Below are 144,179 nucleotides of genomic sequence, written 5' to 3' on the forward strand. Positions count from 1 at the left end.
TCCACAATGATGGAAGCCACCACAATGAGAAGCCTGCACACCGAGAAAAAGCCTCTGCTTGCTGCAACTAGAGAAAGCCCGTGCGCAGCATCCAAGACCCAACACAGCCAAAAATAAATAAATTAATTAATCAATAATAAAAAACATATTACAAGCAACTTACCTATCACCCTTTCAAGAAGGTTTTTTTAATCTGTTAGGATTTAAACCTTATGAGGCTCCGGTATGAGACAGTAATGTGCCGCTCCACAGTCCTACTCCCCAGTGAAACTGGTGAAAATTACTTTTTAAAACAACTATTTCAAATCTCTAGAGGGAGGGACTTCCCTGGTGATCCAGTGGGTAAGACTCCAAGCTCGCAATGCAGGGGACCTGGGTTCAATCCCTGGTTGGGGAACTAGATCCTGCATGCATGCAACTAAGAGTCCAAATGTCACAACTAAGTCCCGGCGCAGCAAAAATAAATAAATAAATAAATAAAATATTTAAAAAATAAATAAAATCTCTAGAGGGAATTCCCCTGCACTCCGGTGGTTAGGACTCTGCACTTTCACTGCCAAGGGCTCAGGTTTGATCCCTGGCCAGGGAACCAGATCCCGCATGCTGCAACTAAAGATCCTGCGTGCTGCAGCTAAGACCTGGCTCAGCCAAATAAATAAATAAATAATTTTAAAAAAAGAAAGAAAGAAAGAAAGAAAGAAAGAAAGAAAGAAAGAAAGAAAGAAAGAAAGAAAGAAAGAAAGAAAGAAAGAAAAAGAACAGCTACTAAAATTTTGTAAGAATAGTGAGAACCTGTGGTATTTGAACAAAGACCCACACTATCCCTCCCCCATCCAACTCAGTGAGATGGAAACTCCACTCCAGACGGGCACAGCCAGGAGTATCCTGTTCCTCCAGTGGGAGGAATTATAACCCAGTCAGAGGGTTATCCTCCTGGGAAGGCAGGACATCAGTATTTCTCATCCTGTCCCATTACCTGTGGCTGAGGCTAAGTTCCGGGTGAGTGTGAGGGAGAGTTGGGGGATCCCTTCTCCTACTCCCACATTAGGATGGAGGATCTACCTTGGGAGCAGCACAGCTGAGGACACTGGAGCCCTCAGGGCCCTTATACTGGTTCATGGGGCAGAGTTTCCATGCTTGGAGAGACAAACTGAGGAAACCTGGTGTCACTCTCAAATTGCCCCCCACCCAGCAGCATTAAGCTCCTAAAGCAGGGGTGTCACTCAGAAAACTCGGCAACATTGTTCCTACCTGCCAGCACTAGTTTGCCTGAGAGAGGAAAGAGAAAAGTGGGAGGAGCCCTCCTGGGGTCAGAACAAATCTCAAACAAAATTGTAGAACTATCCTTTCAAAGGAATCTAATTTGATCAGTTTGTGGAGCAATTTATGGCCCAAGGGCTGTTGTTGAAAACAATAGAGTATCACTCAGCAGTTAGTGTAGCTTAACAGCAGGGTGTGGTCAGGGAAAGAGACAAAGAAAGCCTTATTAAAATCACTGCCATCCCAGGGTGACTGAGCATACTGAAGGCTGCAACCTCTGAAGAGCAACACCAGAGGCTTCCTATCACAGGGGGAAAATAGACTTTACTAAATTTTTCAGCCAGTCGCTAAAAATGTAAATAACAAGTCCTAAAAGAAGGTGGAGACCAGTACCTAGAGTTGCTCTAATATATTGTTGAAAATGCTTAATATAAAAATAAATAAATAATAAGACATACAAAGAAACAAAATATGACCCCTACACTTGAAAGTAAGGAGGCACAAGAACTGCATGTGAAGCAGCCAGATGTCGGATTTTAAAACTTCAAAGTAGACAATATAAATATGTTCAAAGAACAAAAGGAATCCATGATTAATTACAGAAGATATGATGACCATGTCTCATCAAATACAGAATGTCAATACAGAGAAATTATGAAGAAGAACCAAGTGGAAATGCTAGAGCTGAAACAACAATAACTGAAATAATCAACTCACTAGAGGGGCTCAACAGTAGATGTCAACTGGCAGAAGAAAATTAGCAAACTTGAAGACAAACTGACGAAGTTTATGCAATTCAGTGGAATAGAGAGAATGAGGAATGAATAGAGAGAAAAAAGAATGAAGGAAAATGAACAGAGCCTTGGAGAAATGTGGAACACCATTAAATGCATCAATATATGCAAAACTGGAGTACCAAAAGGAGAGGAGAGAAAGAAAGGAGAAGAAAAAATATTTAAAGAAATAATGGCTGGGGACTTCCCTGGTGGTCCAGTGGTTAAGACTTTGCCTTCCAATGCAGGGAGTGCGGGTTTGATCCCTGGTTGGGGAGCTAAGATCCTACATGCCTCGTGACCAAAAAACCAAAACATAAAACAGAAGCAATATTGTAACAAATTCAATAAAGACTTTAAAAATGGTCCACATCAAAAAAAAAAAAATCTTAAAAAAAGAAAGAATGAAAGGAAGGAAGGAAGGAAGGAAGGAAGGCTGGAAACTTCCCAAATTTATTGAAAAACATTAGTCTATATATCCACTAAGGTCAACAAACTCCACACAGGATAAGCATGGAGATCCATAGACATCATAGTAAAAATGCTGATGGCCAATGACAAGGAGAAACTCTTGAATGCAGCAAGAGATAAACTACTCATCACTTACAAAAGAACCCCAATAAAATCAGCTTACTTATAACTGGAAATAAGGGAGACCAGAGACAGTGGGATAAGATGTTAAAAGTGCTCCAAGAAAAAAATCTGTCAACCAAGAATCCTATATCCAGCAAAGCTATCTTTCAAAAAATAAAGGCAAAATAAAGACATTCTCAGATAAACAAAAACTGAGAGAATTTGTTGATAGCAGACCCACATTACAAGAAATACTAACAGAAGATCTTCAGGCTGAAAGCAAGTGGCCCCAGACAGTAACTCAAATCCACATGAACAAAGAGCCCTGGTAGAGGTAATTATGTAATTATAAAACACAATGCAAATCCTATTTCCTCTCCTTTCTTTCTCTTAACTGATTTAGAAAGCAATTGTATAAAACAACATACATATAACGTAATGACCATAATATATAGAAATGTAGTATATTTGCCAATGACAACACAAAGGAGATGAGTGAGAACAATGCTGTATTGGAGAAATTACAAATACTAAACCAGTCTTGCACTCCTAGAAAAAAATCCCACTTGGTCATCATGTATACCTTCTACAAACTTAATGAGAATAAACGTATATAAGCCAGCAACTAATTTTTAAATAATACTAAGGCCCCATTATCAGTTAAGTGTTCCAGTTTTAACTTCTGAAAAATTTCCTTCAAGATTGATGAGTCAAATATTTTGGAAAAAGGGGCTTCCCTGGTGGCGCAGTGGTTGAGAGTCCCCCTGCCGATGCAGGGGACGCGGGTTTGTGCCCCGGTCCGGGAAAATCCCACATGCCGCGGAGCGGCTGGGCCCGTGAGCCATGGTCACTGAGGCTGGGCGTCCGGAGCCTGTGCTCCACAACGGGAGAGGCCACAACAGTGAGAGGCCCGCGTACCGCAAAATATATATATATATTTTGGAAAAAGAGGCATAAAATGTTTAACTAGTCCTATTGTATAATTACTACTCTGAAGTGGGCTGTGCCAATTTTCCAGGTTGTTTTAATAAGTAAGGGAGTGTAATTTATAAAAGCCAGAGTAAAATATAATTTCCCCAGTTGAGAGAGGTATGTTTCTGAAAGCATTCGGTAGGAACACAATTAGCTGAGGAATTTCAGTTGTTATAGGAAAAAAAAAATATTTTAGACAGAACCCTAAGAAGTCAGATTTTTCTTTTTTGGATTTGAGACTTTAAAATCCAAACTTGAAAATACCGGGGTTCCTTTCTTTTCTAGTTTATGCTTCCTCCCCCAGCTCTGCCCCACCCTCGCCAAAGGCAAAGCAAGGTTATTACAGAAAAGTCAGAAAATCCAAGTAAGGCAAACAGGAATCTCTCTCTCTCTCTCTCTCACACACACACACACACACACACACACACACACACACAAACACACACACCCTCCCAATACAGATGCAGGGGCAGAGACTGATCCGGGCTGTGTGGGTCACACCTGGGCACCTGCTGGCCACCCTGCGGTTTGTAACTGACCTTCTGTCCTTAACAGCCCGCAAACAGGAAATCTCTGGATGGTTTCAAACCCCACTCCCCCACCCCGCCCCGCCATAAACACCACAGAACGGGAACAACTTGCTGGACGTTAGAAGCTTGTTCAGAAGCAATCCAACTCAAAGAAAGTTTCTGAAGAAACGGACAAAAATAATCAAAGCCCCCGCCCAACTGAAGCTAGCCCACGGAAGAACAGACTCTCAGAAACCCCTGCCTGGAGCATACGCGTTTCCAACCCAGTTGTCATCTAGTCAAGCGGTTTTTAGATTAACGCTTTTCCGGGACTCTGACCTGGGGACGCCGGGGTTGGTAGCCCAGCAGCAGCGGCCAGGCCCTCTGAGAAGGCCCAGAGCCCCGCCCTCCCTTCCGGCCGGTGGGTCGGTCCGGCCGGCCTGAGCCAGGCTGAGGCGCTGGGGAGCGCGGGCCTGGGCGCTGCCCCGGGAGAGCCCGTGAGTGCGCGGGATGGGGTGGGTGAGGAAGTGGGGATCCCACGCACCGAAGGGCACGAAGAACCCGGGGATGCGAGAGGAGAGGTCTGGGCGATGGGGTCGCCGGAGGTTGCGGTGGAGGGAGGTGGTCGGCGCGTGTGTTCCTGGGCGTGGGGTGGGGAACTCAACCGGAGGGACGGGGCGGGGAGCGCGGGAGGTGGGTGGGCCCGGAGCTGGCACCCAGTCCTACAGGAGGCTGGGGAGGGGGGCCGCGCAGAGCTGGGGAGAGCGGGGACCCCCTGTCGGGGCTGGGGGCCGCACAGCCCTCAGGTGGGCTGCGCCCGGAACTCAGCGTTTATGCTCACTAAAATGAAGGCTGCACGAAGTCAAAAGAGTGATAGTCTTTAGCTAGGAATAAATATGGCTTGTCAGTCCCTGCTTCCTAGAAACTCTTCAGGATCGCTCATTCTCACAGCTTCAGTAAGATGCTTGCAAATTTATTTTTCCTTTGTTAGACATAACAGGTATATGAAGAAAGGCAATTAAGAAAAAAAGAAGCCTAGCCTCATTCCAAATGTTTCATATTTTTCAGGTTTTAGAATTCTCACTTAATCCCATCTCTTGAACCCCTTCATTCCCAGTCCCAGAGATGCAAAATAAATACTGATTAAAAATATTGTGCAACCTTTAACCTATTGAACGTAACTAAATATTTCCCAAGCTCTTCTCTGATACAGATCTCCTGTTATAATTTAGTGTCACAGTAGTACTTCTGGTCCAGATTTTTTGTCTTCATCTCAGTGCCACCCCTCTAACAGAAACAGGAGTGGAGTTCTTTGCCTCTGGTTTTCTCATGCTTAAGGTTGCATCCAAAACTTCTCATTTTCCTTTGTCATTCACTTTACTCTCCCAAGTCTCCAGTTTCCTCTTTATAAGAATGGCTTAAGAACTACATTCACATAAACCAAAATTCTAACAGCTACAGAGATGATGTACCAATCAAATTTTAGTTGTAGGAAAGGTAGGTAAACATGTTCATCAATTAGCTTACTGAGATCCACAGTACTTCAAAACTATCCAGGTATCCAAGAACTTGGTTGAATTTAAAGAGAACATTTTAAAATCAAAAGTACCTTCATAATTTAAGTAAATAAGAAAACTGTAAAACTCTTACATTAAGTCAAATTCAATAAATAAAAATTGGGCACTTACTACAAACTAAGGCATTATTTGATATTGATATACCGAAAGACATGAAAAATATTGATATACTGTTTTTCTATAGCAATGCAAATTAATTTTACTACTAGAAGAATAATTCTGTACTTTAAAAAAATACTTTTTAATCCAAAGATTATCCATCTATCTAATCTACAAATCATTTATTTAACTTGGGAGAAAATGCTTAATCAAGAAAATTACAATAAATAACAGTGGGTTTAAAATAGAAACCACACCTACCACTCTGACTGATGCTTTTCAACTCTTATCTCTTTAGACCTGTGAGAAAATTTCCATGATGTTCTTACTTCCCTAAGGAGTTTTAAATGTCACTCAGTGAAAAGTTATAAAGGAATCATTTACAAATTAGATGGAATAATATGCATGATTAGCTGAATTCTCTGGTATTTTCAAGCATTTTCCACTTGCAACTAAAGTATATGGTTATTCCCAACAATTTTACTCTTAGGTATATATATACCCAAGAGAATTGAAAAACGATGTACACAAAAACTTGTACAAAAATGTTCATAGTGGCATTATTCATAATAGCCAAAAAGTGGAAATAACCTAAATGCCCATCAACTAATGAATGGATAAACAGAAGGTGGTATATCATACAATGGAATATTATTCTGCCATAAAGAAAGAACAAAGTACTGATACATGATGCAACATGGATGTACCCTGAAAACATTATGCTAAGTGAAAGAAGCCAAAAAAAAAAAAAAAAAAAAAAGAGCCAAACATTGTTTGATGCCATTTATAGGAAATGTCCAGAATAGATAAATCCATAGGGACAGAAAGTAGATTAGTGTTTGCCAGGGGCTGGAGGAATGCGAAGTGAGTGCTAATGGTTATTCAGTTTCTTCCTGGGGTGATAAAAATGTTCTGGAATTAGAAAGTGGTTGCACAACTCTGTGAATATACTAAAACCACTGGATTGTACACTTTAAAAGGGTAAACTTTTTAGCAGGTGAATAAAGTGGTAAAGTATGTGGTGATTAAAACTATGTGTTGAATTTCTAAAAGAAGACAATATTCTGCTGAAAGGTGACAGGGCTCAATGTACCTTGTATACCAATCATCCTGAAAATCACTTTTGAACCAAAAACATTGGTTCAAAATATCATTCTCACTATAGCTATAAAACAGAAAACAGAATAACTTTTTTTTTTTTTGCGGTACGCGGGCCTCTCACTGTTGTGGCCTCTCCCGCTGCGGAGCGCAGGCTCAGCGGCCATGGCTCACGGGCCCAGCCGCTCCGCGGCATGTGGGATCTTCCCGGACCGGGGCAAGAACCCGTGTCCCCTGCATTGGCAGGCAGACTCTCAACCACTGCGCTACCAGGGAAGCCCCAGAATAAGTTTTTAAACGTAAATATATTTAAAAAATTAAAACACCTAAGAATGCAATCTATACATATGAAAAAGTAAAATATTTATATGCATAATAAGTAGTAGCAACATCATTCATAAGCAGCAGTTAGTGTTTATTTTCCCCATATTTTGGTTTAACACCATAGTGGTAGTTTATTCTTTTTAGGGAAATTGCATATGGTACATATAGCATATTATGAGTAAGTTATAGAAGGCTGTGTAATTGGAAAATTAATTCCAAGTAGCAATATTTCCTCTAAAAACACATTTATTATCAAACAAATTATTTTTAACTAGTGGACAATAAAATGTACCTATAATTTATTAAGTCCAAGATATATAGTCAACTTGCATAAAATTATATATGGCATTTTAAAAACAACCTATTTCTAAAATATCAGTAATTCAGGCCAATTGGGATTTCCACAGGAGATAAATTGCCATTAATATCCTTTTTATGAAGAAAATGTCTGCCTTAAGAACATTACAACTATGTTATTAAGAAATGCTACAACATACTTTAAAAATCAAAATGGTGAAACATATGTATTAGGATATTCTTTTATGGGTACCAGCCCTATAGCAGCATTTCATATGGTGACTTTAATCTAGTTAACTAGATTTCCAAGTGACTTGGGTTTTTATTTTCTAGAAATACCTATCACATGTATAGTCTTGTTAAGAATTTAAATTTCCATCATAAATGAGAACCTATCATACTGATAATGTAAAGATATAAGAAATAAAGTACTTGGATATCCTAGTACTTTATTAGAAATATATCTACTAACTCCACAGAAACAAGTTTTATATGTAAGCAAAATACTAAAATTTTCTGATTTGGGAGAAATGAAATAAAATACAGTGAATGGTTTTCTCTTCTTCTCTAACTGTAAAAATCCCTTTTGCCTTTTTATTTGACCCGTCTATTCATGCAATTTAATGAACCCTCGAAATAATTTACATGTCTTTATACAGAATTCACATCTACATCAGTAAATGGCCAGTTCTTTTATATTTTCAGTGCCTTATCAAAATATGGGTAACAAAGTTTTTCATTCTATGAGGCAGGAAGATGTTTCCTAAGTACTTCTTTGGATGATGAGGATATAGTATCTGGGAAGGACACCTCAAATTCTATTAGAAGGTCACCACGTTGCTCAGGATTTTTTGGAAACGGTAGCCCATATCCGATAATTCTTCGCCTCATTCCAGGTTTCACAATATCATTTATTGTCATAGGTATGGTTCTTCCATCCATTGTTGGCACATTAAATGAGCAGCCACACAATGCCTAAAATGGACCAAATAAAATTAACAAATTTCAAAACGTAAAAGTCTAATCAAAAATATTACCAGCTGTAAAGGACGATACCTCTAAGGCAAATTTTTAACCTCCAAAAGAATATCAATAATTATAAGACTTTTTCCACATTAGAAAGTCCCTTCAGGACACATATAATCAGACATTTTACAAAAGAAGGACAGGAAAAGGGGAAGGAAAAGAAAAGGAAAAACGGAGGAAAGAATGTCTTTCACATTGCCCTGGAATGAAATGGATTGTCTGAGGCTGCTATTACAACATTCAAGATGCAGGGATGGAATGGGAGAAGAGAAGAGGGAGAAATTCAGGACTAGAAAGAATAAGATAGGAGCAACTACAAACTTCTCTAGAGGGAAAATGTTAGGACAAGAAATATACTTAATGTTTTAGTCAATAAATATTTACTGAGTACCTACTATATGCCATATATTCCTGTTAGAGGCTGAGCACATAGGGACCATGCACACAGACCCCACCTCAAGGAACGCACAAAGAATTCAGAAGCAAACTAGTAATTATAATACAGTACAAAGTTGGCACAGAAGTATGTGCAGAAGTCTTTTGTGAGAGAAAGGGCACCCAACCTACCCCCTTAGCTTCAGGGGGTAAGTTTGGGGTAAGCATTGGACCAGTAGCAGGTGTTGAGGTAGAGTGAGGAACAGCAGTGTTCCACAGAGTACAGCTCAGACAATGACACAGAGGTATACGAGATAATAATACATCAAACTTAGGGAAATGCATATACATTGAGGGTTAGAAATCAGATTAAAAACAACCTTTTATTTTAAGATAAAGAGTTTAGACATTATGGTAGATGCTATGTGGAGTCATTTAAGAATTTTAAGCAGGGAACTGATATGGCCTTATTTGCAGGATTACAATCCAATTTGAGAAAGAGTGCCTAAAAAAATAGAACAAATACGAACTAATGTATTAAAGCAGTACCCTCATAAATTATTTTGTCTTTTAATACTTTTTTTGTTATATAATTATTAACCCAAGTTAACAATTTTGGAAAAATTCTATACATGGACTAAGGTGATGAGATTACAGTACAGATCTCATAAACCATACTTGTAAAAAACAGAGTAGAGTTAATCCAGACTAGGCCTCATAGTATATAATTCACTTAAAATTGTGATTTAAATTGTTAGTATAAATAACTAAACTTAGAAAGTACAATCTTATCCATAAATGAGGTATAATAGTGGTACTACATCAGAAGGTTCTTACGATAATTTTAAAAATAATGTGTAGTAAACATAAAATTAATGTTAGCTATTATTTAGATAAATGCCCTAAGATCACATGCATAATTCTGTTTGGTTTCAGAATCCTATGTCCTACCAACTTACCTCTCGTAAACTAATTCTAGCAGTATAAATTATATTTGATCCATCCCTTTTGAATTTGGGGTGATCTTTATCTTTAATGACAAAAACAATGTCTGCTGGAATACTAGTTGGTGTTTCATCTCCTTCCCTTGGAAAAGTAATTTTGGTACCTTCTTTCCACCCTTTTTTTATCTCGATGGTAAGAATTTTGTCCTCAGTTCGATAACTCCTTCCATCAGGGTTTAACCTTTTTCGAGAAATCTTCATCCGTTTGGTACAACCACTATATATTTCTTCAAGTGATACTCTAAGTTCATGAATAACTGGAGGATCTTGTTTGAGGCGGGATGGTCCCACAGAATTCCTGTCTCTTGGATATCCATTCATGCTGAATCCAAAGGCGCTAAAAGGATCTCCATCTACTTCCATTTCATCAGAATCTCTACCACCACCCATCCGTCTTCCAAAGAAAATTTCAAAGGGGTTGGAACCTCCGAAAAATGCTGCAAATGTGGCATGAGGATCGCCATGAAAGGTGTACCGGAAGGTACCTCCTTGTCCATCAGTACCTCCTGCCCCTCCTTTCAACCCTAAATGAAGAGATAAGCATGATTAGAAAAATGCTTACAACTCTTGAAAGTTAAACTTTCAACAACTGTATTACTAATAAACTTTGGCTAACTTAGGTTGCTATTTATTAATATTGACCAGAAATGCCATTATAACTGAATACAGAACAGCTACATAACTTCCAATCATTCCACCCTAAGTTAAATTTTTATCTTTCAAATTCTTCTTCCAAACCCCATCTTTTTTTTTTAAACTGGTTTGTTTTTTGTAAAAACTTCATTGTTTTTTTTAAATTAATTTATTTTATTTTTATTTATTTTTGGCTGCGTTGGGTCTTTGTTGCTGAAGGTGGGCCCTCTCTAGTTGCGGAGAGCAGGGGCTATTTTTCATTGCGGTGGCTTCTCTTGTTGCGGAGCATGGACTCCAGAGCGCAGACTCAGTAGTTGTGGCGCACGGGCTTAGTTGCTCCGCGGCATGTGGGACCCTCCCGAACCAGGGCTCAAAGCCGTGTCCCCTGCACTGGCAGGCGGATTCTTAACCGCTGCGCCACCAGGGAAGCCCCAAACCCCATCTTTAATGATAAATTATTCCTGAGTCTTTGTTCCACAGGTAAAAAGAAAATAAATAAAAATCGGGAACCTCTTATCTCATAAGCTACTGGTTTGATAACCTAAAGTATATAAATTTAAGTTTTTAAAAGATGTCATTCAAGGGGTGGGGGAGGGAAGAATTGGGAATTCGGAATTAGCAGATGCAAACTAGTATATATAGGATGGATAAACAACAAGGTCCTACTGTATAGCACAGGGAACTGTATTCAATATCCTGTGATAAGCCATAATGGAAAAGAATATAAAAAAGAATATATATATAACTGAATTACTTTGCTGTATAGCAGAAATTAACACAACATTGTAAATCAACTATACTTCAATAAAATAGAAAAATAATAATAATAAAAAATAAAAGATGTCAATTGAAAGGTCTTCAGTAATCAATGCAAAATACGTAACCTAAATCTTTGAGTACCATTATAATCAGTGAGCACAAATCAATAATATAAAATACCATATTTATACTAACTATCTGTATTTCAGATCACCTTTCACTGTTTAAGAATTAAATAGAACTCATTTGTGGCAGAAAGGGAAAAAATTCTAATAACAGAAAACCCTATGAAAAAAAATTTTAGACACTAAAATTGTTATCCTATGCTAGATAACGAAATTCTTTATCTAGGCATACCATGTGATAGCATTAATTTCAACAGCATGTGAAAAGCCTGAAATCATGAGCTGTTAACTCTTTTGACATGTAAGGCCTTTGGGCTGGTTATTTCTGTCTATTATGGACAACCTGCTTCAGATCCCAAGATAGTGACCCTTTGATCCTCTTTTTTAAGCTCAACTAAGTAATAAGTAGCTCAGAAGAGATTACATATTTGAAGTAGCATTTTCTACTACATACTGAAGGAAGATTCTACTGAAACCCACAGAACAACAGTATAGTGATCTTTTAAGGGATCAATGCTGACAAGGATTATATCATTACAGTATCAGCAAAGTTTCTGAATGAGCCTTATGGGCATTCCTGACCAAGGAAACAAGCAGGAAAAGAATATAAAAATTATGAAACTGTAAAGAAAACTTCAAGAGAATTAAACTAAGAGATTCCAATATATTTAAGCAGTGACCAATTTGAGGGCAAGAAATACATTTTATTCATTTTTGCATTACTCATGCATACAGGTCTGAAAATGACAGACGCTCATGTTTATTTATTTATTTAAATTTATTTATTTATTTTTGGCTGTGTTGGGTCTTCGTTTCTGTGTGAGGGCTTTCTCTAGTTGCAGCGAATGGGGGCCACTCTTCATCGGGTGCGCGGGCCTCTCACTATCGCGGCCTCTCTTGTTGTGGAGCACAGGCTCCAGATGCGCAGGCTCAGTAGTTGTGGCTCACGGGCCCAGTTGCTCCGCGGCATGTGGGTTCCTCGCAGACCAGGGCTCGAACCCGTGCCCCCCACATTGGCAGGCAGACTCTCAACCACTGCGCTACCAGGGAAGCCCCGCTCATGTTTATTGAATAAAGGGAATGAACTAATTCTTAAAGCCTCCAAAAATAAACTTTAAAATGTATTTTGAGTGTCAAGATATTTGAGAAAAGGCAGAAGAAAAACAATATAAAGTATAATCACACATACACATATATGAGAAATTTAATAATAAAAAATTCTACTGAAGTCACTCAGCATGATTTCACAGAGTTTTACCTGTCTTATTCTATTTGGCAACTTCCACTAAAAGGTATACATGTACTCTACTTCATCCAACAGTGTCAGATGATGTTTAAATTTTTACCTTCATCCGTGAATAGAAATCTGGAGACACAAAAAGAAATCTAACAATTTGAAAATTGTCAATATATGTATTGGATGATATATCCAAATAGCACTCAGGGATATGCCTTGTAGAATCAGAATGACAAGTACAAGCAGGACAAGAACTTTTAACACACAGCTCATCCAAAACTTCTTTTTATAAATTTTAGTGGTATAGTTATAACTCCAAATGTTAAAAAAAGTTAGTGGCAGATTTTTTTAATGATATATATATATATCATATAACTCAAGGTCATTACCAATGTGATTAAACCAATGCTAAATTATTTCAATCACTTCATCTTTCATCCCACAAATAGAGTATAATAATTTAACAGAGTTAATAAAGTAAATTGAGTGAATTAGCCTGCCCAGTCTAACCCTCTACAAGACAAAATCTAAATGTTTTGGACCTATAATGGATTCATGAAAAGAAAGAACAACATTTTAAGTTATTACATCATGGGTTTGGCTTTTCTCTAAAAGCCCTTCCTTCCTCTGCCAAAAATGGTAACTCAATCAGGATTACAGAGTCCCTGAGAAGATTCACACACTGTCTGAAGTGACGTTTATCAAAGCTAACAGCTAACAATGCAGCTTTGACACTAAACAGTCAACTACGTATCCTTTATGACTGAGAAAAATCCTACCAAAATTCACACCAATACAACATGAATTATTATGCAAGTATCACTTGCATTGCCCGGCACTTGAATTGGAACAAGCCTGTCATCAACTACAGAGTCAACTCTTCACTACATACATTCTGACTGCTCATGGAAAATTTTAATATTCAGCTAGATTCCCTCTGCTATCCAAAATTTTTTCTAGACATCATCATCACTCGTGTGAGCAAGAAATGCACCCCAGAGTCAACATTTACGTATGCTGTACCGACAGCTATTATTTAAAAAACAACCAATCAACCAATTTGCAATCCAGAAACAATTATGTGTCTGGGATACTATCCATAACAATGATATCCGTTAGTTAGTTGATTAAAAGTTTATCAAAAGCAGCAGCATTGGAGAAGAATTAGGATTTCAAAGAAAAAAAATTATAGGACTTTAAAAACTTTCTTTAAGGAGATCTAATATGTAAGAACCCAGATTTATAAAAAATACTTACAGAGTTAACTAGCATAATGAAATTCTTTAGACAGCTTTGATTCATAAAAATACAAAAAATGAGTAAATACTCATTTAAAAAATATATAGTAAATAAATTCAGTTGATTAACTATATGAAGAACAGAAGCTGCAAGCTAGTATAAAGATTAATATACTAAACACAAATTTGATCATATAAATACTAACTTTCAGTATTTAAGTTATTGAGTAAAACATAAACAATAAAAAAAGAAGGCATAAGGAAAAAGAAATGTTAGAAAACTAGACTATTATGAAAATGTGTTATTGAAAATCTTTTTTTTTTTTTTTAAGTCTTTTAATATAAACTTCTGTTGACATCACGGAACAATTCAGAACTAAACCTAAAACTTTAGGGGAGAGACTGGATCAAAATCCAATTTTCAATTTCTGTAGTTCTGTTTTTTGTTTCAAATGATTCAACTATGGAGAAACGTCTCTATATGGAAAAATAGTTTTATTTATTACATACAATAAAATTAACCCATTGTAAATATACAGTTTTAGTGAAGTTGTAGAATTGTGCAACCATCACTACAATCCAGTTATAAAACATTTCCATCAACCCAAAGAGTTCTTTCATTTCTATTCGTAGTTAATCCCTGCTCCCACCTCTAGCCCTAGGCAACCACTGATCTGCTATCTTTCTCTATAAATCTGCCTTATCCATGCATTTCATATAAATGGAGTAACAGAATATGTAGTCATTTACATCTGACTGTTTTAGCATAGTTCATGAGGTTATTCCATTTAGTAACATGTTTTATTAAATCAGTTCTTTTAATTGCTAAGTAGTATTTGTGTGTGTGTGTGTGTGTATACATATACAACACATTTTATCCATTCACTAAAAGATGATACTTTCGGATTTTTTCATTTGGGGCCATCACAAATGGTGCTGCTGTGAACACTCACGTACATGTCTTTCTATGGACCTATATTTTCATTTCTCTTTTACAGATTCCTAGGAGTGGAAATGCTGGGTCATATGATACTTTCAAAACATCTCTATTTTTATTCAACCTTTAAAAAACTCAGAATTTAAAATTGTGGATATTAGAGGGGCTTCCCTGGTGGCTCACTGGTTAGGAGTCCGCCTGCCAATGCAGGGGACACGGGTTCAATCCCTGGTCCGGGAATATCCCACATGCTGCAGAGCAACGAAGCCCGTGCGCCACAAATACTGAGCCTGAGCTCTGGAGCCCAAGAGCCACAACCACTGAGCCTGTGCGCCGCAACTACTGAAGCCCGCACGCCTAGAGCTGGTGCTCCGCAACAAGAGAAGCCACCGCAGTGAGAAGCCTGAGCACCGCAACAAAGAGGAGCCCTTGCTCTCCGCAACTAGAGAAAGCTCGCGAGCAGCAACAAAGATCCAACGCAACCAAATAAATGAATTAAAAAAAAAAAAACACAACCAAGTAGATACAAAAAAAATAAAATTGTGGATATTAGAGATTTTCAAAACACAAATATACTGGGATCACTGGTTCTGGTAGGTCCTAAATATATAAATTAGCATGTTCAACTCATACAATTCTCAGTGCACGGTTCCTTATTTCCACAGTCTCAGGCCTTGCAAAAGAATGCAATAATTGGGGGGAAAAAAGTATATCAGGTAAATTAGTAATGGCCCCACAGTCCTAAAATTATTGTTATGTTACTTCTAGAGAAACACATAGGGCTATGGAACCAGGCCTGCAGGCACAAACAGATCAATGACAGGCAAAGACAAAAAGTATTTTCCCACATTTTAACAGTATACGTAACGAGGTATTTTAAATAAAGGATAAGTAAATATAATGCTTTTCTGTAAAGGAAGATAATTTCTAAAACATAATCGAATAACTTTCATTTAACTGTATTTTAAAGTAACATAACTAGAGAATGATATTTCTGAATAATATATTTCAATGCTTTAAAAAACTTATTCTTCCCTATTACCTCTATTGCTTACATCAATTACCTGAGTCAAGAACAAAAAAAGATTTGGGGTACACACATGATCCTGTTTTAGTCTTTTTTAAATTCACTCACTGGTGATGCTCAGTAAAAATCAAACTGGAGAAATATCACCCAAGAAAAACACTATTAAGAGGTAATATTAAGCCAAGAAAAATGTATCATTTGGTGACTTGAAAATTCTGCAAATATCCTTAGTAAACACTGAATCTTATGGTTTAGTTATAGAGAGATTTGAGCTATTTGTGAGATGGGGATTAAATCAGTGGATATTTGCTTTTTCATGGGAATTTATTGTGTTACTCCATGTTCGTAGATTTCTTTACAAAATTACAAAATAACTTCTTCAGAAAGAGTAGTATATGGTTAGTAGTATCTCAGAATCCTGCTTAGGTTTTGAGAAGAACCAAATCATAGTATTTTGAGTAGTATGGCCATAAGGAACCAACAGGATTGAACTGCCCACTATTTGCTTTTTTCAATATTTACTTTGTAAGAACCTGACACTGCAGGTCCTCATCACACCAAAACTGGCAGCAGAAACTGCAATTTGGGGCAACTCAGATCAAAAACAAAAAACAACAACAAAAAACCCTCTACACAATCACCCTGCTTATCTAAATTTAATGTTTTAACTCAAAATAAGCAGTCGCTACTTCACTATACTTTAGGCTATATTTCTAATTAGGAAAATTTAACATTAAATGCAATAAAGGAAGCAAAAAACCCGAAAAAAGTTTTCATAACTACAATGATTTTAAAAAAAACATCTGGGGAGAAAAATTAGTAATAAAACAACTTAGTCCTGATATAAAACGTTGAAAATCCCAGAACCTGTAGAAATTGAAGTGTTGTTGTTAAATTAGCGATTTAAAATAGTCTTACTTTATAGCTACAATTATATGGAGATGATGGATAAACACTTTAAAATCCAGAATGATAAAAGGATAATCTTCAATTATTCCCATTTACTGTATTCAACTAGTTTCTGATCTCACAATCCAAGAAACAAAAGTGTGGCAGGGAGAGGAAAGGGAAGTTATCATGCCTTCCTCTATACCTAGATAGTAAAATTTTAAAAGAAATAATGTTACCTTAAAGTAAATCAATAATTGTTCTAACTAGGTGGCCATTTTAGGTCAAAAAATTATATTTCTGAGATCTCATTTTCTTGGCACACAATTACTGTTTACAATTAAGCTAAAAACTTGTTCTGGTATTTTATGACATCAGGAAAATTCTTTCCTCTCCAGGCAGAATGCCAAAAACAACTACAGCTAAATGCCTGGCCTTCGGCTTCTCAGAGAGACGATTCTGTCCTGTTTAATTTAAACTAGCTTTGCCATAAGAAAGGCAAAAAACTTCTTTTGTTTTCGTGAATAAAATATAAACTACCCAGAATTTGAACTGCCAATCTTAAGATTTTAAATGACTAAAGAATCTTTACTGGTTCTGACAGAAAATTCTTTAGAAAACAAAACAGGTTGCATAAGACTTTTGACACAATTTCTTAATGAGTATGGGAATTTAAGGTTTCTTTTCAAATATAATGTTAACATTATAAATCTAATGGTAGAATATACATATTACAAAATGTCAAAATCCAAAACAAGGCAAACAAATACATTTCATTCATAGCTATATAACATTCATTCATATGATCAGAGATGAAATCTTGTTTTCATCCATTATTTGTCTTTCTACTTTTGAAATGTCAGAGAATTTAATTTAATAACCAGAAGGCTGAGAGAGAAAAAAGAGAGACAGAGCTGGAGAAACAGAAAGATGTACACTGAATACTTACCTTCCTCCCCAAACTGATCATATATTTCTCTCTTTTTAGGATCACTCAATACTTCATAAGCTTCTGCGACCTCTTTAAATTTTTCCTCTGCCTGAGGAGATTTGTTCTTGTCCGGATGAAATCTGAGGGCTTGTTTTCGGTAAGCCTTTTTAATATCTTCATCTGAAGCTCCTTTTTCAATTCCCAAAATGCAATAATAGTCTTTCCCCATTTCGATTGCCTTGAAATGAACTTAGATTCCCTTTGTGAAAGAAAACAGCGTCCCCAGTCTTAGCAATACAATGATTCTAAGAAAAATAAACCAAGCTGGGTATTTTAAAAGTTAAAGCAAATCAGCAATTCAGCTTTGCTGTCTTAAGGCAGCACGCAGACAGTGTCTCTGTATTTAATTCCTTCTCCAACAGCTCACTTACAGATAAATATACACGACACAGGAGACGGCCTCCTTCTAGATCCTCCCATTTTCACTACGTGTCTCTGTACTTTCTAGAACAGCAAATGCTACAGGACGTCACTTCCCCAGCTGCCTCTAGTCAAAGTATTGAGCTAGGTTTTCTCCTCCTCCACGATTAACTATTCATTTTCCTTCTGGCTCTACCATTTTTATGTCCTTTTTAAGAGGCCAAGTGGATTAAGAAACCAATATTTCAGCACAGAATGTCCTAACTACACATTTATTTACTCCATTCTAGGTAAAAAAGCAACAAAAAAATCATTATAGCCATTAAGTATCTTACCATTAAAATAAGTTAAAGTTATTATACAAATAAAAATACTTATTTTAGGTATATTAATTTCAACTTCAAGTTATTCAAATGTAAGGTATACAATACTAAAATATGGTTTGTTTAAATTAAAATTGTCAAATAATTTGTGTCATTTTCAAAATTCCTAGGGTCTATCAATCAGAAATGCCAGGAATTTGGCATTGTAAAAGTCTACATATCATAAATATCAAAAGCAAGGTTTTAAAGTCAGTAAAGGACTTAAATATGACTTTAGCTGATTATTTTAACTCTTTTTTTTGTAGTATAGAAGAGTTAATAGTTCAGGCAAACTAATAACTTCTGAAAGCTTCATATCTGATTTTAGTTACTTCAACTAAAACAGAATGAGATCTGCCCTCCCCACTCCTAGGGTCACTATTTAAAGAATTTTTGTCTTGCTTCAGGAATGATAGGAGAAAGTATCAGGTTACAGACAGTAAAAACTCATGTTTCTTTTAAGACTTTAACTGGATCAGCTTAAAATCTGGATATGCTATTTATGAGGCATAATATGAGAGATATTTTTTCTTTTAAAAACACACTTTCCCGGTTTTCCCTGGTGGTACAGTGGTTGAGAGTCCGCCTGCCGATGCAGGGGACGCGGGTTCGTGCCCCGGTCCGGGAAGATCCCACATGCCGCGGAGCGGCTGGACCCGTGAGCCATGGCCGCTGAGCCTGCGCGTCCAGAGCCTGTGCTCCGCAACGGGAGAGGCCACAACAGTGAGAGGCCCGCGTACCGCAAAAAAACAAAACAAAACAAAAACAAAAAAACCCACAGTTTCCCTAATTATAAATATAAATGCTAACTGAAGATTTTGGAAAACACAGAAAGAAAAAAGAATAAAATAAAAACCTTCCTGGGCTTCCCTGGTGGCGCAGCGCAGTGGTTAAGAACCTGCCTACCAATGCAGGGGACACGGGTTTGAGCCCTGGTCCAGGAAAACCCCACATGCAGCAGAGCAGCTAAGCCTGTGTGCCACAACTACTGAGCCTGCGCTCTAGAGCCCGCGAGCCACAGCTACTGAGCCCGTATGCCACAACTACTGAAGCCCGCGTGCCTAGAGCCCGTGTTCTGCAACGAGAAGCCACCGCAGTGAGAAGCCCGTGCATCGCAATGAGGAGTAGCCCCCACTTGCCACAACTAGAGAAAGCCTGAGCGCAGCAACGAAGACCCAGCACAGCCAAAAATAAATAAATAAATAACAAAACAAAACAAAACCTTCCTATCATACCACTTTAGGTAATCGCTGCTAAATGTTAGTGTGACATAAGAAAATGTCAAAAGAATTGTACAGAGCACTGTATTGAATATCTTAAGTCTGTAAAATTAAAAGAAAACAGAACAGTTATGTGAAAAAGTAAATGTACCTGTATGTTTAGAGTATAAAGAAAGGGTGGTGATCACATACTAACCTTTAAAAATATGGGAACACCTACTCTATACACCAATCAGCCTTACATTAATGATTCAGCAATTCTTTCATAATGTTCCTCTTTGTGCATTTTGACAGCTAGGATTTACTATTTCTCAAAACTCTAGAAACACCTTGGTATAGAAAGGTATCGTATTTATCTAGCCTACTTACAGGTTACAGAGGTTTGTCAGCTATTCAGCAATTTTTTTTAGTCCCACCAAGGAATAGTCAATGTCAAAAGATAAACTTTCAAATCCAGAAAACTTAAGGAAAAATGCTAATATCCAAAGTCACCTTAAGACTCCTGCTTTTTAAAAAAGCATATTGCAAGTTGGAATCCAGCGCAATGATCAGCATTGAGAGTAGAGTAAAAATATAATAAAAATCATCTATTCTAGAATTAATTTCCAAGAGAGTTCCTTTAAATATTTATTACCAAAGAACACTGGTATAGTAATATGAAAATTCTGAATTGTTCTGGTGGGTAATGCTGGGAACTAAAAAAAAAACAGATTCTTATCTGATTCAATCATTTTCAGAGAGCCAGAAATATTATCAGGACTTGACATATTAACTGATTTCAGAACCCAAAGGCTAGATCTTTCACATTTCTGAAAAATGCATTACATGTTAACAAATGGAAAGAAATCTGGCTCTTCACACATAGAGAATGGTGATAAAGGATTTTCATATTTTTTTTCAAATATCATAAGCACACAAAAGGATTATAGTAGTAGTGTTGAAATGCAAGAATTCCCCTCAACTTGGAAATTCCAAGTTAATAAGGAAGAAATTATAATTTTAAGACTTTAAATAGTAAAATAATCTAGCTAGGTTTTGGTAAAATAATCTAGCTAGGTTTTGGTAAAATGAGCAGTGTAAATAATTCTTTCAAACATTTGGGAATGGTTATTTAAAATGATTTTAGAAGCACTGTAAATATCATACCTGGAAATTTCTTAGGAAATAATTCAAAGAAAAAATTATATATACAAATATACCCATTGCAATTACACGCAATAGGGTAATGGATCAATGTGGTCATTATTATACTACATAGTACTTGAGAGACATTTTACTCTTACATACACTTAAAAGTTGAAAATCCATTACACAATCACTTTACATTCAATCTTCTTCATCCAAGTTTGTTTGAGATGAGATGAATGTGGGTTGTTGTTTTGGGGGGGATGTGGGGGCGCAAGAGCAATTGTCATCCTTGTAAATAATTATCATGACAAAAATAGTGTGTGTAAAGCAAAGAGTAATGGCAGCCTGTAGGGAAAATGGAGCAGAGATGTAAGCAAAGCTCATCTAATAAGTGTGCTTTTAAAAGTAAAAATAAAAACAAAAAAATTACGTAATAAGTCTATTTGAAACACTGTTTAAAAATCACATAAATCAGTGCTTATTTAATTTTATAGGTATGTGTATGTGTGGCAGAAAATTTGAAGAGAACAAAAACTAACGAGTTAGGAACACCCTTTTTTTTTTCTTTAATTTCTTTAAGGCTGCTATATTTTTAACAAGGATATGAAATTAGTGTTTGTATTTTTTTATTTTTATTACTCAAACATTGATGAGATTATTCCATGAAAACACAATTCTCTTCCCTTTATTAAAAGAAAATTACAAAGAGTGAGATTCTTCTTTTTAATGTTTATAGTTTACAAGGTCAAGTTCTCATGCTGGGGTAGACGTGGTTCATCTCTAACTGAAAGACAAGTTACAATGTATTTTAAAGAAATGATTTTAATTTTTTCAATAAAATCATAAAACTTAAGTATGTTTATTATTTTGTTTATAAAAGTTAATAGCAACAAAACTTTTGTGCTTAATAATATATTTGAGGGAAGTGTATCACTCTCTTTTAGGGAGTCGAGGGCCAGAATTAAGTAAATATTCTAATGACATTACATTTTATTTTTAATAACTTTCATAAAACGTCCTTATTTGGGATATTATGCTTTAATAAGTACAGAGAAATTATTTTTACAGAAGTATGTGTCCTTTCTGCTTTTATCACCACAGTTTAAATATTAAACATGTTTAGAGAATGAGAGCTAAAGATAATAGTATTTTAACTACAAAAAACCCCCCTGGGGCTTCCTTGGTGGCGCAGTGGTTGAGAGTCTGCCTGCCGATGTAGGGGACACGGGTTCGTGCCCCGGTCCAGGAGGATCCCACATGCCGCGGAGCGGCTGGGCCCGTGAGCCATGGCCGCTGAGCCTGCACGTCCAGAGCCTGTGCTCCGCAACGGGAGAGGCCCGCGTACCGCCAAAAAAAAAAAAAAAAAAAAAAACCCTGAAAGTATAAAACTAGTCATTCAACTGATACAATCTTCACCTTCTACTTTGGCTTTATTCACAGACAATAAAAAAGTAAGTTTTATTTCTTCAATTCACAAATCATTTCTCAGTTTACAAGAAAATTAGTACAGAGAAAGACAGTAAGCCTTCTAGAGTCTCAGAAGAAATTGCTATTAAAATTTAGATCATCGCAGCAATACTTGAATACAAATGATTTCTAATAGTTTACCGTTGTTCCTGCTGAAAACTTTTTCTGTCAATATTTAGTTAACTCGGTACATTCAGAACTGAAATTTCTCATTTAGTATTAATATTAGTAAATTATGACTTCCATTCCCTGATACTTCTTATCCAAGAATAAGCAAACTGAGGCTCTATTATACCTTGTTAACAGTGCTTGAGACATTTGAATAGTGGTTATAAAATCTGCTAAGGTTTATCAGGGAATATTGACAGTGTAGTAGGTAAAAGCACAGACTTTGGAGACAGACCGCCTGTATTAGAATCCTGGCAACACAACTTACTAGTTGTGTGGCCTTGGACTTAACCGTTCTGTGCCTCAGTTTCCTTATCTGTCCAATGGGATTAACATTAACACCTACTTTGCAGGGCTGTTATGAGGATTAAATGAGATAAATGTGTGATGCACTTAAATGTGGATAGTGCAGTCCATGCAAGTGTTAGCTACTGTAATGATAAAAATGATTTCATCATATGAACTAGAAGAATTTTTTCCTGGAAAAATGATTACTATACCATATGTATAACAAAATGCCCTTATTTACAAGCATATACATCCACTCACAGAAAAGCTATCCAACTAAGAAGAATTGGCTTTTTCCAAATATTCCAGTTATTTTCTACTTACTCATCTTGACTCTCTGTTAAATTTAGAATCATTAAGACATCATATAGGTAGCATCCATTGTATTCAAATGCAGTGTATTTCAAATACCGTACCAAGACAGTGTGGTATTGGTGAAAGAACAATAGATCAGGAAAGGCAAAAAGGTCAATAAAACAGAATAGGGAGCCCAGAAATAGACTCATGTAAGTATAGTTAACTGATCTTTGACAAAGGATTGAAGGCAATATAATAGAGAAAAAATAGTGTTTGAACAACTGGACATCCACTTGCAAAGAAATGACTCTAGATACAGACTTTATACCCTTCACAAAAATTAACTCAAAATGGATCACAGACGTAAACGTAAAATGCAAATGATAAAACTCCTAGAACACAGGAAAAAATCTAGATGACCTTGGGTTTGGCAATGTTTTTTAAATATGATACCAAAGGAACAATTCATGAAAGAAAGAATTCATAAGCTGGATTTCGTTAAAATTACAATTTTCTGTTGACAAAGACACTGTCAAAAGAATGAAAAGGCAAGCCACAGACTGGAAGAAAATATTTCAAAAGACATATCTGGTAAAGGACTGTTATCCAAAATACATAAAGAACTCCAAAACTCAACAATAAGAAAACAAACAACTCAGTTAAAAAATGGGTTAACATTTTTTAGACCTTAACAGACACCTCACCAAAGAAGATATACAGACGGCAAATAAGCATAGGAAAAGATGCTCCACAATGTATGTCATCAGGGAAATGCATATTAAAACAATAAGATACCATAACACACCTACTAGAATGGCAAAAATCCAGAACACTGGCAATACCAAATGCTGGCGTAGAGCAACAGGAACTCTCTTTCATTGATGACAGGAATGTCTTCCACTTTGGAAGAAAGTTTGGTGATTTCTTACAAAAAATACATCCATCATGTGGTCTGGTAATCGTGCTTCTTGGTATTTACACAAAGGAGTTGAAAACCAATATCCACACAAAAACCTGCACATGAATGTTTATAGCAGCTTTATTCATAACTGCCAAAACTTGGAAGCAACCAAGATGTCCTTCAGTAGGTGAATAGATAAACTGTGGTAAAATCCCATTCAGGCAATGGAACACTATTCAGCACTAAACAGAAATGAGTTTAAAAAATAATAATTTTTTTAAATAATTAATTAATTAATGGCTGTGTTGGGTCTTCGTTTCTGTGCAAGGGCTTTCTCTAGTTGTGGCAAGAAGGGGCCACTCTTCATCGTACGCGCAGGCTCAGTAATTGTGGCTCACGGGCCCAGTTGCTCCGCGGCACGTGGGATCTTCCCAGACCAGGGCTCGAACCCGTGTCCCCTGCATTGGCAGGCAGAAAAAAATAATAAATTTAAAAACAAGAAAATAAAAAGAAATGAGCTATCAAGCCATATAAAAACATGGAGGAAACTTAAATAAGTGCATATTACTAAGTGAAAGAAGCCAGTCTGAAAAGGCTACATACTATGTAACATTTTGTAAAGGCAAAACTATGGAGACAATAAAAAGATCAGTGGTTGCCAGGGGTTAGTGGAAAGGGAAGGATCAATAGGTGGAGTACAGAGGATTTTAAGGTAGTGAAACTACTCAGTATAATACTGAATGGTAGGCAAATGTCATTATATATTTGTCCAAACCCATAGAATATACAACTCCAAGAGTGAAACCTAATGTAAATTACGGACTCTGGGTGATAATAATGTATCAACATAAATTCATCGTTCCATCTAGTGGGAGATGTTGATAATGGTGGGGGGGGCTATGCATGTTTAGAAGCAGGAGGTTTATGGGAAATCTTTGTACCTGCCACTCAATCGTGCTGTGATCATAAAACTGATCGAAAAAATAAAGCCTATTTGTCAATTTAAAAATAAATGGATAAAAAGTTGTGTTTATATTTTTAAAATATATATCTTTGATTTGAGAGTCAGAAAATCCCTCCAGCCTTGATTTCTGTTGCTGCCTTATATACCTCAATCGTACTATATTACTTGAAAGATGCCTAGGGAAAACTATTATTTATCACTGAATCTTCAATTCCTACTAGTGGACTAGCATAAAGGGGCTACAAATGTCTAAAGTATAAGTTAAATAATAAATAAAGACTTAAGCATTTCAATGCTTGGTTCCTAATCTCAGCTCTGCCATTTAGTAGGTAATTTAGGCAAATCATTTAATTTCTTTGAATTCCTATCTCACACATGTTATTGTGAGAATCAAATAATACACATGAAAGCACTAAAATTTATATAATGACGTATACATATAAGTTGTTTTCATTATTTTAAGCTATTTTGCTATTTTAAGCTATTCTGCTACCACTTGAAGGTCTATTGACCAATCATCTCTCTTTACTGAGGAAATTTTACTTGGTATAATGCATTAGAGTAACTACCAGAATCACCCCCAAAGGACTCAGGCAGGCATCCTCTAAGATCATGCCCCTTGTCATGTTCCCTTTTCAGACCTTCACCACTGAATTTTAGTCTCTTAGTATTAAAAAAATAACTGTGGGGCTTCCCTGGTGGCGCAGTGGTTGAGAGTCTGCCTGCCGATGCAGGGGACACGGGTTTGTGCTCCGGTCTGGGAGGATCCCACATGCCGCGGAGCGGCTGGGCCCGTGAGCCATGGCCGCTGAGCCTGCGCGTCCTGAGCCTGTGCTCCGCAACGGGAGAGGCCACAACAGTGAGAGGCCCACGTACCGCAAAAAACAACAACAACAACAAAACTGTGCTATGTCTTCTCTGTAATAATAACAGTTATATATTAGTTTACAGTTTATCAAACACTTCCGTATGCTTTCCCATATGTAATCTATATATATGCACACACATCTGATATTGAAAGTAGTGATAAGATTTCAAAGAGCTTTTCAATGGCTAGCAATTTAATAGTGAGTTAAGATATTTTTAAATTTTTTTTAAAATTTACTTATTTATTTATTTTTGGCTGTGTTGGGTCTTTGTTACTGCGTGCAGGCTTTCTCTAGTTGCGGTGAGCGGGGGCTACTCTTCGTTGCGGTGTGCGGGCTTCTCCTTGTGGTGGCTTCTCTTGTTGTGGAGCACAGGCTCTAGGCGCACGTACTTCAGTAGTTGTGGCACATGAGTTCAGTAGTTATGGCTCATGGGCTCTAGAGCTCAGGCTCAGTAGCTGCGGCACACGGGCTTAGTTGCTCCGCAGCATGTGGGATCTTCCTGGACCAGGGCTTGAACCTGTGTCCCCTGCACTGGCAGGCAGATTCTTAACCATTGCACCACCAGGGAAGCCTGAGTTAAGATATTTTAAACAATACTTAAATAGACATTGTTCCAATATTAACATAAGGAGTACTACCAGGCTGGTGTCCTAATATTTGGCCTGCGTTTTAGATAATACCTAAATAATTACATATAATCAAACTATGGCCATCTAATAATAGAATATATTTTACCTCTACATTTTATACTTTCCTAAAACTCCTTCCAGCACTGAGGAATCATTATCATAGATTTCTTATAGCAAATTGCTTGACTGCTAGTTTGGAACTTAGATTCTATATTCTCATTCCTGTGGAAAGGCTTCAAATTTTGAGCATAAGTTACAAAACCTAAAAATTTTGTCATGGTTACAAATGCAACTTTAACTTTAGGGAAAAAAATTAAAAATTTTTGAAAAGATTCATTTCTTACTCCATCCACGTTTACAAAACAGAAAAAGCAAACTTAAGGCAAGTGTCTTTAAGTCATTAAATGCCATCTACTTAAAATTAAACTGTTCTGGAAACCCTGTCTTTTTTCTTAACGATAAATGTCCTTCTTTGGGTAACTACAGTAATTTGGACTTGAATTTGGAATTAGGCAGTCAATAATAGCATGTGAGTGCCCATTTTATAGTATCTGATGGCTATGACCATAGGGAACATTCTCCATTAATAAAGTATCTCAATCATTCAGCAAATGTTTACTGAGTGCATACTATGTGCTATAAACTAGACAGACAATATCCTTGCTCTCATTCAACTAATATTCTGGTGGCAGAAGACAACCAATAAACAAGTTAAAAAATAAATAATAAAATTTCAGATAATTTGAAGTACCTTAAAGAAAAATTTTAAATGTTGCTAAGACAGAGATGGAAAGTGGCTACTTTAGCCAGGGTGGTCAGGGAAGCCCTCTCTTTTTAGCTCCCTTTTAAAAATTATACTAAAATTTTGGCACTAGGGTAGGTAGTTATTTTGGCTAGAGGAAAAGAAGAAAGTCTGGGTATCATACTTTAAAAAATATAATGCTTTCAGAAAAGCAAATGGCCTGGTAAGGAGTTCTTAATGACCTCTTTGATTCTATTATCGAGGTGTATTCAGCTCTCATCATCTTTTCCATTTATTCCCATTCCCCATGTACAAATCTGTACATATCCCTTCAAATCTATAGCTGACAATCAAATTAGTTTGATACAAAGACAGTAAACAATTAAAGGCCAAATAGGTGTTATGTAACTATTATAGGAGTAAAGGGACCATTGAGGCACAGAGGAAAGAGCATCAAACTTGGAATGAGAGGATTTGGTTCCAGTATTCTTAGTTTTGCTACTCAGCGTTTATACAAAGTTCTGGAAAAATCAGGTATTATTCCCTTATTCTCCAAAATGAATAACATCATCCACCTCATTAGACTGACATATAGAATGAGACAATATGGAAAGGGCTTTATGAAAAGTAAAATACTATACAAATGTTAATTATATGCTCATTTTGGGCAGAGTGGTGGGGATGGGAAAGGTTTCAGAAAAAAAAAAAAGTGAGGATCTTGAAAGATTGATACAATTTAGAAAGAAAGAGAGGAAGGGGGAGGGTTTGTGATTTGGACCAAGAACTCAAAGCCCAGAAGCAAAAAGCATAAAATCATTTGATACAGCAAAAAGAGTGGTCAGATTAAATCGTATGATTTAGGAAGCTGACAGATAAAAGTTACGGTCAGATTGCTGAAAGTTTTGAATGTCACTTTTTTACTTAATGACTGCTCGTTCATGTTCTTCAAAAAGTGCTAAAAAAAAAAAGTGCTAACTTGTTAGGTCTTTGAAATAAACTTTATTTAAAACCTTGCTTCATTTCTTAAGTGCCAATTTACTTTGAAGCTAGTGAAATTACTTTTTTAGTTGTCTTATTAAGGTAGTGAAATTAATTCTATTAAGGTAAAAAATGTCATTAATATTTGTAAGCTTCCAAGAGCACCAGTAAAAGATGTCGAACTAACCTAAAAAGTTGATAGGAAGAAGAGCTTTATCAATCATAATTCGCCTTGGAATACTGTCTATACCGCCTAAATTTCCCAGTACTTTAATCACTATAGTTATATTAGTAATTCCCAAGTTTTGATTCTGTGTCATTGCTTTTTTTTTCTTGTGCCAGTCTTCTCTGTGTATTTTATTTATTTAATTATTTAAAATTTTTGGTGTACTATATGTGTACTTCAAATTTATTAATTTATGGCTTTGTTGGGTCTTCGTTGCTGCACACGGGCTTTCTCTAGTTGTGGTGAGCGGCGGCTACTCTTTGTTGCGGTGCACAGGCTTTTCACTGAGGTGGCTTCTCTTGTTGTGGAGCATGAGCTCTAGGCACGCAGGCTTCAGTAGTTGTGGCACGCAGGCTCAGTAGTTGTGGCACACAGACTTAGTTGCTCCACGGCATGTGGGATCTTCCCGGACCGGGGATCGAACCCATGTCCCCTGCATTGTGGGGACTGCTCTTCATTGCAGTGCATGGGCTTCTCATTTCTCATTCCAGTGGCTTCTCTTGTTGTGGAGCATGGGCTCTTGGCACACAGGCTCAGTAGTTGTGGCGCACGGGCTTAGTTGCTCCACGGCATGTAGGATCTTCCCAGACCAGGGCTTGAACCTGTGTCCCCTGCATTGGTAGGTGGATTCTTAACCACTGCGCCACCAGGGAAGTCCTTCATTGCTTGATTTGACAATACTTTTCCTGGCACAAAGCACTATAATAGAATTTACACATTCAATCTGACCAATTTAACAGTATTTACCCAAAAAAAGATTTAAAATAATATTAAAACAAATTTTTAAAGTACATGCCTTTAAAATAAATAAAACTGCTTTAATCATTTTATAAAAAATACTAGAGTTATCTGGAGATACCCAGGCATAAGAAATATTTTCTGCTTTTTAAAAAAGCATTTCCTTTTTGGGGAGTGTAGAACTGATTTTATTCTGTGGTGATATTAAAAAGTTTCCTAATAAAATAGCCCAATAATAACTTGCCCTTCTTTCTAACCCTCTTTTATAAGAAGTTACTGAAAAGCTTACCACAGGACTAATGAATATACAGTGAGCTAATCTCATACTTTCCTAACATCTTAGAATTAAAGTGTTCTGGGACTTCCCTGGTGGTCCTGTGGTTGGGACTCCGCACTTCTACTGCAGGGGGTGTGGGTTCAATCCCTGGTGGGGGAACTGGGATCCTGCATGCCGCGTAGTGTGGCCCCCCCCCACATTTTTTTTAATTAATAAAAAAAAAGAAAGTGTCTGTACAATATTTTTCAATATTTAATCAGAAAGCCAAAAGAAACTATAGAGTTTCTAGGTCACTTTAAATAGGTGTTGTAAATTGGTATTTGATTATGTTGAAAGATCACATAACTTAGAGTAGTGCTGTCCAGCAGCGAGCTACAAATAAAGTGAGCTGCAAATGCAAGCCACATGTGTTACTGAAACATTTTTATAATCCACATTTTAATAAAAGAAATGTGAAATTTTAATAATGTATATATTTAACTCAATAAATCTAAGATATCATATACTACAACATGTAGTCAATAAAAAATTATCAGTAAGATATATTTTACAATTCTTTTTTTTGTACTAAGTCTTCAGAATCCAGTGTGAATTTTACACTTACACAACATCTCAGTTCAGACACCCACATTTCAGGCACTTGCCTTCATGTGGCTAGTGACTACTGTATTAGACAGTGTAGATCTAGAGGTTCCTTCCAATTCCCAGTGCTATGATCCAACTTTTCAGAAACCTTAACCTATAAACTTAAGTATATCATACATACACATCTCTGACATGCATATTTAGGGAAAACCAAATCTTAACAGATGAATAATAAAGAAAAGTTCATTTCTGGGAATTCCCTGGTGGTCCAGTAGTTCGGACTCCACGCTTAGGTAACTAAGATCCCACAAGCCATGCTGCATGGCCAAAAATAAAATAAAATTTGGGCTTCCCTGGTGGCGCAGTGGTTGAGAGTCCACCTGCCGATGCAGGGAACGCGGGTTTGTGCCCCGGTCCGGGAGGATCCCACATGCCATGGAGCGGCTGGGCCCGTGAGCCATGGCCGCTGAGCCTGCGCGTCCGGAGCCTGCGCTCCGCAATGGGAGAGGCCACAGCAGTGAGAGGCCCACGTACCGCAAAAAAATAAAATAATAAAATAAAATAAAATTTTTAAAAAGTTCATTTTTACTCATAAAATAGTATTCCAGTGCTGACTTCAGCTGTACATATAATTGGCATAATACAGAGAAGATTAGTATGGCCCCTGCCCAAGGATAACACGCAAATTCGTGAAGCATTATATATTTTAAAAAAGATAGAGGGAATTCCCTGGCAGTCCAGTGGTTAGGACTCCAAGTTCTCACTGCTGAGGGCCCAGGTTCAATCCCTGGTTGGGGAAGTAGGATCCCACAAGTTGTGGGGCACGGCTAAAAAAAAAAAAGATAAATATGTTAGGTGATGGATGTTTCAATTAGAGGGGAGAAGTCCTTTCACAGTGTATACATATATCAAATTTTCACAATGCACACTTTAAATATCTTACAATATTGTCAATTACATCTTAGTAAAGTTGAAAAACAAAACATCCCATTTTTCATCTGCAAAAAAAGGACTTTTTGTGAGGACTTTTTCAAAGTAATACTTTACTTTTAGGGTAAAGTAGTGGGGATGGTTCTATTTACACATGCTCACTCAGTATATGCTTTCACAGTGTTGAAAGTAAAAGCAACACTGGGAAATGAGGAATTTATGAGATTTTCACTTTAGTCTTTTCTAAAGTTTCTCCTCTCACAAGTAGCTAGGGAAGGCATCAGAATCACCTGGAAAACTTAACTGGCTGGCCAGAGAGGAGAGCACTCTGTGGCCAAAGTGAAACCAACAGCTCCTCAGGGTAAGACAAGTAGTAGAGGGAAAAAAAAATGATTGTAGCCCAGAGGTAAAGCAGGAAAGGAGAGGATAAGCTGCTGTTTCGCCAAACTGTTAGGCTCTTAGGCAAGATTGCAATAAACTGATTATCTCGCAAGTTTGTTTAGCTCTCCAACTGTTTACAACTCAATAATATGATTTATTTTTTTGGCCGTGCTGCATGGCATGCGGAACTTCCCCAACCAGGGATTGAACCATGCCCCCTGGAAGTCTTAACCACTGGACCACCAGGGAAGTCCCTAAAATGATTTATTTTAAATTTAAATCAGTACCTAACCTTAAGTATGAAATATCTTTATAATACGTTGCACCTGTGAAGGCATAAATAATTAAACCTCTGCTACTGTGGAGACTAAAATATGATTCAAAGACTTTATTGCTATGTACCAAATATTAAGTATTAGCACATGTATAAAATAAGCCAACTTGTTGTATAGTATCCACCAACTGCTATAAAATTAGGCCATCGACTGCCTAACTCCAAATACAATGAGCCCAAAGTACTGTAATTGCTTAAAGGAGGACATTTATAGGTAAAAGAAAAAGTAGGATTTCAAGAATAATTTAAGTGGATGGGTTTTAATGTTTGAGTTTTTAATATTTTAAAATATAGCCTTTTATTATTAGGCTAAATCAGCAAGTAAAGGCAACAGTTACTGAGATCAAAACAGTCTAAGTCATGATCCCTTCCCATACAATATAAACATAAAATAGTACCTATTGTCTATTGCTGCTTTTCCCATACAGTGGCAGAGTTGAGTAGTTGTAGCAGACTGTGTGGCCCACAAAGCCTAAAAATTTACTGTTTGGCCCTTAAGAGAAAATGTTTGCCAACCCCTGCTTTATACAAATTATCCTTTAACTGGAGGGAGAGGGCAGGCTAAAGCAGCAGTGAACACAATAAAATTTTGTTATATCTAGCAAATTAAAAAAAAAAAGTTTTCACTGTAAACACTTAAGCTTATAAAACATCAGCCTGGCTGATGGTAAAATAAAACTTGTAAACTAAAATTCTCAACCTGGGCATGTTCGCTAAGGGGAATATATTAGAAAACTTAGGGTAGTGAAGTGAGATGTTTATCGAGAGGGGCACGCTGTCTCAGCATCTCCATTTTTGATGAGACCTAAACCCCACCCCCACCCCTTAGTGTGACACTAATGGACACTCAAGTTTGGAAACTACTGATTTAGACACAACTCAGAGTTTTATTAGCTTGCGAAAAAACAATTTGCTTTTCTCTTAAATCAAAAGGATAAATTTTGTAAATGGGGGGTAAAATGGTTTCAATTTTTATTTTAACTACAATTTTAGAAAACCGCATACTGCAAATGTAAAGAATATAAAGAACGGATCTTAGTACCTTGTAGGAATCTAGATGGTCATTCCAATTAAAATTAGTCTTGCTTTTTTATTCCCATTGCAAAGATAGAAAAACACAGTGCTCAGATTGTAGCTGGAACATTGGCACCCCATATATGTTTATAGAATAAAAGTCTCCATATCAATATAGTGATTAATATTAATGCCATTGAGCTGAGTCATGCAGTTTTTAAATTATATTTGCCTATCCCCAATTTCTCATTGGAATCTAACAGAACTAATCATACCTCTAATCATACCTCTATATTGTTCAGCTTGACCATCTAACTCATCACTCCTGGCCATAAATGACTTTGGCTGGTTCCCAAAGTCAAATTTATCCTGTCTCATTATTTAACATATTTATATTCTATAAAGTTGCGTGAATGCTGAATTTTAGCAAATACTGAATCATTGCCCCTAAGGGAAATGCTGGGTTAAGTCAACTCATGAACACATAACCTTGTTTCCCATTTATTTCTGTAATGAAGACACTTTATTTATTATAACACTGAACTCATGGTCAAATAGCAGTGTAACTCCTACCTGAATGAAGCTTATCTAACACATGTATTCCCTCCATAAGGCACATCACAGACTTCTTGCGCTTAGGAACGTCAGACAGCACTTCAGCACCACATTCAAACATCTCTTTAAACAGTAAAATCACCAAAAAAAAAAGGCACGAAAATGCAAAAAATGCAAAACTGCACTAAATAGACTACAAAGACTTGTTAAAGAGAGCTGAAATAAGGCTAAGCACTGCCTTGTTGGATATCAGCTGGGAATATAAGACAAATTTTTTTTGCTGCTCAGCTCATGCACATGCATGTGCAAATGGCCAATAAAGCACCCTGGATTTCAGGGTTACAAATAAATTTTAGTGATTGGGCAAATTTGAAAGTAAAGAACTGGTGAATATGAAGGATCAACTGTATGTACTACTACTGATAATCTAAATTAATTATGATCATTTAAAAAATTATTTTTAAGCAACAGCAAAATGAAAACTACACAGTCACCCAAAATAATGTCTTTAAAGTAATATTTCTTTGGTATGTATAAATTGAGTGGGGTGTGTATGTATGTGTGTATTTCCCTCTTCCCCACTCCATACTCAGCTTAGTACTACTTGGAGACTCAGTCTCTAACTGGGCAAATCTGATCCCAACTTGGGTTAGGTTCCGCTGAACACAAGTTCCCACATTTTTCTCAGTATCTCTACCACTTATCACAACTACATAACCATCTGCTTGCTTATGCCCTACTCACTGGGTTGTAGCCTCCCTACAACCCAGTTTTTTGTTTTTTGGGGTTTTTCTCTTTTTTTTAGAACATTTTCCTAGTATAAAGCCTTGTTATACATTGCTGTTCAATTAACTTTTACTGAGCGAATAATTCAATGAAATGAGAAATTACAAGGACCTAAAGTATGATGACTATGATATAAAAAGACAAACGGGCAAATTTAATAGAGGTAGAATACATACAATTTGCCAACCAACTTTATGTGGGGGATTTGGAAGGATTTTAGATTGCCCTGGTTTCTTCTTCGTTTTCTTTTTGTTTGTTTGCGGTACGCGGGCCTCTCCCTGTTGTGGCCTCTCCCGTTGCGCAGCACAGGCTCCGGATGCGCAGGCTCAGCAGCCATGGCCCACTGGCCCAGACGCCCCGTGGCACGTGAGATCTTCCCGGACCGGGGCACGAACCCGCGTCCCCTGCATCGGCAGGCGGACTCTCAACCACTGCGCCACCAGGGAAGCCCCTTTGTTGTTGTTTTTTTTTTTTTTTGGCCATGCGGCTTGCGAGATCTTCCCTGACCAGGGAGTGAACCCAGGCCACATCAGTGAAAGCCCGGAATCCTAACCATTAGGCCAAAGGTATGCAGAGTTGTGCTACTAATTAAAGTATAGAATATAGGAAGAGTACATTTGAAGAAAAGATGAGTTCCATTTAGTTTCCTATAACCTCTTCACCTATGCTACTTCTTTTTTTTTTTTTTTAATTTATTTGGTTGTGCCGGGTCTTAGCTGTGGCATGCGAACTCTTAACTGTGGCATGCATGTGGGATCTAGTTCCTTGACCAGAGATCAAACCCAGGCCCCTTGCACTGGGAGTGCAGAGTCTTAACCACTGTGCCACCAGGGAAGTCCCTATGCTACTTCTATACTTGGAAAATTTTATTGCTTGATAAAACTGCCTTCCTAATTACTACCTGTGTTGGAATAACTTGTTCCAACTATAATGTAAGATCATACAGGGCAAGGTTTATTTACTTTTTGACTCCTAAAAACCTAGCACAACAATATTCAATTGAATTGAATGTGGATGAAGATGTCCAGGAGACAGTCGGATATTCTAAACTGGGGTTTAGGAAAGAAGTTTTAGCTGGAGATAAAGATTTAGAAAAGATCATAACACAGGTGTTATTTTAAAGGGTAGAAGAATAATTTTTGAAAGAATCAAAGCCAGAACTTTGGGATACCAGCATTTAGGGGACACATCAATCAAGAGGAAAAAATGAAAAACACTAAGAAGGAACAATCAGAGATCAACCAGGTGAGAATGGTATGGCAGACACTATTGATTATGAACCACAAAGCCATTCCTGTCTTCTTTCTGGATAACAGATATCTAGTTTCTTCCAGAATAGAGTAATGAACTCAAGGAAGGTCAGTGCCTCCGCCAGCCCCTGGGGAATGACTCATGGTTAGTTTAAGTCAATCACAGTAATCACATTTCCTTTTGCCAGTGACTGGGGTAGGGGTGGCCAATGAGATGTAAGTGAAATGCTTTGGGGAACTCTGGGGGAGACTGTCTTCCCCATAAAGAGATACCTACCCCAGAGAAACCCCAGCACCGACTGCCTTTCTGCTTTGGGATGATTAAACTACGGTGCTTGCTATCTTACAATCCTGAAGGTAAACATCTGTGACACAGTGAGAATGCTAGAGTACAAAGAAAGCAAGAGCCTGGGTCCTTGATAGTGTTGTTGCATCCCTTAATCAATATGAGAACCATCTATCATTGGTCTTATTGTTAAAGAAATTCTGTTACTTGGAGCTGAAAACATCTTGATATCACTGGTGTCCCGAAACCAAAAGGAGGACAGTGTTTCATGAAGGATATAGGAAAGTCAAGAAGGGTGATAGAAAAGTACCCACTAGAGTGAGAATGATTTTTGTTTCAGTAGTTATAGCTAATCATAGTAAGCACTCAAACATTAACTATGTGCAAGCATTATTCTAAAACTTAATACATATAACCTCATTTAATCTTTCACAACAATCCTATGATGTAGATGGAATTGTGGGCAATGAAAGCAAAAGCCAGAATCCAGTGAATTGAACAATAAGAGAGATATGAAAATAGAATAGTAAATTTAAGCTTTTAAAGAAAGTCATCTGAGGGAAGAAGAGAGAGTTGTAATAAAGTAGGGATAAAGAAAGTTTTAAGATGGTCAAGTGAGGGACATCCCTTGTGGCGCAGTGGTTAAAAATCCGCTTGCCGATGCAGGGGACATGGGTTCGATCCCTGGTCTGGGAAGATCCCACATGCCACAGAGCAACTAAGCCCGTGCGCCACAACTACTTAGCCTTCGCTCTAGAGCCTGCGAGCCACAACTGCTGAGCCCACGCACCGCAACTACTGAAGCCCATGCTCTGTAACAAGAGAAGCCACCACACCACAATGAAGAGTATCCCCCTGCTCGCTGCAGATAGAGAAAGCCCACGTGCAGCAACAAAGACCCAATGCAGCCAAAAAAAAAAAAAAAAAAAAAAAAGATGGTCGAGAGGAAAAAATATAGAGAGGAAAATGAGATATATATATATATATAAATACATAAGAAATGAAATAATTGTTTAATTAAGGTCTCAGAGGAAATAGGAGGGAGGAGGGTTTGGTGCCAAGATTGGAAATAGATGAAATTTGAACAAAATAAGAAGTAGGGCTCTGAGATTAAGAGAAAATAAATAAGGAAAAAATTATAAATTTGAAGGCAAGAGGACTAGGAAGACTAAAAAGTTTATAGATGCTATCAATCCTCTTAAAATTTTTTAAAAAGGACATCTGCAACTAAGGAGTTGAGAATAAAAGTAGGGCATTTGACACAGAATGGTAATGGTTTGACATAGCAGTTAAGTGAACTAGGAAGGAAACTAATCAGAAACAAGTAAAGGATTACTAAATCTCACTGAGGACCTAGCCAAAACCAGAAACCATGATAAGATGAATCAATATTCATTTTATTCATTTCTTCATAAACATTTTATTAAGGATTTTCCATATGCCAAGGCACCTTCCTAGGTACTGGGGATAAAAGATGAACAAAAATTCCTGCCTCATATACTTTACATTATAATGAAGAAGATATAATTTTAAAGATTTTTTAATAATTAAAAATATTAAAAAAATACTATATGTAATGTTAGATGGTAGTAGGTACTAAGGAAAATAAAGTAGGAAAGGGAAATAAGAGAATTAAAATTTTAGATGGGGTGGCTAGAAATGGCTTCACAGAGAAAATAAACATTTGTACCATGACCTGAAAGAGGAAAAGGGAAAAGCTATATACATATGTGGGGGTCATTCAAAAGCTTAGAGGTGAGAGAATGCCAGGTATCTTTGAGGTTTGGTTATTTAAGAATGATGGGGTAGGGGTGGGGAAGGGATTGGGAAATGGTCAGAGAAATAATAGATGTCTAGATCGTGTATAGCCGTGCAGGCCACTAAAGACTTTGACTTGAGTTGAGGGAAGGTGAGAAGCCACTGGAGAGTTTTATGCAGAAAAATGATGGGATTACTCTGGCATCTGGAGTAGAGAAGCATGGCGGGCAAGGATGGAAGACTAAGAATGTATTGCAATAATAGTTCAGGTGATTTGGACCATGATGTAGCAGTGAAGGTCCTACTTTATCTTAAAGGTAGAGTCAATAGGATTTTCTGATGAATCAGATGTGGAATGTGAGAGAAATCAGTAATGACCTCAATGTTTTTCAGCTTCAGCAAGCTAAAAGAACAGAATTGCTATTTACTAAAATAGGAAGACAGAAGAGCTACAGGAGGAAATTGGAGAGTTCAATATTGGACATATTAAGTTTAAGACGCCAGTTAAGCTTATAAATGGTAATGTCCAATAGGCATTTGGATGAGTTTGGTATTAATAGAGGCAGTACAGAGGGAAGACAAAATATCAGTAGAGGTGAACTTTAAAACCACAAGACTAAAGGAGAGTATACTAGATTGAATGTAGATAGAAAAAAAAAGGGTCCAAGGAGAGAGTCCTAAGATTTACAAATATAGTAGTAATGATAACTATTACTAATAAGGTAAGGCCTCTCAGCCTCAGGAGTTGAATCTTAATTATTCAAAACCAAGTATGATACTTGCTGGAGTAAGCCAGTGATTCAGCTCTGAGCAGCACAACGTTAATCCAATGAGCAACGAGAGGAAGGAGGTAGTAGTGTTTCCTTGTTTTTAAAGGGAAGAAACTTTCTTTTTCCACTTTACAATCATGCCTGCATAACACTGGGAACTGTGGCAACCATTATGCAATCATTAGGGGCACTAAGCCACATGATGAGGATGGCAGAGGGCAAAGATGAAAAAAATATGGATACCTCATGTATTGTTGAGCTGCTAAATCAACCAGACCTAGAGTGACTCTGCACCTGGACTTTTTATTATTATTTAATAAGGGTTTTCATTACTTATAGGCAATTGTATCTGGTTACCATAATCTCATTTAATTTTCATAACAATGCTTAGAGCACAAAGAACAAAATGAGACTCAAAAAAGATTAAACATGGCCAGGTTAAATAACTTGGCACATAGGTAGCAAATGGTGAACTGAAGCTTAACTAACTCCAAAGTCTATTTTAAGTGGTTTAGAGTAAATTTAAAGAGTGGACGTAACTGAAAGACAAAGGGGAATGGGAGTTGAGAATTCTTGAAGTGACTGGCAAATAAGGCCAGGAAATAACAGAGATTGAAAAAAAGAAAAGTGTCAAAAGTCTAGAAGAACAGAAGGAATACATCAGTAAACAGGCTATTAAAATAATAAGAGGTCTTCTTGAGAGAATATTGGAATTGAAGATTTTTATTGTTTGAGTAGTCTGGATGAAGATTAGATGTAGGCTGTAGCTATGAGTAGGGAAGAAATTGCATTTTCAGTGGTCAAGGATTGAGTTATTAATATTTACTAGCATCTACTATGTGACACATTATTTTATGCACTTAAGATACAGTGGTGACTAAAATACACCCTGTGGAGCTCACACTACGGTGTGAAAAACTGACAACAAACAAGTAAACAACTAGAACTTTGGTGTGTACGGAGTTTTGGGCCAGCATAATCAGAGGCACTCAGTGGTATTTGATTTTTGATGAAGTTCCCTGGTTGTAGCCGGGCTAGCAACTGAGGCCTTTACTCATAGAGTTACAAATAGAACATTTTACTCAGGGTTGCAAACAGAACACAAGAACTGAATGACAATTAGGATGACAATGACTGGCAGTTATGTAATTATTTCAAATAATTTTACATACTCACACAAGGAAATAAATGTTTAAATGAATGAGTGGTCTGATTAAGCTTTTTAATTCTTCAAAGAATTTTTTTTTGGGCCACACCAGGCAGCTTGTGGGATCCTAGTTCCCTGACCAGGGATCGAACCCAGGCCCTTGGCAGTGAAAGCGCTGAGTCCTAACCACTGGACCGCCAGGGAATTTGCTAACCCTTTTTTTTTTTTTTTTTTTTTGCGGTACGCGGGCCTCTCACTGTTGTGGCCTTTCCCGTTGTGGAGCACAGGCTATGGACGCGCAGGCTTAGCGGCCATGGCTCACGGGCCCAGCCGCTCCACGGCATGTGGGATCTTCCCGGACCGGGGCACGAACCCGTGTCCCCTGCATCGGCAGACGGACTGTCAACCACCGCACCACCAGGGAAGCCCTGCTAACCCTTTTTAGAGTGATGCAAATTACGATCCGAAAATATAGTCTTTCCAAAGTGATTCATGGTTTCATTCAACATTCACTCACTAGAATAAGGTCCATGAGGATAAGGGTATTTGTCTATTTTGTTCACTACTGTATATCTAACACTTAGAACAATGCCCAGCATTTTCACTGAACTGAATAAATGAATAGATTAATAAGCATCCACTAGATGCCAGGTAGTATATTCATCTCAAAAGTAAATAAGGCAGTTCCTGACTGGTCTGCAGGGCAGAAATAGAGACACAGATGTAGAGAACAAACATATAGACACCAAGGGGGGAGAGTGGCGGAGGGGATGGTGGTGGTGGGACGAATTGGGAGATTGGGATTGACATATATATACTAATATGTATAAAATGGATAACTGATAAGAGCCTGCTGTATAAACAAATAAAATTCAAAAGTTTAGGGCTTCCCTGGTGGCGCGGTGGTTGAGAGTCCGCCTGCCAATGCAGGGGACACGGGTTCGTGCCCCGGTCCGGGAGGATCCCACGTGCCGCGGAGCGGCTGGGCCCGTGAGCCGTGGCCGCTGGGCCTGCGCGTCCGGAGTCTGTGCTCTGCGGCGGGAGAGGCCACAGCAGTGAGAGGCCCGCGTACCGAAAAAAAAGAAAAAAAAAATTCAAAAGTTTAAAAAAAAAAGTAAAAAAAAAAAAGTAAATAAGGCAGCTCCTGCACTTAAAGAGTGTACCATTTAAAGACTCTAACTAAAATAAAATCTCTTGATCTTCACTTATATCAAAGTACAGTTAAAAAAGCAAGGTTGTTAAGAATCTAAAAGTAATACCTCTCCTGGATAAAAGGAATTTATTGTAGACTTCATATGCTTTTATACAGTTTTTTTAAAAATTTTTTTTTTTTTTGGCAGCATTGGGTCTTAGTTGCTGCACGTGGGCTTTCTCTAGTTGAGACAAGTGGGGGGCTACTCTTCATTGTGGTGTGCGGGCTTCTCATTGCGGTGGTTTCTCTTGTTGCAGAGCATGGGCTCTAGGTGCGTGGGCTCAGTAGTTGTGGCTCTCGGGCTCTATAACGCAGGCTCAGTAGTTGTGGCTCACAGGTTTAGTTGCTCCACAGCATGTGGGATCTTCCGGACCTGGGATCGAACCCGTGTCCCCTGCATTGGCAGGCGGATTCTTAACCACTGTGCCACCAGGGAAGTCCCGATACGCTTTTAAATTTAGAAAATAAACTACCATGCTATCTTGAAAATTTAGTATTTGTATTATTAGGTACTGTAATTAGATAATCTTTTATGAAGAATATTATGGTTAAGTCACAGGAAAATAGTAATTTCAGATACTTTAAAATTTTTTATTCCTTCTTTTCCTTCTCAAGTCCTTTCAAATACACTCTTTTAAAAATGAACTGAGAATATCTGTTAATATGAAGCAACATAAAAGAACAAACAATCAGAAGGCAAATTCCAAAGAGATCACTGCTATAGATATGGAAATGTCAGGACAGAGAAGCAAAGTTCCACTAAAAACAGCAACAAAATTGTATGCCAAGTGAGTTCTATATCTCACACCCACCCATCTTCAGTTAAGGATTTCATCGGCAAAGATCCTCCATCTTCTAGTGATCTATCTCAAAAAATAAATGTGAGTAAAGGCAGATGTCCTGATTTTAAAAATCAGCTGTTTCTGGTTGTGCACAGAGTTTTCTTCCCCTTGTACCTAAGAAGCAGAAAACCTCCATCTGAAACTTAACCTAATCACTGCTGCTTCAAAGAGAACTTATTTCATGAAATAAAGAGCACTGGACTAGGAATCTAGTCTTGGTTCTAGTTTTGCAATTAATCTTGTCACTTTGTACATAGCACTCAAGCAATCTGGGTCACAGTTTCCTCCATAAAATGAAAGAAATGGACCAGACGATCCTCAAAGTCTTTCCAAGTTCTTAGGAAAAGTTCGAGTGAAGCTACTCTTCTGTGCCACCTAGCCTCGAAGGCCCCCAACATTCGTAACCACATATTCAACAATTTGTTTTTAGCTCTAGCTTTGCAGCAAAATAAGTATGATTACATATAAAACTCAATTCAATATTTATCAGCCTTCTACCAAAAGAAAAGCACTAAGCCATACTGGGCAAGCCGAAGAGTAAAAGCCAGTCCTTGACCACAGCCCTCTCTTACACAGAGGGGAAACGGGAAAGGACAAGATCTTTGTATTCAGAACATTTGCTACAGTCTAGCTGGGGAGACAAATTTTAATTCAGCTTAATTATGTAAATACTTATTAAACACTTTTTGCATAAAGTGTCAGTTTTCAAACTTTGATGAGCATAAGAATCTAAGATGCTTTTTTTTTTGGCCATGCCCCATGGCTTGCGGGATCTTAGTTCCCCAACCAGGGATGGAACCCAGGCCCCTGGCAGTGAGAGCACCTAGTCCTAACCACTGGACCTCCAGGGAATTCCCCTAAGACACATTTAAAAAAATGTAATTTCCCATAAAAATGATTCACTACATCCAGGTGGGGCCCAGGTATCCACATTTTTAAAAGCAACCCCAGATGATGCTGGCGGTCCTGTTCAATTAACATTGCCATTAGCCTATATCAACAAAAAGTAGATAGGTTCAAAAACAGAAAATGTTTCTAGAGCTTGAGTTCTCAAGACTATATGCCCATAACAACTAGAGAACAAACTGCAAGTCATTAAAAATAAGCAAAAATCTGATGGAGCATATAGACTTTTTATTTCAGTGGTTTTCAAGTGTGGGCTGTACTTAAAAAAATCAACATAGGGGGACTTCCCTGGAGGTCCAGTGGTTAAGACTCTGCGCTCCCAATGCAGGGGGCCCAGGTATCAATCCCTGGTCAGGGAACTAGATCCCGCATGCATGCCGCAATGAAGATCCCACATGCCGCAACTAAGATCCGGCACAGCTAAATTAAATAAATAAACAAATAAAATCAACATAGGAAGTTTTTACAGATACAGATATAGACCAGTTAAATCAGAGTTTCTGGGAGTGGTAGTTGTGGCTCAGCTTTTACATTTAAAAAAATCTCCTTGTAACAAATGCAGACAACCATTAAATTAAGGGCAAGATCACTGGAATTGGTTAGTCAGGTTAAGTTTCATGAAAAAAGATGATTTTTTATCAGACTCTTTACTTGGCTAAAAATTTAATGTAAAAGATAAATGTAACAGAAGAAGTGAAAGGAACCAATGTATAAATAAATGATCTAAGTAGGGGAGGAACAAATAAAGATGCTTTTGACCACAAAATAAAGGGAGACTAAGAACAGTAAATATATGAATTTTGCAAACATTATCACAGGGGCTGTGTGGTAATATAGGGGAAAAATTAAAATTAATCAATCCTATCCTTGTCTTGAGAAGTCTTACAATCTAGTTAGTGATGTGTACTACAAACACATAAACCCCCTGAACAATGTATTTGAAAAATAACACTAATCATCATCAAATATACAGGTATATATGTATATATACACACACACCATAAAGCACTATATACTTTAGTAAGGCATATTACTAATCCACCCAGTGCAATTAGCAATACAGAGAAACAAGCTTCTATAATGTTACACAACACACGGGTTTTTAAAATTTTGTAAGTAATCTACTTTTATTACCTTACATTAAGAGCTGCCTTCCCATGAAGAATTTTAGCCTAAGTCTTGATAAAAACTAATGCAAATATTTTAAACATCCAAGTAAGAAATACCAAATTGTGACTTATACCCTAGAAATTACAAAGAGATACATTTCATAGATTTTTAATAGATTCTTCCATTCTTTCAAGTCAGGCTGCCTAGGTTCAAATCTCAGCTCTAACATTTACTAACATGTGAGCCTGGGCAAATTCGTTAGCTCATCTGTACCCCAGCAAAATGGAGATTTTAATAGCGCCTATCTCATAAAGCCAATGTGAGGATAAATGAATAAAATACATGTGAAGCACTTACAGTGCCCCGTATATAGCACTTTAGAGTGTGCTATGCAGTAAAGACACAGAAAAAGACATAACCCTTACTGTCATGAACCTTATAATCTAGTGGGAATTCTAAACAATAAATGATATTATGGTATTATTACCATGATATGGTACATGAATACAAATAGGAATTCCTAAATTTGATAGTTCTGGACAGGTTTTCTGGAAAAATGGAAAATTTTCAACAGGAAACAGCGAAATGGAAAAGGTGAGGAGTGTTCCTGACAAAGAGAAAGATATGTGCAAAGGCCCAAGGGCCCTACAGTTATGAATAAGTGGGAATGACAAGGATGGCAAAAGGCTGGATTTATGGCAAATCAATGGTCATGAGCAATATCCTAGAGGATTTGTCAATGCTCTAACAGCCTTTCAATCAGGACATACTATTAAATCTGACATCCAAATCAGAGAAGAAATTTCTAATAACTGAGGGTGAGATGATACTATGGTGACTTCTGAAAGAGAAAAGACAGAAATCATGGTGTAAAAACATAAGACATTTTTATTACCGTTTACTTTTCAAAAACAGATTAAACTGCCGTCTCTGGTATGCTGGTAAAAGGAAGTTATGTGACTTACCAAAGGGCACATGGGTCAGACTTGAATCTAGATCCTCTGGGACCAAGTCCAGAGTTCTTTTCACTACATGGGGCTGCCTCCAGTTTCAGACACTAGTCAAACTGTTGTTCTCCACAAAGTTCCCAAGTTACATTTGTGTTAACAACTTTGTCCTTTATAATGCAAGTACTGATAGTTCTTGCTTCCATTCACACAGTCTGAAACAGAATCCTACAAACTCAATCAGAAAGGATACAAAAGTCATTAAGACCAATGACCAACATTAATGATCAAATACCCTAAAACAACATCCTGGACCACTTACTTTACTTTGAACTAACTGGCCACTTTCCTCCTCACATTTAACCTGAATCTGTTGTGACTGTGCACTGAGAAAATGCAGGCCTGGTTCAAACGACACACAGAATACAGCATAAAGTTATCAGCTCCTTTTGGCTAAGAGTTGTTAGGAGGTGGGTGATAGATATAAAGATGAGGCAGGAAGTCTGTACAATTTTGCCACTCTAAAATGCCTATCCAAAAAGCTATAATGGACTTTTTCTCCAATAGCTATAAAATAAGAATCTGTTAATATTTCACACAGATTTAACTAATCCAACAGTGGAAAGTTATGCTGAGAAAGAATCAGTCATTTGGTAAACAATAAATCAGAAGGTAAAATGAAGAATGTTGCCAGTACATTTAATAACCCAACTTGTACTACCTTTACTAATCTTTTTACTCTGTTATTTGATAAAACTGAATGCCCCAGCTAGACTTTTATAAGCTTAAAAACATTGACTTTTGCTTCATCCTGAGAATGAAATATGGAATACTAATTTCTATGATAAGACAGTGACTATAAAATAGAATTCAGCTTTAAATTTAGCCAATCTCTCAAAGCACAATAAACCAGTTTTAGATTAGCTATGATACATCCACTTTTAAGAGGATTTACATTGCAAAGGGAAATGCATTTAGTCAAGAAAAGTCTGATTTCATCAGTTATAATGAAATTATCTAGAGTAACCAGCAAACTACAAATGGCTTTGAGAAGACTGAGTGGAATCAGAACTAATTCACATATAACCAAATCAAGTCACTGGTTATAGTTTTCCTACAATTCAGTTGCTGTTACAAGATCCTGGGTTTTACCAAAACTAAGATTTGAACATAGATGTTTAATCCAAAAAATTTATAGAAGTGGAGTACCACGGATTATTCTTTCCTAATTATGAAATACCTGAAGCCAAATTCTATGTTTAATAAAGCCAATTTCCATTTGATAGCACTTTCCAGTTTCTGAAGAGCTCACAGAGATACCTCATTTGAGGATACCAATGCAGGTTATGATCATTATGTAGATGAGAAAATCTGAGACACAAAGTCTAAGTTCACTTGACCAAGGTCACAAAATCAACTAAAATGTAGAGATGGATTTTTTTCGACATTCATTCATTCAACAAATATCTAGAAAGCTAAGACTATGTGTTAGGAACTAGTCAGTGGTAGAGACAGACAAGGTCCTTGCTCTCCAGCAGTTTACAATCTAATGGAAGACAGACAATAAACAAGTAAACACATACGACATAATTTCCGATAAATTCTATAAAGAGAACATGGTAATTGGAGAGTGATTGCAGAATGGCACAACAGAGGTCAGAGATGGTCTAGGGAGATGACATCTGAACTGAGACCCAAATGATTAGGACAAATCATCCATGTGAAGGTCTATAAGAACATCTGAATCAGGCAGAGGAAGATGCAAGCATAAAGCCCTAGAGGCAGGAATGTTCTTGGACAGCAAGGTGGCTCAAATAGAATGAGGAGCAGGAGTGTTTAGATAGTAGCCTGATTACATGGCACCCTTAGGCCATTCCAGGAGATGGGATTTAAAGTGCAACAGGAAAAAAAAAATTAAAAAAAAAAATAATAAAGTGCAACAGGAGAGAAGACTAGGTGAGATGATGTGATTTATGTTTTAAAGAAAGCTTTTAAGCTGCTATATGAAGAAACAATTGTAATACATTCAAGTAGAGGCACCCTTGAGCTTCAAGAGTACTGGTAATGGTTTACTTTTTGGAGAACATTCCTGGAAAGCAGATACATGGGTGCTTGTTACAATTGAGACATTACATACATTATATACTTCGCTGTACAAAATTTCATAATTTTTATAAGTAAATTGTAAAGATGTTAAGGGTGGAAGCAGAAAAAACAACTAGAATGCTACTGTAACAGCCCAAGACTGAGGTGACGGTAACTCAGGAGTAGTGGAGATGAAGAGTAGTGGAATGTGGAATATACCTCTGAAGTAAGGTAAATAGGTCTTCTTGATGGAAAAATCAGGGGCAGCAATCAAGGCTGACCAGTGGTTCTCACTGTGGAGTGATTTTGCCTCCCGGGGGACATCTGCAATCTCTGGAGACATTTTTGGTTGTCATAATTGGTATGGGGGTTCTCATATTGGTACAGGTTCTACTGGCATCTATGGGTAGAGGCCAAGGATGCTGCTAAACATACTACAATGCACAGTAGTGCTATAAAATAAAAAATTACTTGGCCATAAAGTGTCAATAGTGCTAAGGTTGAGAAATCCTGATCTTGACTGATTCCAAATGGTTCCCATCCTAGAATACCCGTACTTCCAGGAGACTCTACCAAAAAAACCTAGAAATGGAGCTCTTTACTTATTTTCAATGTTTAGAGATAACTAAAATTGTGGTATACATGAAACAAAGTTTATTTCTTTGGAGGTAAATTATATCACTCTGTGACTAACACTATGTTGATCAGGACTAACTGGTATATGTCTAATTAATAACATATGAAAAAATCAGTTACTGATTAATAAATGCCATTTATTGGACAGACGTTCTCAAAGCACAGCTGAAGAAATCCTATTTAGCAATACCACCCAACACTGCTTATACAGTTTTTCTTTTTACCAGTTATGCTTAAATCTGTAGTCCAACACATTCACTGCTTTTCCAAATACAAATTCCCCCCCAAATCGAAATAGATGTCTATGCACACTGAAGGACATAATCAGAGCTGTAAATGGATAAAATGGTAGGAAAAGCTAATTATGGGAAAATGATGGCCCACTTGTACCTGTGTGCATGTAACTGTTATCAGACTTACTTTGGGCCTTGAGCAAGTGCATACATTAATTTCAGGTATAAGTAAGACTGCAGCACACGTTTCTCTTTATTACTTTAAAACTAGCAATGGGCAAAGTACTCTTTGAGACCTAACTCACTAAACACAAAATACCAAAGTTGGTAAAGTTCATTTTACCTCATTTTTTGTTATCTAAAGGGAAAGAATTAGGGGGAAAAATAAAATCACTGTGATCGACTCCTGAAGCATTCTAATGGGCCTGAAACTACTACCACTAATGCAGTAAACTACGTGCCGCGATATGCTCCAGAAAGAAATTACCTGGTAACTGAAGTAGATAACAAAAAACAAAATAATATCATCATCATCTAGTCCCGGGATGACAATACAAAACATCAGAGTTCTCACAGGTTGCGGCTGAGGGAAACTATTTCGAAGAAGCTACAAAGCCAATTTTGGTCAAGAAATGGACGCCGTTTCTTATCTATAAGGACCTCAATAAAACTGGCCATGGATACATACGATACTAGGTTACTGAGTCTGGCTAAAACTGAATTTTAGAAACAATTACATTTTTAAAAGGTAAAGAAAAGGGCAGTCATATCGTCACAGCCTCATCCAAAGAATTTTCACAATAACTTAGAAATCAGTTCGAGAACGAAGGCCTCCGGCCTAAATTCATCCCCACTTGTGACAAAACTCAAAACTGACAATCTAGAAGTAAAATGCTGGGACACTTCACTACCCTTAAAATCATGCCGCGTTCCCGCTATGCCGGGCGGACGTTTTCGGGAGCATCACCGCGCGGCGTCCAAAGCGCGCGTCTCCCACGAGCCCTCCCGGCGGCACGCTCTAGACACTGCTGCGCCGCCGTTACGCCTATCGACGTCCCCCACTTCCCCATTAGTACACAGAATGACCCTGGGCGGAAAATCCACCCATTCTACCTCCTTGAGGCGGCGACCGATAAGAAACTACTCCTTTCCTCCAGCCTTTCAAAAATTCAAGCAGACGGCGGCCAGCTCACCAGTCTTTCCACTAACCCAGAGGGATAACCGCACCACCTCAACCCGAGAACGCCCATAGAGGAGGCGCCAATAGAAACCCCATTCTCGCGAAATCTAAAGACAATTCTCGCGATATCTCGCTGCCTGGCTTTTTCCAGCCTCACCCCCACAACAGCGCGTTGCTTCAAAACATCGCGAGATTTTCTTCTTTCAGTCTCCGCCCCTCTACGGCACGATGGTCGCACAAGAATGTGATACAGCCTCGGCGGCCGCCATTTTCTTCCTTTCTTAGCAGTTGGCTGAGAGGTCCCTGCGAAGAAGCGGTAGCGGCCACTGTAGAGTAGGCATGGCAGATTATTCAACAGTGCCTCCACCCTCCTCTGGCTCAGCTGGTGGTGGAGGCGGTGGCGGTGGTGGTGGAGGAGTTAACGATGCTTTCAAAGATGCGCTGCAGAGAGCCCGACAGGTAAGTCTGGACCGCGCGGCGAGACCCCGACAGCTCACGGTAATTGGCCGTTGGCTGAGTAGGCCGCTACTTCTTCGCGCATGAGGAAGAGGAAAGAAGTGCCCTTCCGCCCTCTGAAATGTGACGAGACTCACGTTTCCCCACGTTGGTAATACCGAATAGAGGCTGGAACTCGGTTTTGTGTTCTTGGTGTCTAAGCCACTTTGAACCCCAACGCGTGCTACGCGAAGATGGCTTTAGATTTTTTTCTCCCGTTTCTGCGGTACTCGCGCTTTTTTCTCCAAGGTGTTAGCGTTTCCTTTTCCTCGGAGTGAACATCCTCTTCCATGGGGTAAAGCGCGCGTAGTTTTACACAATAGTATGGAAGCTTCTGGTAATGAGTTTGGGAAAGGACTAGGGTCTGTCCGCCGGAGCCATGGTAAGGGAAGGGATCTGTCATTAAAGCAGTCTTTAGAGCTTCCAACCCGTTCGAGCTCTCCCGCAGTTAATCTTTCGGTACCATACACTTTCACACCTTCAAGGAAGAAAATTAGAGGCGAGCACTCGTATTCCGCGTTGGAATCCCTCTTCAGGGCGGGATTTACGCGTGTTCTACGGTTCCTTCCCTCTTACTTCTCAAAATGGCTTCAGGGCCATTATACCCTAAGTTTCAATTTGAATCTGCCTCTCAGTTCAGAGTCGTAAACTGACCAGACCTCTTTGTATTACGTAGGTGCGTACATTTGCCCTGAAGGCACCACTTTCCCAAACAAAAGCTGTAAAAAAAAAAAAAGTTATATTCTAGGATTTTATTTGAACTTTATTAGATAGTCCCTTAATGTAATTTTAAAACGTGTGATGTTGGTATGGACTTGTGTCTAAGTAAAAGTAAGAATCTTATATTCTCGTTATGACACGATGCGTGTTAGATGCTAGACATTTTTAGGGTACAGTGTTAAGCTCATGGTAATCAGAATCCAATTTTGTGGTATGTTTTGATTACATTAGTTCACTTCGTTAACTTACTTTTCACCCCCCGGTTGGATTAAAGTATCATTTGAGTCAAAATCCATAAAATCTGTAGTGATGTAGCAAAGCGCTCATATTTTTATAATGTGAACACATTATAAATAAAAATGTACCTGTACTTGTTTTTAATCAGAAATTTTCCAAGGAGTCAACAGAAGGTCATCATTAACCCTAATTCTGCGATTTATTTACCTAATTCTTATTTACTACTTCTGAACATGTTTAGAATAGTGACTGAAACATTTATATAATGTCAGGAACTCTGTTAGAAGGGTTTTATTAGATTGGATTGGAAGACTCACCTGAATTATTTTATTCAACCAGCATATTGAATTAATTTGTGACACTGTACATAAATACTGGAGACTTTTTAAATGTGTTAATTGGGTTTCTGCCTTCTAGGAAGCTATGATGATCAGGGAACCAAAGACAAAAGAATAGAAGTATCTGATTAACGCTTTCAAACAGTAGACAAAATATGGGCACTGTTAATTCATCCATTTGTTCTATAAACATTTTAGAGTTCTATGAATCAGGTACTGTGCATAACACCAGGGGTTGGGGTACCTAACTGCCAAAGTAAAGGACTGATATTTTAAGCAAGGCATTAAAGAATGAGTGAGAGTTTGACCAGTGGAGAAAGAAGCAGCATGTGCAAAGGTATGGGGGTTTTGGGGATGACAAGAACCTAAGAGTGAAGTCACTGGAGGATAGGGTTGCGTGGGGGAAGGAGGGTGGAGAATGAGGTGAGAAAAGGTACAGGTGGATACAACTTCTGAAGACAATTTTCTTATTTAGACTGCCTTTTTAAATATAGAAATTGTCCTCAAACTATGAATTTCTTGTCCTCTGTTTATATGCCAGTAGCTGCCCCAGTGCCCTTTCTGTAATAAAATTTACAAGTGTCTTTGCTGTAATTTGATTGTTTCTACAGAATTAATCTTAAATCTGAGATTCTCATATTTAGCATTTGAGTTGAATTGCCCCTTCTGGTTACATTTGAGAGTGCCTCTATATTGGTTGTAGAGCTGCTTGTCTGATTATGTAAGTCGAGTATAGGGAAAAGTGCTTGGGCTGAAGGGACAAATTAGGTTAATCCCTGAAATACGTTTTTCCTTATCTATATTAAATAGATACTGAATTATATTTCCAAAATCTCCATCTAACCTTAAGTTTCTTTTCTTTGTCTAGAGTATTGTGCTGTGTTCTTTGGAAGGAAGAGGTATAAGAACAGCTTCTTGCCTTCAAAGAGCTGCATACTGCTTGGGAAGCTATTGGCATTTCAGCTGGATAGTTCTTTGTTATGCAGGAAAGCAGAACAAATGATAGGGATCCCTGGTCCCTATCTGGTAAATGCTAGTAGCATTTACTCTAGCTGATTGTTGCCATGAGGCAATTGAGGCCGAGTTGCTCCGTCTTTTTTCCAGAGAATTCTAATAGCTTATTTTCTTAATGTGAAATTTCCAGATTTTTATAATATTCTGTGAGCTAAATCTAGCACAGGGGCACCAGACTGCTTCTCTAGTTTAGGTTTCCAACCTGTCTATTTTAGAAATTTATATTTGGGTATTTCAAACTGTAACTGCAGAGGGTGATGTTGAAATTCTTTGATTAGATCTTTAGTGATCACACTGATAATAAGTTCTGTCTTTGAAACACTGGAAAATTGAGATACATCTATCTACTTTTTTCCCCTTAAGGTTATATGAAGATAGAAGTGAATCAGAGACTGAGACTAAGTATAGTGGTAGATCACAGGTTATGCAAGAATATCAATCCTCATCACTTCCCCTCTAAACAACTATTAAATTAATCATTAAGTACTCAATTCTTGAAATCTCTTTCTTGATAATTGTGAAAGTAATTCAGACTGTATTATGTTTGAATGCAATGAAGAATTTATAAAATAGGACTGTTGACTTTTTACTTAGCATTAATCTCCAGTGAAAACTAGTATTTGAGTGTGTGGGGGGTGGGGTTGTTTGGTTGTTTTTGTTTTTTTAACACATTTTGAGATGGGATAGCAAAGCTTGATTATGATAATAAGCACAGATTTCTGGGCTGTAAAGAGGGGACAATACTGATAAAGTGGTGGGCTAGTAATATTTCTAGCCTCTTCACATTTCTGGTGCATAGGAATTGAATCCATTAGGACCTTGCCCATAGTAGGTACTCATTATTTATTGAAGTGAATCAACAGATATCTTTAATGAATTAAAGCAGTAATGAAATTTTGTTCTGAAAATAATTATGTTCTTTCAAAGTGTATATCTTTGGCCAGTACAAATAAAAACCTGTTAAATTTTTTAAATTGAATATTTGAAGTCTTGTGAACCTGCTTTATAGTTGAATTAAAGTGTGCTGATTTGTTCATAGTAACTGGCAATTTATATGCTACATATTAGGCTCTGTGCTAAGCATATTTATATTAATTCATTTAATTCTCACAACTATTCTACAGGGTAAGTGTAGAAACTATTTATCTCTTTTGTACACAGAAGATGAATGAGGCACAAAATGCTTAAGAAAATTTGGCAAGGACACAAAGCAGTAAAACCAGAATTACCACTGACCCCAAATCACGGTTGGACCCCAAAGCCTAAGGAAGCATGTAGACTGAAAATTAGGAGATAGTCATTTTGGGCATTTAGGTAATTACTTCTGAAAATCAGCTTTTTGTGTGTTGTTGTTTGTGGTTTTGTTCTTGTTGTTTTAATCTCTAAAATCAGGTGGTATGACTGAATAATCTCAACTTTCCTTTCAACTCCAAAATTCTTGGATTCTAGGAATAATTGATGAAGAAAGGTGGAAAATGCTAAAACATTGAAAGCACAAAAAATATTTATTCATTTGAGAAGTAGGCAGGGTCCAAATGGAAAGCTTGAATTTTTACTGTAAATTGAAAATCAAAGAAGTTACCTATACTTAATTCTACTAGTCTCATAAGAATTTTATATAGTTAGAGACTGGATTGTAGGAATTACTGTTTCTCTTAAATTCTGTGCAGTGACCTAGGAAGTGTATGTTTTCTGTTGATCTTGGAGAATTGATTAAATCTGTGTTAGTATTTTTTCTAAAAGTTCTTCTCTAATGTTTTTGTATTGGTTCTGAATTTTTGAGATGGTGTTAACTGGTTCTTCTGAGTGAACTAAAGATCAATTTTATTTTCAGTTGGATATTTTTAGAACTATTCAGTGGATAGGGAGGTATAAATAAATATCCTTTTTCTGTGCAGAAGTTCCTTGGAGTTCAAGGAGTGCTGCTTTGCAAACTCAGTGTTTATAAAAGCTAACTGCAGAAGGTACTACCAGCCTAAACCATTTTCTTTCATTAGTATTAACTCTTTCCTTGGACCAGAAATATTTTCCTCATAACATCAATGCCTAGCAGTATGTTAAATTTCCTGAGGAACAATTCAAATGCTGATTGCTTTAAAACTGAATGGTGGAAAAGCAGTTCTCAGATGTGATGAGGAAGACTTTCAGGGAAGAAATAAGATTTTAATTAGATCAAAGATTCGAATAAGCTTTTGAGAAAGTGAAAGATGATTAAGATAGGTTAGAGTGACCAAAGCTATAAAGTCAGGAAATATATAATTGTATACCTTTCTTGTTGCGCATTTTTATATTTAATCCTAATATGCTGTGTGGTGGGTGTTTGCATTTACAGATGAGAAAAAGGGAAACCTAGGAATCCTAGGAAATACATTTGGTATATGGGAACTGATATATGTTTGGGACTTACGTGATACATATTGGATTCAAGTCGTTGAATACGCTTATCCTTTCCAGTTTTCTAATTATAATGAAGCTTGAGGCACTTGGTTTAGTTCCACATCAACACCTTTTTAGAAGAATTCCAGTCACCAAAAGTTTCATTTTCTGTTTAATTTTTATCATGGATAATTTCAAGCATACTCAGAATTGAAAGAATAACGTGGTGAACTCTAATGAGCCCATCACCCATCTTTGGTGATTACCACTTGTAACTGCCAAGGAGGTGTGTAGAAATTGGGACTTCTCCACCATTGACTTACTATGTAACATTGGTTAAGTTACCTCTTGAGATTGTTTTCAATTGTAAAATGGATATCTATCTCACTAAATACTGTACCTCATAGAATTGTTGTGATGATTCAGTGACAAAATGAGTATAAAACATTTATCATAATACAGAGTTTGGCCTTTTGCTGGCACTCAGCAATTTTAGTTCCATTTCCCTTTTCATAGAAAAATGCAGTAAATAACCCCTGATTGTGCCCCACTTAAGACTTGAGGCTGGTGTTTCTTTTTTCTTTCTTTTTTTTTTTTTTTGCGGTACGCGGGCCTCTTACTGTTGTGGCCTCTCCTGTTGCGGAGCACAGGCTCCGGACGCACAGGCCCAGCGGCCATGGCTCTCGGGCCTAGCCGCTCCGAGGCATGTGGGATCTTCCCGGACCGGGGCACGAACCCGTGTCCCCTGCATCGGCAGGCGGACTCTCAACCACTGCGCCACCAGGGAAGCCCGAGGCTGGTGTTTCTTATACTATGTTTGCCCCACTCTAAAAGTTAAAAGTCTCTAACAGTGAAATGAGTTGTGGTTCTATAACAGAGACTTCCTTAGACATACAACTTCCCAGGCTTCCTCCACACCTCCTCGTTCCCTTAGAAAAAGATTGTCCAATAGAAGTATAATGCAAGTTACATGTTTTGTTTAACCCAACATATCTAAAATATTACCATTTTAAAGTGTTCAATATAAAAATTTTTGAGACGCTTTACATTCTTTATATTTGTTCCAAGGTTTCGCTATCTGGTGTGCATTTTACACTTGAAGTACATCTCAATTTGGACTAGACATATGAAATAGTAACCAAATGTGGCTAGCATTTTACCTTATTAGACAGCACAGCCTTAGCATGTTCACGTTCTCCCTATACCAACATATAGAGAGTCATGGGAGAGAGACATGGAGAAGATAGGATTAGGATCCATATTTTCCTCAAAGTTATTTGGTCAGTCTTCTAAAGATTCTTAATTGATTACTTCTTTGTTTTTATAGAGATATATCAGAAGCAATTCCAGATGATTATTTGTTAGCTCTGAAGTTATTAATGATAGTAATAAATTGAACTGTAATTTTAATTTGTCTATCAAATTAATTTTCTTATGTGATAGATATTTAGCATATATTAGGAAATAATGTAGTTATGGTGCTATCCTTAATGATGGTGTGTTTTTTGTTTTTTAAGATTGCAGCAAAAATTGGAGGTGATGCTGGTACATCACTGAATTCAAATGACTATGGTTATGGGGGACAGAAAAGACCTTTGGAAGATGGAGGTAAGTTATAGCCATAAATATTTTAAATTGTTTTACACAGAGTTTAGTTGAAGTGATTTTCAGTATTTTTCAGATGTTCTTTTTTTGAAACATTGCTTTTATCATAAGGTTCCTAAAATTGTAAGGGTTATATTGGACTCAAAAGGAGAGGGGGGAAAAGAGACCTAGACAAGGTAGGTAAAATTTGAGTTAACCAGCCAGTTTTGTCTTACTAGAGAACATCATTTTCCCTCTTTTAGGATTGTGCCAGATTGATAGTTTGCACAGACGACTTGTTAATATACTGAAGAAAACAAAAATACAAAATGTTTAGGAAACATTTCATGGGTTTTTCTCATCATACATGAATTAATCTGAGATGCTGTATTCTCATTACTTTGCTATTTCAGATTTCACTTTAAAGGTTGAAGTTGTTATAGTTTGCTACTTTAGTGTGTTGCAGGTTATACCATTTTTTGTTTGTTTTAGTACCTTGTTTTGTGTTTCAGGTTTAATTCAAAATGTGGCTTAAAACAGTAGATAAACAGTGCCTTGTATTTTTTAAAAACATAATTGTTGAACCTTCTGAACTTAGAAGTCTGCACATATTTTTTTGTTTTAGATTTGATGTATGAATTTTGATACATTTTCTTTTTGCCCTTTTTTTTTTAAAGGAGGATTCTGAATGAGCGTATAGAATGTATTTGTAGCTTTTGACCAGGAGTGCTTGGTTTCCTTTTATTTAAGTGTCTTTCACATTTATAGTGAGGTTTTAATATACAAAAAAAATGAGCTAATGATGCTTCAGATGTTGTATGTAATGTATTCTTTTTATTTTATGTGTAGATGGCTCTTGGACAAGTCCGAGCAGTACAACACACTGGGAGGGAATGCCCTCTCCTTTTAAAGGCAGGAATTTTTATTTATTACCTGTGTTCAGTATGTAAACGTGAAATAAACCAGTGGATTCTTAAATGGACACAAATATTTCTTGGATTATGTGTCTGAATTTTTGTTGCACAACATTCTGATGTTTAATCATTTAAGTTTGAAGGGGGGAGGAGAACGTAGTACTTTGAGCTGTAGGTTGTCTATTCTAAGGTACGCATTGTATTCATGTGTGTAAAGGATGTAGATAAAGATGAAGTCATGTAGTTGTTTGAGTTTCTTTTGAAGTTTATGCTGTGAAATGTTTGGTTAGGAACAGTAGAACAGTTTAGATTGAGATTGCCTTGCAATGTGATTTTTTACTTATTTTTCATAGCTTTGTGTTCACTGTCAGATACACTCAACTTTTGATATGTCAAATTTTCACATTTTGATAGGTTTTTTTCCTTCCAATCTTCAGTTCCTACAGTGGGAAGCATCATTAGACTTTAGCATGTGATGTTTTGCTAAGTAACGGACTAAATACTTTGTCTTGTATCATTCTAAAGTGCTTAACATACATTAAGGTCAGTGATTTGATTCCGTAAAAAAGAACTTTTTTTAATGTCTGTGCATCTTTTAAACATGAAGAGAATGAAAGAAATGCTGTTTTCTTTCGATCACTAAGTGTTTGGGTTGAGTTTTGGCAGTTTTGGTTCAAATGATAAACAATACCCTCAGCTATTTCAGTAAATGTTTATATTGGTATTCTTGATTGGGCATGGGGGAGCTAAGTCTTATGTTTGTACTTACTGGCAAAAAATTAAAAGACTCTTAATTTTACAGATCAGCCAGATGCTAAGAAAGTTGCTCCTCAAAATGACTGTAAGTATTTATTTTAAATTGGGTTAAAAGTTAAAGTAACTATGGATTTTAATATTAGGGCTTTGTTCCTATGTTTTGTTGGGTATCTTTGAAGTTAGTTGAAGGCCATAAATTATCTTTTTGTATGAATTTATTTCTAAAAATATACCTCCTATCTCCTAGTTCAATTATGGCCATGTATCAATATAATTTAAGATTTAGTTGCTAAGTCATTTTACATGTTCAATTTATTTTATAGCTCTGTTTTTGAAGTACAGTTGTTGTATATTTCATTATGGTTTATCATTGGATATTGAATGTAGTTCTTTGTGCTATGTAGTAAGAACTCATTGTTTATCCATTCTGTACATATTAGCTTATATCTGCTAACCCCAACTTCCCACTCCATCCCTCCCCCAGCCCAACACCACCCCCCACCACCTTAAGTCTGTTCTCTGTCCACTAGTCTGTTTCTGTTTCGTAGGTAGAATCATTTGTGTCAAATTTTAGATTCCTCATATAAGTGATATCATATATTTGTCTTTCTCTTTCTGACTTAGTATGGATATCTAGTTGCATCCATGTTGTTGCAAATGGCATTATTTCATTCTTTTTTATGGCTGAGTAGTATTCCATTGTATATACGTACCACATCTTCTTTATCCATTCATCTGTCAATGGACATTTAGGTTATTTCCATGTCTTGGCTATTGTGAATAGTGCTGCTATGAACATAGGGGTTATAGCTCCATTTCTTAATCTTTGCTTATGCTGCTTGAAAAAGGACAGTTTTTCTTTTATGCTATTGCCAATAATGTCTGCCATTTCACTGAGTTTCTTGCCCACTCTCAGTGTTAAGTATTCTGCATAAAATTTTTGTGCTCTTCAGGGTGTTGTCTGTGTGTCAGGGAAAGATTTTAGAATTGCTTAAAATGATTATATTGTTAAATATATGTCAATTAAATTAAATTCTCACTTTATTTAATTTTTTGGTAGCTTTCGGAACACAGTTACCACCGATGCATCAGCAGCAAAGGTATAGTCAAATAAAAGCTTTTCAAAGAGCACTTTGCAAGTTTTAGTTGAACTGTATATGAAACACAGCCAAGTTAGTATATAGTGAATATGTGTCTGCTTTTTTTTTTTTTTTTTTTTTTTTTGGTATATATGGTTCATTTCCCTTGACTCAAATAGGTGATAGCAAATGATCTGTTTTCTTGAGTGAGATACGTTTGTAATTTGAAAGGATGGGTGGAATTAGCCACACTTTAGAAGAACTAAGCTGAATTAAAATAACTGTTAAAATGGTATCTCCTGAACTGCACCCCAACTCCTTTTTGTTCGTGCCTTCAGACTGTTCCATCCACCATACCTTCCTCACTTGATGTGTATGACCTTAATTAAGAAACTGAGTTTAACTACTCAGGCCCCATATTTTGACTTTGAGTATTTTAAGTATGTGCCTAGAAATGTAGTTTAAGTTATTAGGAGCCATTAGATTTCCATTTTTATGTTTACCTTTTATTTATAAACAAATTATCTATCTTTCTTTGAAGGAAAATGTTGGTTTCTGTTATTTCTTAGCAGGTCTGTAATGACAGAAGAATACAAAGTTCCAGATGGGATGGTTGGATTTAGTAAGTAATCTGATTTTTTTAAAGCTATGAAAAAACATAATCAAAACATACTTTAAAATCTTTCAGCAAATAATTTTCTTTTTTCTTACTAGTAATTGGCAGAGGAGGTGAACAGATCTCACGCATACAACAGGAATCTGGATGCAAAATACAGATAGCTCCTGGTAATGTTATTCTCTTGCTGTTATTTTTCAAAGTGACAAGAAAACTAGCATTTTTAAAGTTGCTAGTGAAAATGATTCTGTTAACATTTTCTTGGCCTAAGATTTTTGTTTGTTTTTAATTGTAGACAGTGGTGGCCTTCCAGAAAGGTCTTGTATGTTAACTGGAACCCCTGAGTCTGTCCAGTAAGTACGAAAATCATGTTCCAGCCCTTCCTTCCTACTGAAGGATATTGTCCCTGCAATTGAACTGACTTTCTCCTGCGCTATTCCTTTTCCCTTTTTTTAGAAAATTTCTAACAGCATATAAACATGCTTGAAAATCCCTCTAAACAGAAAACCATCCCTAAACCCCACATTTCTAATTCTCTGCTCTCTTTTACAAAAAAACTCCTTAAAAGGTGGTAGCTCTGCTTGAATCTTCAGCCTTGATTTCTTTCCCTAAATTCCAGATTCATATCCAGCTGCTTCCTTAGTATACTGTCCACTTGAATGTCTACTAGACATCTTTAAATGTTAAACTTCAAATTGTTAAAAACAGAATCATTGTTTTCCAGCCCATGCTTTTTCTTTTACTCAATCTAGTTCATCTCATTTCAGTGTATGAAAACTCTGTTTTAATACTTTATCTTTCTCTAAAGTCTCATTTATCCATAAGCATTTTTTCCTTCCCAGTTATTTGGAATTCAGCCTCTTCTTGCCACCTTCTGTACTGTCACCTTATCTATGACACCATTTGCCTATATTACCACAATGTGTCTCCATTCTTTTTAGCCTTGTCTAATTATAGTATAGCCATACCGATCCTTTTAAAATATGAATCAATTCATATCACTACTTTGCTCAAAGATCCTCTAATGCTTTCCCATTTAGAGTAGAAGTCAGTGTCTTTATTATGTCTTGGCTTACCTGCCACCTTTCTCACTTCATATTTTACCATTCTTCTCCCAACTCACTCTGTTCTAGCCCCATTTAGCCTCTTTTCTATTTTTTCAGCACACCAAGCGTGCTTCTCTTTAGAGTCCTTTGCGCTTTCTGTTTCTTCTCCCTGGAACATTTTTCCCCAGATATTTTCATAGTCACTCCTCTACTTTCTTCAGGTCTTGGTTCAAATGTCTCCTTATCAGTAAGGTCATTCATTATTCTTTTTTTTTTTTTTTTTTTTTGCCCTGCTATGTGGCTTCTGGGATCTTAGTTCCCCGACCAGGGATCGAACTTCAGCCTGCTTCAGTGGAAGCGCAGAGTCTTAACCGCTGGACCGCCAGGGAATTGTTCATTCATCTATTTTGCATAAAATAGCATCCCTTCACATACATACACACAACCTGTCCTCCTTATCTTGTTTTAGTTTTCTTTATAGCACTTCACAAATGACATGTTTTTTCTTTAACCTGCTATTTTTACTTATTTAATGAAGTTAAGGCATGCCAGCAAGGACCTTGTCTTTTTATTTCATTGCTGTAACCCCATTACTTAGAATAGTACCTGGCATATAGTTGACATTTCTTAAGTATTTGTTGAATGAACAAATAAATTTTAACATGTGAGTAACCAAAGTAAAGGTTTTAAAAAGTAAACACATGGTTTATTTTTGGAAGAATGAGCTTTATTCTGAGATAACTTTAGAAGTAGGGTATGTCTTGGAAATTTTGGACTATTCTCAAAAATATTGATTATATATTGATACCTAGAAAATTTATTGTGTGGTTTCAGTCTTTGACACTCACGGCATTTTCTTTTAATTGTTAAAATTTAGTTTTAGGCCACCTTATCCTGAATTGGGATGGGAGGAGTACCTGATTATATTATTTTGTATTGGCTATTAATTTGTTAACAGATCAGCAAAACGGTTACTGGACCAGATTGTTGAAAAAGGAAGACCAGCCCCTGGCTTCCATCATGGTGATGGGCCAGGAAATGCGGTTCAAGAAATCATGATTCCAGCTAGCAAAGCAGGATTAGTCATTGGAAAGGGGGGAGAGACTATTAAACAACTTCAGGTATTTGTAAAATGATTACTTTTTGTCTGTTTTGAAGCCCGTTTCCTTCCTCTCCCCTCTTGTTAATACATCTGATTTCTGTGATTAACAGGAACGGGCTGGAGTTAAAATGGTTATGATCCAAGATGGACCTCAGAACACTGGTGCTGACAAACCTCTTAGGATTACAGGGGACCCATACAAAGTTCAAGTAAACTTAAGTTTATATTTTACAAAGAGGGATTTGGGGTGGATGGCAGAGGGGGAACACATGCATGAATAATTACAGCGTTTTGAGACACGATTCCTAAATTGGGTAATTTTTTCTACTTCAGCAAGCCAAGGAAATGGTGTTAGAATTAATTCGTGATCAAGGTGGTTTCAGAGAAGTTCGAAATGAGTATGGGTCAAGAATAGGAGGAAATGAAGGAATAGATGTAAGTAAAAATACCAATTTAGAAGTGGTTGAATGCTAGTCCATAAATAAAATAAGGCTTTTCCTGTTTTGTTTTACATAGCCTTCTCTAACATTGTACTGTCTTCCCCCTCACTTTCTACCTTAGAATACAGAATGTGTACTTTGTATCTTGCCAACCTCTTTGATATAAATATAGTACTTCTATGGTTTGGGGCAGACTAATTTTTCAGGAAATGGCTTTCCTAATGCTTGGTCTTCTCTGCATAAGGTCCCCATTCCAAGATTTGCTGTTGGCATCGTAATAGGAAGAAATGGAGAGATGATTAAAAAAATACAAAATGATGCTGGTGTTCGAATTCAGTTTAAGCCAGGTGAGTACATATATTTATTTTCTAAGCGTTGGAGGCAGTTACTTTTGACACTAATTAATTTAATGCTAAATTAATCCAATTTGTTTCCTTTGTTTAAAGATGACGGAACGACACCAGATAGAATAGCACAAATAACAGGACCTCCAGACCGATGTCAACATGCTGCAGAAATTATTACAGACCTTCTCCGAAGTGTTCAGGTTTGGTAGAATGTTAAATTTTCATTGTTTTGTTTTCATTTTAAAAATACTTTGCTTCATTAAATATGAAAGTCCCCCTCCATATTATTTTTATCAGAATCTGTTTGGTGATACTTCATTAATAGCTAGAAAGTTTAAATTGCTTTAAGATGAACATTTTGGAGCAGGACGGCAGCTACATAAGTGCACTGCTTTATTCACCACGGCATAAAAGGAATAAATGGTGGTGGTCATTTCTTGATTATTTGGGCCAAGGTGTGTCCCAACTTCTCTAAACTTCTCATTTAGGAAAATGAAAGTTAAGGGAAATAGATGTGTAATCATTTTACTGTGGAAAGAAGAGCATATTTCTGACTTCGTCTTTCCCCTCTTTTAGGCTGGTAATCCTGGTGGACCTGGACCTGGTGGTCGAGGAAGAGGTAGAGGTCAAGGCAACTGGAACATGGGACCACCTGGTGGACTACAGGAATTTAATTTCATTGTACCAACTGGAAAAACTGGATTAATAATAGGAAAAGGCAATGTATTTAAAACTATTACTGTGTGGTTAATAATTTAACGGTTCTGGATGCTATTTCTGTTGCTGTTGTAAATGAGTAGCAATAATTTTTTTTTGGCTGTGTTTTAGTAGAAAAGTGTTCTTACGCTGATAGTAACACCTAAAGCCTAAATGAAGGGCTTTATATGTACTTAAGTCAAGAGTGGGATTTGAATCACATTGGCTTCTAGAGAAGGGAACCAACAGTATAATTATTAGTGTAAGAAATTTTTCTTCTGACCTAGAAAGTGGTTAGTGTTTTTGTTTATTTTGCTGTTTCCTGACATGTTTTTAAATTTTTGAATTTTTAAATCATTGTGTTAGTTTATATTTACATTGCTTAGAAAAGCAATTTCTTTGAAGCAAATATTTTGATGTTATAATTCATTTTAAGGTTGGGTGCAGACATACTAAGTTATGTCTTAAAACTTAAATGTGTGAAATGCTTCATATAATTTGATTTAAAGTGTAGAATAAATGGAAACTCCTAGTAGAATATAGGCAAATGGGTTACTGTTCATACCTTCCTTCTTAATTGTGACCAGTTTTTGAATAGCTCCTCTGTATCCTTTGAATCTTTAGAGAAATTACTGTGCTTTGATTTTAGGAGGTGAAACCATAAAAAGCATAAGCCAACAGTCTGGTGCAAGAATAGAACTTCAGAGAAATCCTCCACCTAATGCAGATCCTAATATGAAGTTATTTACAATTCGTGGCACTCCACAGCAAATAGACTATGCTCGGCAACTCATAGAAGAAAAGATTGGTGTGAGTATGCTTTAAACTTCCAATTGATAGCACAGATCCTGTTAGTTAAATAAGACAGTAATTCATGTGTTCCTATAAGTGCTGTACAGAAAAATGTTAATTTCTACTCTAAAATTATAGGTCTGGTCACATAATAGAAACATACAATATAGAAGAGATTTTCCAGCGATGAAAATAACCCAGTTAATACACAGTTACAGGTGTTCAGAACCTTGTACTTGAGGGTGGGTAAATAAGAGGATAGCATTACTTGAGTTACGGTATTAGGGTTGGTGGAAGATTGTGGAATATACCTGAAGGAGACAGTTAACAGGAAATCACTATTTATTAAGGGCTTGCTTACCCAACTTTGGTGAAGCAAAGGTGAATCAGATGCCTGCCCCCTCAGTAAAGTAGAAATCTATAAATCCTAATTCTTAGACTGGCTGACAGTCGTCTGGGGAGTTTTAAAATGTCGAGTGCTTGGGTGCTTTACACCTTGACACATATAACGTACACAGTTCTGATTCAGAATGTCTGCAGTAGGACCCAGCATCTAATTTTAGAAGGATGTTCCAGGTGATTCTGATGCATGATCAAATTTGGAAATAGTGAGGAAATAGTGCTTTAATGTGTTTATCTTAGTATGAAGAATTAACGTGAACGAGCATCTTAAATTATTAATAATAATTAGAGTATCTTAGGAAAGTTCTTCTTGATGTTTGCCATGCTGTGAATGAGGTGTTTCTCTCTGCTTGGGAAAACAAAAATAGATGTACAAAAGACACTTCAGAATACCTTATGGGGACTTCCCTGGTGGCGCAGTGGTTAAGAATCCACCTGCCAATGCAGGGGACCTGGGTTTGATCCCTGGTCCGGGAGGATCCCACATGCCGTGGAGCAACTAAGCCCGTGTGCCACAACTACTGAGTCTGCTCTCTAGAGCCCGTGAGCCATAACTACTGAGCCCACGTGCCACAACTACTGAAGCCTGTATGCCTAGAGCCCATGCTCTGCAACAAGAGAAACCACCGCAATGAGGAGCCTGCGCACCACAACGAAGAGTAGCTCCTGCTCACAGCAGCTAGAGAAAGCCCTCGTGTAGCAACGAAGACCCAACACGACCAAGATAGATAGATAGGTAGGTAGGTAGGTAGGTAGGATAGATAGACAGATTTATTTTTTAAAAAAAAGAATACCTTATAAAAATATACACAAACATAAGTTCTGTGGTATGGAGAATAAGTATAATTGTTCAAAAAAATGAAGAAAATAATTGTTGGACTCAGTAATGGCAGGAATTGATGGCAGAAAAATGAATAGTGCATCTTGGTTTTGGATTTTGCTATCATCAGCATTGCTTCTGGATTGATGGACAGACTAGATGGGTTGTTCAAGAGAAGCTCTTAAGAAGTTCTTGGACTCTTGAGTCAGGCTATTTGGGTTCAAAATACTCTGAATCATTTACTGACTGTGTGACCTTGGGGGAAGATAATTACACTCTTCTTTGCCTCTTTTTCATCTGAAAGTGAGGATAATCATACCTACCTTTTAGGGTTATAGGGATTAAATGTTTGAAGTATGTGTGTTTATCCCTTAAAAGAGTGCCTAGCACAAAGCCCTGTAAAAATGCTGCTACCTTTTTTCAGTAATCCTTTTTTTTACTATTTGGAAAGGAAAGGTTATGTATAATTGAAGTGAGGGATAATGACAGCAGTTAGAGACTTAAAGAGACAGGTTATTATGAAAGTCTTGAAGTTTGGCTTTATTGTAGTGAGAAAATTGACAACCATATATAGATTAAGCATTTTTGTCCAAATTGTCACATGGTGAGTATTAACTGCATGAAAGGAATATTTTATTTTAGAACAGTTAAATCTAGTAGCCCTTACAAGTTGGATTATCAAAGAAGAATCAACTAAGCATTATTAATTATGATGTGGCATGAAATGGATACGAAATATCCTGATTTGTTAATTAAAAAGGGAATCTTCATGGTATTCAGAAAATTATGATAAAAAGGGTAAGGGAGGAAATGAATTAAATTATTGATTGAAATGGGGCTCAGTGACAGGAAGGCTGTGAGAAGGACTGGTTTGTTGAGTGAGAACTTGTTACATTATTGGGGAAGTATTCAATAGCCAGTTCACGATATGAGACCTAAGCAATTTGAGGACTGTATTGTCAGCATGGTTCTCTGATTACAATGTTAAGTGAATAGATGTAGAGTAGATGCAGAGAGAGAAGAGCTAGAGGTAAGAACTTGATATTTGATAAGCTTCCATGATTAAGATGATAAAGGGATAGTAAAAGTAAAAATTGTACAAGGAAAGGGAAATAATGGAAAAGGGAATCGCCTGAAAAGAATAGAAGGTAAAGTTAATGTTTCAGTTCTTTGCTAATGCTGTTGATTTTAATTAATTTTACATGCCTTTCAGAAGTTTTGCAACATGAGTGAGGAAATGAAGAAAATCATAAATTTTAGATTGCTTGTGGTTAGGTAAAAGGGTAGAAATGGAAGGTTATTTGGCCTTTGAAATGTTTAACCATTACTGTCTTTCTGATTTTTGTTTGTCTTTTGCTTTTTTGCAGGGCCCAGTAAATCCTTTAGGGCCACCTGTACCCCATGGGCCCCATGGTGTCCCAGGCCCCCATGGGCCTCCTGGGCCCCCTGGGCCTGGAACTCCAATGGGACCATATAACCCTGCACCTTATAATCCGGGACCACCTGGCCCTGCTCCTCAGTAAGTTTTGAGTTTGGTTCTAGGCTTTTCCTCAAAGATTCTAGATTTTGGGAAACTATTTTAAAATTGATTTCTGTGTTTTCAGTGGTCCTCCAGCCCCTTATGCTCCCCAGGGGTGGGGAAATGCGTATCCACATTGGCAGCAACAGGCCCCTCCAGATCCAGGTAAAAGATGCTTATCATTTGGGTGTAATCTGTGTTTTTGTTTGCCACTCCTGTTATAGTTATAAATTTTCTAGTGTTGATTCTACATTGTGTGCATTTTCTGCACTTGTTTCACTCCTTCAGCAGAAGTGTTAGGTTCTGGTTCTACTACAGTGTATAAGACTATTGTGAGTATGGTCTATTTTCGTAGGTCTTTTTCTACCTGCATTTGGCTTTCTCTACTTTAGAAGTGATATAGCAGAATGCTAAAAGCCAAGAGTATAGGAAGAAGTACAGTGTCTTAGGTTTTAGTTGCTAGTGCCATCAAATGTATGTTAATTGTGACATCCATGAAAGAATAGTGTATATTTATTTATAAAATTGTGTGAGAGTCAGTTGGAGTGTTTAATCCTTGGGCATTAAACTTCCAAATTCTCAAATAAGATATGTAAGTTGCCTATTTTAGTATTTCTGATATAACTTCACATTAGTAAAAAGCAGGCCTGTATTAAATATCTGCATGTTGGAACTCAGATTAATCTAGTTAAATATTTTCTCTGTTCAGATGTGATTTTTATCTGTTACATTTTATTCTATCCTTGAATCTTTTCCCACCCTGTGGTTTTCTTTCCATCACAGTCAAAGAGCATTAATTGAAACCAGTAACTTTTATTTATGATCCCTTTTTTTTTCCTCACCTACTACATACCTCTTAGGCCTCTTTCATTGGAGTAGTTTCAAGGAAGGTACTGAATTAAGGATTCCTTTTCACACTAGTATACTTACTTTTTAGTTTAGTTTTTTGTGTGTGTGTGTGGTACGCGGGCCTCTCACTGTTGTGGCCTCTCCCGTTGCGGAGCACAGGCTCCGGCCACGCAGGCTCAGCGGCCATGGCTCACGGGCCTAGCCGCTCTGCGGCACGCGGGATCTTCCCAGACTGGGGCACAAACCCGCGTCCCCTGCATCAGCAGGCGGACTCTCAACCACTGTGCCACCAGTGAAGCCCTATACTTACTTTTTAAAAAACTAAAGTAATATAAATGAAATTGTTTTAGTGAATTTTATTAAACATTTTTGGAGTTAAGGGTGGCCCTGTATTATAACATACCTTAATTTCATAGGAGGTATATGCTCTTTGGAACATGATGATACAACATGACAGTTACCAAATAACCACAACTCCCACACGTTAAAGAAACTAAACTGTGTGCGCTAAGGTCTGAGTATGCAGCAACGAATTTACATTCTGTAGAAATGCGTACTTAAAATGTTAGCAGTACTGTGCTAGAAGGACTTAAGAAGGGTCAAATATGATTTATTGTATAATAGTGTTTAAAGAATGGAAGGATTTTTCTTTCCCTCTTGTAAGCTAATTGGTATGGTGTTATTAAGCAGAAGAATCCCACCACTGAAGAGATTGAGAAAATTAAGGGGCAGATTTATATTGGGTAACTTGGATCTGCAGGATTGCACCTATTTGGATGCTCTGTTTGGGTAGGTAGTATGATTGAGAGAAATGATGGGAATAAGAAGTGGTCTCTGTTTCACAGTCTCATTTTCCCACTTGGGGTAGTGGTGAAGTCATCAGTGAAAGAATTGGTTAATGAATGTGGCTTATAGCAATGCCTTTGGGAAAGAAATAACCCATTTTGCTAAAAGATAACAGCTAGGGTTAGATATTGCTTATATGTAGAAACCAAAATGAAATTTTCATTACTTTGTATTAAACATCCTGGTATTTAAATGTGGCCCTATATTGACAGTAAAGTCTGTATTCTCTGAATTAAAATCTGTTTCTATAAAAAAATTACTGGGTGGTTAAAGATTTATGTAGTAGTCACATACTTAGAGTGAAACAGACTTGAATAAGTCCTAGTCATAACTTAACTAATTACGGGATAGTAAGCAAGTTTTGAACCTCTCTGTATCTGTTTTCTTATCTATAAAATGATAAGTAAATGAATGAATATAATAATGAATGAATTTAGTAAGTTCTCAGTATGTATTAGTTATATGTAATTATGAGACTGGTTTTCATATATGGTCTACACATTTTAAGAGTGTAAGTATCAATTCCTAAAAGTCTGTTTTATCTCAGTTTCTCTATCTAGACGTGCTGTGTCATATTTGTATTAATTACTATACAGGTAATGATACTATGTATTGGGACACATGTATTAATTTAGAAACTTATGGAGAGTGGCATAATGCCTTATAATTGTATCACCTTAGACATTGGATCATTCTGGGAATCCTTACCCATTTTTTCTCAAACATCACTAACCTTTGTTTTATTAGGCAGCTGAGAATTGCTGCCCATTTGGGATGAAGGCTAAATAGATAACATATAGATATAGAATCTGGTTAAGGAAATTACATCTTTCTTCAGGATATAAACTAATAAAGTTATACCTATAGTATCATATGATACACCCAGTATAAAAGACAGAATCAGTAAGAGGATTTCTGTTTCAGACTGAGAAGTCTCAAACTTTTAATGCATCAGTTGATTTTTATGAAGGATGAGTGAGGGACAGTCAAGTGCAGAGGACGCATAACATGGTGAAACGCCCAAATATGAGCATGATGACTTTTGAAAAGTACAACCAATTTACTGTGGCCAGAACTTGAGTGTTGGAAAAATATTGACAGCAGGGAGAGGAGGCTGGAAGGGAAAGTATAAGCGAGGGTGTCCAAATATCTTGTTAAATATGTTGAATGATATTCTTTACTTAAAAGCTTTAATAGTCCCTAAAGACTCCAGGAAATAAATGAATTTCAAATAGGGCAGTGACATCAAGTTTATCTTTTAGGATAATCACTGAAATATGATGAGATGAAATATGGCGAATCTTTTTCTTTTTCCAAGGTTTTTAAGTTGTCTCTTCATTGAAAACAAGATAGGACAGAGTTCATAGTTGTAAAATAATTCTTTCTTGTACAGGTTAGTTCCTAGAATTCCTTTCCTTTAGTCATCTGCCACATAAAACTGTTGTGCTTGAGGCAAAACTGTTTTAGAAAAAGAAGGGCACAGGATGGTTTGAGACGAAGCATTGGATTTGGAACCAAAAGATCTTTATTCGTATTCCAACTCTGCCAGTCACTAGTTTTCTAGGAACTAGGAAAGTTACTTAATCTCTGAGCGTAAGTTTTCTATAATAAAAGCTAATGATGACAGTAAAAATAATAGAAGAATTTGAAAGTGTCCACTTACTGTTTTTTAATGTCCAGTTAATTTGGGGGTCTATATATTTGCTAGAGAGGTGTGTGTGTGATTGATTATGGACTTTAGATACAAATATAGAACTTGTGTTTATTCTAGCTAAAACAGGAACAGATCCAAATTCAGCAGCTTGGGCTGCTTATTATGCTCACTATTATCAACAACAAGCACAGCCACCGCCTGCAGCTCCTGCCGGTGCACCAACTACAACCCAAACCAATGGACAAGGTAACTATGGTAATTAAAGAATTTATTTTCTATGTGCAAGTGAAAACCTGTGTTTGGAATTATATATAAAGTATATCGGTGTATTACCCCCAAATTTATAATATTATTTAGTTAGCAGCTTCAGTAAGCAGCCTTTGCTTTTTAAAAACAAGTTACTTTGAAATAACTGCAAACTTTCATAAAAGTTGTAAGATACATTACCAAGAACATCCAGATAATCTAGCTGTTGATGTTTATCTTCCCCCATTTGATCCATTACTCTATCACACGTGTCCATATCCATTATCATTAGTCTTTTTCAGAACCATTAAGACCAGGCTATAGACATAATGCCCCATTACCCTTAAATACTTCTTTCTGTATTTCTCCAAAATTAACGATCACACGGCACTCTTTAATCAACGTTGATACATCTTACTATCCCCAAGGCACAGCCGTTACTGAGATTTCACCAGTTGTTCCAACAGCTTCTCATCAATCAAGAATAATTCCTGTCTTTTTCTTTCAAAAGAGTGCAGACCTTTTGTGAGATGTGTATGGATCAACCTAGGTCCCTTCAACCTTTCCTTATTAAGATGAGGTCACAGTCAGGGTTCCTGCTTACATTATGGCAAGAATACGTCAGAAATGAATGCTGTTCTCTTAGTGCATTACAATAGGGGTTGTATAATGTGGACCTGTTTTATCTCCAGAGGTGGTGACCATGGTCACTCAGTCATGTTGATGTCTGCCAAGATTCTATACCATAAAATCACCATTTTTCTCTTTGAAATTAATACTGTCTATAGAGTTATACTGAGATTATACCACTATTCTGTTCTTTTTTTGGAGGGGGGCAGGACAAACAGGATAATTTTATTCTCATTTTTCCTTAAAATAAAGATACAGTAGAAGTTTTACAGTTCAATTTGATGAGATGTGATTTATAATCTTAACATTTTTTTTAAAAACAAATGATAGCAAAAACAAAGAAATAGTACAAATTATAAAACTACTAGAGCAAAGAGAAAACTACCTTTCTGATCAAAACATGTACCACAGCTAAAGTTCCTTAGAAAACTTCCTAAGATTTCTAAGCTAAACTTTCTTAGGATTCTGTTCCTCATTGAAGGCCTTAGCCTTCATTGATAATAGCTGCCTGATTGAATTACAAATATGATAATTTCTCCTTTCGTCATTCATTCTGCATTTATTAGGTGGTATTTTACTATAGAAGAGGTTTCGGTTTTTTTTGTTTATTTCTGATGTCAGTATGGATTCCTGTTTTATTCAGTAAGTTATGTTTTTAACTTAACCAGATTGTCCTAGATTTGGTCAGTCAGGAGTAGCTTTAAGATGGCTCCTGTATCCTTTTGACATGCCTGTCATTCTTTAAGCACTTCCCTACTTTCTTGCACAATAAGATGCTTATATTGTGCTTTTTGAGCTCCAGCCCTTGAATCAGCCATTTTTCCAATGATCCCTGATTTCTTTTAGTAGATGATGATATTTAGAAAACAGTTGTGTTCATTGCTGCTGAGGTGTTACTGCTACTAGCTCCTTTCAGTGTACAGAGCTAGGAAATGAATTTATGTACATGCATATCTACATACATATAAAAATACATAAATATCCATATGTGTATGTATTTTTAAAACTGTACATTCATATTACCTGCAGTTCCATTCCAGGGTTTCAAAGTTCTTTCTAGCTTTTCCCACTTTCCATGCTTATAAATGGTGAAAGACCTGGTATCGTCAGTGTGTTTTACTTGACCATTGAATTTACTTATATGCTCAGTGTAACTACTCTTCTAAATAAATAGACCATCTTCTCTGTACACTATCTCTGTACTCCCAGAGTCCTGTGTCTTTGGCACCAGCAAGGATGCCACTATCACACAGCACTTCTCTCCTACCCTCATTTTCCATGACAGGCTACTCCCAACTCCTCTACACAAAAAACAGAAGGAAAGGGCCAAAATTGCTTTTTAAAAACCTTAATCATAATTTTTTTTTTTATGTTTTTCTTAAATAAGGAGATCAGCAGAATCCAGCTCCAGCTGGACAGGTTGATTATACCAAGGCTTGGGAAGAGTACTACAAGAAAATGGGTATGTTCTACATTTCTTTTTTAATACATTTTATTTAACTGAAATGTTTAGTAAGTATCACACTAAAATGTTGAAGATTTTGATAAAAAGCATGTTTGTTCCATGTTTTTATTACCTTGGACTTCTTTCATCCAATAACTTTTAAAATCTTGAGGTATAGAACTATTGAACAAGAATGCATTCCAAAATCACTGAACTTTCAGACGTATCATGGTCATTACAAATAATAATTGTTAAATTTGTGGTTAAGAAATCTTTTTATTTCTAAGTGTATTTGTCAGCCATTTACTAATTGAAGCTAAAGGTTTCCCCACTGGCACATAGGACATTGAATATTACCTATACTTTTGTCAAAGATAAGTTACATGTCAGTAACCTAAATGGCACTGGTTAAATTATAGAGCACCAAGCAAAAATTGGTTGCATGTGATATTATTTGTGCTGCAAAATAACAGATAAGAAGTAACCTACAGGGCTTCCCTGGTGGCGCAGTGGTTGAGAGTCCGCCTGCCGATGCAGGGGACACGGGTTTGTGCCCCGGTCCGGGAAGATCCCACATGCCGCGGAGCTGCTGGACATGTGAGCCATGGTCGCTGAGCCTGTGTGTCCAGAGCCTGTGCTCCTCGACGGGAGAGGCCACAACAGTGAGAGGCCCGCGTACCGCAAAAAAAAAAAAAGTAACCTACAGTGACAGAGGAAGTTAATTACTTAATAACATTTGCATTATGAAAAAGGAAAAACAGTCACCTAGAAGGGCTGTTTACATTCAATAAATGTAGAGCATATACTATATGCCAAGCATAGGAATAGATACTGAGAATGTGACTGTGGGCATAACACTTAGGAGCCCTGCCCTTCTGGTTATTATATTCTAATGGAGAGTACAGTTGTCAGTCAAGTACTTTGCAAATATATTATTGCAAACTGCTGTGAATGAAAACTGTACAGTGGTCCCCCACTTTTACATGGGGGATATGTTCCAAGTCCCCTCCCCACCATGGATGCCTGAAAGTGCGGATAGTACTGAACCTTATTTGTACTGTGCTTTTTACCTATATGTACATAACTATGATAAAGTTTATGAGTTAGGTACAGTAAGAGAGTAACAACATTAATAGAACAGTTACAACAGTATATTGAATGAAAGTTACATGAATGTGATCTCTCTCTCAAAATACCTTGTACAAATTTAATGCCTTTTCCATCTTAACTAAGCAGCTAATCACGCACCGTTGCTGTAACCTGCATATTGAGGTGGGACAGCAAAACTTGGATGAATTTCTTTTTCCTCTACCACAATTTCACAGAAGATTTGTTCTTACATAGCTCTTAGCGACCTCAGTCAGCATACGATTTTTTTCTTTCCTTATTAAATGGAGAACTTCTAACTTTTTCACTTAAAGGAAAAGGCGTCTCTTTGTCCTATCCAAATTGCCAGCATCACTATTCTTGGACTTCAGGGCCATTATTAAGTAAAATAAGGGTTACTTGGACACATAAGCACTGCAGTACCAGGACAGTCAATCTTTTAAGCAAGATGGCTGCTGAGTGACTAACTGGTGGGATATGCTAGACAAAGGGACAGTATGAGATTTCATCATGCTCCTCAGGATGGTGCGCAATCTAAAACTTACGAATTGTTCATTTAATATTTTCAGGCTACGGTTGACCACAGGTCACTTCACTGCAGAAAGCAAAACCGTGGATGGGATTCTTTCTGTTCACTGACACTTAGATGTGCACATTGGAAAACAGGTCACACAACTACAAAGTGGTGGAACCAGACTTTGAACTCTTAAGAGAGTCTAAGTCCCAAGCCTGTCTCCTGAATTTGCATTTTTCAGGAACCATTTCAAACCTGATGTTATACTTCCGGACAGACCGGGTTTTTTTCAGATGCTTATTCTCAGTCATTCAAAATTAACACACTTACACTATAGCCAGTTGCCACAAACAGAAGCTAATAAGATAAACTTGCTCATTCTTTACTGATACAGAAAGTATCTATAGGTTAAAGTTTTGTCATAGGGTACAGTCTACTTGTGATTCTCAACGTAAATTTCAGTGTTCTTTGCCATAACACCATGTTTGAAGATCCTCCTAACCCCCACCTTCTTTTCACTTGAATGTTTTTCTGTAGCAGCACAATGATAAGCTATTAATTTTATGAGCTAAGTGAACTGGTTGAGTGATTCCCCCTTACATGTAAATCTTAAATAATGTTAGGTTGTCAGGTCTTTAATGATAGCTACAAGGTCCATATATTTTTCCTGTATATAAGTCTTTTTTTGTTTTTTGTTTTGTAAAGGATTGATTGCTTAACTACTTTGATTTCTTCTAGGTGCATTGCTTGTCCTTAAGATCTTTTTAGGATAACTACAAATAAGAAACCTTAAAGCATCAAATTAATCAGTTCAATCTTTTGATGTTTTTAAATGGAAGGGAAAGAAAGGGGTAATAAAATATCAGGGAGAGAGAAAGATCTTTATCTCTAAGTCAAACTCCCTTATTTGGGAAGATGGAGTTTTACTCTTCCAAGTGGCATAGGTAGGATTTCCTAGGACTCTGGATGTCCTGATTTCTTTTTTTTTTTTCTTTTTTGTGTATCTATTGCAGTTTTTGGGTTTGCTGTTCCCATGAGGTTTGTTGTTGTTTTTTTCCCCACACACACGCACTGTATTTTATTTTTACAAGAGATAAATAAACTGACACCAAGCATTGTAAATGGATGACCACAACAAAAGCAACGATGATTACAATTATCAAACACGAAACACACTCATACTATGTCATAATACTGACATTCAGTCCAGTAAGGATGTCCTGATTTCTAATCCAGTGCCCTCGTCACCAAACGAGGGAGACTGTCTCAGCTTTTGAAGCCATTTCAGCTTTTTCTGTTAAGAACAGAAAATCCCCACTAACACTGTAGATTTGTAAGCTTGCTTATTAATAAAAGTCTGTTGAGGGCTTCCCTGGTGACGCAGTGGTTGAGAGTCCGCCTGCCGATGCAGGGGACACGGGTTCGCGCCCCGGTCCGGGAAAATCCCACATGCTGCGGAGCAACTGGGCCCGTGAGCCATGGCCGCTGAGCCTGCGTGTCTGGAGCCTGTGCTCAACAACGGGAGAGGCCACAACAGTGAGAGGCCCGCTTACCGCAAAAAAAAAGTCTGTTGAAACAGATGAGTTTTTTAAATTAGTTTTGTTTTCTGAAACAATTGTAAATTCCCTAGATTAGCATGAAGAGAACTTAAGAGAGAAATTCTTAAAGATGAGATTCTGGAGGATTAAAGATGGAAACTTTAAGGAATTCATATTGCTGTCCTATACGGAATGACAGCAGTCTAGATGTGGGTGCTTTTGAAGCTAGAATGAAGGGAACTTCTGTAAAAAAGTAAACACCCTAAAGAGAAATAGGGTTTCAGAATAGAGACAGGCAGTTTCTATTTGGAGGAAAGTAAATGAAGGCATTTTGGGATAAGTTTGACTTGAGGCAGAGTCCCTTTTAATGTTAAGCACTGATATGGTGGACTCTGAACCCTTAGCATATGGTACCTAGCCTAAAAGAGCCAGGCGAGAGTGGTTGTGGGAAAGATGCAGGTGTGTGGAGAAATAACTGAGGATGAAATCAAGCAAGACTGTCGCTTGGGCTGTAATAGAATGTTACATATGAACTCTAGGACAAGTCTTATCTCTTGAATGAAATGAAATTAAGACTTTATACATTGTAAAGTTACATGTAAATGTTAAGTATTGTTCTTCTAAATTATCTCATATCAAAACAATTTTTGAAACTGAGAAGAATAAAGGGAACAAGTTAAGGACATGGCTTTCCAAAGGGCAAGAGGCTAGGGGAAGAGCCAAAACATAAATAGATTAGGTAGGAACAGTTCTTTTCCTGCTTTCACCTGGGCAAAAAGAATGACATTTGCCCTTCACATAGGAGTGGAATGAGTTTTTCTGTGGACGCTTTCAAGATTGGAATGTCAAATGCTGATGACTTCCTTAACCAACTGTTTATTTTTCTTAGAGTCTAACATGTTTACTTTTAGCTTTCCACAGGGATATTTGAGTTTGGGATGGGGGGTGTTTTTCAGGGAACATTTGAGTTTGATGAATTTTCTTGATATGTCTCCCTGATATTGTTATTTTTTTGCCTTTAAAATATGACTATCTCTTAACAATGAGGTTTAGTTCCATTTGTAAACCTGAAGTGGAAAGTGTTGCTGTCTTAAATAAGTTTGGCTTCAAGTCAGCAAGTTTTCAAGTGTGCAGTTTGTAAGAAAATGTTGTATGGTTTTATTACTATTGGTACCAAGATATTTGGCAGTTGTTTAAATACTGAAACTGGTTTTAGATTTACTTGAATTGTGTCTCATAAGATCAAAATGTTAGACTCACTTCCTCTTTGAAAAGAGTATGGAAAACAAAGTGTGAGAATTTTGTTTACAGTATATGGGATTTCTCTGTGCTGTTGCCCATATAAGTAGGGGGGAGTTTCTTGCATTTTTTAAGTTAGTCACAAATCTTAAATTTTTATTTACTCAGTTGCTTTTATTCTTTGGCCAATTTTGTGATGGTGAATAGACCACTTTCTAAAACTATAAAGTTGCCTTTTTGGCAACATCTAACAGACAAAAACAGCTTTCTGCCAGTATTTTTTGTCTAGCTGTAATAATTTTATAAAAGATAAATTACAAACTAAATAAATTTTTTTTTCAAATAAAGGAGTTAAATAGGGAAACTCAGGTTCTCTTTCTCTCCAACTTTTTGTTTCAAATTTTTTTATACCTTCAGAAAATTGGAAAAATAGTACAGCGAACACCCATGTTTATATTTCCTATCCAGATTGACCATTTTCAAAAAGTTTGCAACATGTACTTTGTATGTATACTTTTTTTGGTGCCTGAGCCATTTCAAAGTAAGTTGCCAACTGTTGCTCTAAATAAATTTTCAATAATATCAACATATTTAAGTTTCCCTGGTTGTCAGAAAAAGTGTCTTTTGTAGCTATTTGTTTGTTGGGGGGGCGGGGGGGAGCTTGGTTTTGTTTTTTAAATCCAGAGACCATTCAAGGTTCATGCATCGCATTTGAGTATGTCTCTTTAGTCTCTTAATTCCAGAAAGTCACCTAGAAGAACGTACTTGCGCAAGCTGTTGAGCTTTGTGTTTCATTGATTTTGCTTCTTAGAACCTCTTCAGTAGTGATTATTCTTTATGTCCTTCATCAAGATATTTTTAATAAAATTGTGTTGTAATTTGGACACAGCATATTAAAACTTTAAATGTCATATTAAAAGATATCTTGAAGATTAGTGTTTATACATGTAGTTTATAGGTTACTTATCAGGAAACAAAAATGTTGGCCAGATCTTAAAATAATGAAGTCTTTAAATAATAGCTTTTAAGTGGGTTTTTTTCCCCCAAAAATGTTTTTTTCTCCATTGAAGATTTACATTTTATTTAAAATTTGTAGTGTAACAAATCCAAATGGATAAGAAAACAAAAGAAAAAAAATAGTGGGCCATCCATTCCTCCCAGCATCACCACTGGGGAACCGTGGACTGCTGTTCCAGACTGAATTTAGAGCATTAATTCTGTAATTGAATCGAGATTATGCCTAAATGTTTACCTATCTTAGTTAAAACTATGTGGATGGCTTTGTTTTTTATTAATAGTGATGCTCTAGAACTAAAAGTTACGATTAGTATAAGGCAAAAAGAAAATAAAAGAGCATTTAGATTTTTTTTTTTTAATTACAGAGTAGTTTTCTGACACTAATGAATATTTAAAATAAAACAGGAGCAATTCTGACCCTCTGTGCTTTTGTTTTTATAACCTGTACTTACAGTGGATATAATTTTGTATTAAAATTTAGGGGGTTTTTTTTAGGTCAACAAGGGCAGACACAAGATTATTCAAAGGCTTGGGAGGAATATTACAAGAAGCAAGGTATTGTTTTTATTAGAACTGAGATTCTTTGGGGCTTTTAGTTGTGGTTACAGCAACAAAGTTGTTTTGTTTTCTCAAAGGTCAAGCAGTTCCTGCCCCTACTGGTGCTCCACCAGGTGGTCAGCCAGATTATAGTGCAGCCTGGGCTGAGTACTATAGACAACAAGCAGCCTACTACGCCCAGACAAGTCCCCAGGGAATGCCACAGCATCCTCCAGCACCTCAGGTATAATAAATTTGCTAATGTGTTGATTTCAACTCCAGTCCTGTTTTCTGCATGTTTACTGTTGTCTGGGATTATGTTTGCCTTTTAAATTTTTATCAGGCAAAGTATAACTAAATGAAGTACTGTGGTATATTGTTTGGGTTTTTTTGTTTGTTTGTTTGTTTTTTACAATGCTTTCTGGCATCTGAGTGCTAGATATCTCTATAATGCCTTTGATTTTAAAAATAAATTTTTTTCCCCCAGGGATTTGCAAATCATGCAAGAAGCCACCACCATTTATATTAACCAGTTTTTCTTTCTTAAAGGATTCACTCCTGAGTTAGCTCCATTTAAAGGATTTTCTTTAACTTTTTGTGTATTTCTTATGTATCTCTTCTGCACAGGGCCAATAATAAGAAGTGGACAATACAGTATTTGCTTCATTGTGTGGGGGAAAAAAACCTTTGTTAAATATATGGATGCAGACGGCTTGATGAAGATCTTAATTTTGTTTTTGGTTTAAAATAGTGTTTTTTCTTTCTTTCTTTCTTTCTTTTTTTTCTTTTTTTTTTTTGAAAATGTACAAAATATCTATCACTACTGATAGGAGGTTAATATTTCTGTGTAGAAATGAAAATTGGTTTGTTTTTAGTATTTAGTGTAGATGTACACATTCCAGCAAATGTATTTGCAACTATTATGTGGTCAATGCTTTGTGATATAAATGTACTTTTTTCAATGTATACTTTCACTTTTAAAATGCCTGTTTTGTGCTTTACAATAAATGATATGAAACCTCCTGTGTCGGTAAGTTGGATATGTGGGTATTTAAAGGATTCATAATTTCTTAGCAATGATAAATTAAGATACATATACACAAATATATAAGCTTTCCCCATGAAATATTAATTTGAGTTTTTAAACACTGGCATGTTTTTTTCCCCCTTGCAGTATAGTAGTAGATTGGAGGATCTTTTCCATTTATTGTATTTGGCTGTTTCAGCACAAGTAATCCTGATATCTTCATTTTTTTCCCCTTCTGTTTGATTAAAAACTGCATGTGTGTACAGTGATCTTTTGGCATACTTCCATTGCATTAACAGTGAAATTTCCTTTTATACATGACCACTGTTTCAGACCTGTACTGCTGCTATAACAGTTAACCTTTCTGTTTTTAATTTGATAATTACTTGATTTCCAAGACTGTTTCAGTTTTCGGATAGTGAATATGAGTAGTCTATAAGAAGAACAGTTTTTTCATGTAAAGCAGCTCTTGCAAATGTATACAATATTAGAGTGTTTCTTTCTAAATTTAGGGTAGAAAAAGTAGTAGTGTGCAAAAAGTATAGCTACAGTGCATCTGCCATTGAAACATTATTGGGGTATGAAAATGTTCAAGTTTTTTTTTTCTTTTTTTTCTTTTTGCAGTATAGATAAGCTTTGTTTTGTAAATGCACAAGTCCAATCATTGAATCAACTTAATTTTTTTATGTACTTAAAATCATTTTATTACTCTATAACACTCATGCTGAAGTTCTGATATTTTGTTGAAATCCATTGTTTTACTCTTTGCATATTTGTTGGCTCTTTGCATATTAATATATTAGACTACATGCAAATACAGTCTGTCTTGCCATTGTCTGTTGAAGTGCAGGTTTGATCCAGCCAGTATAGAACTAGCTCTGTAGGGGTGAGGAGGACTGTGCTGTGTATCATCCTTGATTGTGTTCCTTCAAGGAGCATTGCACTGTAAGTACATCAGAATGACAAATTGATGAACTGCAACAGTATCTTTTTGTCAATGTTCCACATAATGCAAATGCCATACTTTGTGTGAATATTATGTTGGAATACAGTGCTTATATCTTGGAAAACCATAACTGCTTCTTAATTTAACGTAGAATAATTCATAGGTCTGTATTTTTTTTTAAAGTGAGCTTAATGGGTAAGTATTTTTGATATGCTTTAGCTATAGCTAAAGAAAACTGATCATTAACAAAGTTGAATAGTATTACTCATTGGTGCTCCTAAAATATATTGTTTTTCAGTGTGAAACATGCATATCTTATATATTAATATGAAAGACTTGAAATGTATCAGACAGAGTGGTTTTCAGTTTGCAAATATTAAGCAATGTAGTGGTTTTAACACCATTTCCTATATATATATACTAGTTCTTTCATTGGTGGGGGAGCACCATTTGCTGTTCTGAATATACTATAAAGAAAGATGTGCAAGGACATAAATGTTGAGATTACTTATAGGGTAGAAAATAGCAGTACAGTTCATTGTAGATGTTTTGAAATGTTGTTTGACTGTTTTATAGAACCTAGAGTGACTTCCCTTACCCTTATTTAGATATGGATATGTAGTTCTAGCTTCAAGTTTAATAGTTAAGGAGTTATCTGTTATCTTTAAGAGTAGGGTATTGATGTGAACAGTTTCAGTATTTTGCATGATACTGTTTTATAGATTAACTTTTAGGAAAGTGGTACATTTATTAATTAAACTGAAGAGATAGTTCAGTTGGATTCAATATCATAACTCACAAATTGGAGGCTGTTGATTTTGATTCATTTAAGGTTTAAAATCTTTATTAATTGCAAACAGTGCAATTATTTATACTTCACAGTGCCTTCCCAGACCTTCCACCTTAGGTTCTGCTGCAAAAAGCAACAGGTAAGCACAACCTAAGGACATATATAAATAAATATTTCAGTACATTAATGTTGTCCCTGTGAGGTTTTTGTGGTTGTGTATTCAAAAGCAATCTGCTACTGCTTCCCCAAAGTGTATTTTGTTATTTATGCTACCATTTCAGTGGAAAGTCTTTAAGTTGTTCAAACAACTGTTTACATTTCTGGGTAATGTTTTTTATTTTAATTTTTTAAATTAAAATGGGAAAAAATGATGAGTAGATTGCTGCTGTAATTAAACTACATCCGAACTTTTCCCAAATATAGAAGAATTGTTAAAATTTTAAAAAGGACAGTTACATAGTTTTCAGGATTTAGGAAATCATTTGGTCAGACACTTCAACAGCCTTCACAATCTGTTTATGATTGACAAGACATTTTCTTTGCCCTCCAAAGCTATGGAGTCTTTATTTTTTTTCTTATTCTTGAACTGTAGTAATTCAGTAAGGACATTATGGGTCAAGAATTTCATTATGACTTTTTTTTTAGACAATTCAGTTTTCATAACTTTTTTATATACACTGAAAAAGGAAAAAATTATAAGAAATACTGGCAGTAAGTTTTGGTAAAGGCATGTGCATCAGTGAAATGTTAACTGTATAGCAAATAACCTTTCATAATCTGTATAGCAACCAATATTTTTCTGGTTTATAATACTTTAATAACTGACGCTGCATTTTATTTTTTGCCAGTTTAAAATGTTTGTGTGTTCTTATAGATGATTTTAACTGGTACATATTTTGAGTTAAGATGAATGTATTAAAGCAGCATCATATCAGTTTTGTTTATTCGATTTCTAAAATGTGCTGATCCTTTTAAAACTCCTGCTTATCTTTGCAACAAAGAAAAATATTCAAAAATACTGCCTTCATTTTCACACACAGTGCTGAAGATGCTGCAAGCACCAAATCATAGCTCATAAAATCAGGTCCTGAGATAGTTACCCATAAGAGGAATCCTTTGAGTGTATGCCATTGGTGAGCCGATGAGCATGGACCATAGAAGGGCTCAATGTAGAAGGTAAAATTGGCAAATCATAATTGAGAAAAATGAAATGTTTTCCCATACATAATATATGGTATAGGGTGTAATGTACCTGCTTTGATCACTTTTCATTTTAAAGTGCTATTCACTTGATCTTAAATGTTCCATGAACTGTTAAATTTTGAAAGTCATGTAGTTATTGCACCACATTTATGTGTGTGTATGTGTGTTTTAATAGTCAATGATAGGTATGTTAAGATTGATATTAAGGAGCTCTTTGAACCTTAAGAGCCTGTCAAGTTTTGGTTAGTTGTAGTTTGCATTTTTATAAAACAAAATACATATGAATGCTAATAGATATTGGGGCATTGTTTCTATCTCATGAGAATTTTTTTTTATTCATTATCATAAGCCTTCACTGATACTGCAAGCATTTTTTAAATGGCGCTAATCTTAACCTTGAAATAAATGGAAAGCAGAAAAGGTGAGCCAGTTGATTTGAATGCAATGGATGTTAGGAGTGGTAGAAAGAATGTTTAGCTTGAAATTGATTTATTTTATTTAGCACTTAAACTTGACAATGTGTTTTTGTTTTTAAGATTTCTTAGTGTGGTAGTACTTAGAATTCTTATGGTTTGATGTTTCTTTTAGAAATGGGAAGTATACTTTCATTTTTAATTAATGAAAATGGTTTTAATACTAAAACTAGTGGTTTAATACTAGTTGTTTATGAGCATTGTAAAATACATCCTTAGACAGATACCTTAGTAGTTAATTACAGGAGTGGGTTTGGATAGGAGTGAACAGAGTACCTTAAGAGGGAAATAGAAATGTATTCAAAGTGATAACATTTGTTTGAATACTCTGCCAGGAGAACCACTTCTGCCTGCAAAGTTATGTTGTCTAGAATAAGGTTGTAGAAATTACTAATTAATGAAGATGTCTTTATTTTCTGAAAATTCTGCCTCACTTTAAAATGTATTTTAACAATACCTAGTTAAAGATAATTTTGACTCTGAAAATAACCTTAGTTTTTGTTTAGTCACTTGAGTTTTCTTGCCACAGTAAACTTTTGAGGGATTTTTTTAAATTGGTGCTTTTAAGAAAGCAAATAAGTCCCAGGATTTTATTTTCTTCAGTGATACCCCTATAGAAACTCTTAAATGTATTTGCACATATATATATATTTTTTCTTATGCATGCTCAATGCATTTTCGTCCTGAGAAAAGTGTTCTCTACAGAAACTACCCGTGTAAAAAGAAGATTGGCTTAAAATGGCTACTGTGATGGGAACAGTGTCTTAGGGAGATGCAGCTTGGACTTGAGGTAAATTGAATACTTTACAAACTGTGGTTTAGAGTTTGCTTTAATACCATTGTATGTAAAAGGGTACATGATTGCTGTAATTTTGTATTGATTATGGTTTCCTCAATAAAAAAATAAATGTACATTGGTGAATATTATACGGGAATGTTCGTCTCTTTTCTAAAATACTGAAAGACTTTTTTTTAAATACAGAAGTGACTTTATTATGGGTTTACATTGTAAAATAAAATTGTCTTCCAGACAATTAAAATATAAAACAACTTGATTAGTACATGGTTGCTAATTATTTACAAACTCACTTTAAAAACTCAAAATTGAAGATTGTGCCATTTTTCCCTAAGTCCAATTCTAGATCTTGAAATCTTTGATTATGTTGAAATTGTTTTCTCCTGCATGAACTATTAATACAAAGTTTTCTCATTAAAATATAATTTGTTCAGGCAAGGTCACAACATAAATTTGCTTTTATAAGCTTGAATATATATCACACACATTTGAAAAGTACGTTTGATATTCTCAACACTCAGAACTCTGTATTAGGCAGTGGTTTCCATCACATTTGCTCTGGCAGTTGTTTCTTAAAAGTCTTTAGTTTTTTTGTTTTCTCCACACACAGGGAGAAATGACACCCCTACCCCCTCATATCTCTGCTTCAGAAAGACTCTGAAACTACAACAACCAAAATGATAAACTACTGAGGAAAAAAGCCCACTCAAATTGATAGGTTCCAAATTCCTTAACTCAGCTATTTCAGACTAATTTTAGGTGTGCATAGCTCATAAGTGTTATTCTTTCATGCAAAATATGTCCGATTTATGATTTTTTTAAACATCATTGCTGTAAACATGGGAAATACGCAGCCTTTGTATGGCTTCTGATAGAAATAATTGAGTAAATTTCCCACTTGGCCTTATTAAATTACACACCAACAACGTATACTGCGTAATGTGAATCTGGTGCTCATTTGAAAAGGAAGGAGGTACTTTTCAGACGAGCTTGTGTTGTGAAGACTGTTGGGGAAAGGAATGAGGAGTCAGCATAGTGGCACTTCCAGTTTCCTTTTCTGGCCCCGCCACAGAAAGGATGGATGCAGTAAGAAAGTCGGAGAGAGAGGGTGTGTGTTCCAGGGAGAGGGAAGGGGACCTAGTAGTCGTCAGCTAAAAAAGAGAGAACAAAAGTGATTTTTTTTTTTAAAGGAAAACATTTTTAAATAGAATAAAAGTTCTAGATTCAAAGAGTGATTAATTCTTACTTTCAATGGTAAGAATGCAGGTACTAGCTGCAGAGCCTTTATTGTTCACTGCTTTACACATATACTCTCCTTCATCTTCTGGGAAAGTTTCTGGTAAATAAAGACAGTAAGTTTCTCCTCTTTCAATATATTGATAGTCTTCTCCATCCTGCAATATTTCTCCTTCAAACCACCATGTAATTTCTGGTTTGGGTTCTCCTGTTACTTTAACAGTAAATCTAACTGGCTCACTGTCTACAACCGATGTGTTTTTTAGAGGCTTCTTAAACCACGGAGCTCCTGATCTGGTTTGCGCTTCATCTTCAATGGTGGAGCCATTCATGTTGCTACCCTCTTCTTCCTCCTCCTCTTCTCTTTTCTATAATAAAATAAGTGCATTCAAGTTGGCATTTATACTGTAGTACTATTTTCAGGACAGTGGTTTAGTAATAGAATTTGGAGGTAAATATATTTTTCCCCCCAAAGTAAAGAACGTGTAAGTATGCTTACTACAAAGTATTTTATAAAACATTTCAATTACTTGAAAACTATTAAAATTTTTTTTTAATACCTCTTCATAAAACTTCATTGTCTTTAAAAGGTCATCTTTGGAAAATAAAGGAAATATAAGCCTGGTACCTTTTGTAGTGCTGCATCAATTTCCTTTTGTTCAAACTGCATGCGTAATAACTTTTGCTCTTCAATTCTTCTTTGTTCTTCTTCTTCTCTTGCCTTAGCCATTCGTTCAAATCTAGCTTTCATATTCACTTTATGAGTAAATGGAGCCTCACTTTTTTTTGCAGGCTTGATATCAACATCTTCTTCCTTTACAAAAATGGGCCAAGAATAAGAATTGTTGTCTAAAAACCAACAAGAACTGAGATGTTAATAGTTCTGAAGATGTCTAGGCACAAAATAATTAACATGTTTGGTTATGCCTATTTGCCACACTGCAGACATGGACATTTTCACTATCCCCCAATTTGGGAAAGATGAAAGTTTCATTTGTGAACTATTTTCTTAACTATTGGAATCCTTTTCTCCCAGTGTAAAGATCATACATTATCTCTGGAGTCCTGGTGTATTTATTTGCCCAACCAAATCTCAGTGCTTGTTGATAATGAGTAACAGAAAAGGGTGAGGATATGATACATTGTTAACAATTATTAAAATACTTCCTTCTCGTTAGAGTCTCCATATCACTCTTCACCCTACTACATAATACAGAAATGTAATTTCTGTTATTTCCCACTTCATGATTTCTTTCCTCGCTCTTCTTTGTTAATAACTGAGATGAATTCCATTCAACAAATAATTTATTGATGGGCAATGGCAAAGAATGTTTTCAGGGAGAATAAACAGGAAGACAACTATTGAAAGAGGCAATGGTGGAACTTGGGGAAATCATTGAGGTGAAGTATGGTTCTGAGTCAGTCTGTTTAGGGGTGAGAGCTGGAAGCCATGAAAATAAGGGGGTAATTTAAGAGCAGAATTTAAACTGTCAGATAGTGTGAGTCTGTAAAACCAGTTTGGTGATGATGAGATCACTCACTGGCCTTTTGATAGCAGTTTTAGTAGAGTGGGGTCTTATGGGTACAGTTAATCCATGGTTTCAAAAGTACTTTAGTTGTAGTTGACTCTTGGTTTCTAAACTACTTAGACTCTTGTGGGTCTATCTGGAAATGCCACCACTTCATATTTCACTGTACTATGAGGAAATTGCTTCCAGGTACCACGTGCAACCAATAAAGGAAATTTTGAAACAAGCTGTAAAATAACTGCCTGTGTAAGAAAAATCTTGGTTCATCAATGTTTTACATTAGTTTGAGGTGTTGCACCGCAGCTCCAATGAATGTAGAAGGAGGAGTTAAAAGTAAGTTGGATAGTTTTTCTGGTTCTCCTGAATCAAATTTTTATTTGATACTGGAAAGTGCTAGAACATCAGACACAACCAGAGACCTAATGGGTAAATTCTATTGTTAACGCCATTATTTAACCTTCAGTGGATAAACATAAAGCCTGACTACCATTATTGTTAATGAACAGTGTTGATATGATTGTTTATTATGTTTAAAAGGGTAAAAAGTACATGTTAAACAATGGTTTGCTTGCTTAACAAGCAAAGTATTAAACTGCAGTTTTAATCTCAGCAGGCTTTTCTGAGACTTACATGGAAAGAAAAATGGACCTCCTTTTTCAGACTTAAAACAGTTCATGTTATTCTTTGCTTACAAAATAAATCCTCAAGATAGGATGTTTCAGCAGGCACAATAACTGCTATTCTGACTGAATCCCTCCTGGTTAATAACTTGCCTTCTGAATTTTTGCATAAAATTTTGTGTCGGGCTTCCCTGGTGGCGCAGTGGTTGGGAGTCCGCCTGCCGATGCAGGGGACCACGGGTTCGTGTCCTGATCCGGGAGGATCCCACATGCCGCGGAGCGGCTGGGCCCGTGAGCCATGGCCGCTGAGCCTGCGCGTCCGGAGCCTGTGCTCCGCAACGGGAGAGGCCACAACAGTGAGAGGCCCGCGCGTACCGCAAAAAAAAAAAGGATTCATAAGTTAACTGGGAGAAAGTTCATGAACAGTCTTTCAGTTATTGAGTACAGTTGCCTTTTGTTGAATCCCTGAAAAGCCAGGTTAAAAGTGTTTCCAGGAAATGAATCTACTAAGAGAGTCACGTTATAAATGGAATGATCTTTGTTCTAGAGTCTAGGTGCATTCTTAGCAGGGCATTGATACTCCCAGCATGTGGATATTACAGGCAACCGAAATAGGCAATGAATTTGGGATAAAAATGCAAGGAATGGTTTTGGAGTGCACCTTGTAAGATCTAGATAGAATGTCAAACTAAGGAAATTAAGTGGTTTACCTACCAAATGTTAGTACAGGTTAAGGGTTACAGGAGCTGGGATGGAATTCTTAGATTAGGTAAGGTTACATGAATGAGTTAGGCCTTGAAAGGTGTCTGGAACATAAAGAGAAGGTATTTTCTAAAGGAGGAAAACAAATATCAGATGGGAGGGGAAGATCCTACTCTGGAAGTTGATTATACTCTGCCAAAACTATGCTAACACAGGATCTCGGTGACCCTTAATCTAGAGGGATATGATAGGAGGAATGTCAGGTTCTACACAGGAAACTCAATTTAGGACATCTTCATGGATTACAGAAGATCAGCCAGGTCCTAATCTCATATCCTTTTATACAAGAGTCAGTAATAGCATTAAAACCAGAAGCTACGTACCTCATTTATTTTACCTACAAATTTTATAGGACTAGGTATCACTGAGGTTTCACTATCTTTTTTCAAAAAAAGGAAGCACATGCATGCTTATTTAAATTCTTTACCTTCTGTGATTTGTCTCTAAAGGATCAACTGATCTTATGGCCCATCCGTCCATTTAATGTTGGTGTTCTCCAGGGTTTTATCATTCACCTTCCAACTATTAACTCTCAAGATGGTTTTATCTACATCTATACTTTGAAACAATCTGTAGCTCCTGCCTCTTGCCTGAGCCCAGTACCTGTGTTTCAGACTGCCATTATCTTTCCAAATATAGCTCAGACTTCACAGGTCCAAAACAGTTTATTCACCCCTCCCTCCTCTCCTGACCTCCTGAATTCTCTGTAGCATCATCTAGTTTCCCTGGTAATCTTGAAGCAATGTTAGGCTTCTCAGCAACCACCTGCCTGTAACTCAGTTTTGTTAAAGTTGGGTCAATTTTTCTCCCTTGCCCCCAACTTCATGACCATCTTCCAGTTTATCCTCCATGATCCCAGGATTCTGTAAACATAAGCCTTTTATCACTCTGTCTTAAAACTGATTATTTGGGCTTCCCTGGTGGCGCAGTGGTTAAGAATCCACCTGCCAATGCAGGGGACACGGGTTTGAGCCCTGGTCCGGGAAGACCCACATGCCGCGGAGCAACTAAGCCCGTGCACCACTACTGAGCCTGCGCTCTAGGGCCCGCGAGCCACGAAGACCGTGCTCTGCAACAAGAGAAGCCACCGCAATAAGAAGCCCACGCACTGCAACGAAGAGTAGCTCCCACTTGCCGCAAATAGAGAAAGCCCGCGCGCAGCAACAAAGACCCAATGCAGCCAAAAAAAAAACCCCTGATTATTAACATTGTTCCCGGATTATAGTGCCCACAAGGTTAAAAAGGCCCTTCAGCTAGCTGCAACCTAGTTTTACAACATTTTATCCTATCACCTATTATATGAACCTTTCCTTTGAACCTATTTTCCACTCTGCCAGATAAAGTTTTACAACCTTCCTGTTGACTCACATTGTCCTTCCAATCTGGAATGCTTTCCCTCTTTAACTGAAACTTCTATTCAACCTTCACATTCAGCTAAAATGTCATTTTCTCAGCCCTGTTAAACATCTCCTAGGAATACTGATTCCATACTACTTGATCCCATAACACTAAATACATAACTATCTTAGCACTTAATGACAATTTTAATTGTTTTCATACATCTCATTAGGCTGGATTTCTTGAAGGCATATTATATTCACTTTTATGTACCCAAAACTTAACATAGGGCCCAACATAAAAGATATTAAAAATAGCAATGGCATTAGTTTTTAGCTGTGACAAAATGGTTTATAACCCAGTCCCTAAGTCCTTATGTTTTTGTGTATGTTGCACTAAGTTCAGATGCATATCAATTTAATTGATATCTGGATGTTCTACAGCATCTCCATTTGTCTAGCTTGTGACCTCCCTTCCTACCAAACTCCTATGTTCCCCTATTACCTAGTATACCCAGTCACTTTGATTCCTCTCCACCACCATTTCCAAGCTAAGTCTTGCCAGTTTTGTATCCTACATACTTATCAGTCCTCTCCATTCCAGTTCTAGTTCAAATCCTCATGTTTTCTCTGACCACCCTGTACAAAATTGTACCACATAATCTATAGTCTTTTACCCTGCTTTGTTAATCTCCATAGCTTTTATTTACTACCCAATCATTGTTTCCATTCCCTGTCTCCTGCCCCACACCTGTTAGATTCTAAACACCATATGAGCGAGGACTGCAGGTTTATTCACCAATGTAGTCCCAGTGTCCAGAACAGTCTCCGGAACATAGTAGGCTTTCAAATAATTTTTTAATGCATAAGTCTAAAGCCATCTTTAGCTTCAGCATGATCTTGCGATAAAGATGCCTATTTGATAATATCATTCCATGTTTTAAAAATCCCTTCATTGCACCCCAATAAAACAAAGTTCCTTAATATGGCATCTAAGATGGGTCATCTTGCCTGTGCTTGCGTCTTCATCATCTTTTGCTGTGCTTGCACTCTACTTGTCTCAGTAATAATGAATTGCTTATAGTCCTGGAATTTGCCCATAGTTTCATCATTCTTTTTATTCACCAATCTCCTCTGAAGACCCTCCCAAATTCCCATACCTGTTTTATAGTTAAATGTATGATGAAAATCAATTTTTAGAAGAATATATGTTAAATATAACATAAAATGGCAATTTTGACAGAATAAGTTTTCCAGATCTTATTTAAACCAATATTCATAATCATGGAACTAGTCCTTAAGCTGGAATGGCCATTATAGGTCATCTAGTGAGTGCCTCCTTATTTTACATATGGAGGTACTTCAAATTCATGTCACCTGAATTCTGATTTAGGCTCTGCCACTGAATGATTGGCATGACTTTGAACATATCATATAGGCTTTGTTGGCCTCATCTTTAAGAAAGTAGGTATGAATCATCTCTGGAGTTTAATATACACTGGTTCTACTGATTCAAAGTAAAACTTGTGCCAATAAATATTTCTGAGCTATTTTTGCTAAAGTGAACCATTTGATGTTCACTGTAGGCTTTAATTCTTATAAAAGTCATTTTGGAACAATGCTAGAGTAGGGAAATCTTTTTAAAGTCTCTTAAGATCTTAATGTGCTTTTGCTATTTAGTTCCAAGATTATTTTATACACTGATGGTTAACTGTAAATTCCAACACTTATTTCAAAGTCAATGTTATTTCTGTTAAGTTCATCATCATTACTGAACTATAACTGTTAAATATAAAACAGTATTACCTCATGAAAGTTTTCTGCTTCTCGCTCTTTAATTTCAAGATCAATTGCTCTTCTTCTTGCTCGTTCTTCTTCTATCTTTTTCTGTATTTGTTTTTCAGACAATTGTCCAATTTTTTCAAACTTGCTTTTTAGATTTTTAGCTTGAATAGAGCCACTCCTTTTCAATTTGATTAATTCTTCATATTCCCTGCTCAGTTCAAAGGTTTCATTTTCTTCTTCTTCCTTCAAAAAAATTGATTTTTATATATTAAATACCAGAAAATTAGTTTGTACAATAAACCATCCAGAAAGTTCACTATTTCTTATTTGAAGCCAAAACTAAATGTTAAATAACTTCCTCCCTAAACACAGTGCCTAAATTTACTAATTAAAAGTAGTGCTACAAATTTAAGACTGTAGATAACATTTCATTTAAAATGCTATTTAATTAGGGACTATGGCTCAAAACCTCATTAACATTCCATTATAACCTGCTAAAAGTAAAATATGTACATGATTAGCTTTTACTAGGAATTGTAGGAAGACCTTTGTTTAGGGGAAGGTAAAGAAAATTCAAAAACTACTGGGCTAGGAGTCAATAGTTCTGACTCTGATACTGTGTGGCCTTTTGCCTGGTCACTTAGTCCACTGGACATGATTTTTTCATCTCTATATAGAGCCACAGTATCTCTAAAATTCCTCCTGCCTTTCATTTGATGATAGTCAAAGTTAAATATTACTCTTAATAATTCAACTGAATTAAGCATTTCTACAGTCTGGTAAAATCCCTACATTTTGCTACATATCACTTGTATTCTCAATTTTATATTCTGCCAAGAAAGATGAGTCAACAAAAATTGGGTTCGAATTCTTTATACCATTTTATCTTGAATACCTTATTCAGGTTCCTTTCCCTTGTCTTTTACCTTGTCTTTCCCTTTTCTTTGTATACTTCGTACACTTTGAAGTATACTTTGTATACTTCGTAAACCCTAATGGACTGGTAGAATATTGCAGTTATTCCTGGTACACTTCTCCTAGGGAAGACCTAGAGTTCTAGGCAGAGAGAAAAAAAAAAGGTGGGACTGGGCAGGGTGGGGTGCGGGAAGAGTCACAGTGGATGATGTTGACATGAGGCTTAATTTCTTGGTTCAACAAAGGGAAAAAAGAAAGTTTATTCCTTTATACTACCTCCACTTTTTGGTCTATGTGGGTGAAAATGGGCAACTCCTAAAATACCAGAAATTAACAAAGTTATGACATCACATCATATCACAATGGTTCCCACATCACTCTGATCAAAATTAATGGTTGAACTAATCAGTTATGATCTATGTAATCTTGGAACTGGCATTCTACTTGTTTGAAAACTCCCAGACATAGTGGAGTAAGTCACTTAGTAGCACCAGAATGTCAGACAATTACACCCTGCCATATATGAATTAGATTACTTCCCCATAGTATTACTAAAATATATTCTAATTTACTTTGTTTTTCTAGACAGACAATTCATTTTCAGCTTCCTTTATAAAATAAATGCTATTACATTTTTTTAAAATTCTGAGGGTACACCTTGAAGTATTTTCCTACAGCATATTCATTATATTTTCTTATTAACTCTATATTTATGCAGCATTTATAGTCTCTTGGTTGACCTGGGCAAGGAAGTAAATATCCCCACAGTCCCATTGCTCCAACCCATGACAAAGAGGCAACTTCTAAGAGATTGCGACCTCTGTGAAGGAACCCACTCGGTTCCTAGATCAGGAGTTGGCAAGGGGCCCCCACCAAGTCACCTACCAAACATGCCATATCACTGCCAATCCTACTTATGCTGGGAAAGCCACTGCTCGCCTCACCCCAAGTAATGGGGTTGTGCATTCATCCCCAACACTGTTGTTTGTGTAGCTGCTAGGGCCCCCTGCCCAGCCGGAGGCCAAGGGTGACGGTGGAATGCTGGCCTCCTCCCTCACCCTCCCCACTTCTGCCTATGCAACTGGTTGGCCATCCAGATGGAAGGAAGCAGTGTTCAGGGTTAGGAAGGCGAAGGTTAGACAGGGACCTAGGACATCAGGAGGTAGGAAGAGGGCTGCTGAGAGCCCACCATGAGGAAGCACGGAGACGTCACATGGAGTGGGTGAGCCAAGGCTCTGAGACTCTAGTGCAGGTTCCACTGTCCAACCAACTTTCAATGACAACACACACAAGTTCAAAGATAAACTTATTTAAAATTTCAAAGGCAACCTCAGAGCACTAAATCCTGTGTCCCTTCTGAGCATGGGGTCCTGTGAGGGCACAAGTTGCATGTTCATGAAGCTGGCCCTGTACAGTCTATAGGTATGTATGTGTATATATGTATTTTTAAAATTATTTATTTATTTTGGCTGTGTTGGGTCTTTGTTGCTGTGTGAGGGCTTTCTCTAGTTGCGGCGAGCGGGGGCTGCTCTTCGTTGCGGTGCGCGGGCTTCTCATTGCGGTGGCTTCTCTTGTTGTGGAGCACAGGATCTAGACGCGCGGGCTTCAGTAGTTGCGGCACACAGGCTTCAGTAGTTGTGGCTCGCGGGCTCTAAGGCGCAGGCTCAGTAGTTGTGGCGCACAGGCTTAGTTGCTCCACAGCATGTGGGATCTTCCCGGACCAGGGCTCGAACCCGTGGTCCCCTGCATTGGCAGGCTGATTCTTAACCACTACACCACCAGGGAAGTCCCTATATATGTATTTTTAAAATTCATTTCAATGCTGGTGAAACCATACTAAGGTATTTAATAGTATCAAAATTCTATCTTAGAATAATTTAATAAAATACAGGCATAACTTGGAGATATTGGGAATTCAATTCCAGACCACTGTAATAAAGCAAATATCTTAATAAAGTGAGTCACATGAATTTTTTGGTTTCCCAGTGCATATAAAAGTTATGTTTACACTATACTGTAGTCTATTAAGTGTGCAATAACATGTCTAAAAAAATAATGTACATACCTTAACTTTAAAATATTGCTAAAAATTGCTAACCATCACCTGAGCCTTCAGTGAGTTGTAATCTTTTTGCTGTTGGACAGTCTTTCCTCAGTGTTGATGGCTGCTGACTGATCAGGGTGTTAATTGCTGAGGCTGGGGCGGCTGGGGCAGTTTCTTAAAATAAGACAACAATGAAGTTTGCTGCATCAATTGACTCTTTCTTTTGTGAATGACGTCTCTGTAGCTTGCAATGCTCTTTGATAGCATTGTACCCGCTGTAGAATTTCTTCCAAAATTGGAGTCAGTCTTCTAAAACTCTGCTGGTGCTTTATCAACTAAGTTTATGTAATATTCTAAATCCTTTGCTGTCATTTTAACAATCTTCACAGCACCTTCACAAGGAGTAGCTTCCTCATCTCCCAGCCTTCATAGAACTGAAGAGAGTTAGGGCCTTGCTGTGAAGTGTTAAAATCACTTTCTTTTTTCATCCATAAGAAGCAACTCCTCATTCATTAGTTTTATCATGAGATTGCAGCAATTCATTCACATCTTCAGACTCCACTTCTAATTCTACTTTTCTTGCTATTTCCACATCTGCATTTACTTCCTCCACTGAAGGCTTGAACTCCTCAAAGTCATCCATGAGGGTTGAAATCAACTTTTGCTAAACTCCTGTGAATTTGATATTTTGACCTCTTCCCATGAATCACAAATATTCTTAATGGTACCTGGAATGTTGAATCCTTTCCAGAAGGTTTTTAATTGATTTTGTCCATATCCATCAGAGGAATCACGATCTATGGCAGCTATAGCCTTACAAAACGTATGTCTTCAATAATAAGACTTGAAAGTAGAAATTACTTCTTGATCCATGGGCTGCAGAATGGATTCTGTGCTAGCAGGCATGAAAACAACATTAATATCGTCACAAATCTCCATCAGAGCTCTTGGGTGATCAGGTGCACTAATTTTTTTGTTAACATTTTTATTGGAGTATAACTGCTTTACAATGGTGAGTTAGTTTCTGCTTTATAACAAAGTGAATTAGCTATACATATACATACATCCCCATATCTCCTCCCTCCTGCGTCTCCCTCCCACCATCCCTATCCGACCCCTCTAGGTGGTCACAAAGCACCGAGCTGATCTCCCTGTGCTATGCGGTTCCTTCCCACTAGCTATCTACTTTACATTAGGCAGTAGATATAAGTCCATGCCACTCTCTCACTTCGTCCCAGCTTACCCTTCCCCCTCCGCGTGTCCTCAAGTCCATTCTCTACGTCAGCGTCTTTATTCCTGTCCTGCCCGTAAGTTCTTCATAACCATTTTTTTTTTAGATTCCATATATATGTGTTAACAGATGGTATTTGTTTTTCTCTTTCTGACTTACTTCACTCTGTATGACAGACTATAGGTCCATCCACCTCACTACAAATAACTCAATTTTGTTTCTTTTTATGGCTGAGTAATATTCCATTGTATATATGTGCTACATCTTTATCCATTCATCAGTTGATGGACACTTAGGTTGCTTCCATGTCCTGGCTATTGTAAATAGAGCTGCAATGAACATTATGGTACATGACTCTTTTTGAATTATGGTTTTCTTGGGGTATATGCCCAGTAGTGGGATTGCTGGGTCGTATGTTAGTTCTATTTGTAGTTTTTTAAGGAACCTCCATACTGTTTCCATAGTGGCTGTAACAATTTACATTCCCACCAACAGTGCAAGAGGGTTCCCTTTTCTCCACACCCTCTCCAGCATTTATTGTTTCTAGATTTTTTGATGATGGCCATTCTCACCAGTGTGAGATGATACCTCATTGTAGTTTTGATTTGCATTTCTCTAATGATTACTGATGTTGAGCATTCTTTCATGTGTTTGTTGGCAATCTGTATATCCTCTTTGGAGAAATGTCTATTTACCTCTTCTGCCCATTTTTGGATTGGGTTGATTGTTTTTTTGATATTGAGCTGGATGAGCTGCTTGTAAATTTTGGAGATTAATCCTTTGTCAGTTGCTTCGTTTGCAAATATTTTCTCCCATTCTGGGGGTTGTCTTTTGGTCTTGTTTATGGTTTCCTTTGCTATGCAAAAGATTTTAAGTTTCATTAGGTCCCATTTGTTTATTTTTGTTTTTATTTCCATTTCTCTAGGAGGTGGGTCAAAAAGGATCTTGCTGTGATTTATGTCATAGAGTGTTCTTCCTATGTTCTCCTCTAAGAGTTTTATAGTATCTGGCCTTACATGTAGGTCTTTAATACATTTTGAGTTTATTTTTGTGTATGGTGTTAGAGTGTTCTAATTTCATTCTTTTACATGTAGCTGTCCAGTTTTCCCAGCACCACTTATTGAAGAGGCTGTCTTTTCTCCATTGTGTATTCTTGACTCCTTTATCACAAATAAGGTGACCATATGTGCGTGGGTTTATCTCTGGGCTTTCTATCCTGTTCCATTGATCTATATTCCTGTTTTTGTGCCAGTACCATACTGTCTCAATTACAGTAGCTTTGTAGTATAGTCTGATGTCAGGGAGCCTGATTCCTCCAGCTCCGTTTTTCTTTCTCAAGATTGCTTTGTCTATTCGGGGTCTCTTGTGTTAAAATACAAATTGTGAAATTTTTTGTTCTAGTTCTGTGAAAAATGCCAGTGGTAGTTTCATAGGGACTGCATTGAATCTGTAGATTGCTTTGGGTAGTATAGTCATTTTCACAATGTTGATTCTTCCAATCTGAAAACATGGTATATCTCTCCCTCTGTTTGTATCATCTTTAATTTCTTTCATCAGTGTCTTATAGTTTTCTGCATACAGTTCTTTTGTCTCCTTGGGTGGGTTTATTCCTAGGTATTTTATTCTTTTTGCAATGGTAAATGGGAGTGTTTCCTTAATTTCTCTTTCAGATTTTTCATCATTAGTGTATAGGAATGCCAGAGATTTCTGTGCATTAATTTTGTATCCTGCTACTTTACCAAATTCATTGATTAGCTCTAGTAGTTTTCTGGTAGCATCTCTAGGATTCTCTATGTTTAGCATCGTGTCATCTGCAAACAGGTTTACTTCTTCTTTTCCGATTTGGATTCATTTTATTTATTTTTCTTCTCTGATTGCTGTGGGTAAAACTTCCAAAACTATGTTGAATAACAGTGGTGAGAGTGGGTAACCTTGTCTTGTTCCTGATCTTAGTGGAAATGGTTTCAGTTTTTCACCATTGAGAACCATGTTGGCTGTGGGTTTGTCATATGTGGCCTTTATTATGTTGAGATAAGTTCCCTCTATGCCTACTTTCTAGAGGGTTTTTATCATTAATTGGTGTTTGATTTTGTCAAAAGCTTTTTCTACATCTATTGAGATGATCATATGGTTTTCATTCTTCAGTTTGTTGGTATGGTGTATCACATTGATTGATTTGTGTATATTGAAGAATCCTTGCATTCCTAGGATAAACCCCACTTGATCAATGGTGTATGATCCTTTCAATGTGCTGTTGGATTCTGTTTGCTAGTATTTTGTTGAGGAGTTTTGCCTCTATGTTCATCAGTGATATTGGCTTGTAGTTTTCTTTCTTTGTGACATCTTTGTCTGGTTTTGGTATCAGGGTGATAGTGGCCTTGTAGAGTTTGGGAGTGTTCCTCCCTCTGCTATATTTTGGAAGAGTTTGAGAAGGATAGGTGTTGGCTCTTCTCTAAATGCTTGATAGAATTCGCCTGTGAAGCCATTTGGTCCTGGGCTTTGGTTTGTTTGAAGACTTTTAATCACAGTCTCAATTTCAGTGCTTGTGATTGGTCTGTTCATATTTTCTATTTCTTCCTGGTTCAGTCTCGGAAGGTTGTGCTTTTCTAAGAATTTGTCCATTTATTCCAAGTTGTCCATTTTATTAGCATATAGTTGCTTATAGTAATCTCTCATGATCCTTTGTATTTCTGCAGTGTCCTTTGTTACATCTCTCTTTTTTTTTTTTTCCGTACGCAGGCCTCTCACCACTGTGGCCCTTCCCGCTGCAGAGCACAGGCTCCGGATGCGCAGGCTCAGTGGCCATGGATCATGGGCCCAGCTGCTCCATGGCACGTGGAATCCTCCCAGACCGGGGCACGAACCCACGTCCCCTGCATCGGCAGATGGACTCTCAACCACTGCGCCACCACGGAAGCCCTCATTTTTCATTTCTGATTCTATTGATTTGAGTCTTCTTTTTTTTCTTGATGAATCTGGCTAATGGTTTATTAATTTTGTTTATCTTCTCAAAGAACCAGCTTTTAGTTTTATTGATCTTTGCTATTGTTTCCTTCATTTATTTCTGATCTGATCTTCATGATTTCTTTCCTTCTGCTAACTTTGGGGTTTTTTTCTTCTTTCTCTAATTGCATTAGGTGTAAGGTTAGGTTGTTTATTTGAGATGTTTCTTGTTTCTTAAGGTAGGATTGTATTGCTATAAACTTCCCTCTTAGAACTGCTTTTGCTGCATCCCATAGGTTTTGGGTCGTTGGCTTTCATTGTCATTTGTTTCTAGGTATTCTTTGATATCCTCTTTGATTTTTTCAGTGATCTCTTGATTATTAAGTACTGTATTGTTTAGCCTTCATGTGTTTGTATTTTTTACAGAGTTTTTCCTCTAATTGATATCTAGTCTCATAGCGTGTAGTCGGAAAAGATACTTTATACGATTTCAGTTTTCTTAAGGCTTGATTTGTGACCCAAGATATGACCTATCCTGGAGAATGTTCCATGAGCACTTGAGAAGAAAGTGTATTCTGTTGTTTTTGGATGGAATGTCCGATAAATATCAATTAAGTCCATCTTGTTTAATGTATCATTTAAAGCTTGTGTTTTCTTATTTATTTTCTTTTTGGATGATCTGTCCATTGGTGAAAGTGGGGTGTTAAAGTCCCCTACTATGATTGTGTTACTGTCGATTTCCCCTTTTATGGCTGTTAGCCTTTGCCTTATGTAGTGAGGTGCTCCTATGTTGGGTGAATAAATATTTACAATTGTTATATCTTCTTCTTGGATTGATCCCTTGATCATTATGTAGTGTCCTTCACTGTCTCTTGTGATAGTCTTTATTTTAAAGTTTATTTTGTCTGATATGAGAATTGCTACTCCAGCTTCCTTTTGATTTACATTTGCATGGAATATCTTTTTCCATCCCCTAACTTTCAGTCTGTATGTGTCCTTAGGTCTGAAGTGGGTCTCTTGTTGACAGCATATATACGGGTCTTGTTTTTGTATCCATTTAGCCAGTCTGAGTCTTTTAGTTGGCACATTTAATCCATTTACATTTAAGGTAATTATCGATATGTATGTTCCTATTACCATTTTCTTAATTGTTTGGGGTTTGTTATCGTATATCTTTTCCTTCTCTTGTGTTTCCTGCCTTCAGTGCACCTGAAGTTTCTTTGAGGTGCACTATTAATGAGCAGTAATATTTTAAAGGAATCATTTTTTCTGAGCAGTAGGTCTCAACAGTGGGCTTTAAATATTCAGTAAACCAGGTTGTGAATAGATTGCTATATCTAGGTTCTCTGTTCCATTTATAGAGCACTGGCTAAGTAGATTTAGCAGAATTCTCAAGGACCCTAGGATTTTCAGAATGGTAAATAAGCATTGGCTTCAACTTAAAGTCACCAGCTATGTTTTATCCTATAACAAGAGAGTCAGCCTGTCTTTTGAAGCTTTGAAGCCAAACATTGACTTCTCCTCTCTAGCTAAAAAAGTCCTAGATGGCATCTTCTTCCAATACAAGCCTGTTTGTCTACATTGAAAATCTATTGTTTAGTGTAGCCACCTTCATTTTGATTATCTTAGATCTTCTGAATAACTTCTGCAGCCTCTACAACAGCACTTGCTGTTTCATCTTGCACTTTTTTGTTACAGAGATGGCTTCTTTCCTTAAACTTCAAGAAGCAACCTCTGGTAGCTTCAGACTTTTCTTCTGCAGCTTCCTCATCTCTCAGTCTTCATAGAATTGAAGAGAGTTAGGGCCTTGCTCTGGAGTAGGCTTTGGCTTAAGGGAATGTTGTGGCTTATGTGACCTTCTATCCAGACCACTAAAACTTTTTCCACATCGACAGTAAGGCTGTTCCACTTTCTTATCATTTGTGTGTTCACTGGAGTAGCACTTTTAATTTCCTTCAAGAACTTTTCCTTTTCATTCACATCTTGGCTAATGGTTTGGCCCAAGAGGCCTAGATTTTGGCCTATCTATCTCAGCTTTCGATGTTCCTTCCTCACTAAGCTTAATCTTGCTAGCTTTATTTAAAGTGAGACAAATCGCTTCTTGGCCAAGTGTAAAGTGAGAGATGTGTGACTCTTACCTTCACTTAAACACTCAGAGACCATTAATTGGCCTAATTTCAATACTATTGTGTAAGGGAACAGGTAGGCCCAAAGAGAGGGAAAGAGATGGGCAAACAGCCGGTCAGTGAAGCAGTCAGAACATACACACTTATCGATTAAGTTTACCATCTTATATGGGAGCAGTTTGTGGTGCCCCCAAACAGCTACAATAGTAACAATGAAGATCACTGATCACAGATCACCATAACAAATATAATAATAATGAAAAAGTTTGGAATATTGAGAGCATTACCAAAATGTGATACAGAGACACAAAGTGAGCAAATGCAGTTGGAAAAATGGTGGCAACAGACTTGCTCCATGCAGGGTTGCCACAGACCTTCAATTTGTAAAAAGTGCAGTACCTGCAAAGTGCAATAAAGTGAAGCACAATGAAATGCAGTATGCCTGTAAAATTATTCAAAGAGTTGCCAAACTGATGTTCCTATTAGCATCCACGGTACTCTTATAGTTTTTTCTTATTTTGATTACCAGTTTAATTCTGTTTCAAGGAAAATAAGTATAACTGGGTATATTAAGTATGCTAGAGTGACAGTTCTCAATCATGGTGTAATCTCACACAATTGTGAGGTATATAGGAAGAAATATTTACTTACATACTACAGTAATATCTCAGTCACTTGGAATCTTATATATTTTTCAAACTAGCAAGAAGGAGTAGAGTTATAGCAGGCTGGAAAGGTACACTCAACTATGCTGAAACTTGTACCAAGTGCCTCATAAGAGTGTCCTTTATGTAAAAATAATAATACTTAGAAAGTTATTGTAAGGTAATGCATGTGAAATACTGAGATTACTAAATATTTGTGGAATAAAAATGGACACTTCTTAAAGTCTTACCTCTCCCATTTCTTGTCTCAGTTGTTCAAATTCCTGTTTTTCCATCTCTAGCTTATGCTTCCGTTCCTCCTCTGTTCGTCGTCTTTCTTCTTCCATTTTTTGTTTTAATAATTCTTCAAAATTAATTTCTAGTTTTCCAGGTGTAAGAGATTCTTGAGAGGTTGTTTGATACATCTCTGGGGAGTCATCATCTACTACCTATTTAAAATAATTCTTTTATCACTCTTGCCAGAATTATACATACTACAAAGGGAATATTTCTTGAATAGAAAGGTTTCACATTGAACTAAAACCCAAAAATTCTCTTTAAAAGTATAAAACAATAAACAAGAAGGAATTATTAGAAACTGTAAGACTAAAGTATTTTGTAGTAACAGAGAAAATGGTGACCATAAAGTCTCTATTCCAGTGAACACAAATAAATACTTTGACTTTATACTATGAGTAATTTGAATTAGACATTAAGATATTCTAACAACAAAGTTTTTTTAATTAAAAAAATTAAAAAGATGTTCTAATATTGGGAAAACGTTTTAATTGGATTAAAATGAACCTCCATTCTGGTAATTAAAATAGAGCATTTCAGTTAAATCATGGTTTTTACCTGAATGAATTAGATATCATGACCCCTTCATAATCAGGCAAAAATCAGTTAATGCTGCGATTTTACTGATTTATTTACTGTCAAGCTAATTAAAAATAAATAATAATAGTTAATACTTATAGCTGCCAGGTACAATTCTAAGCACTTTACGTGTATTGACTTATTTTTCTGTAACCCTGTGAAGTAGGTGTTATTAATATCCCCATTTTATAGATGAGGAAACTGAGGCACTAAAAAGTAACTTGTCCAAAGTCAACACAAATACTATGTGGAAAAGGTGAAATTCCAAACCTTAGAAGTCTTTCTAGTAAAACTATAAATAACTATTTAGACTACCTTTTTGTAATTTCATGAATTACATGTCTGCCATTTAGTTATGACCTTGGGCAAGTTACATAGCCTCTCTAAATCTGAGTTTCCTTATCTGTGACAACTTTCATAGAGTTGTCATGAGAATTACATAAAGTTTGGAAACACTTTGCAGTGTGTCTGACACTATGGTAAGCTCCCAAATAGCAGTTTTATTATTACAATATCATTCCCTGTATATAGGCAATCTCTAAATTGCAAATAGAAACTCTGCTTTTAAATCATTGACTTGGAATACATTTTGCCATGAAAAGCAGTGACCTAATTCTAACCCCTGAAAGTATATACATAAACCTCTCACTTGAATTGTGTCCCTGTGGCTGAACTAGAAATAGGAATAAGAGAGGTAAAGGGTAATTATTATTTGTTCCAATTTTTATATATGACAGGCTTTTACCACAGAACCAGTTCAACTCAGAAATAATGTTTATATGGTCTCAAAATCCACAGATTGCCAAAAAAATTTTTATTAATATATGAGTTAACTGAGCAATAATATGAAATGACAATACTTGGCCCTAGATAAGAAAACAACATAAATGAAGGAAAAAGTTTCTCTTTCCTTTCCTGATATAGAAATGTCTTTAGGAAGCCAGAGTTTTGGTTTAATGCCATTTTCCTTCCCTGTACTTTTTCCACTAGTGAGTCATGATAAAATGGCAGATTTGGCCTAAAAATCTGCTCCCAGGACTAGATTTCCTGATCTTCACAGCTACTTCTTATCTACCACTTCTGAACCAGCTGATTCTCCAGAAGTTAAGTGCTCTCAGAATGTTTGTAGGGTTTCTGTGTAGAAACCATTTGTGAATCAAGGATTACCTAATAAGATAGTATTAATATCACTTATTCCAACTTAGCCATAAAAAAGAACAAAATAATGCCATTTGCAGCAACATGGATGTAACTACAGATTATCATACTAAGTGAAGTCAGAAAGAGAAAGACAAATACCATATTTGTGGAATCTAAGATATGGCTCAAATGAACCTATCTACAAAACAGAAACAGACTCACAGACATAGAGAACAGACTCGTGGTTGCCAAGGGGGAGGTGGGTGGGGGAGGGAAGGACTGGGAGTGTGGAATTAGCAGATGTGAACTATTATATATAGGATGGATAAACAACAAGGTCCTACTGTATAGCACAGGGAACTATATTCAATATCCTGTGATAAGCCATAATGGAAAAGAATATTAAAAAGAAGAATGTATAAATGTGTATAACTGAGTCACTATGCTGTAGAGCAGAGATTGGCACAGCATTGTAAATCAACTCTACTTCAATAAAAAATAATAATAAAATAAATCACTTATTCCACAAGCATTTACAGGAAGTTTGTTACACTAGAATGCATTGTGCCATGTGCTTTTTTTTTCCTAAGTCCAAGCACCATCTTTTTCTTTTTTTTTTGGCTGCATTGGGTCTTCGTTGCTGTGCGTGGGCAGCCTCTAGTTGTGGTGAGCAGGGGCTACTCTTCGTTGCAGTGAGCGGGCTACTCATTGCAGTGGCTCCTCTTGTTGCAGAGCATGGGCTCTAGGCACGTGGGCTTCCTTAGTTGCAGCACATGGGCTCAGTAGTTGCTGCACGCGGGCCCTAGGGTGCGCGGGCTTCAGTGAAGTCCCGTGTCATGTGCTTGATGTGGTCTCAGCCTCACTGAGTGAGGAAGATGGCCATAAGCCACAATACAGCGCTAGTGCTATGCTAGGGGAGCACTAAATGCTCTAAGAACACATGAAAGGAACACCTTTCTGGAACTTGTATTAGCAGGAAAGGCTTCCAGAGGAAATGGAATATATGAATAGGAGATACCTCAGCACAGGGAAAAGAGAGAGAGACACGTTTCATATAGCATTTATGAAGTTCCAGAGATGAGAGCATAGCGTTTTGAAGAAATGGAAAGAAATTTAGTATGTCTGGAACAAACATGGCAGATTAAGGAAGACTCCAGAGGGACTTCCCTGGTGGCACAGTGGTTAAGAATCTGCCTGCCAATGCAGGGGACATGGGTTCAAGCCCTGGTCCGGGAAGATCCCACATGCCATGGAGCAACTAAGCCCGTGCGCCGCAACTACTGAGCCTGCGCTCTAGAGCCTGCGAGCCACAACTACTGAAGCCCGTGTGCCTAGAGCCCGTGCTCTGCAACAAGAGAAGCCACCGCAATGAGAAGCCCGCTCACTGCAACAAAGAGTAGCCCCCACTCGCTGCAACTAGAAAAAGCCTGCATGCAGCAACAAAGACCCAATGCAGCCAAAAATAAATAAATATATTTATTTAAAAAAAAAAAGGAAGAATCAAGAAATGAAACTGGAGAAAATACTAGGGCAAGATTATAAAGAAATTTATTTAAAAATTTTAGTGTTTGGATTTTTGTTTTAAGGGACGTGGAAAATTTTTAAGCAAAATAGTAACATAATCAAATTTATTTATTTATTTATTTATTTTTTAAGAAAGACCACTTCTGGCTTTATAGGAAAGAATGGATTATAGGAAAGAAAGCAAATTAATTAGGAGTTGGCCTCAGGCAAGGGATAACAGTGACCTGCATTATAGTAGTGGTAGTGGGAAATGGGGGAAAACTGATCAATTTTTAGAGTGATATAGGAAATGAGACAGTGAATGACTGGATGTGAGGCATGAATGAGAGGTGGAAGTGCTTAAGGCCCACAGGTTTCTGATTTGAGCATCTGGGTGGGTGATGAAGCCAAATAAACACTTGGATATATCTGTCTGAAGCTCACCCAGACACAGGAAGAAAACCAGGTCATGATATCATTGAAGCCAATTAAAATGTTTCAGGAAGGGGATGCAGCGTTCACGTGTCAACTTACTTAAAAAAAAGTTTGTCAGGTAACTGTACATTTAACAAACATTAAAATGGTATGGGGCTTCCCTGGATTCTGTGGTTAAGAATCCGCCTGCCAATGCAGGGGACACGGGTTTGACCCCTGGTCCGGGAAGATCCCACATGCCCCAGAGCAACTAAGCCCATGCGCCACAACTACTGAGCCTGTGCTCTAGAGCCCGCGAGCGAGAACTACTGAAGCCCATGCGCCTAGAGCCCGTGCTCCACAACAAGAAAAGCCACCGCAGTGAGAAGCCCGTGTAGAGTAGCCCCTGATCTCCGCAACTAGAGAAAACTTGTGCACAGCAACGAAGACCCAACGCAGCCAAAATAAATAAATAAATATTTAAAAAATGGTATAAAAGTATAACTTTGTAACAGAGTTAAGTTTAGTAGCAATATCCAGAGTGATGGTAAGCATTTTAGAGAGTTAACTAATTGTGATTAAATGGCTTTGATCATTTAATATATCCCAGATGGGATGGATACTGGAAAGAAAGGAGGAAAGGAAGGAAGGAGTGAGGGAGGGAAGGAGAAGAGAATGGAGAGGAGGGAAGGAAAGGTGGGGGTAGGAACCCCGCTCCCTCCTCGCTTAGATACTTAGTTCTGGAAAACATGCCTTCCCAGAGAAGGAAGATAACATACACTTCTCTATGCTAGGCATAGCAATTTAATCAGAAACTTCTCAACACTATAATGAAGCAAACACCTTTAACTGACAGTGTTATGCCATAGGAGACTTTAATAACTTATATGCCATCCCTACTTCTGGCATATAAGTTCAGAAATAATAGGGTATTCCCCAAAGTTGAATGATTTCTCATAACATACTGAATCCCAGTGGCCTCCTCCAGTCACATTCTATCTTACCATGCTTCTCCTTGCTTCAGCAAATGCCTTCTTTTCTTCCTCTATTCTTCTTCTGGCTTCTTCTTCTGCTCTCCTTTTTTCATCTTCTCTCCTTTGTCTTTCTATTTCTTCAAAACTGAGTTTGAGTTTACCAGGGCGGTACCCTTTAAAAATGTTTTCTGTGTCTTGGTTTTCCTCCTCTTCATTTACCTAACGAAGAAACAACTCACTACTAAAAACTGGGATTAATCAAAGACAGGAATGAATTATAAATCAAAAGGCACAGACTCAGCCACCTTACACAGAAATGTTTCTTTGTTCTAGTATTCTTGACCAAAATCCCCTTCCTTTATAACGTCTCATATGATTTAAAAAATCAAATTTGGAAAAATTCCAAATAAAGATGTACTCAAGTTAAATAAAACTTCTCAAGCAAGTCAAATTTTTAAATGGATAAGATTAATTGTTTAAAATTCTTAAGGAATCATTTAAAAGTTTTACTAAACATTAACTCTCCCAGAACAAACATAAAACACGTGTGTGGACCTACTAGAGAAAGGACTTGAGGACACAGGGAGGGGGAAGGGTAAGCTGGGACAAAGTGAGAGAGTGGCATGGACATATATACACTACCAAACGTAAAATAGATAGCTAGTGGGAAGCAGCCGCATAGCACAGGAAGATCAGCTCGGTGCTTTGTGACCACCTGGAGGGGTGGGATAGGGAGGGTGGGAGGGAGGGAGACGCAAGAGGGAAGAGATATGGGAACATATATGTATAACTGATTCACTTTGTTATAAAGCAGAAACTAACACACCATTGTAAAGCAATTATACTCCAATAAAGATGTTAAAATAAATAAATAAATAAATAAAAGTAACACCAACACACAGATGTGGGTCCTACTCAGTTTAAGATATGGAATGTTTCCAGTACTCTTGAAGGTCTTCGTGTATCCTTCAAGAGCCCATCCACCTTTTGCTGGCTTTTCACAGGAAACTAATATGCTTAATTTTGTGTTTGTTATTCTTTTGCTTTGTTTGAATATGTAAAAATTTGTTCAGTGTTGCAGCTTTTGAATTTTACATATAAGAAATTATACTGTATGTGGTCCTATTGACTTACAGTTTTGCTGAATCTTGTAGTTTTTTTTAAGATTTATCTGTGTTGATGGGGCTACCTGTAGTTAATTATTTTCTATTGCTGTATAGTATTTCATTGATTAAAAATTCTACAATTTATCTTCCAAAAAAAATAAAAGTGTGTGTGTGTACTTAAATTGAGGTTCAAGTATACACACACTGAGTCTCTTACATAATAAAGTTCTCATTCTGTAATTTTCATGGATTTTTTTTACTATGAACTATGGTTATTAAATGGATAAAACATTATCTGGAACTATTTTACATACAATTCAAATTTTATGATTTTATAATTAAAATTCTAATGTAATGCTAATTAAATTAATTAAATACTCATTGAAATTTATGATTTGATTAATTAATGATATTTCTATGTCTTTTCACTAAATTGACCACCAGTGATATCTAAAATGTGTAGGTATTATCCAACTGTAACTACCCAAAATATTGGGTTGGCCAAAAAGTTTGTTTGGGTTTTTCCATAACATTTTACAGAAAAACCCAAACGAAATTTGGCCAACCCAATAACAACATTTTCAAACAAACATCTAGAAAATTAAAATTTTGGAGATATAGACCTCAGAACATCATTAATGAAAACTGATCAAGAAAGTCTGAAAGTTTAAAAAATTACATATGTTCCATTCTTAAATTCTTGCAATGAGATTTGGAATCAGTGTTTTCTTATTTCAATTTTATTTTTTGTTGTTAAATCTGTTACTATAATAATAGCAGTTAACATTTTTAAAGCACATATTGGGAATTCCCTGGCGGTTTAGTGGTTGGGACTCCACGCTTCCATTGCAGGAGGCATGGGTTCAATCCCTGGTCAGGGAACTAAGATCCCAAAAGCTGTGCTGCGAGGTCAAAAAAAATAATAATAAAAAGATAAAAATACATAATAAATAAATAAATGAAACACTTATTATATGCCAAACACTACTCTAACTGCTTTCTATATTAACTCATTTAATGATTTAAGAAGTAGGCACAATTATTTTCACCATTTTACAAATGAGGAAACTAAGATGTAGAGAGGTTCAATAACTTGTCCATGGGTACACAATAAAGGTTAGATATCTGAATCCAGGCAGTCTGGCTCCAAAATCCATGCTCTTAAGCACTTAGATTATATACATTACACATATATATCTCTCTCTATATATATTCAGTATATATATATATATATATATATATATATATATACTGACACTAAGTGTACACTTATGATTAGACTTGAAAGTGCGCTGCACCATGCTATTAAACACATTGCAGGCTGAGCTAACAGATGAAGAGAAATTAGATTTGTTGAATAATTATTTTGTATGTTTACAACAATTTATAAAAATAAAAATTTAAGGCATATTAGGTAAAATATCCCAAAATGAAAGCTAGAAAATAATATAAATGCATGTTATATATGGAATATGTATACAGTTTCAAAATCAGACCCTTGTATATAGAAAATCTCCTTAAATTTATAGCAATGAACCTTATCTAAAGCCAGCTACCTCCCTTAATATTAAATGTTTTATATATAACATTTGTATAACATATTATACATATAATATATAATTTGTATAATATAATATATAAATGTTATGTATCATAATATAATTATGTATTATAATATCATATATAAATGTTACATATATATCAGTTTGTTTTACCATTTGCCGCCTTGCTTCTTCAAAAGCACGCCTCTCTTCTTCTAAACGTTTTCTTGCTTCCTCCTCAGCTTGCTTCCTTCGGTTTTCTTGTCTTTGTCTTTCCAATTCTTCAAAAGTCAGTTTCAATTTTCCAGGAGAAAGTGACTCTTTCTTTGCCTCACTTTCCAGTTCATCATCCTAAGAAAACATAATGAAAACCTGTTAATCATAAAGGGATATGCTGCTAACCAACTTAACTGCTTTTATTTGTTCTTTATTAAGAAAAATTACCATGACCAATGAAAGACACTTTGCTTCCTTGAGAGACCGACGTTGTTCTTCATATCTTATATCTTCTTCATACTTGACCCTTTCCTTTTCTTCTTGTTCTTTTTCTAGATCTTCGAAATTCTTTTTCATTTTTCCAGATGTTTTGTGTGATTTGACAGGTACCACTGTTACAAGCAGTGAATCATCTCCTTCCTAATTTATAAAATAGATAATTAGCATATTTCTTCCTAATCAAAATTTAGGTTTCATGGGACTTCCATCATTGGTGAATTTCATTACATTGCCATCAATGTTATGAAGAACAAAAATTAATATTTTTAACAGATTTCTATTAAATAGCTCTTTCTCTGAATTCATTGTACATGATGAGTCAATCTTATTGAAATCCACTGCTGACAGGTTCAAGAAGCATCTTTTTTCCTAGAAGATGGTGTTAATACAGCTGTTTGGATAAAATTGAGTGAAATTATCTGAATTTCACTATCCGTGCACTCATCCCACAAAAGGTAATGTGCATGTGAGCATACTCTAAATCAATTTGATGGTGGATGGCTTCAGTTTAAACACACAAGAAAGGTTTCTGTGTTTGATTTTTCTCTCCATGCAAGTTTTTAAATACTTAATAAAACTAACATTTTAGCAAGGAAAAAAACCCCAGTATTTCCAAGTGATTTAGAAAACATTTATATTATGGACAAAACTCTTTGGCCTTTGGTCCTATTCAAATATTCTTAAACTTGTTTTTAAAATCCATTTTAATTAGTTCTATTACATCATCTGTTATTGCCTTTGAACTTTTTTCAAAAACAAAGAATTGTAATATGTAACACATGCCCCCTAAAATAAAACTGCTTCCAATTTATGTGGCTGTAGTTTTAGGCACACCATCAAATTGATTGATCTTTAACTTTCTCTGTTAGATAAAAAGAGATAACTAAAATTTTTGTGGTTTGAACATTCCTTCATGGTAATAGATTCTGTACTCTCTGCTAGTATGTGATAAGCAAAACAAACTATCAGGAACTCTGAGGAAAGAAGACAGATGATGAAAAGAAAACTGCCTTTTTCAAATGTTAGCTTTCAACAATCTCAACTATTAGTAACAGTTCAAGAAATATACAGCCTTGGCAGAGTATCTCAAATTGAGACTTGTGTCTCTAACCATGAAAGCAAAAACATACTTTTCTTTAAAAACACTAAGCTATAGCGTTTGAAAGTGCAAAAGTATGATCTTGCTTTGCAAAATATTTTTGTCCTTGTTGTTGTTGCTATATTTATAATAAAAGAACTCTTAATTTTTTTAATTGAAAGATTATTTGTGAATCAGATAATTTTAGGTGAATGTTTCATTAAAGGAAATGTCCATTTACCTCTGATGCTGATTCAGTTCCCGTATTGTTTATGTCCTCAATCTATTGAATAAGAATTTTATATCATTACATTACATCAGATTTCTGCTTTTTGTTTTAAACATACAACTGAAAAGTATTAGTTGTGATTTATGGTAAATTTCAAAATTTATCATTCTGAAGTATTTTTATGTTGCTCCAAATTAACCAATTATGTCCTTTTAAATAGAGATTAAACTTTATATTAATTTTTGCATTTTGATATCACTATCTAGGGAACAACATATTAAGAAAAAATTAAAATAAAGCCTACCTTTGTAATTCTGGAATTTGAATAATGGACCAAACTCTTATAATCTGGCTGTGAGCTTACAATCAGCAGTTATTAATTAAGCAATTTAAATGGAGCTACAGAAACATTTCCCCATTCTCTCTCTGCCACAGCGAAAGGAAAACCTATCATTAGCAATCAAATAATCATCATGACTATATTTTATAATATAAATAGATGGCAAAAATATAACTGACACAATAATAAAGCACAGTAAAAGGTGTAGGCTTTCACATGGCTAGTTTAGAAGGGAAAATAATTCTGGAAATCATAATTGTTTACTCTATATTTTGACAGACCTAGGTAGGAAAAGCCCTCATTCAAAAAGAGGGAGCTCAATTTGGCCATTAAGATTAGCTTGAGGGGCAGGCTAATGTACGATACATAACAGAGTGAGAAATGACAGAAAAATGATTTAAATAACACAATGTTTGAGATCTCAGGAAAAGGAAACATAAGCAACAGGAAAATGGAAAAAGTTAGAAAGTAAAAATTCAGATTGTTTATTGTTTTAATTTGATTTTTAACACCAGTGAAAGAGCTGGAAGTAGTTTGTTCCTCACTCAGTCTAAGGGAATTCTGCTGTACCTTGTCTCATACTAGGAACTGGGCTGGCTAACTTCCTGTTCTCTCATCATCCCACTTTTCTATATTCTCTGTCAAGAAGAAATAATACATATTATTAAGATACCAAATTTCTTGAAAAAGAAATTATTCTGAACAAATCATTTATTAAAAATAAGTCTATTTTGTATCTTAATAGTTTATTTTAAATAGCTTTGTTCAGAATAATTTGCTTTGTTACAGAATTATTTATTACACTGAGTTGTATAAATGATGAAGGTTTTATTGAATGATAAATGATACTATGAAAAATTTTAATGAATCTGTAATAAAATAATTACAAAATTATTTCCCTTCAAAAGAGTGCTAACAATTCCTCTACAAATCATGTTAATCTCAATAAAAAGTTCTAGGAGATATGGTGAGAAGCGAGACATTGAGAGCATAGGGAAGAAAAATTCTAAATTTTTTAACCCCAAATTTCTTTTTCTTGCTGCTACAACCTTCTCAGATTTTTATTAGCTTACAGTACATAATAAACTATATTTAGAATAGTTTTTCTTTGTTTGGTTGGGTGTTTTTTGCTATTTTTGCTTTATTCTTTGCTCATTTTAAACCATTACCAAAACAACAAAAGATAGAATTTTTTTTCCGTTGGGTTTCAACAAACAAAGAAAAAGATGAATTTGCCTAAGTGGCCATGGTCTCAGTATATTCATAGAGAACTAAGATATTCAGTTCAATTATAGTGCTAGCTTTCAGAAACTACCATTGAAGATCTGCTTCCCAATTATTTCTTTTGATTTATGGAAAGAAAACTCCTTTTGCTCCTTCCCAAATCAACTTCCTTTCTCCCCTTTCTTTTCAACATCTCAATCTCCCACCAATAACTTCTCTTTTTCCAAGTTGTTAGACATTAACCTTGTCCATCAAAATATCCTCAAAGATAACCAGATTATACCAAATTAAGATTCTCCCCCAAATTTTATTGGTCTTTGATTCCAACATCCAGTATACGAAGTATGCCTATTTTTAATTTATCATAATATCCTGGAATTTCAGAACTGGTAATTATCTTAAATGTTACTCAGCTACCTGTCTGACTCAGGAATCCTTTCTATAGTGTTCTTGAATATGGACGTATACAAGAGGATTTTTCAAACAAACATTAAGACTCTTCTTGACTATGTCGTGCCTTACTTCTTATATTCAAAGATAGATTAAATTTTATTAGATTTGAGTGGAAAATGTATTTAATTTGGTTTTAAAATTAGACTTCCCATATTTGCAAGATGAAATTACTATTAATAGTTTATATTGCTCTACCGACATATTCTCAAATAATTTAATAGGCTAAAAATTTTATTAACCAAGATTCTCTCGCACCCTGCCATGTAGTATCCAGGGTTACTAAAGAAAGTGGTTCTTTTTCATGATTAGTTTTCTTCCATCTCTCTCTGAGTATCCTATGTCTTCATCATATTCAAATTCACCTCAACACACATATTTCTTCTTTTTGAAACCACTGCCATATTCAGTTCTCGGGGTGGTAGTGTAATCAGTGCTTTTTGGAAAAGGGCACAGACTTAAAAGAGATAGACTAACCCCATGTGCATACTCACCATTTCCTGCCAAACACCATATATTTTAATTATATATTTTATTACCTTATTTTACGATTTGTATTATAAATATAATTACATATAGTGATATATTTTATATATAACCTAAAATATTCATTTATTATATATTGTATCCCTTTATTATAATAAGGGAACTCCCTCCTTATAACTGTATTCCCTTGTGAAATTTCATTTCTTTTTAAAAAAAATTAATTAATTTTTGGCTGCATTGGGTCTTCATTGCTGTGTGCAGGCTTTCTCTAGTTGTGGCGAGCGGGGGCTACTCTTCATCGTGGTGTGAGGGCACGCAGGTTTCAGTAGTTGTGGCTTGTGGGCTCTAGAGTGCAGGCTCAGTAGTTGTGGGCATGGGCTTAGTTGCTCTGTGGCATGTGGGATCTTCCTGGACCAGGACTCAAACCTGTGTCCCCTGCACTGGCAGGCAGATCCTTAACCACTGCACCACCAGGGAAGTCCAAAACTTCATTTCAAAATGAATACTAATCTTTGATGACTGGAGGTGGCAGAGGTAAAGTACACCAACCTTTCTTCAGACAAAGAGATGCAAAGTAATAACATATAGGAAATTCCAATTCTTTTCTGTAATTCATCCGGCATATGACATTATTTGTCACCATAAAAATGGCTATTTGTGCCATAAAAGTGATTATTTGCAAAGTCAGGGTAAATAAATTTCTTTGACATGCAAATACAGCATATGCTTTGCCTTCTTTGTCACTTTAAAAATTTTTTTTTGTTTGTTTGGTTTTTTTTTTTGGCTGCACTGCGTGGCTTGCAGGATCTTACTTCTCTGACCAAGGATCCAGCCCTGGCCCCGGCAGTGAAAGCCCCAAGTCCTAACCACTGGACCGCCAGGGAATTCCCTGTCACGTTTTTTAAAGAAAAGTAGTAGAAACTGAAAGAAGCATAGCAAATAGATTTAAGGCACTTAAAGAGTAGGCAAAAAAGAGCCAAGTACAATCTCACAATAAAAATGGTTATGAAAGACAATATACTGTGAAGACGATGTTAGGATAGTTGTTAAAATACTGATGACAGAAGGCGGAGAAACTAAAATGATTTCATGACATTTTATCTATATGTACCATTATTTAGGTGAGACATTTATTTATAGCCCACTTACTTTGTACCAGGCACTGTACTAAGTGCTTTGCATTTATTAACTCATATAATCTTATTAAAAACACTAGGAGATATACCATTATTGTCTTGTTAAGCTCAATACATTGATCATCTCTTTTGATCCTACAGTGTAGACAAGGTTAAAGTACATAAGCAATATAACTTTCTTCTGTGTCTTTTTTCTGTCTCTATGACAACAGATCGTTTATAATATAAAACAGATATCAATATATTAAAGAAATTTTTGTGAATTGACCAGTTCTTTACTTAATAAAATGTAATTATGACTATTAGAATTTCAAGTTTCTATGTCATTACACACATGAATCATTTGGAGAGATTAGCTTTTTCTGGAAATTAGATCAGATTCTTGAGTATTTTAAAATACTTACCAGCTTCTTAGTTCTCATGCTCTGAGAAGAAAATATATGGGAATTCTAAGTTCATTAAGAGACTATATAAAATCATAGTAATAATGTTTTTCTCCTTCTAATTTGTCCTCTGTGGCTATGGGCAACAGTAATGGCTATATGAAGGAAATGACTGTCACACATTTCTCCCTTCTACTACCGTCCCCAACTTAAAAAACAAAGCTAAGCTAGCTAATAATACCATTATTGAATAAAATGTGACTTGAATTTGTTTCAAATAATTGAGTAGGAAGATATCCTAATTAAGCCTGTGTTTGATAATAACCAGCAAGTATTTTTTGATTGCTATTAAAAGACCAGCATTTTGTTATATGCTTGTGGATAGTTTATGTGTGAACTTGCCTTATATCTTTGTAAAATTCTCTAATGTGTCAAGAAAAATAAGGAATGTGGACAGTGTAAGGAATGCAGAGAGAATGATAAGATGGTATATAACAAAAGTCATCTCAGTACTCAACCTTGAAATAGGCACATTCTGCCCTTATCCTTCTGGGCATTTGATATTAAATATTTGGGCTTAAGATCTTATTTCCATGTTAGCTACTATTTAATAGGTTTATGTTATATTAAAATATTTTGATTAGGCAGCATACTGATTAGTTTTACTCTGTACAATTAGTTTCTGAAGCAAATACCAAATTAATATCTAGTGTATACCTGCTCAGCCCTTTTTGCTAATTCACGTTGTATCTTCCTCTTTTCTAACATATCCTGCTCAATTCTGCGTTTTCGTTCCTCTTCTGTTCTCTTCCTTTGTTCCTCTTGTCTTTGTTTCTCCATTTCAGCAAATTTACCTTTAACAGTTCCTAAGAATATATGAAACATGTTTGATATTTTGCTATGCTTCCTTTTTTGCAATTTTATTTACAATTTGCCCCTCAAGAGTCTTACCTGTTAGCTTTGGGACGTAAGCCTTTTCTACTTTAGAAGATACCTCTTCCTCATCATCAGAAGCAAGCATTTCTTTAATCTAGATGGTTAAATAAATTAATATGAACATATCCAAACTTTAGACTAGATCATATTATATGCAGAGTTTGCAATTAGCTTATAAACACAGAAAATATTAATTATAGTTAATATGAAATGTGGTTAATGTGAATAACAAATAAAATGTAAAAGATGAAAATGAATATTTGCATGAGAATAAAATAAAATAAAATAACCTCCTGCTTTCTCCTGTTCCATTCTCTCTCTCTAATATATTGTTCTTTTCTTCTTTGCTTTTCGGTTCTAGATCTCCTTTGATTTCTTTCTTCCCTGGCTCTCTGCATGGCTTCAAACTTATCCTTTACATCACCCTTGCCAAGTTTTGGCACATAGGTTTTTGGTACAGGTTTAGATGAAGAAAGCAGAAGCTTCATTAGAAGAAAATAAAGAGAAGAAAGTTAAAAAAATAAGAAAGGAAGAAATTAGGTAAAGATAGATCAGAATAAGCAATACTTATTGAAACAGACTATAGATAGAAATGAGTTTGAAACCTTTATTTGTATAATTGGAATCTGATTAGATACTTTCTAAAGTCTAAGTATGAAAAATGAAATTACAGAAAATATGAGAGTAAAAATGTTATTAATATAAAGCAAAGAAGTCCCATTTTGTAGGTGTGTTCCACTGAAGCTGAAGGCTAGCAAAATATAAAAACTGAAGACTGGATTCCAATTTAAAACAACCTGTATTTTATTGTCCTATTTCATTACATTAAAGATTCAGATTTTATATCTCTTGCTTAAAAGATACCAAGACTAATTTTAATAAGTTAGATGAAGTTGAAAACAAAGCAAAAAGTTTAAGACTAATTCACATAAGCCTAATTCTTGTTTCCATATCTAATATCAGCAAAACTGAAGGCCTTTACTTCTCATTTGTGGCTGAGGTGAGCCACGGTCTTTGTGCATTTTTGTTGTTACTACTGCTATACTGCCCATCTAGAACTTCTTTAAACCCAAGTTGAAAATATGTAAAAATGCTGCATCATTCCAAGTAGGAGGTGCCCTAAGAGGAAAATTCCTAAATGACAAAAGAGCTTTCCAAAGAAGGAGGAATCTGTTAAAAGACTAGAGAAATGATTTTCCTCCATCTGAAACCAGGAAAGCAAATTATTTTCATCTTTTTGAAAATTAAACTGATCTCTAAAAGAAGTTTCAGAAAATAAAACTTCATTGCCTCAGAACACCAAGCCCTTTCTTCTAGTGATAATGGCAAATTGCATAATTAATCTGTGCCATACCCAGCCCCTATTTTATTTTCTACTTATGGTACCATTGGCCATTTTAAGGTTTTTTAAAGTTTACAATTTTGGGGTGTCAGCAACTGATTTCTTCTTATTACAATTCTCAGTAACAACAGCCAAGAACCAGAAAAAGGCCTAAGATAAGTTTAATTGCAGATGCTAGAAGAAGTAGCTAAGAAGGATCCTCACCTGAGAGTGAATTATCTCTTTCTCCTTAAAGTATATACATCAATTCTGTTTTTTTAATACTGAAAAAATAACTTCTAAAATTTATCAAGATATTAAAATCTACTCAAGATGCTAGCCATCACATCTACTTCACTATCACTCACAAAACTTAATAATCATGCTTCCTAGATAAGAATCCAAACGAAAATACTGGGCCCAAGACCAGCCTGTGAATTTTACCTCTTCTTATGTTTTACATCTTGACACTATGTCACTATGAACTTCTGTGAATGACCTTTCCACCAGTTGCCCTTTTCAGCAATTCTACAGTCAACCCTATGATTCCCCCATTTTTTAACTTTTAAGACTTACCTCAGCCTTTTGAGAAATATCATTCATGTTTGCTCTATGCAGTCTTGGGGTGATTATGAAGCTTTGTAATTTTTTGCACCTGAAAAAAATATATTAGTATTGAATAAGAATTTTAATGCCTTAATGTTTTAATATGCTGTGTATTTTTTTAAGAGAAATAGCAAGTTAATTGCCCCTCAAAGAATAATGACATCATCCAAGCAAGTAATAAATTATAATAACCCTCAGCTTTTCCCAAGATTCAGGGTCTAGAAGGTACAAGGTGCAAGGTGTTAAAAGATTCTTGTAAGTTTACAGCCCAGAATAACTTAGTGAACGTATCAAGTACCCTTGCAAAATATTTGTATTCTGCAGTTATTGGATGTATTATTCTATAATTATCAATGGGGCCAAGGTGGTTGATTGTGTTATTTAGGTCTTCTATGTCTTTACTAAAAAAAAATTTTTTTGGCCTAGTTCTATCAGTCTTAAACTATATGGAATTTTCTACTCCTTTATTATTTTATTTAGTTTTGGCTGCGTCCGGTCTTAGTTGAGGCACGTGGGATCTTCGTTGAGGCATGAGGGATCTTTTTGTGGCAGCGCGGGCTCTTCATTGTGGTGTGCGGGTTTTCTCTTCTCTAGTTGTGGCACGCAGGCTCAAGGGCACATGGGCTCTGTAGTTGTGGCGCGTGGGTTGCAGAGCACGTGGGCTCTGTAGTTTGCAGCACGTGGGCTCTAGTTGAGGCACGCGAGTTTAGCAGTTGTGGCGCACAGACTTAGTTGCCCCGCGGCATGTGGGATCTTAGTTCCCTGACCAGGGATCGAACCCATGTCCCCTGCATTGTAAGGCGGATTCTTTACCACTGGACCACCAGGGAAGTCCCTGTCTATTCCTTTAATTCTGTCATTTTTGTTTTATGTAATTTCAAACTTATAAAAATGCATATGTTATGACTATAATATCTTCTTCTTGAATTGGCTCTTTCATCAGTATGAAATTTCCCTCTTCTTATCTCATTGTCTTGAATTTATCTGTTATTAAAATAGCCACACCAACTTTCTTTAGTTTGCATGGTGTATAATTTTCTAGCCATTTACTTTCAACCTATTTATCCCTTTATATGTAAAGCACATCTCTTGGACACAGCATATAATTGGATCTTGCATTTTTAAAAATTAAATTCTGAAAAAGAAATTAAATTCTGATAATATCTTTTAATTGCAGTGTTTAGCCCATTAACATTTAAGGTAACTATGTATATGAATGGACTCAAGCCTACCATTTTACTATTTGTTTATTGTTTGCCCCTCTTTTTTTGCTCCTCTATTATTCTTTTTCTGCCTACTTCTGTATTAATTGAATAATTTTTAGAATTTTATCTATTGGCTTTAAATTTTTAATTAAAAAAATTTTAGGTATAATAGACATACAATAAGTTATACTTTTTGAAAGTGCACAATTTGATAAGTTCTGACATATGTATATACCCATGACACCATCACCACAATCATGATATAAATATCTATATATAGAGAGAGAGGGACTTCCCTGGTGGTCCAGTGGTAAAGAATCTGCCTTCCAATGCAGGGGATGCGGGTTCGATCCCTGGTTGGGAACTAAGATCTCACATGCCGTGGGGCAACTAATCCTGCGTGTCACAGTTACTGAGCTCGCGTGCCTCAACTAGAGCCCACGTGCTGCAAACTACAGAGCCCACGTGCTCTGGAGCCCAAGCACTACAGGTAGAGAAAAGAAAACCCGCACGCCACAACTAGAGAGAAGCCCACTCACCGCAAGAAGATCCCGTGCGCCACAACTGAGACTAGATGCAGCCATAAAAATTAAATAAATAAATAAATGAAATGAAATATTAAAAAAATATATATATGTAGGGATTCCCTGGTGGTCCAGTGGTTAGAACTTGGTGCTTTCACTGCTGTAGCCTGGCTTCAATCCCTGGTTGGGGAACTAAGATCCCTCAAGCCATGCAGCGTGGCCAGAAAAAAAAAAGATATGAATATGCACATTACACCCAAAAGTTTTCTCAGACCCCCTTTAATCTCCCTTTTCTTCTAGCCTTTCCCACCTCCATCCCTAGGCAGATATGCTTTCTGTCACTGCAGGTTAGTTTAAATTTTCTATAAATGGAATCATCCAAGTATATACTCTATTGTTTAGCTTCTTTCACCATGCATAATTATTTTGAGATTCATCCATGTTGTTGCATATATCAATAGTTCATTTCTTTTTATTACTGAATTTTATTCCGTTGTATGAATATACCAGAGTTAACCACTGTTAATCATTCATCTGTGGATGGACATTTAGGTAGTTTCCACTTACTATTACAAATATAGCTGGTATTGGGCTTCCCTGGTGGCGCAGTGGTTGAGAATCTGCCTGCCAATTCAGGGGACATGGGTTCAAGCCCAGTCTGGGAAGATCCCACATGCCATGGAGCAACTAAGCCCGTGTGCCGCAACTACTGAGCCTGCGCTCTAGAGCCTATGAGCCGCAACAAGAGAAGCCCGCACACCGCAGTGAAGAATAGCCCCCACTCACAGCAACTAAAGAAAGCCCACGCACAGCAACGAAGACCCAGTGCAGCCAAAAATAAATAAATAAATTTTAAAAATGAATTAAAAAATAGTCTCCTTCTTAAAAAAAAATAAAGCTGGTATGAATATTCACGTACAAGTCTTTGTGTGGACATATGCTTTTTTATTTCTCCTGGGTAAATAAATAAAGTATAATGGCTAGGCCTTATGGTAAATGTATGTTTAACTTTTTAAGAAACTGCCAAGCTGTTTTCCAAGTGGTTGTACCATTTTGTCTTCCCACCAATAGTGTACAAGAGCTATACTTTCTCTACATCTTGATCAACACTTGGTATCGTCTTCTTAATTTTAGACATTCTAAATGTGTGTAGTGACATCATATTATGGTTTTAACATCTCCCTAATACCTAATGATATTGAACATCTTTTCATACGTTTCTTTTCTATCTATAAATATTCTTTGGTGAAGGTATCTGTTTAAATCTTTTGCCCATTTTATTACTTGGTTGTTTATTTTCCCATTATTAAGTTTTGAGAGTACTTTGTATATTCTAGGTACAAGACATATATCAGATGTATGAATAGGAAAGATTTTTCTCCCACTCTTTGGCTTGTCAAAAGACAAGCCAATTTTTTTTTTTTTTTTTTTTTTTTCGGTACGCGGGCCTCTCACTGCTGTGGCCTCTCCCGCTGCGGCGCACAGGCTCCGGACGCGCAGGCCCAGCGGCTGTGGCTCACGGTCCCAGCCGCTCCGCGGCATGTGGGATCCTCCCGGGGGCACGAACCCGTGTCCCCTGCATCGGCAGGCGGACTCTCAACCACTGCGCCACCAGGGAAGCCCTAACAGTGTCTTTTGAAGAGAAGTTCTTCATTTTTATAAAGTCCATTTTATCAATTTTTTTCTTTTATGGAATGTGCTTTTGGGGTTGTACTGGCACAAAGAACCCAAAGATAATTTATCCTACATTTTCTTCTACAAGTTTTATAGTTTTAGGTTTTGCATTTAGGTCTTTGATCCATTTACAGTTAATTTTTGTATATGGTGCAAGTTCTCTCTCTTTCTTTTTTTTTTTGTATATGGGAAAACAATTTTTCCAGGGCCATTTATTGAAAAAACTTATCCGGGCTTCGCTGGTGGCTTAGTGCTTAAGAATCCGCCTGCCAATGCAGGGGACATGGGTTCGAGCCCCGGACCAGGAAGATCCCACATGCCACGGAGGAACTAAGCCCGTGCGCCACAACTACTGAGCCCGTGAGCCGCAACTACTGAAGCCCACATGCCTAGAGCCGGCGCTCCGCAAGAAGAGAAGCCACTGCACTGACCAGCATGCGCACCGCAACGAAGAGCAGGCCCCGCTCGCCACAACTAGAGAAAGCCCTCTCGCAGCAAAAGAGACCCAACGCAGCCAAAAATAAATAAAATAAATTTATAAAAGAGAAAAAAAGAAAAAACTTACCCTTTCTCCACTGAAATGCTTTTGTACCTTTGTCAAAAATCAATTGACCAAGGCTTCCCTGGTGGCGCAGTTGTTGAGAGTCTGCCTGCCGATGCAGGGGACACGGGTTCGTGCCCCGGTCCGCGAAGATCCCACATGCCGCGGAGCGACTAGGCCCGTGAGCCATGGCCGCTGAGCCTGCGTGTCCGGAGCCTGTGCTCCGCAACAGGAGAGGCCACAACAGTGAGAGGCCCGCGTACAGCAAAAAAAAAAAAAAAAAAAAAAAAAAGAAAAAAATCAATTGACCATATACATATGTCGGTCTATTTTTGGACCCTCCATTCTGTTCCGTCAATTTATCTGTCTCTCTTGATGCCAATATCACGTTTTTTCGTTTTTAACTATAGTCACCATGCCACAATCTTTTTTTTTTTTTCTTGGTCATGCCATGGGGCATGTAGGATCTTAGTTCCCGACCAGGGATCGAACCTGTGGCCCCTGCATTGGGAGTGTGGAGTCCTAACCACTGGACCACCAGGGAAGTCCCGGATTAGTGTACTGTATAATGAGATATGAAAAAGGTGGTGTAGAGAATTCCCTGGTGGTCCAGTGGTTAGGGCTCCATGCTTCCACTGCTGGGGCTTGGGTTCGATCCCTGGTCAGGGAACTAAGATACTGCAAGCCGTGCGGCACAGCCAAAAAAAAAAAATAAAAAAATAAAAATAAAAGAAAAAGAAAAGGGTAGTGTAACTCTGACCCTTCTTTTTCAAACTCGTTTTGGCTATTCTGAGTCCTTTGTATTCACATACAAATTTTAGTATCAGATTCTCAATTTCTGTAAAAACGCCTGCTGTGATATTCATTGGGATTGTGTTGAAAACTGTAGATGGATTTGAGGAGAATTCACATCTTAATAATGTTAAGTCTTTTGATCTATGAACACAGTATATCTCTTGATTCAGTTAGTTACATCTTCTACAATTTTTTCTCAGACATGTTTTATAGTTTTCACTGTGCAGGTCTTCCACATCTTCTGTGAGATTTATCTCTAAATAATTTCATGTTTATTGATGCTATTGTAAATGCTGTTTTTTACATTTCAATTGATGATTGTTTGTTGCTAGTATATAGAAACACAACTTTTTTGGGGGGGGGCTGTGTTGGGTTTTCATTGCTGAGCACGGAAGAATTTCTCTATTCGCGGCGAGCAGAGGCTACTCTTTGTTGTGGTGCGCAGGTTTCTCACTGCAGTGGCTTCTCTTGTTGCAGAGCATGGGCTCTAGGTGCGTGGGCTTCAGTAGTTGTGGTGCACGGGCTTAGTTGCTCCGCGGTATGTGGGATCTTCCCAGACCAGGGATCGAACCTGTGTCCCCTGCACTGGCAGGCGGATTCTTAACAACTGCGCCACCAGGGAAGTCCAGAACTTATTTTTGTATTCTGATCCTATATCCTGTTGCCCTGCTGATGTAATTTATTACTTTATTGTAGATTCCATCAGATTTTCCACATAGACGATTATATCATCTGTGAACACAGTTCTTTTACTTTCCAATCTGGATGTCTTTTATTTCTTTTTCTGGCCTGATTGTACTAAATAGACTCTCCAGTACAATGTGAAATAGAAGCAGTGAAAGGAACCGACAAGGACCTACTGTATAGCACAGGGAACTCTGCTTAATATTCTGTAATAACCTAAATGGGAAAAGAATTTGAAAAAGATTAGAGGTATGTATATGTACAACCGAATCACTTTGCTGTACACCTGAAACTAACACAAAATTGTAAACCAACTATAGTCCAATATTTTAAAAGAAGAAGAAGAAGAAAAGGAAGAAGTAGTGAGGACAGACATTTTTGCCTTGTTCCTGATCTTAGGGGGAAAATGTTCTGTCTTTTACCATCAAGTATGATTTTTTTTTTTTTTTTTTTTTTTTTTTTTTTTTTTTTTTTTTTTGCGGTACACGGGCCTCTCACTGTTGTGGCCTCTCCCGTTGCAGAGCACAGGCTCCGGACACGCAGGCTCAGCGGCCATGGCTCACGGGCCCAGCTGCTCCGCGGCATGTGGGATCTTCCCGGACCGGGGCCCAAACTCACGTCTCCTGCATCGGCAGGCAGACTCTCAACCCCTGCGCCACCAGAGAAGCCCTGATTTTTAACTATAGATTTTTCTTAGATGCCCTATTTCAGATGAAGTTCTTTTCTATTCCTATTGTGGTGGAGTAATTTCAGGAACGGATGTTGTATTTAATTTAATGCCTTTTCTATGTCTATGAAGTAATCATATGATTTTAATTTTCATTATGGTGAATTACATTAATTTTCAAATGTTAAATAGACTTCATTTTTTAATGTAAGTTTATTATTATTGTTATTTTATTAATTTGGTTGCACCCGATTATATGTATTAATTTAATTAATTAATTATATATTAATTAATTTATCTTAGTTGCAGCAGGCGTGCTCCTTAGTTGAGGCTCTCAGGTTCCTTACTTGCGGCCAGTGGGCTACTTAGTTGCAGCTTGCAGGCTCCTCAGTTGCGGCTCGCCAGCTCCTTAACTGTGGCACGTGAACTCTTAGTTGCAGCAGGCATGTGGGATCTAGTTCCCCAACCAGGGATCGAACCTGGGTCCCTTGCATTGGGAGTGCAGAGTCTTAACCACTGCACCACCAGGGAAGTCCCTTAAATAGACTTTATACTCCTAGGATAAATTTCATTTAGTCATGATGCATTATTCTTTCAACATACTGATAATTCAATTTGATAAAATTTTGTTAAGCACTTGTGCATCCATGTTTATAAGGCATATTAGTCTGCAGTTTTATTTTCTTGTAATGTCTGCTTTTGTTAACAGAGTAATACTGTTCTCATAGAATGAGTTGGGAAGTATTTCCTCTTCTTTAGTTTTCTGTAAGAGTTCATGCAGGCTTGGTATTATTTTTCCTTAAATGTTTGCAAGAACTTCCCAGTGAAGCCATCTAGGGCCAAAGTTTTCTTTGTAGGAGGAGACAATATGATAGGAGTGGGTTGGACAAGATTCCATGTAATTATTAACAAATCCTAACTTTGGTTGTTTAGTGGGTCTGTGGGTGCTTATTACATTATTAACAATAATTACCTAATAAAAGGAGGTCATGCATGAATGAGAGTATCATTAACCAAGGTTTGAGTAATCTATGTGCCTGAGATAAAAATAACAAGCAGCTCTAGTTCTGTTGTCTTACCTGAGCCACTGTATCATATCTAGAGTTACCTATAAGATATTTCTTCTTGTATAACTAATAAAACCTAGTCTTCATTCTCATAGCTTCTCAAGCTTTCATTCTTCTTCTATATCTCCTAAATTTTAATAGATTGTCATGATTTGTGAATGTTATTTTCAAATTTGCTGTTATATATTACTTGACTATTTTCACTGCCCCCATACTAATACAAGCCCTCATCACCTCACACTTTGATTACTACAATTTGATAATCAAACCTAAATCTAAATTCCAACTCTGCTGCTTCCTAGTTAGGATTAGATATCTCAAGAATAATACCTACCATTAGTGGGTATCAATAAGTTTGATTAATTTCATTACTCAGTCTCCCTCACCACAATTTACCCTTTTCAGTAAAAACCAACATTTCCCCTGCTAGTGAGCACATTAACATATTATTTGTGCAATTTAAAAGAGTAATACCACAGGGTATGATGAAAATTTGATCATCTCACATGGGATTATAGGGACTGATAATTTTAGCTGAATTAATTGGCCAGAGGGAATTTCAGGAAGCCTTTTTTTCCTGGTGAAATAAAAGAAAATTGTGTGGCTTGGTGACAGTGAAGAATTAGCCTGTCAAGAGTAATCCTGGAGAATACATGGATCAGCTAGCCCTCGTCATCTAATTTTTTAAAAATCTTCAAATTATATCTTGACTTATTTATAGATTCAGAATAAAATGAGATTGATTTTTTAAAATTTAGTATGAGCAAAACCACTTAAAATGGTTTTTTAAATGTTATTTCAGGGACTTCCCTGGTGGTCCAGAGGCTAAGACTCTGCACTCCCAATGCAGGGGGCCTGGGTTTGATCCCTGGTCAGGGAACTAGATCCCACATGCCGCAACTAAGAGTTTGCATGCTGCAACTAAAGATCCCGCAACCCACAACTAAAAAAGATCCCGCATACCGCAAGGAAGATCCTGCACGTGGCAACGAATATACCATGTGCTGCAACTAAGACCTGGCACAGCCAAGTAAATAAATATTTTTGAAAAAAATTTTTAAAATGTCATTTCAGTATTCTGAGCTCTCTTTTTGAAAGTCTGTGAAAATTTGAATAGTACTAACTTTAACGTTTTTGGTTAAAGTACAAGTAAGTTATTCTTTGCCAAGAGTTCGCTCTGTTCTGCATTTTGAGGATAAAAAAATTGTAGCAAAATAAGTTTATTAGCTTTTTGCATCGTAGGACTGTCTTTTAAGGTGTAGATTGAAAACCCATAGGACCCATATCTCTTGCATAGTTTTATGTTGAAGAAGAAAATTCAAAATCAACAGATAAATATTTGTAGGATTTATAGATAATTTTTAAAAGGCATGACTCTGCCTGGTAGAACAACAGCGTGTTTCCATTGCTAACTCAGTTGTCCTTCTGTGCTAAACCAGGTTAAAGGTATAAATTTGACTACATTTGGTTTATTAACTTCACAGGAAAGAAGTCTGTGCCACAGTCATTGATGTATTGCCTTATCTAAACCCACTATCTCACTAATAATTCCTTTGATCACAATATGAATAATTTATGATGATAACAATCCTAGCTAGTATTTATTGGGCCTTTACTATGTGCTAGGTAATGTGCCAACTGGTTAATAAGCGTTATTTTATTTATTTCCCACAATAACCCTTTAAAGTAAATACTGTCATAAAATCCTCTCTCAAAAACCTTTCCAAGCTCAGTAATTTAAAATTTCTTAAAATATTAATATGAGAACACTGTCTCGGAGTTTATGTAATAGGATTTGAAGTCTTATGGAAATTGATACAAAAAACTGAGTCTCTGAAAAGTCAAGTAACTTGTCAAAGACCACACAACTAATGAGTGGTGGACATAGGATAGAAACAGGCAGTGTGACTACTGAGTCTGCATTCTTCCCCACTGTATTATGCTGATGCCAAGAAAGCAGCACAATTGTTTTGTATGGGAATACCAGCCAGCTTATAAGCTTTTACCTTCTTATGTAATCAACATAGCCTTTAATCCAATTATCTGAGAACCACAATTCTGAGCAGTAGAAACATGTTGGAAGCTAAAAAGACATTACTAACAGTATTCTCTACATTTAGTGAATTTGTAATATTTAGCTGGCAACTGGCAGCGGAACATGGTGCTGGGTAAGTGAGAAGCAGGTATTTTGCCTTATGGGAGCAGCACAGAGTTTTTATTTAAGTAGTTTATTTCCTTTTAAAGTGATACATGCTAGCAGTTATTCTCTTAGAATTACTTGGAGTTAAGCAAAACACACAGTGAGGTTATTAAAGGATTCCCAGGTATTGAATGAAATGCTGCTCTCTCAGCTGGTTGTGGTTTAGAATTCATTTAGTAAACTCATTCATGTATGATAAAGCTAGGGACTGTTTGGTCTCTGATTTTTAAAGTGCCTAAGTCAGCAACATGCAAGCAGCCCTCCTATTGCTGTAACTAATGACAGTGAAGAATCCAGTAACAATATTCACATGTATGTTATTCTCTTGATTAAGAAACACAATGATATATCTCATCATTCTGCTAAATTGCCGAGAGTACAAAAGGCTTCTGAATCGCTAATGTAACAGAACATTATTTAACAATGTACTCCTAGGGTAACCAAATTCACTTTTATTTGTTTAGTGACTGTGAGAATTTTGGTTTTGTGAAGGCTTTTTAAAGTATTAATTGACTTCAACAAAGTCATGACAAAGACTCTGTGAAGCGTTTAAAAATTAGTTGAATGTCACACATTTTAGTGAATCTCAACACTAAACCATAAACCCATAGAAGAAATTCCTGTGAAAGGGAGTCATAGACGGTGAACTTTAGTCAAGGAATGGAGCCATAATGCACTCTAAACTGCAGCTGAAAATGTTTCAGTTTCCTTAAATCCTCTCCTTTCTGCCTCCTAGTACCCTCTCTCCATCCTAACTCCACAATGTCCTAAATACTTATGCCCTTCCTGCCAGAAGGGCACCGTCACCTTCAACTCTGCCCAAACTACCTCCTTCTCTTCTATCAGCCAACTAGGGACCATGCCGTGGACTAAGCTGCTCAATATGTATCAATAAATGATCATAATTACAGGTGGTGGAAGGTGTATTATGAAAGTAAAATTTCAGAACAAATGACATATACAGGTTTGATCTTGTCATAACTTTTCGTAACTCCTCTCATACAAAAATGTACAAACCTGTGTATTTTTAAATTTGATAAAAGATTCATACAAATATAATTTGAAATCTTCCAAAATATTCTCCTAGAACTTTTGCTGCTTAAGGACCTTTGTAGAATTTAGAATTATAAATATATCCTGATACTTTCTCAGTTAATTGTTGACGTTTCTAACACAATAAGACAATGATGGTAGGAATTCCCTGGCTGTCCAGTGGTTAGAACTCGGCGCTTTCACTGACCTGAGCCCGGGTTCGATCCCTGGTCAGGGAACTAAGATCCCGTAAGCCGTGCAGCATGGCCAAAACAAAAACAAAAACAAAAGACAATGACTATGGAAGAAGTACTGGAGTTAGAGCCAGAAAACTTGGATGAGGTCATTTATTAGATGTATGGTCCTGGGCAAGCCAGTTAACTTCTGTGAACTTCAGTTTTACATGTAAATTAGGCATAATAATACTTTTCTCATATTGTCAAATAAAATGGACAGTTCCTGCCTTCTGAACCTCTTTGCTACATCTGACACTCTCAGTCACTCCTTCAGTCTTTTTTTTAAACCAAATTTATTTATTTATTTATTTATTTATGTCTGTGTTGGGTCTTCATTGCTGCACACAGGCTTTCCCTAGTTGTGGCGAGCGGGGGCTACTCTTCGTTGTGGTGCGCGGGCTTCTCACTGCGGTGGCTTCTCTTGTTGCGGAGCACGGGTTCCAGGTGAGCAGGCTTCAGTAGTTGTGGCTGGTGGGCTCAGCAGTTGTGGCTGGCGGGCTCAGCAGTTATGGCTCGCGGGCTCCACACCGCAGGCTCAGTAGTTGTGGCGCACATGAGTTGCTCCGTGGCATGTGGGATCTTCCCGGACCAGGGCTCAAACCCACGTCCCCTGCATTGGCAGGCGGATTCTTAAGCATTGCACCACCAGGGAAGCCCCATTCTATTTTTTTTTTTTCCATTCTATTTTTTAAATATTTATTTATCTTCTTTTGGCTGCGTCAGGTCTTAGTTGCGGTATGCGGGGTCTTCGTTGCAGCGTGCGGGATCTTTCGTTGCGATGCAGGCTCTTTGTTGTGGTGAACAGGTTTTTCTCTCTCTAGTTGTGGTGCGTGGGCTCCGGAGCGCATGGGCTCTGTAGTTTGTGGCACGTGGGCTCTCTCACTGAGGTGTGCAAGCTCAGTAGTTGTGGCATGCGGGCTTAGTTGCCCCGTGGCATGTGGGATCTTAGTTCCCCGACCAGGGGTCAGGGATCGAACCCACGTCCCCCTGCATTGGAAGGCGGATTCTTTACCACTGGACCACCAGGGAAGTCCCACTCCTTCATTCTTGAAATCCTTCTCATGAGCCTTCACTTGGCTCATGACACCATTTCTCTCCCTGTTCATGTCTCTGACCATTCCTTCTCTGCTCCTCTGAGGGTTTCTTTGCCTCTCTACACTTCGTCAGTGTTGTCTGCCCCCTCGTTTCAGTCTTTGCCCTTTTCTTCTGACTCTACACTTTTTCTTCAGTGAGTTAATACACTTTGGTCGTTTAAATTACCTCTCTGGTGTCATCTCTCTCCATACCTCCCTCCATCACCCATACTGAAATACTGGCACACCTGAGCCTTCACACAGCTAGCTCCCCCAGCTTGATGTTCTACTCATTCTCTTATTCTCTCAGCTAACTCCTACTCATCCTTTAGTTCTTAGATAAACTGTCACTTTTCTCCAGGAAGCCTTCCTTGCCTCCACGAGACTGGGTTAGGTGCTTTTCCTGTGTGTGTTTCTGTAGCACCCCCATGCTTACCCTAACTGTGGCATTTACCACAATGTATGGTAATAAAGGACTTTCTTGACCACCTCCTCTATCAGAAAGTAAGCTTTCTGAGAGTAGAGACTGTATTTTATACACCACTGTATCCACAGTATTTAGCATGTGCCTGGTACATCGAAGACATATATAATAATTGTTTACTGAATAAGTAAATCCTGCCAACTTCAAGAGGAAGCACTTTATAAACAGTTAAGGATTGTTGGGATATAATGTATGACTCTATGATTATCATTATGCCGGACTATAATATAAATAGAACACACCGTTCATTACAAAAATATTTATTAAGCATCTATTATGTGCCAGGCATTCTGCCAGACATTGAGAAATGCAGCACTGAATAGACAGGTGCTCTCCCTATTCTCACGTTATTAACAGTCTCTTGGCCAAAACTCTGAACAAAAGCCTTGGAACAGGATTTTTAATGGTTCAGTCTGCCTTGCTATCTGTAGACACCGGTATGGTTCTAACATCAACCGTACTTGACACAGAATTGAAAACCAGCATACACCATACCCCAAACTTCCCATTAGATGCCTAAGGTCAATGACTTCCATTCTCAGTCTACATTCTGCAATACTCTTAATTCCACCCAGACTTTCATCTGTACATCTGGTAGACTTTATGCTCCTTTCCCACAATACAGAGGATTGGTTCCTTTCTAGTGCCTAGCTCCATGCTTGTTAAATAATAAATTATAATTTAAAATAAATCCCAAAAGCCATCATGGAAAGGTTTTCAATATCCATGTAGTAATCATCAAAACCAGGAACTCTAAAAGATTCCATTCCTCTGACTCAACTTTTATTCCCTTAATAAACTGTCAATACTACATTTTAAAATACGCTATCGAACACTTAACAAAAGATTTTCAAATTAATGTTTTGGAAACAGATTCTCAAATTCCAAATACCCATTCAATCTTTGATCATTTTATCAACTCCTCCCACTTTCATGCTTTTTACATATATTATTAGTCAACATTTCACCTACTGGTCTATAAACTCATGTGGAATTTGCTGCTTTATTTAGCACAGAGGTCCCAGGCCCTCCTTCAATTTCACATAATAATCCTTACTAGAAATACTCATATATATTTACTATTCATATGGATCATTATTTTGATTAATAAACTTACAAAATGAGAAGCTATAAAATTCAAAGTATTCACTTTAATAGTTTTCTCTCCTTCAGAATGCTGATAAACATTTCTGAATTATTAAAACTTTTCAATAGGTACCAGAATCCAATGTGGTGAGTACATAAAGTTACCTCAGTTGCTATAGGAAAGCTTTTTTAATGCAGTCTCTTCAAAGTTCTTAACTGGTACATATTATCAGAATAATGATTTTTTTATACTTCTTTATTGGAGCATAATTACTTTACAATGTTGTGTTAGCTTCTGCTGTACAAGAGTGAATCAGCTATACATATACATATATCCCCTCCCTCTTGGACTTCCCTCCCACCCTCCCTACCCCACCCCTCTAGGTCATCACAAAGCACCAGCTGATGTCCCTGTGCTATATGGCTGCTTCCCACTAGCTATCTATTTTACATTTGGTAGCGTATATATATCAGTGCTACTCTCTCACTTCGTCCCAGCCTCCCCTTTCCCCACTGTGTCCTCAAGTCCGTTCTCTATGTCTGTGTCTTTATTCCTGCCCTGACACTAGGTCCATCAGTACCATTTTTCTAGATACCATGTATATGTGTTAGCATACAGTATTTGTTTTTTTGACTTACTTCACTCTGTATGACAGACTCTAGGTCCATCCAACTCACTACAAATAACTCAATTTCCTTCCTTTTTATGGCTAATATTCCATTGTATATATGTGCCACATCTTCTTTATCCATTCATCTGTCGATGGACATTTAGGTTGCTTCCACGTCCTGGCTATTGTAAATAGTGCTGCAATGAACACTGTGGTACTTGTATCTTTTTGAATTATGGTTTTCTCAGGGTATATGCCCAGTCATAGAATTGCTGGGTCATATGGTAATTCTTTTTTTAGTTTTTTAAGGAACCTCCATACTGTTCTCCATAGTGACTGTATCAATTTACATTCCTACCAGCAATGCAGGAGGATTCCCTTTTCTCCACACCCTCTCCAGCATTTATTGTTTGTAGATTTTTTGATGATGGCCATTCTGACTGGTGTGAGGTGATACCTCATTGTAGTTTTGATTTGCATTTCTCTAATGATTAGTGATGTTGAGCATCCTTTCATGTGTTTGTTGGCGATCTGTATATCCTCTTTGGAGAAATGTCTATTAGGTCTTCTGCCCATTTTTGGATTGGGTTGATTGTTTTTTTGATATTGAGCTGCATGTATATTTTGGAGATTAATCCTTTGTTCGTTGCTTCATGTGCAAATCAGAATAATGATTTTAAGTACACATTACATATTAGTAAAATGAGGTTTTCTTTTTCTTTCTTTTTTTTTTTCTTTTTTTTACCTCACCACGTGGCATGGGGGATCTTAGCTCCCCAACACCAGGGATCGAAGCCGCAACTCTGCAGTGGAAGTGTGGAGTCTTAACCACTGGACTGCCAGGGAAGTCCCTAAAATGAGGTTTTAAAAGTTCCAGAGTAACTTCTAGCCATGATTCTTTTGATTTCTAATAAGGTAATAGCTTGCCATTCTTTCTACTTTCATCAACTCGGCTACTGCCTTCTCTACTGCTCTGTGCTCCTTAACTCTGGTCTATCACTCAGCTCTGAGGATATAAACTGCACAGTGCATCATGCACCAGAGCCGAAATTCTTACCTGGGCTTGTTAGGCCCTTTTGCAGGTTCCCTTAGCCTCTCTGATTTACCTTGTCTTCTTCCATTCCTTCAACCTCCCACCTCTACAAATACATTCAATGCCTGTTTCCATCTCCAAGACAATTCTTAAGCCACTTCTTTCCCAATGAAGTATTTTCCCAAACTAACAATAAATAGAAATGGTGATTTTCTGCACTTCAACCTAAGCATGGATTTTTTTCCCTTCAGTCTCTGACATCTCAAAATGTGTTTAGATTTTCTAGATATATTAGATTTTCTAGTTGCTAGATGTATCTGGCATAAATTTAAATATTTTATACTAAACATCTTAGATGTATCAGTCTAATCTATCTTCTTTAATTTTTTATTATCTCACACATATATAAAATTAGAGCAACTCATATCATAGACCCCCATACACCCACCACAAAGCTTCAACAATTATTGGCTTTTTCCATTGTCTTCAACAATGCAAAGTCTCTTTCTTACAGCCTGCCCAATGCCTATTTCAGCACAGTGCACAGCACTTTACAGACGCTTTAAGCCCTACTGCAATGGCACCCACCACATTCTAGGCACTGCGCAGGACCTCCTCCTAGCCCTCAGAATTATGCCCAGGATCAAACCCCGTAACTCTCGCCTTTTATTCTCTCTTGGGAAGACTTTAAAGTAACCACTCAAAGAAAATTGGCAAGTTCTCATTTGGTGAAGTCATTAATGAAATGAAGTTACATATATCAATAAAATGTAAGAATTATTTTCTAGGGGCAGGACAGGAATAAAGACGCAGATGTAGAGAATGGACTTGAGGACATGGGGAGGGGGAAGGGTAAGCTGGGACGAAGTGAGAGAGTGGCATGGACATATATACACTACCAAATGTAAAACAGATAGCTAGTGGGAAGCAGCCGCATAGCACAGGGAGATCAGCTTGGTGCTCTGTGACCACCTAGAGGGGTGGGATAGGGAGGGTTGGAGGGAGGGAGACGCAAGAGGGAGGGGATGTGGGGATATATGTATACGTACAGCTGATTCACTTTGTTATACAGCAGAAACTAACACACCATTGTAAAGCAATTATACTCCAATAAAGATGTTAAAAAAAAAAGTAAGAATTTTTTAAAAGTTACAGTACATTAGAGGAAAGACCTGGTGTCTCTATACTAATTAAGGAGAAGGGTGGAAAATAACAACTGAATCCCTATTATGTACCATATACTAGGTGGTTTGAATGTTATTTCTTAAAGTCAGAGGTGATGAGTATGATAGAACTAAGAATAAATGGGAAATGAAGAAATTTGCTAAAATGAATAAATATGTATTTATTAATTAATTCAAGAAACATTTATTAAACATCTTTCTACAATGTGCTAGACAGTATAAGGCACTATATACAAAGATGAATATAGAATACAATATGTCTTTTCATGGAGCTCAATGACCACATGGGATGAAAGATAATTACCAAGAAAGTATAAAAAGGCATAATGTCTGAGCCTATTATTTATTTTATTTTATTTTTTTTTTTTTTTGCGGTACGCGGGCCTCTCACTGCCGCGGCCTCTCCCGTCGCGGAGCACAGGCTCCGAACGCGCAGGCCCAGCGGCCACAGCTCACGGGTCCAGCCGCTCCGCGGCACGCAGGTCCTCCCGGACCGGGTCACGAACCTGCGCCCCCCGCATCGGCAGGCGGACCCCCAACCACTGCGCCACCAGGGAAGCCCCCTGAGCCTATTACTGAGGAGCCCAGAAAGCTTTTGTTTATATAGATTATATCTATAGATATATAATGTATTGAACATAAAACAGATTTTCCAAATATATATTTATTAAGTCATTTGAAATAACAAGCCCATTATACATAAACACATTTTATGAAAAAAACTACTTTCCAAAATAAAAGTAATTAGAAAAGTGACATTGTTTTACATTCTTGCATATCTCTTTAATATCTGGCTTAATAAAAGACAGGTATATTCTCATATCTGTTTCTGCATTCAGACTATCATGATACGTTGTTTTGACTGAAGTATATAAAGAAAACATGGCCTCACACAGATATGTTGTTAGAAAAGGAAGGACCTCATGGGTCCTTGAAGGGTCCTGGGGACTCCCAATGATTCTAAAACCACATTTTGAGATTTCCTGAATTATAGGAAAGAACATTCTATCAAATCATGTCAGTTCTAATTCTAAAAATAAAGTAGTAGACTGAGCACTCCCTTACTGTATTTTAGAACACCAAATGAGGCTTAGTTTAACAACTTAATTCCTATACTCAGTAACATAAATGCCAAAGGATTTATATCTGGAATCTCACACACTTTTCTTAATCTAGTATTAAGTAACTTTTCTTCTGTTTGGGCAGGCAGATGTAATGTCTTTAGCCACCTTAAAGGGGCAGCAGCAACACAACAATTAGGCCTCACTGTACTTTTCTAAGTGTCTAAGATGTCAAGCAAGCCAGTTGAATTGTTATCAAGAATAAGACAAAACACTGACCAAAGGATAAGGTTGAACATGTGGTTCATCAACAAAAGCTTGGTCATAATAAAAGTATGATGAAGGGATTTAATAATGCCATTCCAGCATATTAAGCATTCAATGTCTTCTTAAATGAAGACAAGTACCCATCATAGGTTTCAGAGGGAATACTGCAATATTACTATAGCCTGTCCATGATTTATCAAGAATGCATTTTTTTTCAAACTGGACAGATTAGGTCTGTATTTACAAACACAGTATTTTTGTGAGGAGAATCTACTGTGTACCAGACATTATGCCTGGTGATGGTATACAAAATGTAGGTGACAGCCTTTGAAATCAATTAGCTTTGTTAGGAAAAAGAGATGGGACCACAACTAATTATAAAACAAAGTAATAAGTGCTATAACAGCAGGATATACTGGGCTACAGAAATATGGAAAAGTCATGGAAAGACTATGGTGGGTTAAGGAGGGGGCTGGGGTGAGGGCAGATGACACAGAGAGAGATGGTGACATTTGATTTAGACCCTGAAGGACAAGTAGGATTTCACAATGTAGAAAAGTAAGGGCATCCAGGCAAAAGAAGCAACACGAACAAAAACACCAAGGCCTGATAGCCCAGTACAAATTGGGGGAGCTATAAGTTGTCCAGAGAATCTATGGTAAAACTGGAGAGACAGACTGGGCACAGAATAGGAAGATTCCTAAATGCCATATTTAGAAACAGTTTAGACTTGATCCTATAGTCAATGGGGAGCCAGCAAAGGATTTTTTTAAAGTAGAAATGTGACTTAATAAGATACGTATTCTAGAAAGAAAAAAGAAAGACGCAGTGTAGAAAACTGGAATAAAATGGGGAAAGACTACAGGGAGGACAAGTAGAATGATCTTGGCAACAGAAGATAAGGGCCTGAATTAAGATAGCAGCATTAGGAATGAAACGCTGGAAAAGACATTTTAGAAGTATAATTGACATGACATGGTGACCCATTCATTCATTTATTTAACAAGTGTTTATTAAGCTCCTACTACATACCAGGGACTATCCTAGGCTGTGGAGAGATGAAAGTGAACAAAAAGACAAAGTCCCTTCCTCCAGGGAAGGGGGTTGTACTGGGGGCATTACTGCAAAAATTTTAACCAATTAGATTTGGAGGGTAGAGGTGAGGAGAGGAATACTGTCAAGAATTAGTTCAGGCATTTCCCTTGTGGTCTGGTGTTAAGGAGTCCGCCTTACAGTGCAGGGGACACGGATCCGATCCCTGGTCAGGGAATCGAGATCCCACATGCTGTGGAGCAACTAAGCCTGCACGCCACAACTCCTGAGCTCGTGTGCCTCAACTAGAGCCTGAGTGCCACAAACTACAGAGCCCATGTGCTCTGGAGCCCACACTGCAACCAGAGAGAGAAAACCCACACACCACAACTAGAGAGAAGCCCGTGAGCCGCAAGGAAGATCTGCGTGCCACAGCTGGGACCCGATGCAGCAAAATAAATAAATAATAAATCTTAAAAAAAAAAAGAATTAGTTCAAGTTTCTTAGTTTGAGTGAACGGGTGGACAGGGTTACCATTAAAAGCATGTTTAAGGGATAAAAAATTGAGTTCAGTTTTGAACAGGTTTTACTACCCGTCAGAATTACATTTGGGGTCTGGTTATACATGTACTAAGAACTATGGACTTTTAGAGCTCATTCGCTAAAGACCTTAAAGATCACTTAGTCCAACCCGTTCATTTACCATATGAAAAAATGGGAGGCTCAAAAAGATTCAGTGACCAATCCAAGGCTGCAAACTATTCAGCAGCAGAAGAAGGAACTAGACTCCAAGTTTCTTGACTTCTAGTCAACTACTCTTTCACTCCGTCATTCTCCATTTTTACCTAAAAGTACACGAAATATATATATATGAATTGTATATATGTATACATACACAATATACTAATATTGGTATCAGCTGGCATAGCAATAAATGAGATAACCTTCAGAAAGTCTTTGAAAATGACTTAATGACCTGATAAAATATATTTCAAAAATAGTGTATACTTTTGAGCTGTTACAGTTTCCAGGTTGAATAGTAAGGTATAAAGCTCAAGCTGTGAAACAATACGTAAGTCTCACAGAGGAATATAATAGTAAGTGTAACAGACGGTCTTAAAATACGCATGCTAATGTTCCTGTTCTAGAATTTCATCGGACCTATGTTTGACCTCTAAATTTTCTAAATTTAATTACTTTACTTGACTTTTTTTGATATGCAATTAAAGTATTTCAAGATAGCAAATAATGCAGGAATCAAGAAAAGAATTTTAAATCATAGCTGGCTATCATTTACAATAACTATTTCATTGTGTTAATGTATTATCTCTTTTCTCAAGAGCAGAATTGTCAAGAAAGTGACAGCTTTAAATCTGCATTTCATTAAACTCAAGTAAATTCTTTGTCTCAGCTTTTAAGAAGGTTTTAGACAGAACGCTTACCTATACACTAGAAGTAAATGTTAAAACCTACCTCTTTACAGTCTTTGGAACAAACAAAATTATTTTGAGCTTCATAAAATGTGAGCCTAAATATTTTTTGATTTATTTTTATTTATTTATTATTTTTGCCTGTGTTGGGTCTTCATTGCTGCACGTATGCGCTTTCTCTAGTTGCGGCGAGTGGGGGCTACTCTTGGTTGCAGTGCGCAGGCTTCTCATTGCAGTGGCTTCTCTTGCTGCGGAGCACGGGCTCTAGAGCGCGTGGGTAGGCTTCAGTAGATGCGGCGCTTGGGCTCAGTAGTTGTGGCTCATGTGCTCTAGAGTGCAGGCTCAGTAGTTGTGGCACATAGGCTTAGCTGCTCCACGGCATGTGGGATCTTCCCGGACCAGGGCTCGAACCCGTGTCCCCTGCATTGGCAGGCGGATTCTTAACCACTGCACAAGCAGGGAAGCCCCTAAATTTTTATCATTTTGCACTTGTACAAGAAATATAAACTTAAATATTATGTAACCTTATTACATTTAATGAAGGTTGTAACCTTATACTCTAAAAATTATATTACAAAACATCATGAACCTCATCACAGCTCAAAAATATGAAACTAGATCCTATTTTACCTATTTAAAATAGTGAGTTTTTTCTCCTACCAATATATAATTCCTCACTTATAACCAAGAATCTTATTTTCAACCTGTCTTGACATGCTTCTGTATTAATATATAATACTTTGCACTCATATGACTGTGTGTAACGTTTTCAAAAGAGCATTCACCATACTATGAGTCCCTGAAAGGTAAGAACTGTGCTCTAGTTGGTTCTTTATCTTTTGCGTCTCATATAACAACTAGGACACAGTACAAACTCGATTCATATTTGAGCTAGTGAACAAATAACGAAGAGGAGGAAAACTGTCTGATCCAAAATCTGCCCAAATGAAACTTACGAATGATATCTCTAAAAGGAGGGCTGATGATGAGGATTCAGGAATGAATGAACAAATGAACAAACAAATAAATAAAATTATAGAAAGTAAAATAAAATGGAGTGAGTTTACTTATTAACCTAGATATCATGAAAAACCAGAAATTGGGCTTTCAGGATGTTGGCTTCCCAAGCAATTTCTGGAGGAGACTGGGCCTCCTCATCCCCTCTTCAAGTGGAAGATGGCCTTTCAATGAAGGACACAGCTGGGAATGGGAAGAGCCAGGCCGCTGGCCCCAAACAAGTGGGTGGGACAGTGAGGTGGAAGAATAGTAGTTAACTCCACTTGATGACCAATGTCTAAGGGTCGCAAAAACTCTCCTAAACACTTAAGATGGGGAAGGAGTAGGATTATTTAAGAGTTCCTAGGAAAGATTTCTTTCCCAGAGATATCTCCCCTATGCTTTCTAAAGTCCCACCAGTTAAAATATTTTTAGTTCTCAATACATGGTTCCTTTCAGCTCAATGGACACTAGCAATTAATGTCAATGAAAGTTAACCTCTCCTTCCCATTCCCATGATCAGATTATTTAAGAGAAGGATTGCTAACCAAAATATATCTTCAACATTTAACGTCCAGGTTCCTAATGCCAAGTCCAGCAGACTGCCCATCATATCATGGCTTCAGACTTGCCCTAATATTGATACTTAGATCAGGGGCCTGCATATTCAAGTGACTATAGTCAGGTAATGTAAGTTCATGTTATGTAGTATAATTGACAGGTAATATAAATGAGAGATGACTAACTGTCAAACAGTAAGGGATGGTGGAGACTATGTCAAAAGAAGAGTGTGTACCCTATCTGAGGAGGGAGCCACTACTTAGTTCCAGCATATTCTTGCTATGCAGAAATGTGGACCCAGTTTTGCCAAGATCTTCCAATTTTTCAAGAGAGGCTGAAAATCCATATTTTAATATAAAATATACTATTTTTAAGCATGTCTATGGCTGAAAGTGGCTTTTTGGCTACCAGTTTGTGGCCCTTGATCTAAATGAACAAGCATCATTGAGAAAATGCAAAGAGACAAAGGGGAGGCCTATTTTGGCCAGAAAGAGGGAGGCAGAATCAAAGGGGAGAAAAGGGCAGGAAAGAGGCACAGAAAGGAAGGTGGAAGTCAAATTTCACCAACCTCAAAACCTGGCCTAGGGACCCCAAACTATCTGTCTTCTAATCTGAGAACAAAAAGGAGGAGATGAAGAAAGAAAAAAAAAAGAGGGGAAGGGAGAAAAAGAACCAACTCTTACTAGATGGCAGATGTTGTATCAGATGCTTTCACATATGCACTTTCACTGAGATATGGCAATGAGAGAAAAAACATCCTATGCATGGGGAAAAGAGGGAACTATATCAAAATACTAACCATTTATGTGTCAGATGATGAGAGCCCCCTTTCCAGTTCCCCACAATTTTTAACCATAAATATAATATGGTTATATTAACTTTATAATAAAAAACAAATTTGATTGAAAGTTAAATAAATAAGTTGGATTTCTCGGTAAAAATCCACCCATCCTAGAGTGTGGAAAGTATACTACCATTAAGTCAAGCCAAACTATGCACTGAGCATGTAAATAGAAAAAGAAAATATAACAACTCTAAGTGTATATAGATATGTAATCTTGCAATTATAAAACCAGAAGAAAGAGAACATGAAAGAAACTATACAGGTGATCTCGACCACAGACAGATTAAATAAGAACAGAGATATGTGAAATTGTTAAGAATGCTGTAGGTCATTCTCCTTCTTAATTATAAAGTTGACTACTAAGATGTTTTGTGTGTGTGGCCTACAAACATACACTGTACTAAGTCCTCTCTTCTATAAAATCTTTCAGACATCTGCCCATCTGTTACATACTTTTCTACATTTACTACATTGTTTTCTTTCTTTTAGGCATGTATTTTTAGTTAAACAATACTTTTATTTGCCTTTAGGGTGTTTCAAAGGTAACAGTAGGTTTTCTTTTTTTTTCCTAACTGAAGTAGTATCTCATTTCAGGCCACTTGGGTTCTAAGCAATCTAAATTCCCAATTAATCTCTTCCAAATATACATATCCAGTTTTCATTCTGTTCACAAATGAAACCCTAACCCAAATACCTCAAATGTAATTTCAGGGGAACAATACTGTTCAAAAACCTAGATAATGCATTCCTTCGCTGATGCTAAATATAGTCATCTCAAGATGACATACATTTTGACAATGATCAGTCTTACATATCAAATTTTCAAAAATAGCACAGATTCCATTTTCAATGAGTAGGAAAAATTGCTATTCACTACATTTCAGCTTAAAATGGATTTAAAAGTGTGACTCTTTCATGAAAATGGAAATTACATCAATACTGTATCAACGTAAATTGGATTTAAAAGAATTTTGTTGTGGTTTTTGCTTAGGGCTTTTTAAGGGAGTCGTGGCAGACAAAATACAGAATTGCCCACATTTTTCTTTCAAGTATTCCCATCCAGAATATAAAATATCTTCAAAAACAGGGGGCTAATAGCTGTGAGAAGGAATCTGACTTAACTACATTAAGTAATCAAAGTTCATTTATACTAAATATACCTCCTCAAAAAAAACCCTGTCCCTCAATTTGGTTGATAATGCACTTTTCCACCCTACCGGGCTTCAAAACTCAAAAGAATTTCAGAGACTTATGTGTATTCTGAGTTTTCTTACGGCAACAATTTAACCTGTAAAAGGATTGGCGGAGAATAATGTGGTTCACTCAATGACGGGTGACTAAGATGGTATAAACACCTAAGTTTATATAATCATGCTACCCAACACATAGTTATGTTGTGACTCGAAGGCCAATGGGCCCATACATGAATTCATTAACAAAATTAAGCTGGTGAAAGATGCTCCTGTTGCTTTGCTCATGGAACTAATTTCTTTCTTATTATGGCTTAACTTCTTTTCTTTACCTGCCTCCAGCCCAAGGACAGACATTTTGTTAGGGCATATCCTTATGCTATTTTTATCTTGTTCTCATTCTATCCTCCCTCTCTGTCTCTCTCTCCCACTCTCTCTTCACCCCACCCCCCCTTCCAACCTCTTCGTTCGCATTATGGACCTTAAATTAAATAAATATGAAATGAAGATCTTGAAGCCATTGCGATAATCAACTAACCTCTCAACTAGGTTATTTTCTTTATAAGCGCCATTAATAATAATTTTTTAGCATTTGTAGAGCTTTGCAGAGTTTACAAACAGTTGGAATGGCTCGGCGTTTTCAAAAAGCATACAGAGAAGGGAGGTCTCGAGAGGTGACTACATCATTCACTCCAACTTCCAGCTCTAGTTGCACAACTCCCAACATCCGACATAGGTTAGAATCACTAAAAACTAGTCTGGAGGGAGGGGGCAGATGATGGGCTGTTAAATCACATTTCAGTCCCCAGCCTCCACAGGGACCGATCAGGAATGACTGCTCTTAAAAACAACAGGCACTGCCGGCAGAGACGGAGACCGCGCCGGGGGCACGTGGTGGGGGACGACACGGCACTTTACCTGCCGGGACCCCTGGGACAGAGCAAGGGGACCGGCACCCGCTCCACCGCCGTAGGGCTCACTACCTGCAGGACCGAGAAAGCTCCCGAAACTGCACAGACAGGGCGCAAGCCGAGCTGAAGCTACGGAGCCGGGCAAGGAAATCGTGGCCGGGAGCCCGAGGCCGGTGACCACGGAGGGACAGCCAGGCCGATCCCGGTCCGCCCTCCGCCAAGCCCGCGGAAGCGGCTCCGAGGGCCGTTTCGCTCGCGCCGGCGGACCAGCGCGTCGCCACAGCTGGATGGAGCCGGGCCAGGAGCCGGGGCGCGCGTCCCCGCCGCCCCGGGGGAGCCAACGGCTCCGTCTCGGCCGCCCCCTCCCCACGTCCCCCCGACTCCTCTCACCCGCCTCGAGCCGGCGACACGCGAAGGTCTGGGGTGCGCGCTGGCAGGCTCTGGGCGCCGGGGTGTGGTCAGGGGTCCTGGCGCTCCGGCCGCCGCCGCTCCAGCCGCTACGAGCCCTCTGGCCGCCGCCGGCTCCAGCAGCAAGTTTCCATAAAAGTCCTGGTGTGCAGCCTGTTCCCGCATTCCAGGCGGGCCCAACGCCGGCTGCAGCTGTTCCAAAACACGAGGCCAGTTCCCCCAACCCCCCGCCTCCGCCGTGTGGCCCGGAGAGGGGTGGAGAGTCCAGGAGGAAGGCGGGCGAGGGGGGCGGTGGCTGCCAACTTTCCGCCGGGACCTGCGGGTCGCCCGGCTCTGGGTCCCTGCGCTGACCCCCTCCCCGCGGGTCCCCCTCCACCTCGCGGCGGGGTCCGGGGAAGGCAGGCTGCCTCCCTTGTGGGAAACGGGTGCTACCGGAATGGGGTTCAGAAACAGGCGGCGGCTGCCTCGCCGCGACCCGCAGCCGCTTTGCGCTGGGCCCGCTTCTCAGCTGCCCTACCGGTCCTGGTGTCTAAGAAGCCGAAGCACTGCCTTATCTTCTTCATCTAGAGCGTCGACCCTTGGCCAACCTTCCTTTTACTGTTGAGAGCACAGGGCAGCAGACCGGGGACCACTTCATTTGTCTGTTGCTCTCCTTTTCTTGGTTCTGGTCTTCAACTCCAAAGAGAATGGCTGATAGAGAAAAGTGGAAGAAAGAGGGGGGAGGGGGCGGGGTGGAGGAGGCATAAAAATAAATAATATTTATAGAATCTTCCAATTTTCCTTAATTGAAGGCAAATCATCTCTGGTCTTTCTAAACCTACATTAATGCATCTTGCGAATATTAGCACCACAGAACTTTTCAATCTGGACCACCAGACTGCCAATTAAATCCATCAGACAACCTACATTAAAACCTGAAATACTAATCCAGCGGTGACATTTTCCTGGTGGGGAGACCTTCAGTTCTGCACTGCATGCATAAAATGAATATAAATTTAATGAATGAGTGAATGAATTAACAAAATCGAACTAGCATCCACACAGATAAGCCAGGGAAACTATCCACACAGATAAGCCAGGGACAACTACCTCCAATTTCCAGCCCTGGGCACAGTGGTGCTCAGGTTATATTTTCAGGGATTCTGAAAAGGCCTGCTCGTCTTAACTAAAACTTTCCTTCTCCATCCCATCCCCGTACACTATTTACTCGGGATGGAAATTCTTTTAAGAGGTATAAACCATTCATTCTTCAATTAGAGAAAAGTTCTAGATTGGTAATTAAGACAGCTATTTAAACTCACTCTAATACAGGTTAGCGTGGCCTGGATGATCTAGCTTGTTCCCTTGCACCCGTCAATACCATCACCCTAACCTTCTTCAGTTCATGGAATTTTCCGTGGTCATTCTGGCTGCAGGGCCTTTGCATAAGCTGTTCCCTCTGCATGAAATTCTCTTTCCCTGGACTCTTCACCTACCTAACTTCAACATATGCTTTTGCTGTCTGCTTATATGTTGCTCTCTCAGAGAAGCCTTCCTTTTACCCCAATCTTTATCAGTCCCCCCATTATAAATTCTCACTCCACCCTTTTCTTTCTTACACTTACCAATTTATAATTAACACATTTATATTTATGACTTAAAGGAGTAGAAACTGTCTTAACTGATCCACTCAGATTCACCAGATACAATAAAGCTCTTCATTCTTCCTATAAACTCTGCTAGCTACCCACAGCATGCAAGGCCTACCTCTTCTCCCCTCAATTCATCATTCATTCATTCAACAAATATTCAGTTCTAGATACTTAGGATGCAGCAGTCACAAAACAAATAAAAAGCCCTGCCATCATGGGACATACATTTTAGTGGAAGAGGGCAGCTGCTAAGCAAATAAACAACTAAGTGATATGCATTAGAGATAAACCAGAGCACAAAAGTAGGGAATGATGGGAACGGAGTGGGAGAAAAATGGTCCAGAAGGTGCAAAAGCCCCAGGAAGGATCCTATCTGACATGTTCTAGAAGAGCAAGAAGGCTTCTGTGGGTGAAGCTGAGTAGGCAAAGGGTGAAATAATACTGAGTGGAGTGGGGCAGGAGACAGACTGTGAGAAACCTTTTTTACATTGTAAGGACTTTGGCTTTTACTCGAGTAAGATGGGTGGCCACTGGTGGATTGTGAACAAAGCAGTGACATAATCTGACATATTTTTAACATGTTCACTCTGGCCAATGTGCTGCAAACACACTAAATGAAGCAGGGAGACCAATTAGGAGGCTTCCAAAATAATCAGGATGAAAGGTAATGGGAGTTTGGACCAAGATGATGTTCTGTAGGTAGTGAGAAATGCTTGGTGTATTTTTTTTCTTGGTACTTTTTAAAAAGTGGAACTGGTGGATAAGAATGCCAGAGATTTCTGTGCATTAATTTTGTATCCTGCTACTTTACCAAATTCATTGATTAGCTCTAGTAGTTTTCTGGTAGCATCTTTAGGATTCTCTATGTATAGCCTCATGTCATCTGCAAACAGTGAAAGCTTTACTTCTTTTCCGATTTGGATTCCTTTTATTTCTTTTTCTTCTCTGATTGCTGTGGCTAAAACTTCCAAAACTATGTTCAATAAGAGTGGTGAGAGTGGGCAACCTTGTCTTGTTCCTGATCTTAGTGGAAATGGTTTCAGTTTTTCACCACTGAGGACGATGTTGGCTGTGGGTTTGTCATATATGGCCTTTATTATGTTGAGGAAAGTTCCCTCTATGCCTACTTTCTGCAGGTTTTATTTATTTATTTATTTTTCGGTACACGGGCCTCTCATTGCCATAACCTCTCCCACTGTGGAGCACAGGTTCTGGACGGCAGGCTCAGCGGCCATGGGTCACGGGCCCAGCCGCTCTGCAGCATGCAGGATCCTCCCGGACCGGGGCATGAACCTGTGTCCCCTGCATCGGCAGGCGGACCCTCAACCACCAGGGAAGCCCTCTGCAGGGTTTTTATCATAAATGGGTGTTGAATTTTGTCAAAAACTTTCTCTGCATCTATTGAGATGATCATATCGTTTTTCTCCTTCAATTTGTTAATATGGTGTATCACATTGATTGATTTGCGTATATTGAAGAATCCTTGCATTCCTGGAATAAACCCCATTTGATCATGGTGTATGATCCTTTTAATGTGCTGTTGGATTCTGTTTGCTAGTATTTTGTTAAGGAGTTTTGCATCTATGTTCATCAGTGACATTGGCCTGTAGTTTTCTTTCTTTGTGACATCTTTGTCTGGTTTTGGTATCAGGGTGATGGTGGCCTTGTAGAATGAGTTTGGGAGTGTTCCTCCCTCTGCTATATTTTGGAAGAGTTTGAGAAGGATAGGTGTTAGCTCTTCTCTAAATGTTTGATAGAATTCGCCTGTGAAGCCATCTGGTTTTGTTTGCTGGAAGAGTTTTAATCACAGTTTCAATTTCAGTGCTTGTGATTGGTCTGTTCATATTTTCTATTTCTTCCTGGTTCAGTCTCGGCAAGTTGTGCATTTCTAAGAATTTGTCCATTTCTTCCAGGTTGTCCATTTTATTGC

The 144,179-nt window shown here is 37.2% G+C and overlaps 3 protein-coding genes across 13 annotated transcripts; 1 reads left to right on the forward strand and 2 right to left on the reverse strand.

The window, feature by feature from the left end:
• Positions 1-6,952: 6,952 nt before the first annotated feature.
• Positions 6,953-48,357, reverse strand: DNAJB4 (DnaJ heat shock protein family (Hsp40) member B4). Of its 4 annotated transcripts, none has more exons than XM_082857781.1 (5): positions 48,277-48,357; positions 23,818-24,371; positions 17,681-17,921; positions 9,843-10,411; positions 6,953-8,457 (listed from the first exon to the last, which is right to left on the reverse strand). In XM_082857781.1, exons 3-5 carry the CDS (start codon positions 17,889-17,891, stop codon positions 8,224-8,226), a joined length of 1,014 nt encoding a protein of 337 aa, XP_082713907.1. In that variant the 5' UTR covers positions 17,892-17,921; positions 23,818-24,371; positions 48,277-48,357; the 3' UTR covers positions 6,953-8,223. The 4 variants fall into 4 exon arrangements, with proteins under 4 accessions (XP_082713907.1, XP_082713906.1, XP_082713908.1 ...); XM_082857780.1 differs by having other exon boundaries at positions 48,197-48,301; XM_082857782.1 differs by lacking the exon at positions 48,277-48,357 and adding an exon at positions 47,571-48,182.
• A 174-nt stretch (positions 48,358-48,531) lies between these two features.
• FUBP1 (far upstream element binding protein 1) lies at positions 48,532-82,953 on the forward strand. 8 transcript variants are annotated; one of them, XM_082863171.1, is made up of 21 exons: positions 48,532-48,722; positions 54,961-55,051; positions 55,877-55,939; positions 56,744-56,782; positions 57,758-57,797; positions 58,346-58,398; positions 58,491-58,562; positions 58,688-58,745; positions 60,397-60,559; positions 60,651-60,749; positions 60,874-60,975; positions 61,225-61,327; positions 61,427-61,527; positions 61,904-62,045; positions 62,673-62,833; positions 65,405-65,556; positions 65,642-65,721; positions 69,023-69,160; positions 71,169-71,243; positions 77,276-77,421; positions 77,805-82,953. In XM_082863171.1, the coding sequence occupies exons 1-21, from the start codon at positions 48,603-48,605 to the stop codon at positions 77,811-77,813; spliced, it is 2,007 nt and encodes a 668-aa protein (XP_082719297.1). In that variant the 5' UTR covers positions 48,532-48,602; the 3' UTR covers positions 77,814-82,953. The 8 variants fall into 8 exon arrangements, with proteins under 8 accessions (XP_082719297.1, XP_082719299.1, XP_082719298.1 ...); XM_082863173.1 differs by having other exon boundaries at positions 69,023-69,151; XM_082863172.1 differs by having other exon boundaries at positions 58,349-58,398.
• A 610-nt stretch (positions 82,954-83,563) lies between these two features.
• NEXN (nexilin F-actin binding protein) lies at positions 83,564-114,060 on the reverse strand. The gene is made up of 10 exons (XM_082861125.1): positions 113,911-114,060; positions 113,677-113,825; positions 108,953-108,994; positions 107,583-107,774; positions 107,313-107,489; positions 104,522-104,710; positions 99,836-100,033; positions 89,703-89,924; positions 84,277-84,462; positions 83,564-84,016 (listed from the first exon to the last, which is right to left on the reverse strand). Exons 1-10 carry the CDS (start codon positions 113,978-113,980, stop codon positions 83,648-83,650), a joined length of 1,794 nt encoding a protein of 597 aa, XP_082717251.1. The 5' UTR covers positions 113,981-114,060; the 3' UTR covers positions 83,564-83,647.
• Between the last annotated feature and the right edge of the window lie 30,119 nt (positions 114,061-144,179).

Source organism: Leucopleurus acutus (genome assembly GCF_964270905.1).
Source record: "Leucopleurus acutus genome assembly, chromosome: 2".
Lineage (NCBI taxonomy): Eukaryota > Metazoa > Chordata > Mammalia > Artiodactyla > Delphinidae > Leucopleurus > Leucopleurus acutus.

Excerpts from the sequence above, each read along its gene's own strand:
- DNAJB4 (XM_082857781.1), bottom strand. The coding sequence starts at position 17,891 with ATGGGGAAAGACTATTATTGCATTTTGGGAATTGAAAAAGGAGCTTCA. Across the intron at positions 10,412-17,680 it reads TGATCAGTTTGGGGAGGAAG|GGTTGAAAGGAGGGGCAGGA; the intron begins GTAAGTATTCAG and ends CTCTTCATTTAG. Across the intron at positions 8,458-9,842 it reads CTAGAATTAGTTTACGAGAG|GCATTGTGTGGCTGCTCATT; the intron begins GTAAGTTGGTAG and ends GGTCCATTTTAG.
- FUBP1 (XM_082863171.1), top strand. The coding sequence starts at position 48,603 with ATGGCAGATTATTCAACAGTGCCTCCACCCTCCTCTGGCTCAGCTGGT. Across the intron at positions 55,940-56,743 it reads AATGCCCTCTCCTTTTAAAG|ATCAGCCAGATGCTAAGAAA; the intron begins GCAGGAATTTTT and ends TTAATTTTACAG. Across the intron at positions 69,161-71,168 it reads CAATGGACAAGGTAACTATG|GAGATCAGCAGAATCCAGCT; the intron begins GTAATTAAAGAA and ends TTCTTAAATAAG.
- NEXN (XM_082861125.1), bottom strand. The coding sequence starts at position 113,980 with ATGCTTGCTTCTGATGATGAGGAAGAGGTATCTTCTAAAGTAGAAAAG. Across the intron at positions 100,034-104,521 it reads CTGAAGCAAGGAGAAGCATG|GTAGTAGATGATGACTCCCC; the intron begins GTAAGATAGAAT and ends TATTTTAAATAG. Across the intron at positions 84,017-84,276 it reads TTGATGCAGCACTACAAAAG|AAAAGAGAAGAGGAGGAGGA; the intron begins GTACCAGGCTTA and ends ATTTTATTATAG.